Below are 144,179 nucleotides of genomic sequence, written 5' to 3' on the forward strand. Positions count from 1 at the left end.
ACATCTAGTGGACACATGCATTATTATTTATGAAATACTGATTATACGCTTTGATTTAGATAGGGGACTTATACAAACTCAGTTAATACTCTTGCAAAAGGTTCTTCAAAAGCAGGATTCGTAGTTACTTATGCAGATTTATTAATGCCAGTGGTTTTCCAATTTCCTGCACTTTATGATATTTCTGGCAAAATTCAAGGACATTCTTATGCAGTCCAGGCCATTAAAATTTTTTTTGTATTTTAGATTGAAATTTTCTCATCTCCAAATAATCTCCTACTAGGAGTTAATGTGCTACCCGCAGCACCTGCTTTCTATAACCCACTGGTAACACGACTTAATGAACGTCTGCTCATTTCTGGCTGAATATGTGATGGTTTCCATTTCCTCATTAAATCATAATTTGTAAGACAGCAGCGCTAGGTACACAGTCATACTATTCTTCCGTATATAATTTTAGATAGAAATGCTTCAGCTGTAACTCAAGTAATTTCTCTAATTTAAGAAGATCTACGTTGTTCTTCACCTGTACCTGTTTTGTCTCAATTATTTGATTAAATAAGTTTTCTGATAAATCCACTTCAACTTTCATGTCTGTATTCTGTGATTTATCCTCCAGTTTCTACTGGTAACTGCGTGACCTCGTTAGCACATAGTCGGGAGAAATCCCAGTTTATGCTTCCTGCAGCACTTCAGTTGCCTGAATTTCCACTGGGCTTTCAACCACAGTAGGCAGTTCTTCGGCCTGTGACGCAGCTGTATCGTTAACAATGACAAAGTGTAATCTCGGAGCTGAAATTTCTTGCAGTATTTAAAATGCCATTTCCCCACTTTTCTCTGGACACTCTAATCAACCACAACATAATTGAACTCTTCTTGTCTCACTATGAATTCTACATACTAGCATTTTTCTTGAGAATAGTCTTTCTGAGTAATATAACTCCTCATTTCTAAACATCAAAGATCAACATGATCCCGAATATCTGAATGCTGTAACCTCTTTACCTGTTGCTTCTGGCCTATACCAGTAAACCTTAATTTGGCAAGTATATGGTTTAAGAAGATCCAGAAATTACTCCTGAACTAACCTTCGAACACCTTGTATATTCTGGTGCAGTTTTTTTTAGCCTGCACTGTGCTTTCCTTTACCACTCCAACTAAATTCTCTGGCTTATCATAATTTCCTATATCCGTCTTCCCAGTGCATTTCCTTACCAAACAACATGGGGCCTAATTTATTGAAGTGTTCACACAGCAGCTTTTTAACTTCGCATTCCCCTGAACTCTGTGGTAGATTATCTTCTTTCCTTCACCGAGATCCACATTTTGCTTATCACTTGAAGATTTCTCTTTACTCCAAGTTCTCTCTCTCATGCATTGAAACTGATACTGGAAGCCAAACTTTAATTTATGTACCATCTCATAATCATCAACCATTTCAGCTGCTAATCTCGTTTTGACTCTATGTTCTTTCACATGCGTTTTCCGTGCTTCACAAACTGAATATTTGCAATCCTCCAAATTATTTGTCCCTCTTAGAGCGTTATATGCTTGTCCTCTTTTTAATCCCGAATGCACGTTTCTATTTCATCTTTTCTTCACTTTCCTTTTCTTTTTGTGTCTTTCCATTTTTGCACCGATTTCAACCGTAATTCAAACTGTTCATTCATTACTCTCTTTCTCGCTGTTTTGCCACTAACTCAGCTGAAATCTTGAGTGTAAAGTTCTCATGTGCAGAATGCAGAAGAGCTTTACGACTGTGGTTGGTGAGTTATGTATAACAAATTTTGAGTGTTCCCTGGAAGAGAATTTGAAATTGTTGAATTTGAAAAGGACAAGGATAAGAGACAATTTAATCGACGTTCTTAAAATAATGAAGGGTACGTGATGTCGCTGATCGTGTTTTCCGGGTCCTTAAGGGGGAGGGGGACCAGCCCCAGATCGTGGTCCACGTTGGCACCAACGATATAGGTAGGAAGAGGGGTGAGGATGTCAGACAGGCTTTCAGGGAGCTAGGTTGGAAGCTCAGAGTTAGAATAAACAGAGTTGTAGTCTCTGGTTTGTTACCCGTGCCACGTGATAGAGAGTCGAGGAACAGGGAGAGAGAGCAGTTAAATGCGTGGCTACAGGGATGGTGCAGGAGGGAGGGATTCCGGTTTCTGGACAACTGGGGTTCTTTCTGGGGAAGGTGGGACCTCTATAAAAAGGATGGTCCACACCTGAACCTGAGGGGCACCAGTATCCTTGGTGGGAGGTTTGCTAGTGCTCTTTGGGAGGGTTTAAACTAACTCCGCCGGGGCATGGGAACCTGGACTGTAGCTTTAGGGTACAGGACCTTGAGTGCAGGGAGGTTATGAATAATGCAGCGATCTCGAAGGAGGGTGCCTGTAAACAGAAGGGTGGATTGAAGTGTGTATACTTCAATGCCAGAAGTATAAGAAATAAGGTAGGTGAACTTGCAGCGTGGGTTGGTACCTGGGACTTCGATGTTGTGGTCATTACAGAGACGTGGGTAGAACAGGGACAAGAATGGCTGTTGCAGGTTCCAGGGTTTAAATGTTTTAGTAGGATCAGACATGGGGGTAAAAAAGGGGGAGGTGTGGCATTACTTGTCAAAGATAGTATTACAGCAGTGGAATGGACGATGGAAGAGGACTTGCCATCTGAGGTAGTTTGGGCTGAGGTTAGAAATAGGAAAGGTGAGGTCACCCTGTTAGGTGTTTTCTACAGGCCTCCTAATAGTCCTAGAGAAGTAGAGGATAATATTGCGAGGATGATTCAGGAAAAGAGTGAAGGTAGCAGGGTGGTTGTTATGGGGGACTTTAACTTCCCAGATATTGACTGGGAGAGCTATAGCTCGAGTTCATTAGATGGGTCGGTGTTTATCCAATGTGTGCAGGAGGGTTTCCTGACACAATATGTAGACAGGCCAACAAGAGGTGAGGCTATACTGGATTTGGTTCTAGGTAATGAACCAGGCCAGGTGTTAGACTTGGAGGTAGGTGAGCACTTCGGGGACAGTGACCACAACTCGGTGACTTTTACTTTAGTGATGGAGAGGGATAATCGTGCGCCGCAGGGCAAGAGTTATAGCTGGGGGCAGGGAAATTATGATGCAGTGAGGCATGACATAGGATGTGTGGATTGGAAAAACAGGCTTCAAGAGAAGAACACTAATGAGATGTGGGGATTGTTCAAGGAGCAGCTACTACGTGTCCTCGATAAGTCTGTACTAGTCAGGCATGGTGCAAAGGGCCTTGTGAGGCAGCCGTGGTTTAGTAAGGAATTGGAATCCCTTCTGAAAGGGAAGAAGGCTGCATATGTAAAGATGAGGCGTGAAGGTTCAGTTGGGGCGATAGAGAGTTATAAGGTAGCCAGGAAGGATCTAAAGAGAGAGCTAAGAGAAGCGAGAAGGGGACATGAAAAGTCTTTAGCTGGTAGGATTAGGGAAAACCCAAAGGCTTTCTATAGGTATGTCAGGAATAAAAGGATGACTAGGGTAGGTATCGGTCCAGTCAAGGATAGTAGTGGGAAGTTGTGTGTGGAGGCGGAGGAGATTGGAGAGACACTAAATCAATACTTTTCATCAGTATTCACTCAGGAACAGGACACTGTTGCTGATGTGAGTATGGAGTCACAAATGATTAGAATGGATGGCCTGGAAATATGCAGGGAAGAGGTTCTGGGAATATTGGAGAGGATGAAAATAGATAAGTCTCCTGGGCCTGATGGCATTTACCCTAGGATCCTATGGGAAGCTAGGGAGGAGATAGCAGAGTCATTGGCCTGGATGTTTATGTCGTCATTGTCAATGGGAATAGTACCAGAGGACTGGAGGATAGCGAATGTGGTCCCCTTGTTCAAGAAAGGGAGTAGGGATAGCCCTAGTAACTATAGGCCAGTGAGTCTGACTTCAGTGGTGGGCAAAGTCTTAGAGAGAATGGTAAGGGATAAGATTTATGAACATCTGGATAGGAATAACGTGATCAAGGATAGCCAGCATGGTTTTGTGAAGGGCAGGTCGTGCCTCACAAACCTTATTGAGTTCTTTGAGAAGGTGACTAAGGAAGTGGACGAGGGTAAAGCAGTAGATGTTGTGTATATGGATTTTAGTAAGGCGTTCGATAAGGTTCCCCATGGTAGGCTAATGCTAAAACTACGGAGGTATGGCATTGAGGATACATTAGAGGTTTGGATTAGCAATTGGCTGGCTGGAAGGAGACAGAGGGTAGTAGTTGATGGACTATGTTCATCTTGGAGTGCAGTTACTAGCGGTGTACCACAAGGATCTGTTTTGGGACCATTGCTTTTTGTTATCTTTATAAATGATCTAGAGGAAGGGATTGAAAGCTGGGTAAGCAAGTTTGCGGATGACACAAAAGTCGGTGGAGTTGTGGATAGTGAGGAAGGAAGTGGTAGGTTACAGCGGGATATAGATAAGTTGCAGAGCTGGGCAGAAATGTGGCAAATGGAATTCAATGTAGCTAAGTGTGAAGTCATTCACTTTGGTAGGTGTAACAAGAAGATGGATTACTGGGCTAATGGTAGGCCACTTGGTAGTGTGGATGAGCAGAGGGATCTTGGTGTCCATGTACACAGATCTCTGAAAGTTGCCACCCAGGTAAATAGTGCTGTGAGGAAGGCATATGGTGTACTGGGCTTTATTGGTAGAGGAATTGAGTTCCGGAGTCCTGAGGTCATGTTGCAACTGTATAAGACTCTGGTGCGGCCTCATCTGGAGTATTGTGTGCAGTTTTGGTCGCCATACTATAGGAAGGATGTGGAGGCATTGGAACGAGTGCAGAGGAGGTTTACCAGGATGTTGCCTGGAATGGTAGGAAAATCTTATGAGGTAAGGCTGAGGCACTTGGGGCTGTTCTCATTGGAGAAGAGAAGGTTTAGGGGAGATTTGATAGAGGTGTATAAGATGATTAGGGGTTTAGATAGGGTCGACACTGAGAACCTTTTACCGCTAATGGAGTCAGGTGTTACTAGGGGACACAGCTTTAAATTAAGGGGTGGTAGGTATAGGACAGATGTTAGGGGTAGATTCTTTACACAGCGGGTTGTGAGTTCATGGAATGCCCTGCCAGTAGCAGTGGTGAACTCTCCTTCTTTATGGTCATTTAAGCGGGCATTGGATAGGCATTTGGAAGTTATTGGGCTAGTGTAGGTTAGGTAGGATTCGGTCGGCGCAACATCGAGGGCCGAAGGGCCTGTACTGCGCTGTATCTTTCTATGTTCTATGTTCTATGTTCTATGAAGAGTCTGGACGGAGTTGGTAAAGATACATTGTTCTTTATAATGAAAAAAATCGAAAATCAAAGGACACTGTTGTAAGGTGCGTTGCAAATGAATCATTACCAGGTGGGAAACATAACTTCTTTCATACCACAAATATTTAGTGCGTTGCCAGCTTGTCTGGATATGCAGTGCAGCAAGGTTCAGATTGGATATTCAAGATGTATTGCATGGTTGTTTAGATGAATATAATGGACAATGCCACGAGCAATTGACGTCCAAAGGCAAGACATTTGAAATGAATTACAATATTTAGCAAGCAGGTGCAGACTCAATGAGCCTGAGGACCTGTTTCTGTACTGCAACAGTTCTACCATTCTCGTTATAGATCGTATTCATGTTGGTTCTTTTAATCCCTGCAGGATTTGAATGTACCCTATGAATAGTTTTGTCGTATTATTTCACTGTGTAAGGAACAAAGGGAATAGAGTACTGGACTAATGGTAAGGTTCTTGGTAGTGTTGATGAGCAGGGTAATATCAGTGTCCATGTACATCGATTCCTGAAAGTCGCCATCCAAATTGATAGGGTTGTTAAGAAGGTGGACGGTGTATTAGCTTCTATTGGTAGTGCGATTAAGTTTCAGATCCACGAGGTCATGTTGCAGCTGTAAAAAAAAACTCTGATGTGGTTCAACTTGGCGCATTGCATGCAATTCTGGTCACCACATTTCAGAAGGATGTGGGAGCTTCGGAAAGGATTCAAAATAGGTTGACTAGGATGTTGCCTGGTCTGGAGGGAAAGTCTTATGAGGAAAGATTGAGAAACTGATGCTGTTTTTGTCAGAAAGAAGAAGGTTGAAAGGTGACTTAATTGAAGCATATAAGGTAGTCAGAGGGTTAGATAGGCTGGAAATTGATAGTTTTTTGTCTCAGCTGGTGATGGCTAGCACGGCGGGACATGGCATTATATTAAGGGGTGAAGATATAGGACAGATACCAGAGGTATTTTATTTATTCAGAGAATTGTAGGAATGTTGAACGCCCTGCCAGCAACAGTAGTAGACTTGTCAACTTTGACGGTACTGAAATGGTGTTTGCATAAGCATATATTTAATAATGGAATAGTGTAGGACAGAAAAGTTTAGGATTGGTTTCACAGATTGGCTCAACATCGATGGCCGAGAGGCCGTTCCTACACTGTAATGTTCTCTGTTCTACCAGATATTTATCAGGTGCTAACTTCTTCTGCTGGATAGTTGTTTATATTATTGACATGCCCTGTGTTCTCAACCCAACTTCCTATTACGCATCAGGATTAGATAGATAACAGGAAATGAAACATTGCAATAGAAGGCCACAAGAGGAAGAGCAAGAATTAATGTCGAGTGTATCTTAGTAATGAGTGCTGTTGTCTCAACTCTTCACCATCCATAATCATAAATTCGACAAAGGAAATAAATATATGTTCCAATATCTTCTGTATTTGATGTAGAGACATTTTGAAACGTTGGCAGTGATGACAGCAGAGGAACATTGCTTTGAGTCATATGAAGGTGAAATCAGTGGACAAAAATCTGGAATGTCGACTATAATGTGTGGAAAATATTAACTTCCACATTTTGTTAGTAAGAATATTAATGGTGTTTTCCTTTCATTAAATGGAGAGATCTTGCAGAAATTTAAGTTGCAGATGGTTCTGGGAGCCCGTTTTATGAATCATCTGTCGTTGGTTTGCAGGCTGAGCATTTGCTTAGGAAGACAAACTAAAACGTTTTCTCCAGTTGCACAGGATGTTGATGGGGCGACGTCAGTCGCATTGTTTGCATCTTTACACTCTCCATTTATGAAAGAATGTGAAAGTGATAAAATAGGTGCAGAAAATAGCCAATAAACTGAGAGCTGGAATTCGTGGGTGGGGGCTGGTGTAGGGGCAGTGTGATTTGGCGTTATTTCACTCAGAATGAACAATTGTCATATGGGCATGCTATTGTATTGCAAACCGTTTAGTGACTTTTTTTCCCTGGGGCAAGGATAGCTTGCATATGAAATGCACACGTCTTCAGGGCGGCACGGTGGCACAGTGGTTAGCACTGCTGCCTCACAGCGCCAGGGACCTGGGTTCAATTCCCGCCTCAGGCGACTGACTGCGTGGAGTTTGCATGTTCTCCCCGTGTCTGCGTGGGTTTCCTCCGGGTGCTCCGGTTTCCTCCCACAGTCCAAAGATGTGCGGGTCAGGTGAATTGGCCATGATAAATTGCCCATAGTGTTAGGTAAGGGGTATATGTATGGGTGGGTTGTGCTTCGGCGGGTCGGTGTGGACTTGTTGGGCCGAAGGGCCTGTTTCCACACTGTAAGTAATCTGATCTAGTTAGCTTGCTGTCAGCTAAATCAGGAATTCTTCAGATCTCAAGTTTAATTTACTTAACTTTCTCAATGTTCTACTTGTGCTTATTGATTTTGACTTACTCTCTAAATCTGAAGTTTGCAGATAAAATTACATGCATTAGCTGAACCCACATTTCCAATGGCTTGATTAATCCTTCCAGTTCAAATTCTAAAAACATTCTTTCAGAACTCAGCGGTAGCAGTCACACAGAAAGAATCTTTACAACTGGTCATCATTATCAAATCAGTTTATTGCAATGTCGCATATTCTGCTAAAGGGTTCAGAAAGTTCAATGATACAATGTTGGCTATCTGCCCCTCAAAATACATTCCATCAATAAGTGTCAGTCTCAAAGTACTTAGGATAGGAGGAATTGGGGCTTGACAAGGTCTGCCGTGAAGGATCTGCGCAGGGAATAAGAACAGATTAGGTCATCTCTGGCCTGGAGTAACTGGACCTGGACAGAATAGATTCTCTAAGAGGAAAGTTCTCAACAGTAGCCCTGAGAGACAGCTGGGCTAATCGGGTGGTCCTTAGACAGCACTTTTTTTTTATCGAGCAGAACACAACAGTAAAGTCGGAGGCAGATCAGAAAGAGAGAAGGAAGATCATGTCGTGCCTTCCTTAACAGCTCGGATAGAGAGCAGAGTCGTACCCAAACCACCTTAATGAAAGCCCAACATGTTATATTGGCGTGTATTTGCCGTCTGATATCAGTGAATCTCCCGGATTCTCATCTCGATAAACCTTCTTTAACGAATTCAGTGATATGACACATACATGGATCTTAACAAATTATAAAAACTCTATCAAAAGCTTACGAACAAATCATCGACTGCCGCTACTAGGCAACTGTAACCATAGACGCACAAAAATCAATAAAGCAATCGGAACTTATTAAAGATCAAGGATGTCCTTTTAAAATGCATTCACTGTTGTAATACAATGATCGGATTTGAGAAAATTGCATATTCAACGGATGGCTAGGTCTTATCTTAATAATTACATGTGATATTTTACTCCAAGCTTGGAGCTTTTTTGATTTTCAATTTTTAGAAGTAGACAAACGAAAGAAGTTCCATTCACAACGTATGATTATCGAACTTCCATAAGCTTGAAGAGAAATATTTCCATACCCTTTAACTGTGTGGCCATAATTTCAAATCATGAATGTGGGGAGCTGGATATTAACAAGTCGAGAGCAGTTGACAGATATGAGCATACAATTAATGATGATCTTGTTAATTACTTTATATAATTTATAATTTCATCGAAACCTCAATAATCTGTTCAGCGTGCACACTTTTTTACGTATTTTCTTCTCAAAGCTATCGATTTAATGATACCTGCAAACTCATGATTCGCCAGTCTGATAATCATAATGCATCGTTCCAGAGATAACAAATACTTAAGATCCCGAAGAATTTATCGGTCTGAAGCTATATAAACATGGGAATTGTATTTTACAGATTTCTTCCGAGCAATGTTATATTGCTAATTTCTGGTTCCACTCCTACTCATTGCGAAAAATAAAGTGTCCATTTGGAATGAACGAATTGCAGAGTACTTCTGGCATAATGAAGATTGCAGCTCTTTTATGGTCTGTTTCTGTTGTTACTTCACCAAGTCAAATTAATGCATATATCCAACATTCCTCCCGAAAGCTGCTTCCGCAGTTTGTATCTGCCAGTTGAAGACACCAACTTAGGACAAGTTGGAATAGAGCTTCTCATTTATTGTGGTAATATAATGTTCTGACAGGAAGAAACAGGAAACAAAATTCTGGTGTCAGGTGTATTGTTGTGCTGGTGTGTAAGCACAGTAAATTACAATCAAAGGCATTGCTGCACTTGCATGCGTTGCTTGTCTGAGCATCGATGTGGATCAGTTTGTCAGTCTTTAGAAGGAAGAAATGAAAGAACATTCCCAAACTGTGGGAATCCCATGATCAGAAACTTCTGTTCCACATGAAAAAGTGGGTGTTATTACACCCGGAAGGATTGTGTAAATTTATTATTGTACATTGGGCAGTTTAATAAACATGCCCTAAAGCAGTAGTAAATCAACTCGCAATTTATCAATACCTTCAAGATCCTGACACTGATATCTAAACTATTAGGCATGTTGGTGATGCACAAATGAAAATTTCATCATTAAAGTATATTGAATTTAAAAGAAAATATTAAATTGGATTGAATTTATTGTCATGTACTGAGGCACAGTAAAAAACTTTGTTCAAAGTTTGTGACAAGATTTATAGCTCGGGTGCTCGTTGTTGTGGTTCTGTTCGCCGAGCTGGGAATTTGTGTTGCAGACGATTGGTCCCCTGTCTAGGTGATATCCTCAGTGCCTGTGGGCCTCCTGTGAAGCGCTTCTGTGATCTTTCCTCCGGCATTTGTAGTGGTTTGAATCTGTCGCTTCCGGTTGTCAGTTCCATCTGTCTGTTGCAGCGGCCGGTATATTGGGGTCCAGGTCGATGTGCTTATTGATTGAATCTGTGGATGAGTGCCATGCCTCTAGGAATTCCCTGGCTGTTCTCTGTTTGGTTTGTCCTATAATAATAGTTTTGTCCCAGTCGAATTCATGTTGCTTGTCATCTGCATGTGTGGCTACTAATGATAGCTGGTCGTGTCGTTTCGTGGCTAGTTGGTGTACATGGATGCGGATCGTTAGCTGTCTTCCTGTTTGTTCTATGTCGTGTTTTGTGTAGTCCTTGCATGGGATTGTGTACACTACATTGGTTTTGTTCATGCTGGGTATCGGGTCTGTCGTTCTGGTTAGTTGTTGTCTGAGAGTGGCTGTTGGTTTGTGTGCTGTTATGAGTCCTAGTGGTCGCAGTAGTCGGCTGTCAGTTCAGAAATGTTCTTGATGTACGGTAACGTGGCTAATCCTTTGGGTTGTGGCATGTCCTCGTTCCATTGACAACGGAATGAGGACATGCCACAACCCAAAGGACTAGCCACGTTAGCATTCATAAAGAGCATTTCCGAACTGACAGCCCGACTTTTGCGACCAATAGGACTCATAATAGCACACAAACCAACAGCCACTCTCAGACAACAACTCACCAGAACGAAGGACCCGATGCCATCCATGAGCAAAACCAATGTTTTCGACTGGGACACGACTGCTATTATAGGACAAGCCAAACAGAGTACAGCCAGGGAATTCCTAGAGGCATGGCACTCATCCACAGTTTCAATCAATACGCACATCGATCTGGACGCAATCTACCAGCCACTGCAATGGACAGCTGGAACTGACAACCGGAAGCGACAGATTCAAACCACGACGAATGCCGGAGGAAAGATCACAGAAACGCTTCACTGGAGGCCCCCAAGCAATGAGGTAGTCATCCAAACAGGGGACGAACCATCTGCAACACAAATTTCCAGCTCGGCGAACTGATCCACAATAAAAAGCTGTGTCTTGCGAGCAATGCAGCCATATCATAGAGTTCAGCAGAATAGTTAAGTAAATAATAGGTAAACAGAGGCAAAAATAAAAACACAGGTACAAGCAAATGTTTCGAAACCGGCTGGTGCGTGTGTTCAGGCTTCTATACCTTCTGCCCAATAGTAGAGGTTTTAGAAAAACATTGCCAAGGTGGGATGGATCTTTGAGCATGCCAGCGGCCTGTCCTCGACAGTGGGCCTTGTAGCTGCATTCTATAGATGGGAGACTGGCCTTTGTGGTTGTCCAGGCCCGGTTCACCACTCTCGGTAACCGTCTCTGATCTTGAATGGTACAGTTGCCATACCAGGTAGTGATACATCCGGACAGAATGCTCTCGATGGCGCAATTATACAAGTTGGCAAAGGTATTCGCCGTCATGCCTGAGGAAAAAGAGCCTTTCTAACCAGTGCGTCCACGTGAAGAGTCCAAGAAAGCTTGTTTTGGATTTTCACTTCCAGGAGCTTGACAATCTCCACTCGTTTCACCTCTGTGCTGTTAATGTGTAGGGGCCATGAGTAATGTCCTGCCCAAAGTCAATAATGAGTTCCTTTGTTTTGCCGGGTTGTTCTCAGGGCACCATTTTCCAGGCCTTCAACGTCTCGTCTGTAGTCTGTTTCGTCGTCATCTGAAATTCGACCGACTATGGTGGTGTCATCAGCGAACTTGCAAATGGCATTAGTCCGGTATTTAGTGACACAGTCATGGGTATACAGTGATTACAGCAGGGTGATGAGTACGTCCCCCTGGGAGACTCCAGTGTTGAGTGTTAGTGAGGATGCAATATTGCCCCCATTCTTCACTGATTGTGGCCTGTTGGTCAGGAAACTGAGGCTCATTGCAGAGAGTCAGGCTTAGTCCGACATCATTAAGTTTAGTAACCACTCTCAAGGGGATGATAGGATTGAAGGATGAACTGTAGTGAATGAGTAGCATTCTTACGTAACTGTTCTTGGTTTCAAGATATTCTCGGGATCAGTGAAGGGCAAGTGATATGGCATCTGACGTAGATCTGTTGGTCCAATAAGCAAATTGGAGTGGGTCAAGAGTGTGGGGAGACTGGAATTGATTAACGCCATGACCAGCCTTACAAGGCACTTCATGACCACCAAAGTTAGTAACAGTGTGCTGTAGTCATTGAGACATGCTGCATCAGCTTCACTAGGCATTCTTGATGATGTTGGCCCTCTTGAACCAGGCAGGAACAGTGGCTGATATCTGGGAATACGTCTGCCAGTTGATCTGCGCATGCTCTGAGTGCACGGCCTGGTCCTCCATCTCGTCCCACCCCGTTCCTTGGATTCACACAAAGGAAAAAAGATCTGACCTCTGATACAGTGACTGTTGGGATTGGTTCGCCAGGGGTTGTCGGAATAGGTGTTATCTCTCTGCCGAAATTCTGCTCAAAGTGAGCATTGAAGGCGTTCAGACAATCTGAGAGGGACGTCTCATCGTCTGCTATTTTGCACTGTCTCTTTTTAGGGCCTGTGATATCAATCAGCCCTTGCCATAATCGCCGGGCGTCTGCCTGCTTCTCTAGTTTGGATCGGCATTGGTCCTTGGCTGTCTTATTGGTTCTGCAAAGGTCATACTTGGATTCTTATATTTTCGTGGGTCTCCTGCTCTGAAGACCTGAGGCCTGGTTTTTAGCAGGTTCTCTATGTTCTGACTCATCCGGGGTTTTCTGAGGGGAACATCCGGATTGAATTCCTCGATATGCAGTCCTCCACAAACTTGCTGATAAAGTCTGTGACGGTGGTGGTGTACTCGTCCAAGGTACCTGCGGACTGTTTGAACATGACCCAATCAGCTGAATAAAGACAGCACTAGAGATGATCCTCTGCCTCCTCCGACCAGCACTGAACTTATATCCGGAAGAGGGTCTCCTGCTTGATCTTTTACCTGTACACCTGAGAAGAAACCCAGCATTTTGGGCAGAGTTCCCAAAATTAGGGCAGTGGATGGAGCGGTAGGCATCTTTCACAGTGGTGTTGCAGTGGTCTTGCACCTCGTGGGCAAGTAATGTTCTGCTGGTACTTGGACGACACAATCGTTAGATTGGCTTGATTGAAGTCGCCAGTTACAGTAAACAGGACTTCGGGGTTTTCCAACTCCAGGGTGTTAGTGGTCGAGCACAGCACATCCAGAGTTTCCTCAAACCTTGTTTGCGGCAGGATGCACACAACAGTTACAATTTGAATATGAAACCGAAACAGAAATTGCTGGAGAAATGTTTCTTCTGTATTGACACTTCTTCATAAGCATTAATTCTGTTTTCGCTACATGGCTGCTGCCAGTTCTGCCATGCATCTCCATTTTTTCGTGTTTTCAATTAATTAAAGACTGTTGAATTGGGAAAATTATGCAGTTGTGGATGTAAAGGACCACAAAGATTTGCATGGGCGTCACATTCAAAGTGCAGCCACCATTATTTTCAAAGATTACAACATTGGTGAATAAGCAATCATGAATACCCATGTGATAAGAAGAAGAGGATTCTTCGACTCACTGATGCCTCCATCAATGTGCTTGTCGAGGACGTGAAGGATGAAATGAAAATTCTGATTAAAACAGATTCTTTTGGAAAACTGAGCAGAGCTTTAAGTGACAGTCGGAGACTTGAAGTGTTAAAATGCATGAATTTCCGTGGGAATTTATGTTAGCATTAAAAGGCATGCATGAGGGCTGGAATCGTTACAAGAATAAGCACGAATGGGATTCTAATTCTCCAATCAGTAGTCGGAGCATTCATACAACTTATCACAAGTGTAGTTTTCATGCAGCGAAGACAGTGCTGACGGGTTGGTGCCTCCTAAATACTCAGTATTGAGCGACTCCATGCAGAAGCATTGGTTGCCGCATCCTACAGGACAGTTAGGCCGCCATCCTCATAGAGGTCGTGCTGTGTGTCACAACAGAAAATGACGAGCTCACAGGGAACAATATTTAAAGCGAATTTCAAACTAAAATCAGAAAGGGAAAAGCAGTGGCTGTACTATACAAAGCTATCCAGAAACGAGAATAGAAAGAGGATCTGAACACAGAAGTTATGGACCCAGAGTTATGAATATCTAATTGTCAGACTTTTAAAGTCCCAGTGAGTGAATCGTATAATGGTTGAGTGAAAAGGACAATCTGTCATGCACAAATCATACTAGTCTGACGCAGGCAAATGGGACAAGTGTATTCTGAAAACATGGTTGATGTGGACTCGTTTTGACCAGACTGTCTGTTCTTCTGCTGCATGACTCCATGACTTTCTGACTTATTGCACATTCGATTGTCTTTATCAAAGATGCACTGTATCTCTTACTAGATGAGAACGAATGGCTGTCCTGGAAAACATGTCATTTAATTGATCAAAAGTTTTTCACCAATTCGACTCACTCAAGTCCATGTATCCTGCTACTGCTGAACATTTAAGACACCACCATTGCAATAAAACAGCTGTAATTTTTGGTGACATTTGCTGCCAATTGCAGCCGAAATATGATGGGAATGCTGAGAATGGTCAACGTCATTCCATGGTATTGTCTGAAAGGCCTGTACCCAATTAAAGCGACTAATGATACATTGCATAACGTGTATAATATTGGAATCTGTTTAGCCCATTTCTGGTTATCTTATATCCAATCTTTTTTTATTTAAAGAAATAATCTTAGTGGTTGTTTCAGTCCATTTTTTAACTCCATTCTGAATTTGCTCTGGGTGCCAGCATAAATAAATGGGTTAATGCAGGAACTCAACAACTGAAGCATGTAACCAGTTTGTTGGAGGATAAATGTGGAATTGATGACATTGGAACCTGAAGAGTAAGTGACGTTCCCAATTCGGACATAGAGCATGGTTATGAAAAATACCAAATACAGCAGGATGAAATTGCCTGAGATGGCGAATAGTAAAACAATTGACTTTTTTCGTTTTCTCATCTCTGGATCACTCATATTCTCATCTCTGCTCTGGATCCGGACCCTCCTGCGCACTGTATTGGCTGCTAAAATACCTCTAACCGTCAGAGCATTGAAAAGTAAAATCAGAACGAATGGAAGGGCGGGGGTCAAAATGTACCGAATCCAGTCATATGCAGTCCATGCAGATGACTGATAGTATATTTTTTTAATGACGCAAAACCAGGGTATGTTGTTAATTATATATCTGGGTTCAAATATAAAACACAAAAAGATATTTTTAATGCAAACCAGTATGGTTATGACTCCTATAATCCATGCTGCCACGCTCCGTTTACAATACCTTATTTTTACCTTCTGTAAAGAAATGGCCACAAATCGATCAAAAGTAAAAGCGACCGTTAACCAGGCAGAACTGTCAATTGCTGCAATGTTTAAAGCTGCTCGAACACTGCAGATAGGTGTGATAGATAGGAAACTAGATGGGAAGTAAATCCCAACAATGCGGTTTAATATTACAGCCGTGACAATAATCAGGAGATCTGTCACCGCCATGGATACGAGGTAATAGCCGATACATCCAGACAGACCACATCTTCTTTGACTTAGGATGACAATTACTGCCAAATTTGCTGCGAGAGAAAGAGAGAGACTCAGTTTGTGGCAGAGGACATAGGAAAAGAGAGAATACAACCGAAATGTTCATTACTGAATTGTTTTGCTTTAGAATCCACAAGTTTATGCCTGAAGTTTACAGCCTTGCAATGTGATCCTCAGGTGCAAATTGTTAGTTCTATGCAGAACATTGTTCAATGGTTTTAACATTATTCATTGAAATGCAGTGTCATAGCATAATGCTATGATGCAAAGAGATGTGAAGGATGGCATAATAGAAAGAAAGAAGAAGCAAAACCCTTATAATTCGGCAGCAGAACATCCAACAACAGAGAACAAAAACACAAACAAATAATAACTTTAAGAATTTCAGTCATAGAGCCAATAGAGCTGTAAGCACACCAATTGTCCATGCCGACCAGATGTCTTCAATTAATATCATTATATTTGTCAGCATTTGGTCCGTGCCCCTCTGAACCCTTCCTATTTATATACCCATCCTGATGCTTTTCCAGTGCTGCTCTTGCACCCGCTCAAGAGGTTGCCCCTTAAGACCCTTTCAAAGCTTTCTCACGTTAAACGTTCATACTCTAGATTTGGACTCCCTATCCAAGAAAAAGAAATACGTTGGCTGTTCAACCTTTCCATACTCAATATGCTTTTATAAACCTCAAAAAATGTAACAATACAGCTTCTAATACTGCAGGGAAAAATAAAACAACATATTCAGCCTCTTCGTATAATTCAAACCCTCAAATTCGGAGAACAGTCTTGCCGATATCTTCTGCATCCTTTCAAGTTTAACAATATCATTCCTGTAGCAGGGTATACAAAACCTTCCTGATGAAGGGCTTACGCTCGAAACGTCGAATTCTCTATTCCTGAGATGCTGCCTAGCCTGCTGTGCTTTGACCAGCAACACATTTGCAGCTATACAAAATTGAATGCAGTATACCAAAAGTGAGCGAAGCAATGACCTGTACAACTGCAACTGGACATCTGGACACCTAAATGCAATGCTCTAGCCAATAAAACATACGAAGTGACTTCTTCACCACTTGTAAAGCTGTAGATCCACCCTCATGGAACTATAAATCTGCAGCACAAGATATCGTCGCTTGGAAAGACTCCATACAGTTATATAATTCACTTAAAAGGTCCTACCCTAATTTGCCTGAACAAAATGATACACTACACACAAATCGAAATCTGCTCTATCTGCCACTCTTCTGCCCATTGGTCCTTCAGACCAGCACCCTGTTGTAAATGGAGATAACTTCCTTCACTGTCCATGACACCACCAATTTTGATGTCATCTGAAAACTCTGTAACCTTTTCTCCAATATTCACATCCAGTTAACTTTTATAAATCCCTGGACCAAGCATCAATCCTTGTAGCGCACTGTCGGTCACAGGCCACAAGTCTGAAGAGCAACCCTCCCCCACTATTCTATGTCTCCTATTTTCAAGCCAATTTTCTATCCAAATGGCCAGCTCTCCCTGCATTCCAAATTATATAACTTTCTAACCAGTTTAGCATCCAGAATTTTGTTAAACGTCATAAAGACGTTTATACAGACAGCTTGCACTGCGATGCCCCAATCAGTGTTGTTAGTCATTTCCTCCAAAACTTGATTGTGAGACACGATTTCCAACGTACCAATGTTGAATATCCCTAATTGGGGCTGGCTTTGCTGAATACATCCAAATCCTGTTCCCTCAGCCTTCCCTCTAGAAACGTACCCACCACAGGCGTCAAGCTCATGAGTCTGTAGTTCACTGGTGTATGTGTTGCAGCTTTCTTAAATGCAAGCAAACAGAAAACTAATCAAATAAAGTACCATACTAAATTGAACGGAGATGAATCTCAGAGAAATCCAAAGTGGTTCATTTCACTTCAGTTGCAAATTTCTTCAGTCTTGGAAAAATCTGTAAATAGTCTTCAAAACTGTCCTCAAGCAAAATTATTTGGCTTGATAATTAACCGCCATGTCATTTGCAGAGGAAATTATTTTCAGGTGGAATGCAGTGGTAAGTTTGTTTTTATAACGAACAATAATTTGGAATCTTCGTGCAATGATCCCCGGAAAGTTGCAGATTAGGACGTCTTAATAGGCAAAAAGAGCTTCCCAAACCATAACACTTCTTTCGTGCTGCAGAGCGGATTCTGGATAAATGACCAAATGTAACATAATATGGACAATTTATAAAATGAACTGGTGAATTAAATGCGAACTGTAATTAAGGATTTGAGTTCAATCAATGTGAAGGCGTGAATGATGATGGAAACAGCTCCAGCATTGCAGATGCCACTTGTAGAAACCCCACAACATCAGTACTCAACTTAGATTGTCTACTATTATAATGGGCGTGTCGGCAAGCTCACTTTCTTGTCTTCCATGGAGGACCTGGTATAAATGTCAGCAAATTAAGTGTTACCACAATATGAATAAGAACTTATCACAAAAACTATAATTTGAGTTGCTGACACAATAGTGATAGGAGTGCAGCAGAATACTAACTGACTGTGTCACTACAAAGTTGACCATTCGCATAAATGTTCCATGAAAAAAAATCCCTGAAGTGACCATGCAGCCTGATATCACTAATCCCCATAAATCACTGACCGATTTTCAATTCCCCGTTTGATGTCTACCTCTCTTTGTCTTCTAACTATTCAACTGAGAAATAAGAAAGGGATGATAACCTTATTGGGATTGTATTATACACCCCCTAATAATCAGAGGAAAATTGAAAAACAAATTTGTAAGGAGATCTCAGCTATCTGTAAGAATAATAGGGTCGTTATGGTAGGGGATTTTAACTTTCTAAACATAGACTGGGACTGCCATAGTGTTAAAGGTTTAGATGAAGAGGAATTTGTTAAGTGTGCACAAGACAATTTTCTGATTCAGTATGTGGATGTACCGACTAGAGAATGTGCAAAACTTGACCTACTCTTGGGAAATAAGGCGGGGCAGGTGACAGAGGTGTCAGTGGGGGAACACTTTGGGGCCAGCGAACATAATTCTATTAGACTTGAAATAGTAATGGAAATGGACGGACCAGATATAAAATTTGAAGTTCTAAATTAGAGAACGGCTAATTTTGACGGTATAAGGCAAGAACCTTCGAAAGCTGATTGGGGCAGATGTTCACAGGTAAAGGGACGGCTGGAAAACGGGAAACATTCAGAAATGTGATAGCGAGAATCCAGACAAAGTATATTCCTGTCAGGGTGAAACGAAAGGCTGGTAGGTATAGGGAATGCTGGATGACTAAAGATATTAAAGACTAAAGAAATTCAACTTCTTTATTAAACCACGGCTTCCTCACTCGACCACTTCCTCCCTGCCTGAAAGGTCCATCCTTCCCAAGGACCCACGGTAGGTGTTCCCTGAATATGCTACACATTTCAATTGTACCCATCCCATGCAGTTTCCTCCCCATTCTATGGATCCTAAATCTTGCCTAATCGCATCAAACTTACCTTTTCCCCAGTGATAACTCTTTCCATGTGGTATCTAACTATCCCTTTCCATCGCTAAAGTAAACAGAATCGAAACGTATTCTCTATCACCAAAGTGATCACCTACATTCAAGTCTAACACCTGGTCGAGTTCATTACCCCCTCCCAAATCGACTGTAGCCTCGCCCTTGTTGACTTGTCTACATATTGTGTCAGGAAACCATCCTGCGCACATTTGACAAACGCTGACCCATCTAACATGCTCGAACAATAGCATTTTCAGTCAATATTTGTAAAGTTAAAGACCTCTTAAGAAGTGTGCTGTACCTCTCGCTCTGTTCCAGAATCATCTTTGCAATCCTTTCCTCTACATTGCTGGAACTTTTCGGATGCCTATAGAAAACTCCCAATAGAGTTACCTTTCCATTCCTTTTTCTAATCTCAGCCCATATTATCTCAGTAGACGAGTTCTCAATTGTCCTTTCTGACACCGTAAAACAGTCCTTGGCGAACAATGCCAAACCCCCTCATCTTTTACCATTTTTATTCTTACTGTAACATCTAAATCCCAGATCCTGCAACAACCAGTCCTGACTCTGCTCTATCCATGTTTCCTAAATGGGCACAACATCCAAGTCCCAGGTACCAAACCATGCTGAAAGTTCATCCGCCTTATTCCAGATGCTCCTGGCGTTGAAGTAGACACACCTTCCGGCTTGCCAGTGCACACTTCTGACCTTGAAACATAGAACATAGAAAAATACAGCGCAGTACAGGCCCTTCGGCCCTCGATGTTGCGCCGACCAAATCCTACCTAACCTACACTAGCCCAATAACTTCCATATGCCTATCCAATGCCTGCTTAAATGACCATAAAGAGGGAGCGTTCACCACTGCTACTGGCAGGGCATTCCATGAATTCACAACCCGCTGCGTAAAGAATCTACCCCTAACATCTGTCCTATACCTACCACCCCTTAATTTAAAGCTGTGTCCCCTAGTAACAGCTGACTCCATTAGCGGTAAAAGGTTCTCAGTGTCTACCCTATCTAAACCCCTAATCATCTTATACACCTCTATCAAATCTCCCCTAAACCTTCTTTTCTCCAATGAGAACAGGCCTAAGTGCCTCAGCCTTTCCTCATACGATCTTCCTACCATGCCAGGCAACATCCTGGTAAACCTCCTCTGCACTCGTTCCAATGCCTCCACATCCTTCCTATATTATGGCGACCAAAACTGCACACAATACTCCAGATGAGGCCGCACCAGAGTCTTATACAACTGCAACATGACCTCGGGACTCCGGAACTCAATTCCTCTACCAATAAAGCCCAGTACACCATATGCCTTCCTCACAACACTATTTACCTGGGTGGCAAAAAAACCTTCTGTTTGACTTCACAACGCTCAAACGTTTGGACAGTGGAACTACAATTTAGGTTCCTATTTCCCTGCTGAATTCGTTTTAGAAATGGAAGTGGACAAAATATATCAGCACTGGTAGAATTGACCAGTGACTCTCGCAGCTGTAAGCTAACTGCTTACCTGGAAGCCCGATAGCTGCAAGGACAGGATAATAAATGGCAAACAGCAAACCGTTTGGTACCCCATGCATTTTTAACAAACGTTCGAAATAACTTCCACAATTTCCTGAAAAACTTCCACATATTTATCTGACGGCAGCCTCCAGAGAGACAATTGTCTGCTTGATCTTTCCTTTCCATTTGCTTTACTGTAATTAGCGGATTGCTTATGCTCCACTGAATTTGATGATTCCATGGAATCGAATGCTTTTCAAAGAATCGAATAAGGCTTTAAAACGTTATACCCTGACTCTCTAGATGTTGGTGTCTGGACAAAACTGAGGTGCTCGCAAGTGAATACACGATAAAAGAAATCTGACTTTTGCAAAGAGCAGGAAATCAATCTGTCTGTCGCGTTCATTCTTTCCTTTCTGAACAAACGTGTTGCTTAGCTCTCTGAGACAGTACATGTGGGAAAACGCAACCATGTATACTTTCATTCAGGACATATCCCACAAAGATCAGACACAGCTGCCCCACACTTACTCAGATCATTACCTTTATTTTCATTATGGTCAGATCCAGTAACTCATCAACACCGCGAAATAAAATACAAAAATAAACGCAAGATCTACGAGACCAGGATCAGAGCTTTGGTTTACAATTCTCGCAAAGTCTGCATGATGGCAAATGTCCAATAAAGTTTGATTCCTGAAGAAGGGCTTATGGCCAAAAGGTCGAATCTCCTGTTCCCTGGATGCTGCCTGACCTGCTGTGCTTTTTCAGCAACACATTTTCAGCAAATGTCAAATAAAGTTAATATTAGATGTAGTGTTCTCGATTTACACGACTAACCGTGTTGCCCTTAAACTCTTCATCACTAATAATCTGAAGTTCAATCTCACTTTCCAGAGAGATCAGTTCGGTATTTGAGAATTTGCAATCACTGTGAGATTGTCAGAGGTCTCACAGTAAAGGCAATTTTAAACACGAGGTTTCTGATCATTACACCTTCTAGTTTTCTCAGTCTGGGAATGTTTCACATCGGATTAAATCCTGTAAGACACAGCTCTAAATGAACTGGAATTTCTTTTTTCCTGCAGGTAGTACGTTTCCAATCTTACAATTGAAATGTTAGGGGACTTGGATAAGCTACAGAATTGGGCTGAGAGGTGGCAAATGGAGTTCATGCAGATAAATGTGAGATGATTCACTTTGGGAAGAATAACAGGAAGGCAGAATACTGGGTCAATGAAAAGATTCTTAGTAGTGTGGATGTGCAGAGGGATCTTGTTTTCCATGTACATATATCCCTGAAAGTTGCCACCCAGATTGATAGGGTTATTAAGGCAGCATGCAGTGTGTACACTTTTATTATTAGAGCGATTGTGTTTCGGAGCAATGAGGTCATGTCACAGCTGTTCAAAACTCAAATGCGGACACACATGGAATATTGTGTAAAGTTCGGGTCACCGCATTATAGGAAGGGTGTGGAAGCTTTGAAAGAGTTCAGAGGAGATTTACTGGGATGTTGCTTGATATGGGGAAAGATCTTATCAGGAAAGGCTGGGGGACATGGGTCTGTTCTCATTCGAGGGAGGAAGGCTAAGAGAGGATTTAATACAGATATACAAGATGATCAGGGGATTAAATAGGGTGGAAGTGAGAGTCTTTTTCTTAGGATGATGATGTTGGCTTGTAGGAGGGGGCATACGTACAAATTGAGGGGTGATAGATTTAAGATGCCAGAGGAAGATTCTTAACTAAGAGCGTGGAATGCCCAGCCTGCCAATATAATTAACTCAGCCACATTAGGGGCATTTTGACGGTCGTTAGATACGCATGTGGATGATGATGGGATAGCGAAGGGGGATGGGCTTAAATTAATTCACAGGTCGTTGTAACATCGAGGGCAGAAGGGCCTGTTCTGCACTGCATTTTATATGTTCTATATTCTATGCTGCTTGCCAAGGCACCGATGGCAGTGGATTACAAACTTGTTTTTGTCAACAAAAGTCTGATGGACTACTACTCGGCCTTCGAATGTGTGACAAAGTGACTGGAAAATTAAGACAATTGGCAGTCGACCGTTTGTTGATTCTTTCATTAAACGTTTCAAAAGGTGGATCGGGAATCTTTGGCTCCCTTCAAGATAAACGGCGACTTTTGAAAACTGTTTTGTAATGGCTTGTATTATACCTCAAATGTTTGTGAAAATTAAATGAAATTTCGTCTATATGAGAGAGAGCGAATATCGAATACAAAACGTTACAGAGGAGTACAAGCCCTTCGGCCCTCAATGTTGTATCGACCTGTGAAACCAATCGGATGCCCATTTACCCTATACGATCCCATTATCATCCATATGTTTATTCAATAACCATTTAAAAGACCTTAGTTTTGTCAAGTCTACGACTGTTGCGCCAAGGGCATTCTATGCCCCTACTACTCCTTGAGTAAAGGGCCTAACTCTGACATCTGCCCTATATCTATGGGGGGTCGACTTACCAGGGGTAAACAATGGGGTTCAGAGCTCTGGCACGGAGCCTGTCCCCGTTGCTCAGAAGGGAAGGGTGGAGAAGAGCAGAGCAATAGCTATTGGGGACTCGATAGTTCGGGGCACAGATAGGCATTTTTGTCGGGGCGACAGAGACTCATGTTAGGTATGCTGCCTCCCAGGTGCAAGGGTACGTGACGTGTTTGATCGTGTTTTCCGGGTCCTTAGGGGGGAGGGGGAGGGGGAGGAGCCCGGAGTCGTGGTCCACATTGGCACCAACGACATAGACAGTAGACAATAGACAATAGGTGCAGGAGTAGGCCATTCAGCCCTTCGAGCCTGCACCACCATTCAATATGATCATGGCTGATCATTCCTAATCCGTATCCGCTTCCTGCCTTATCTCCATAACCCTTGATTCCACTATCTTTGAGTGCTCTATCCAACTCTTTCTTAAATGAATCCAGAGACTGGGCCTCCACTGCCCTCTGGGGCAGAGCATTCCACACAGCCACCACTGTCTGGGTGAAGAGGTTTCTCGTCATCTCTGTCCTAAATGGTCTACTCTGAATTTTTAAGCTGTGTCCTCTGGTTCGGCACTCACCCATCAGCGGAAACATTTTTCCTGTTTCCTGTTGCCAGAGTGTCCAATCTTTTCATAATCTTATATGTCTCAATCATATCGCCTCTCAGTCTTCTAAACTCAAGGGTATACAAGCCTAGTCGCTTCAGTCTTTTAGTGTAAGGTAATCCCTCCGTTCCAGGAATGGACCTCGTGAACCTAAGCTGCACTCCCTCAATAGCAAGAATGTCTTTCCTCAAATAAGAGCCAGAATGTCTTTCCTCAAATCCTCAATAGGTAGGAAGAGGGCTGAGGAGGTTAGGCAGGCTTTCAGGGAGCTAGGTTGGAAGCTCAGAGTTAGAACAAACAGAGTTGTTGTGTCTGGTTTGTTACCCGTGCCACGTGATAGAGAGTCAAGGAATAGGGAGAGAGAACAGTTAAATGCATGGCTACAGGGATGGTGCAAGAGGGAGGGATTCCGGTATCTGGATAACTGGGGTTTGTTCTGGGGAAGGTGGGACCTCTATAAACAGGATGGTCTACACCTGAACCTGAGGGACACCAGTACCTTTGGGGGGAGGTTTACTAGTGCCCTTCGGGAGGGGGAGGGGTTTAAACTAACTCTGCAGGGGCTTGGGAACCTAGACTGTAGCTTTAGGGTGCAGGACCTGGAGTATAGGGAGGTTAGAAATATGGCATCAATCTCGAAGGAGGGTGCCTGAAAGAGGAAGATGGCTTGAAGTGCGTATACGTCAATGCGAGAAGTATACGAAATAAGGTAAGTGAACTTGCAGCGTGGGTTGGTACCTGGGATTTCGATGTTGTGGCTATTACGGAGACATGGGTAGAACAGGGACAGGATTGGCTGTTGCAGGTTCCAGGATTTCAATGTTTTAGTAGGGTCAGAGGTGGGGGTAAAAGAGGGGGAGGTGTGGCATTCCTTGTCAAAGATAGTATTACGGCGGTGGAAAGGACGATGGATGAAGACTCGCCATCTGAAGTAGTTTGTGCTGAGGTTAGAAATAGGAAAGGTGAGGTCACCCTGTTAGGAGTTTTCTACAGGCTTCATAATAGTCCTAGAGACGTGGAAGAAAGGATTGCGAGGATGATTCAGAAGAAGACTAAAAGTAATAGGGTGGTTGTTATGGGGGACTTTAACTTTCCAGATATTAACTGGGAAAACTATAGCTCGTGTACGTTAGATGGGTCGGTGTTTGTCCAATATATGCAGGAGGGTTTCCTGACACAATATGTAGACAGGCCAACAAGAGGTGGGGCCATACTGGATTTGGTTCTGGGTAACGAACCAGGTCAGGTATTAGACTTGGAGGTAGGTGAGCACTTTGGGGACAGTGACCACAATTCGGCGACTTTTCCTCTCGTGATGGAGAGGGATAAGTGTGCACTGCAGGGCAAGAGTTATAGCTGGGGGCATGGAAATTATGATGCGGTGAGGCATGACTTAGGATGCGTGGCTTGGAAAAGTAAGCTTCAAGGGAAGGGCGTAATCATATGTGGAACTTGTTCAAGGAACAACTGTTGAGTGTCCTTGATAAGTATGATCCTGTCAGGCAGGGAGGAAAGGGTCGTGTGAGGGATCCGTGGTTTAATAAGGAAATGGAATTCCTTGCTAAAGGGAAGAGGGCGGCCGATGTAAAGATTAGGCGTGAAGGTTCAAATGGGGCGATTGAGAGTTATAAGGTAGCCAGGAAGGATCTGAAGAGAGAGCTAAGAGCAGCAAGGAGGGGACATGAAAAGTGCTTAGTTGGTAGGATTAGGGAAAACCCAAAGGCTTTCTATAGGTTTGCCATGAATAAAAGAATGACTAGAGTAGGAATAGGTCCAGTCAAGGATAGTAGTGTGAAGTTGCGTGTGGAGGCTGAAGAGATTGGGGAGACACTGAATGAATACCTTTCGTCATTATTCACTCAGGAACAGGACATAGTTGCCAATGTGAATATTGAGTCACAATTAATTAGAATGGATGGCATTGAGGTATGTAGGGAAGAGGTGTTGGAAATTCTGGAAAGGGTGAAAATAGGTAAGTCCCCTGGGCATGATGGCATTTTTCCTAGGATTCTCTGAGAAGCAAGGGAGGAGATTACAGATCCATTCGCCTTGATTTTTATGTCCTCGTTGTCTACAGGAATAATGCCAGAAAAATGGAGGATAGCAAATGTGATTCCCTTGTTCAAGAAGGGGAATAGGTATAACCCTAGTAACTATAGGCCGGTGAGTCTCACTTCTGTTGTGGGCAAAGTCTTAGAGAGAATTGTAAGGGATAGGATTTATGAACATGTGGATAGGAATAATGTGATCAAGGATAGTCAGCATGGTTTTGTGAAGGGCAGGTCGTGCCTCATAAAACTTATTGAATTCTTTGAGAAGGTGACTAAGGAGGTGGACGAGGGTAAAGCAGTAGATGTGGTGCATATGAATTTTAGTAAGGCGTTTGATAAGGTTCCACGTGGTAGGCTACTGCAAAAATTATGGATGTATGGCATTGAGGGTGCATAAGAGGTTTGGATTAGGAATTGGCTGGCTGGAAGAAGACAGAGGGTAGTAGTTGACCGTAATGGTTCATCTTGGAGTGCAGTTACTAGCGGTGTTCCACAAGGATCTGTCTTGGGACCATTGCTGTTTGTCATTTTTATAAATGATCTGGAGGAGCGGCTAGAAGGTTGGGTGAGCAAGTTTGCGGATTATACGAAAGTCGGTGGAGTTGTTGACAGTGAGGAAGGATGTGGCAGGTTACAGCGGGATATAGATAAGCTGCAGAGCTGGGCAGAAAAGTGGCAAATGGAGTTCAATGTAGCTAAGTGTGAAGTCATTCACTTTGGTAAGGGTAACAAGAAGATGGGTTACTGGGCTAATGTTCGGATACTTGGTAGTTTGGATGAGCAGAGGGATTTTGGTGTCCATGTACACAGATCTCTGAAAGTTGCCACCCAGGTAAATCGTGCTGTGAAGAAGGCATATGGCGTACTGGCTTTTATTGGTGGAGGAAGTGAGGTCCGGAGTCCTGAGGTCATGTTGCAGTTGTATAAGACTCTGGTGCGGCCTTATCTGGAGTTTTGTTTGCAGTTTTGGTCGCCATACTATAGGAAGGATGTGGAGTCACTGTAACGGGTGCAGGGGAGGTTTACCAGGATGTTGCCTGGTATGGTAGGAAGATCGTATAAGGGAAGGCTGAGGCACTTGGGGCTGTTTTCACTGGAGAAAAGAAGGTTTAGGGGTGATATGATAGAAGTGTAATAGATGATTAGGGGTTTAGATAGGGTTGACCATGACAACCTTTTTCGACATATGGAGTCAGCTATTACGAGGGGGCATAGCATTAAATTAAAGGGAGTTAGGTGTAGGACAGATGTTAGGGGTAGGTTCTTTACTCAACGAGTCGTGAGTTCATCGAATGCCCTGCCAGTAGCAGTGGTGGACTCTCCCTCTTTATGAGCATTTAAACAGGCATTGGATAGACATATGGAGGCTAGTGGGCTATTGACGGTTGTTTGGGCTTGGATCGGCGCAACATCGAGGGCCAAAGGGCGCTGTATTTTTCTATGTTCTATGTTCCTTTTAAAGGTATGTCCCCGGTGCTAAGCAACACATTCCAAGGCAAAAACGCTCTCACTGTTCACCAAAACGAATCCATTGATCTTGTTTTATGCGTCTATTAAATCTCCCCTCAACTGTGGTGTCTTTAATGAAAACAACATCAATTCAGTCAGCCCTTCCTCATAAGTCCTTTCCTCCATATTATACTGCATACTGATAAATCTCTGCTGCTTCCTTTCCAACGTCCTTCCGAGAACTTGGTGACCAGAACAGTATGCAATACTCTAAGTGCGGCTACACCAGAGCTTTCTTTCCAGCTGCAACATGACCTCATGGCTCCGAAACTCAATCCGTCTACAAGTAAAAGCTAACACAATGTAAGCCTTTTTAACAACCCTGTCAACCTTGGTGGGACCTTTCAGGTATGTATGTCCATGGACACCGAGATTTCTCAGTTCATCCACACTAACAAGAACCTTTCTGTTAGCCCAGCATTCGGAATTCCTGTTACTCCTTCTAAGTAAGTGACCTCACACTTTTACGCATTAAACTAGATTTGCCGATTCTCAGCCCAGCTCTGAAGCTTATCTGTATTCCTTTGTAACCTACAACATTCTTCTGCACCATCCACAACTCCGCCGACTTTTACTACCCATCCTTCTACGCACTCATCCAGGTCATCCATAAAATGTGGCCCCAAAACAGATCCTTGCGCTACACCACTAGTAGCTGCACTCCAGGATGACCATTTCCCATCAACCCTCAGCCTCTGTCGTTTTACAGCTATCTAATGTCTGATCCAAACCACTAAACCACCTTCAAATTTAGCCTCCATAATTTTTGCAAGAGCGTACCATGGTTAACCTATTTTTAAAATTGGTATTTTTATTGAAAGAAAAAGGAGATTTTAAAACTTTTTTTACAAAATTACAAAATAATGCAAACAAATATACGCACTAATATATAATTAAATGCATACATGAAATAAATAAAAACCAAAATACAACAAAACAAAAAAGAGAAAAAAAAACTCAGCTAACTACTAATCTATCCTACAAACAACCAAAGAATAAAATATCTTACATTACTGGTAAGAAATAACGTAATAATTAAATAATTAAGTATGTACTCAAAACGAATTAACATCAAGTAATGGTAAAACCGTATTTATACGGGATTCCTCCCCCTGAGGACCCCCGGACCAGCCAGAACCACTACTGTAGCCAGACAAAAGCCCTTAACAATATATGTAATATTTGTGTCTATATAGTTCAGGAAGGGCTGCCACATTTTATACAATAATTCAGTATTTTGTTGCAGCATATTTGTGAAGACGTCAAAGGGGATATAATCCATGATTAACCTTTGCCAATTCTAACGTCCTGGACGGCCCTCAGCTCCCAATTATCTAAGATAGTTTGCCTTGCACAGAAAGAGAGAATGGAGAATAATTTCCTCCTATGCACATCTAGGGAAGGCAGATTTGAAAAGCCCAGGAGAAAAGACATTGAATCCAATCCAATCTCCGTTCCCAAGATTTCTGTCAGAGCATTTGTTATTTTGTCCCAGTATGTGCGGTCCTTGTGACATATCCATAAACAGTATGTGAGAGTACCCACTTCTATTTTACATTTAGGGCACATTGGGGATCTTTCTACCCTAGATTTTGCCAGTCGTTCCGTTGCTATATGAGCCCTGTAATTGAATAGCTTGAGTTCTATGACTAATAGAGATCTTTGTGGCTACCACATTTCTGAAGGGATTTCTAACCCCAATTCCTGGTTCCATATTTTAAACAGTCACTCCATGTCTTTCGATACCTCCTTATTGTAGGGACTGTCTAATAATGTGGTCTTCTTCTGTATATAATATCGTATTTGGAAATGCCGAAAAAGGTCTCCATTGGACAGTCCAAATTTCTGTTGCAGCTGATCAAAACGCATCATAACCTCCCCATCGAACAGGTCTCCTAAGCAAGAGACATATCTGGATCTCCAGGTTTTAAATGTAACATCTGTCTGCCCTGGCTGAAAACCCCATGCTCCAACAAGTGAGTATAATGAGCCGTTTTTGCAAGTTCCCCTCATCTTGCCACATTATTCTCCAGGCTTTAATTGTATTTAATACAATAGGGCTTTTACAATAGTCCATAATAGCTCTCATCTTATCTAAAGATAAAAGATTGCTGAGGGGACACTTTGCTTGGAGGTCTCGATGTCTAACCAAATTGACTATGGGTCACAAGAGACCAAATCAGCTACATAGCCGAATAGAGAGCTCAACTGATACCTTTTAAAGTCTGGAAAAGCCAGTCCTTTCCTTGCTTGTGGAAACTCGAGCTTCTATAATTTGGTAAGGAGCCGTCTATGATTCCAAATAAAGGAACCAAGTCAGCCGTGTAGTTTACGTAACGTCAGTCTCGGCAACGTCAAAGGAAGCATTCTCATAGGATATAAGGGACGAGGCAGAATATTCATTTTAACTAGAGCTACTCTGCCTAACCAGGATATTGGGAGATCTCTCCAGCGTTGAAGGTGCTCCCTTATTTTCTCCAGTAAGTGTATAAAATTGGCTTTATACAGCTGACCAAATACTGGGGTGGTAAAAATAAATAAATAATGGAAGCCCTCCAGTGACCACCGAACGGGAAAACAAGATCCGTCCGATAAATTGGAAATACTAGCGAGATCACCCAACAGCATGGTCTCCAATTTCGTAAATTTGATTTTGTCGACTGAGAACATACTAAATAGATCAATTACTTGAATTAAGTGGGGTACGAATATCAAAGGATTACATAAGAACAGGAGGACATCATCTGCACGGAGGGTGATTTTATGTTTTCCCGCACCAACCCTTGGAGCCACTATGTTAGAGTCGGTTCGCATAGCTTCCGCTAGTGGTTCAATTATTAGCGTGAATAATAACGGTGAGAGAGGACATCCTTGACGACAGCCCCTAACCAAACTGAAGCTATCTGAACCTAAACTATTGGCATGCATGGCTACTTTGGGGTCATTATGTAATATTGAGACCCATTTAGAAAATGCTTCTCCATCACCAAACCTTTCCACTGTGGACAAAAAAAATGACCATTGAACCCGGTGAAATGTCTTCTCTGCATCCAAGGAGACAACTATACCCGGTTTTCTTTCCTGTCGACCGGCTTGTATCATATTTAAGACCATTCTAATGTTGTTAGATGATCTACAGCCCTTGGTAAACCTCGTCTGGTCCTCTTTTATCATATATGATAAGACCATTTCCAATCTTAATGCTAACGTTCTAAAAAGGATTTAAAAATCTGCACTTAGCTAGGATATTGGTCTATATGATGAGCAATCTTCTGGGGCCTTTCCTTTTTTTAAGAATGAGAGAAATGTTTGTTTCTCTCAATGAAGGTGTGAGGCAGCCCTGACTATGTGAGTAATTATACAGTCTATAAGTGGACCAGCCAGTTCCCCTAAGAATTCTTGATAAAATTCAACCTAGAATCCATTTGGTCCATGTGATTTGCCACTATGAAGCTGTCTAATTGCGTCGAGTACTTCCTGAGTTACCAGGGGTGCATTCAGAATCGACACCTGCACCGAGGTTAAATCAGGAATGGCCAGGTTTTTGAAGAAGGACTCCATCTTCCCAGCTCTATCCTCACAGTGCGGCGATTTAAACAGTTCAAAATAGAACGTTCTAAAGGCTGTCAGAGTACCAGAAAGTCAGAGTACCAGCACTTTCCTTAGTGGCCGAAATAGTTTGAGGAACCTTTTCTTTACCTAACAAGGTAAGCTAAGTTCTGCCAGGCTTGTCGCCACATTCATAAAGTCTTTGCTTTGCAAATAATAGTTCCCTCTTTGGTGTTTGGGTAAGTGTGGTATTCAAGGCTGTACTAAGGGCTGTGATCCTTTGTAGAATGGTAATAGAGGGACTATCAACATATACTGTCTCAGCTGCCTTCAAGTGCGCCTCGAGTAAGCGCTGTTGTTCTCCCTTTTGTCTTTTCTGGGTCGCAGAATATGAGATGATCAAACCTTGTGCAGAAACATTAATACTCTACTACATCGTCGACGGGTTACTGGCCGTACCTGAATTAATTTCCAAAATGATTTTGTGTTCTTGAGAAAAATATTTCATAAATTTGCTATCCTTCGTTAAAAAGGAATCCATACTCCAATGTCGGGGGCCTGTCCCATCGTCCCCAATCTTAACTTCCATATATAACGTAACATGATCAGAAATTACTATGTTCCCTATTATGCAAGATAATATAGAATTCAAAAGGGTCGAGGGAGCAAAAATCATATCAATTCTAGTTTGACACGCGTATGGGTTAGAGTAGAAAGTAAAGTCTCTGCCCTGGAGATGAAGACACTTCCACACATCTACTAATGCGCTACTAGCCCTAGCTCCTTACTCAGATCCGCCAATTGCCTGGATCTGAGAGATATACCCATAGTACCCTTGGGTATCCTATCTGTCTCTGAGTCCGTAATACAATTAAAATGTCCTCCTATAATTATATGGCAGGCACCAAAATCCATCAACTTGGAGGACGCTTCAGAAACAAATTTGAACGGGTGTGCCAGGGGGCAATAAAGATTCAAAATCAGTACTCCTCTCCATTTATCAGGGCGTTGATCAGTATATAATATCCAGGATCATCTTTTATCTAGCTTAAGATTTTAAAAGGAAGATTCTCCCAAATGAGAAAGACTACTCCCCTACTTTTTGATCTAAAGGATGAGAAAGAGGCCTGGTCATATCCAGCCTGTTGTAATTTTAAGAGCTCTTTGTCAAGTAGATCTGTCTCCTGTTATAGAGCTATATCAAGCTTTCCTTTTTTAAAGTTTGTTAGTATCTTCTTCCTTTTGATTGGTGAATTACTCCCCTTGACATTCCAGGTACACCACCCAAGCGAATAGCTATCCATGATCGTCCAGGCAAGCCCGAGACCCCCAGGAGGAAGAACAACACCCAAAACATCCTGAGTAAAGACCATGAATAATTCACAAAAGCAAATATTCTTTAAGTCATTTACACCAATACAATTAAAACTATTACTCAGTAAAAAAAATACAAAACAGATTTGAAAGTAGATTTTCGCCCTTGCTCCCAGAGGGCGTAACTACCTATCAATAACCCCACCGTAACCTCTCCTAACTAGTGCCCCGTCCTCGACCCAGGCATTATGAAATGGAGTAGACAAATTCAAGTGTTCTATAAAACCATAGTTAAAAGTGAGTGACCCAATGCCACCCCCCACCCCACCCCCACACACACACACACCAACCCCTAGGTGAATATATAAAACTACAAAGTTACAATCGTAGCGTTTATTAGAAAACTAAGTAAGCTGACAGAAGAAGTGAACCCCGCTCTAACAAATAGTAGGACAAAACAAACCCCTCCGACATACATCAAATAAGCCATACGGCATGTAAAAAAAAGAAATCACATAATGAATAACAAATAGGGCCCCCTCTCTGTCCCCCGCGCAAGATTGCTGCCTAATGCAAGGGATATTGGATATTTAGGTCTCTTAGGCAATTCTTCACCTCATCGAATGCGCTCCACTTGCGGAACCTGGTTGGTAATAAATCCTGGAAGAACACAATCCTGGAACCCTTGTGAATCATGGCCTGGCGATCCTTCCCCAGGACTCTGGAGGCTTCCAGGAGCATCTGTTTCTCTTTACATCTTAGGAGCCGGAACAGAACTGGCGGGGGCGCTGGTCCAGCCTGGGCCTACGTATAGCAACCCGGTGGGCGCACTCCACCTGTACCTGCCCTCTTCTGGACTCCAACTTTAATATTTAAGGGAGCCATTGCTCCAAAAAAAACTGCAAGCTGGTCTTTCTCGTCCTGCTCAGGAAGGCTCAGCAACGGAATATGTTTTCCATGACCCGATTATCGAAGTCATCAATATACTCTTCCAAGGTCCGGACTCGCTGCTCAAAGGGCCGCACCCGGCCAAGACCTACGCGGCAGTGGCTTCGGAGGTCGTGGCCTTTAGCTCCACCCCTCCAACGCGTTGTTCGATTTTTTCAATTTCTCGGTCGTGCTCGGAAATCAGGCTCGCCTCTGCGGGTAAGTCCCCTGAGGCGGCCGAGGACGTCTCTGCTGCTGCTGGAGGGGGTGGTGGAGGGGTCCCTGCCTATTGCGAACTTCGGGAACTTTTACCCTTAGTCATTTTATGAGCAACACCAAACTAGACACGTTTGATGGAAAATGACTAAGTATGCTGGGCAAAAGCTATTTTGAATGAATTAAACGACGTGGTAAAGGCGGGTGCTCCACTTTGCCCTAGTTTTAGGCAGAGCACGACAGACTCAGACTTGCTGGGTCGCCACGATCTTGAATCTCCACCGTGGTTGAACTTATCAAACGCTTTACCGAAATCGAGATGCACCACGTCACCCATTTTATCTTCATTCCCCTGTTTGGTCATGTTCTGAAAGAACTCAAGACGTGTGAGGCACGAACTACTCTTCATAAAACCATGCTAACAATCCGTAGTCAAATCATTTTTTTCCAGATCATTATAAATACTAGTTCTCATAATCATTTAAAAAGCTTTGTCCACAACAAAGGTCAGGCTCACTGGATGATAATAACTAGGTTTATTTCCACTCCCCTTCTTGGACAAGGGGACAACATTTGCTGTCCTCCAGCCCTCTGGCACTATTCTTGTAGACAATGACGATGTAAAGATCAAAGTCAAAGGCTCTGCAATCTACTGCCTATCTTCCCAGAGAATTCTAGGATAAATGTTGTCTGGCTCAGGGGACTTACCTATTTTAACATTTTACAGAATTGCTAACACCTCCTGCTCATGAGCCTCAATCCCGTCGAATCTAATAGCCTGTGTCTCAGTATTCTTCTGAACGACGTTTTCTTTTTTTCCTGAGTGAATACTGATGATAAATATTCATTTAGCTCTTCTCCCATTACTTCGAACTCCCCACTCAACTTCCCCCAATTGTTCTTGACTGGCCCTATTCTTAATCTAGCCATTCTTTTATTCATGACATACCTACAGAAAGCTTGAAGGTTTTATTTGATCCCATTAGCCAAAGACTTCTCAAGTCCCATCCTGGCCCTTCTCAACTCTCCCTTTAGGTTCTTCCTGGCTAACTTGTAACTTTCATGCGCCCTAACTGAAGCTTCACGCCTCATCTTTACATAAGCCTGCTTCTGCCTCTTGACAAGAGATTAAACTTCTTTAGTAAACCACAGTTCCTGCGCTCGACCACTTCCTCCTCATCTGACAGGTACGTGTTTATGAAGTACAGCTTTGAACAAGCTCCAGATTCCAATTATGCTTTTCCCCTGCAATTTCATTCCCCACCGTCTACATCTCAATCTTGCTTAATCGAGTCATAATTGCCTGCTATCTAGCTATAACGCCATCCTGTGGTATATGCCTGTCCCTTTCCATCATTAAAGTGAACGTAACCAAACTGTGATCACCACTACCAAAGAGCTCACCTACTCTAAATCCAACACACTCAGCCGGGACAAAATCCAAAGTGGCCTCACCTCTTATTGACCTTTCTCATCCTGTGTCAAGAAAACCTCCTGTACACATTGGACAGAAACTGACCCATCTAAAGTGATCGGACTATGGCGTTTCCAGGCAATATTTGGAAAGTTATAGTAGGGCGGCACGGTGGCACAGTGGTTAGCACTGCTGCCTCACAGCACCTGAGATCCGGGTTCAATTCCCGACTCAGGCGACTGACTGTGTGGAGTTTGCACGTTCTCCCCGTGTCTGCGTGGGTTTCCTCTGGGTGCTCCGGTTTCCTCCCACAGTCCAAAGATGTGCAGGTTAGGTGAATTGGCCATGCTAAATTGCCCGTAGTGTTAGGTAAGGGGTAAATGTAGGGGTATGGGTGGGTTGCGCTTCGGCGGGTCGGTGTGGACTTGTTGGGCCTAAGGGCCTGTTTCCACACTGTAAGTAATCTAATTGTCCCCAATCACAACTACCTAGTTACTTTATCTTCTATCCAAAATCATCTTTGCAATCCTTTCCTCTGCATCTGTGGAACTTTCCGGAGGTCGATAGAAAACTCTCAATTAGGTCACCTTCTCTTTCCTGTTTCTAACCTTAGCCCAAGCTACCTGGGTAGACAAATCATCATCAAACGTCCTTTCTGCCACCGTAATACTGTCCTTGTGGTGAACAATATCTCACCTACCCCTCTTTAACCACTGTGCCACCGCGCCGCCCATGTTAAGGGAGGACGTCAGTTACTTATGAACGTGCATGAGTAGGCGTTATGTTCTGGACCTCCTTCGTGTCTTCAGTTCGTTTCAGACCATACCAAAAACCAAAGGTTTTGTGCAGTCATTTGGAAACCGTTGTCAGCTATACTTTTATGTAAAGTTGTTACGATTCTTTCTCTTAATCTTGCGGAGAAATACATGTTAGTGGTTAGGCTTTGGTGCAATACCAGTGCGGCCTACCTCGAATTCTTATTTTTCCTACCAAGGCATAACTTATTGTGAAGAGATGTTCATCAGTATAACAGTGTTTCTCGATTATACATCTTCCCTGTTACAGACAGCCTTGATGATCAAAACAGCATTTTATGGAAATGTTGTGATTACAATTTATATAAATGTGCTGCTTCCCAGAATGAGCAGGAAAACACAACAAGTTTATCATTAAACCAACAATAGCCTTCCTGGATATACTTCATTGAGATCAAGGTTTTTTTAATCCATATCATTTAAGACTCCACTGATAATCGTCCAACTTTATATTTTCTTCTCTCAGGAGGTTCTAACTCTACCTATTAAATCACGATGAAGTTGAACATGTTATCTGAGTGTTAATGCCTCTTACTGCTTGTGAAATGTTAACTGATATCAATCAGATTTAACCTTCTAAGATAAATGCTGAGCCATTCATTATGGAGGCATAGGATCAATCTAATCCCAACCCTGCAGACGCATCACCCACCAGTGAGTCCAGTTCCCACTGCTGCAGATACAACACGTCCCGTGAATCTATTTCCATCCTTCAGATGGAGATATAGCCCTTCAAGCCTTCCAAGTTTACTTATCTTCCGAATAAATCCCCGAATCTAAGTCAACAAACATGCACATACAAATGCCAAAATACAGGAAAGAGAATACTTTCAACTTCTGACTTTACTCAATATAGCCGAGAATATTACAAATAAACTTCGTAGAACCTTAAAGAAGCGAAAGGTGTATTGACTTCTGTTTTGTTCTTTGCAATTTTCCACTACACAAGTGGCAAAATTTTCTGAAACTTCATCGTATTTCTCCACCTTGCATCCAGTCCAGGAATGAGGATTTTGGAGAGATTCCAGAGGTATGACTGCTTTCTACTAATCGAAGACAGGTTCTGCAAACACTGATACAACTGGGCCAGTGTAAAACTCCATGAGAACCGGATGATCTTTTTAACAAACATATTTTGTAATAGGTTCTGATTTGAATATCGTTAATCAACTTAACTGATTGAGGTACGTGGATTTTCCAGGGTGCACACTGGAAGGGACGTGGATACTGGGTTCACCTGGATATTGGCTTATGAATTCCCTTACTCAAATTTGCCCAAATAGGAGGTATTTGCTGACTCCAGTCCATTTACCAGGATCGGCAACACTGGCTTATCTGTCCGGCTTTTGAAAAACATCTGAGCCATGAGCACGAGCCCCAGCTTTGTTATAGAGCTGTGCAGTGCGCTGACCCAGGGTCCCTGTGCCTGAGGATATATCCTGGATGCGGCTCTGCGATTTCCTGCACTAAAGTTGTTTCCGCAATTTCAGTCGGACAGGCGAAGGTGCTCACTTCCATTGGGATGTCCTGCAGCTCGTATGCTCCACTTGTTACATTCGCTAATGACAAAACCAGTTGTAGCGCTTATTGAAGACCAGTTGGGCTTCAGCAAGTAGCCGCTTGTGCAGAGGGTCTTTTCCAACAATCACTGGTAACTACACCTACGGGTTTTCATGAGAGACCAGAACTGAAGTTGTGAGTTTAATATGTATCTCATCTTTGGTTATAGTTAACGAACCATACTTGATAACCCTCTGCAGAAGAGAATTCCACTGATTCACATTTCTCAGAGAGAACAAGTTCATTCTGAAATTATGCAATTATGCAATCTGTACTACCACTGACCCAGAGATGACACGACCTTTACATGTTGCATCCAATTTTGGTCACCACACGACCAGAAGGTGTGGATGTCTTGTCCAGGGTATAGAAAATGTTTACCAGGACTTTTCCTGCTTTGGAGGATTTTAGCTATGAAGAAAGGTTGAATACACTGGGTTTGTTTTTGCTGGAGCGCGAGAGACTGAAAAGGTGACATGATAGCAATTTATAAGATTGTGAATGTCATTGATGGAGAGTAAACTTTTCTGAGCATCGAAATGTCAATTGCTAGGATACACAGGTTCAAGGTGAGTTGGTTGGGGTGGAGGGAATTGAAGGAGATATGCGAGGCAAGATATCCACAGAAAAGCTGGCGAGTCTTCAAACACGATGCTGGACGAGGTGTTGGAAGCAGATTCAATTGCTGCTTTCAAGAAAAATCTGGGTGAGTAATTGAACAGGAAACGAAGAGAAGGATACCCATTTGTAAGTGAAAGCTCTTTTAGTATAGAAGGTCAAAACGTGTCAGCGCTGGCTTGGCGGGCTCAATGGTCTGTCGGTGTGCTTTGCTGTTCTTTGTTCTTGTATCCAAACTGTCAAGAACCAATGAATGTTATGTATTTCCATACAGAGCGGAGTCTATGTTTAGCAGCTCAGTATTTCAGAGCGTCTAAATGCTCAGGGGCAGACAAATGTGCGATTTATTCGTGGTCATGTGTAATGCTTTCATCTCTGATGTGAAGTCAATTCTGAAGAACACAAGGCTTCTGTGTTCTTGCTGTTTTCACGATGAGGAATTCTGGTCAGTATAATACTTTGCACCAGCAGAATAAATCCTCTGTCCTTGGCCAGAAAGCAAACCCTGGCCATGACAGTGTGAGGTCCAAATCCTAATCATTATATTATCTTTGAAAACACGAGAGCAGTTGGCATTTTTCCTAATTACGTATATTTTAGTTTCTCTCATTTCAATTTATTTTCAGTGGTAAACTGATCAATCCATCGGACTTTTAAAGTATGCAAACACCCCCTTCCTCCCCCCTTGTCAGCGCGGATCATCAAACTCCGAATCATCTCATGTTTCAAAAATGCAAAATCCACCTGTCCATCACTATCAGCGATTCTACATAATATGTGAGAAACGTGAAATGACCTCGTTTTCTTTCAAACGCTCCTTCGGTCCCTGAATGTCATGCACAATGGTGATTCACTTGGCGAACTATAATGAGATACTAGAAATGAGATTCTCAACGTCAAAGTATAAAAGTCAGATTTTCCAATCAATGAGTCAGGGGAGAGACAAGAATCTTGCTGGTAAGAGGTGAGACACGTATTTGCATCCACGTATACTTCATTATTCTCTATTCTCACCTGATTCATTTGGAATTTCGTTATATCCCATGTGGCAGAGAGACATTTTATGCTAGTAACGACTTCCAGCATGGACGTCTGAGTAGGTATTTGACAACTTCAGCTTGTTGCTCCCGGCCTCCATCTCGGCAGCATTTTACAACATTTCAGGACATGTCCATGGGCAACAAATACCAACATTTTTCATCATCTGACGTCAACATCAGAAACGTACCAATCACACAATCACATCACGATACATCCCTGATGCATTATGAGTACAGTTCAACACTTCACTTTCAAGACTATCGAAAGAGCTGTGAAGTAATATGTGGAAGCTGAGAAGTAAAGATTGCGAGAAATAAAGAAATAATGACGGTTTGGGGAATCACCTCGAGTTAAAGGCTGAGCCTGTGACTGAACTGTGGAAACGGCTGTAGAAACAAGTGTAGAGCACGAAGGGTGGACAGAGTAGTTGTTTTTCTTTCCTGTCCGAGGGCACCAGCTACTAGTGAGCGATGTGAAACCCTTCTAGTACAAATTGTGCTAATTAGGTACTTACATAGAACATGCTAAAGATATATGTAGTCATGGAATCCTGCATGTGAAAACAATGCAGTGAATGTCGTGAATGACACAAATCTTGGCCACAAAACATCTTAACCGTATCCTTAATCATTCCGTATTTTTCACAGTCATCTCTGTGATGCGGAATTAATTTTAAGTCATCTTAAAAATGGCATCTGCAGAGGCCAATGCTTTCTGTGAAACAATAGATTAAAAACTCATCAGGAGTGCTCAATATCATAAACCAATCAGCCATGATCTTATTGAATGACAGAGTAGACTCGTGGGGCTTAATTGCTTAGTTGTCTTAATTCCTGTCCTTGTCGGTGGGAAGTGAGTAACTCGCATTCTGGTTCTGTTTAGCAGCAATGGATACCACCTGCTGGATGCACCACAGCAATTGACAAAGGCTCCAGTGCAACACGTTCCTAACGCATGTCTTTGACCACCTGGAAGACAAGAATATCACTTCCTCCACAGGAGGGAACAATTTTGATATCTATATAATTAACACATTTTAGCAAATTCCTTTTAATTCAGAGCAGTATTAATTTGCCTTGACATTAGACAAACAATAGTGCTGCTGGTGTGGTCTTCAACAAGACTTTCAAATTTCGCTCCAGGTTTTTCACCAACTGATGGTTACCATTATAATTCAGCTGAAACAGCCTGAGAGTTTAAAATGGAATTTGGCTGTTTAGTTGCTGTGGACACAAGTTGGAAAGACGTGCCAGGGTGCTGAGAGAACTGTAACAAAATTTCATACACAATTCCGACACGAACTGACAGGGAAGAAATAGGAACGATTACTCGCCTGGTTGAGGGACTACAGAAGAAAAGGGAACATCCTTAGAATAAGTGCTCAACCATTTACGACGGAGACAAGGAAGAATTATCTCATTCAGAGTGTAATAAATCTGTGAAATTCTCGGCCAATATAAAAGACATAGATTTCAGGGACAAGCTATTTTTTCAGGCCTAAACGCCAGAGGGTGTTGGGTGGCTAATACTGATGACACGAAAATCAGAGCAGGGCAGAATTTCTGTCAAGTGGTCAAGACTATAGCTTCAAAAGTGGCTCAGTGCTCATCCCAAGGACAGACGATCGTCAAATCCCGACCTATCCTCAAGATGCATTGAGGACAGGCTCAGGAAAACGCAGGCAGATTATATCCTATTCACTACACCTCTGAGCATCATTGACATAATCCCCGAAGAGGACACTCAGGAATAAACGTCCCAACAATATCCCAATTCTTTTATTTTTTACAGAAGAAGTGCTTCATTTCAAGGAAAAATGTAATTGTAGTCATTCTAAAAGTAGGTGTCATGGGATTTGTGCCAGTGAGTGACTTCTTTAGCGTTGTTTTTCTTCAGTTCTGTACATTATTTTGTGTTGGACATTGATGAGAATCTAATTACGGAGTGAGAGCAGAAAGCAGATTAATACGCAATACTGTTTTGTTCTGTAGTCCTTACTGAGTGGCTAAAGTGATGGATTAAGAAATTTGTTCTGATTTCGCCCTACAGCTCAAAGCCCTGCTGACAATACTTGGAATGGAGTTGGTAGAGAGTGAATTTTCCCCACGGCAACACCGCGATTTTATTTTCACTCAGAATGAGTTGGGATTCTGAATCTCACACTCTGAAAGTGTTGTAGGGTCGAAAACCTTCACATGAATAAAGAAGGATTTCGATTAATATTTGCGATGCAAAGTTAGGCAAGGCTATGTGCCAAGTGCTGGAAAGTTAGATTGGCGAAGTCAGGTAGAGACACAGAGTGAATCTTGCTTTATGATGACACTTTCTCAGAAATCACCTGGAAACGTTTTCTCCATATTCTGGCGTTCGCTATTTTCCAGCGCCCACAGTTCTTTGTCTGTCTTGTTTTATTGATTATACTAATTGGGTGTTTGTTTCTGACTACAGCAGACTCAATAGGCCAAAGGGGCATTAATATGCTGCAAACCTCTGATAACCAGGAGCAATGCGTTGCCAAATTATTTCGCATTGTGACAGGAACAGCGAAGGTGCCAAATGCTTCATTTCTTTCCTTTAGCTGGACTGTGTTTAAAAAGAAAGGGTATCACATTTTGTATGGAGCCTGCAGATGTGACCAAGAGTTGAAAGTAGTGTATCTGTCAGGCAGGTTCAAATCCTTTATCCCTGACCGTTTCTAACTTGAACTGGGCGTCTGCAGAAATAATTGTCAACATCAAAAGAAAAAAATCGTTCAAACGTCCTAAATTCTTGCATTTGCGTTGAATAATCAGTGCTTATCAAATTTACGTGTTGATTTTCGTAAATCTCATCGTTATAACCTCCCCCCCCCCAAACAAGGAACGAAGTAGTGGACTATTTCAGTGCAGAAAGTAACTTGAAACGACACACCCTGATGAGTGCCACATCTGCCGTCAGAAACGCAGGACCTCATTACAAAAGGTTTACGTCCAACATGGGAAACATGTTCAGAAAATAACTGCTTCGAGCATATTGGACATCGAAACGAAGTGAACAGTGAGGGATGACCTTGCCACACGTTGAGGAAGAATATTTTCCAACTTCGCAAAAGAGCATGATGGTCATTGTAACATAACAAATATAAATAGAGGTAGGGCATGCCGCCTAAAAGAGCAAGCTCCATCATTCATAAAATGGGGTGGCTGATCTGTCATCCATCATGCCCACTTTGATGCAGCCACTTTGAATAGCAGCCACTTACAGCGTTATCTTAGGCACTAAGGGACCGAGGAAAAATCCTTAGTTACAGAATAGAGAAAGTAAAATCAAAGTTATGTTACAGTGATATACAGTATAAGCAGCGATCAGGAAAACAGGAAGCACAGTTAAAAAGACAAACATCACAGTCTCTCTCCAAAAACACCCTCGATGTCAGCGTTAAATGTATACTAGGCTTTTCCCTGCAGCTGTCCATAACAAGGAGGTCCAAGGATCGACAAACCACTGAGAGACACAATTCCTTCTCATTTCGCTGTTTAATTGGCAGCGCTTCATTGTAAGGCCGTGTTGCCTGGTCTTGAACTCTCCCATGAGGAGAACTATCCTTTCCGGCATTTAGTCGGGTAAACACCTTAATAATTCGATATGTTCGAATGAGATCACATCTGACTCTTCTAACCTCCAGTGAGTAGAGTTCCACCGTGTTTAACCTTCGTTCGAATGAAAATCTCTTTATAGCACCAAAAGAGAAAATGCTGGAAAATCTCAGCAGGTCTGGCAGCATCTGTAAGGAGAGAAAAGAGCTGATGTTTCGAGTCCAACTGACCCTTTGTCAAAGGGTCAGTTAGAATCGAAACGTCAGCTCTTTTCTCTCCTTAGAGATACTGCCTGACCTGTTGAGATTTTCCAGAATTTTCTCTTTTGGTTTCAGTTTCCAGCATCCGCAGTAATTTGCTTTTATCTCTTTATAGCAGGGGTCATCATCATGAACTTTCTCTGAACTGCCTGCAACGAATTGATCTCTTTCTGCAAATAATATAAACCAAGTTGCTGACGCTGCTCAAGGTATCGTCTCGCCAGTATCTTGTCCAGTTCACAGTAAGACTCCGCTACTCTTATCCATGAATCCCCTTGAAATAAGCGCCAACATTTTGTTCACCTTCCTGATTACCTGCTGTAGCGTTGTGCTAGTTTTCCATATTCCATGCACAATTACCTGCAAGTCTTTTTGTGTTGCAGCCTTGTCATTTTCCTCAATTAAATAACACATTCTTGTTTTTTTCTCCCTTCCTAAAGACCAATTTCAAAATTTCACATGTTATAATCCACTTTCCAAATTTTGCTCACTAACTTAACTGATCGATATCTCTCTTAAACTAATTCTATGCAAATTGTGTTTATTTTTTCCACCGATTCATGTTTAACTTGCAAAATTGGATATAGTGCTTTAATTTCATTCCTCCAAGAGGTTAATGCATTTTGCAAACAGTTGCTTTTGTAGCACTGATCCCTGTGGTTGCGAAACTGAAAAAGAACTGCTCACTCCCATTTATTGTTGCCTGGTTATTCTCTTTCATGATACAATATGATTCTTCTTGAAGTGATTATGATTTTCCAAACATGCTGCTATCTGTTCTTTACTAATTGGTTCAACACTTTGCCAGTAATATATGTTAGTCTCACTAAACTGCAGTTACATGACTTTTGCTTCCTTCCCATTTTTTGGAAGTTCACATTTTCCGTTTTCTCATGTTTGGGCACTATTCCAGGGCCAAAGAATTTTGGGAAAAAGAAATGCAGCGAATTCTAGGATATCCTTTGAAAGATTCGGTCACAATATCCATCACCAGATTCTCAAGCGCATTGGATCAAGCACATTGAGGGCACCTTTGAGCCTTCCTAATTCCACATGCTATCGACCAGGTTAGACCCCCTCAAAACGTTTCATGGAAGTGAAGTGACTCTAAATTTGATAGTTATTTCAAGCAGGTGTAAGACAGATATCCCAGGATTCTGGTCAAGCTGGTCAACCTACGTAGTTTCAAATAAAACAGAATTTATTTACAAGGTTACTGAATGACACAAACAAAAGAGATAAGAATTCAACCAATTTTAACTTCTCAGAAAATTAAACAGATAATCCTAACTTAATAGTGCCATTCCAAATATTTGCAACATACTCCATAAATATGCCTTGGGAAAAAAGAAGGTAAAATAAAACATAGGTTCTTCAAGCGTAGAAGTCAGAAAGAGAATAAAAACCTGGACCTGCTTCTTTGGGTTTAGCAGCTTTTTTTCAGACTACTTAAAATCGAAACCAAATCAGAGAAAAGCTAAGCTGGGTGAACTGGCAACTCCCCTTTCATTGCGCACGTGTATTGTTTTAATTTAAACCCTTCGGTCTAAGGCAATATCTGTTAGCTGTTACAAAATAGGCACTAAACCTTTCAACACCAAACTTTTTCAGATGATTTGGAGGTGCCGATGTTGGACTGAGGTGTACAAATTTAGAAATCACACAAAACCAGGTTATGGTCCAACAGATTTATTTGGAAGCACTAGCTATCTGAGCGCTGCTCCTTCATCAGGTGACTGTGGAGAGTATGATTGCAAGACACAGAATTTATAGCTAAAGTTTCCAGTGTGAAGAAACTGAAATTATGTACTGAAAATGACTCGAAATGTTTATTAAGTCTCTCATCTTTCAGAATGACTATGTTGCTTTCAGTTCTTTCATATGTAAATCGCAAAACTTTTTTTTCAAAAGTTACATTCTCAAGTACACATTAATAATTGGTGTCATGTTGACCCAGTTCAGTTATTGGAAGTGTTAACTCGCTGTGAGGTTGTCTGTGTAACAATGGTCAGACTGATTCTAATCTATAAAAGCGGATTTTCAGAAAATACATGGATTCATGCAGTTTTTGAGCAAAGTAAAATGTAATTCTGCAAGTACAAATTCACCTCACTGCTGAGGAAGTCATTATGGTTCCTCTCTGTGGCACGTGGAACTGGCAGTCGATGAGTTGTGCATTGTACCCCGTTCTTATTAGGGTATTCCTGAGTATTTCCAAGTTCCAAGACTTTGCGGAGTTTAGATTAGATTACCTACAGTAAACAGGCCCTTCGACTCAACAAGTCCACAACGACTCTCCGAAGAGGAGCCCACTCAGACCCATTCCCCTCCATTCAGTCCTGACTAATACACGTAACACGACGGGCAATTTAGCATGGCCAATTCACCGAACCTACACATCTTGCTAACTTTGGGAAACAGACAGTCACCCAAGGCTGGAATCGAAACTGGGTCCCTGGTGCTGTGAGGCAGCAGTGCTAACCACTGCACCACCGCGCCACCCCATTACCTCTCTGAAAGCCAGCCAGGAACAGCATACCCCTGTTAAAGGAGCGTCTTCATCATACCTCTCCCCTTGAAAAGAAAGAATCACAAAGATGGTTTCATTTCAAAACCTTTAAGCTGAAATCGTTAGTATTCTCAAATACACATACACTTTATATCGACTATAAACGTGTAAGCATGCAGTTCTACATTCTGATTCAGTCTCTTGAATTCCTGCCATCGAATGCCTCCTTTCCTCATACGAGTCTCATGAATGCGTCAGCAATCAGATTTTCTTGTCCTGCCATATGCACGATTTTCAAATTGAATGGTTGTCCCATCTTCAACTGTCTGACATGTTTGTCCTTAAATTTCTCCACAACCTGCAATGGGTGCAATACGTGCATATGATTCTCTCAAATGCAATACTGGAAACATAAACACGAAAACGTTGCAATGCCAGCAACAACTTAAAATCTCCTTCTCAATCGTCGAATATTTCTGGTGATGTATGTTCAACTTCTGGGAGATATTACCGATAGTTTTTTTTCTATCCTCTTGTCGTCTTCGACAGCACCGACACAAACATCAATTATATCAATAGATGCCGTGAATGGCTTTGTGTAATTAGCAGTAGCAAATACCGGGTCAGTGGTTAACGCAGGTTTCAGGATGTCAAATTTCTTCTGACATGTCGCTGTTCACTAAATCCTGTTGCTTTTCTTCAACCATTCAGTGAGTGTGGCAGCCAATGCGGCTAACCTTTGTTATGAATTGTCGATAAATCCGCGCACTTTTCGGCAGAAGTGGGTACTGCAGATATTGGAGATTAGATTCGAGATTAGAATGGTGCTGGAAAAGAACAGCAGGTCAGGCAGCATCTGAGGAGCATGAAAATCGACATTTCAGGCAAAAGCCCTCCAATAGGAATCCCGATGAAGGTCTTTTGCCCAAAACATTCATTTTCCTTTCTTCTCCAGCAAAGTCACTTTTAGTCAGATTTATCATCACGCTTTCATTTGGAACTCAGTTGAACAAGTCTGATAATTTTATCATTCATATAAATGATTTGGATGCGAGCAGAAGAGGTATGGTTAGTAAGTTTGCAGACAACACCAAAATTGGAGGTGTGGTGGACAGCGAAGAAGTTTAAATCAGATTACAACAGGATATTGATCAGCTGGATCAATGGGCTGCGAAGTGTCAGATGGAGTTTAATTCAGGTAAATGCGAGGTGCTGCGTATTGGGAAAGCAACTCTTAACAGGACTCATACACTTAATGGTAATGTCCTAGGGAGTGTTGTTGAACCAGGATACCTTGGAATGCAGGTTCATAGCTTCTTGAAAGTGGAGTCGCAGGTAGGTAGGATAGTGAAGAAGGCGTTTGGCATGCTTTACTTTATTGGTCAGCGTATTGAATACAGGAGTTGGGAGGTCATGCTGCAGCTGTACAAGTCATTGGTTAGGTCACTATTGGAATATTGCATGCAATTCTGGTCTCCTTCCTATCGGAAGGATACTGTAAAACTTGAAAGCTATCAGAAAAGGTTTACATGGATGTTGCCAAGGTTGGAGGATTTGAGCTATGGGGAGAGGCTGAACAGGCTGGGTTGTTTTCCCTGGAGAATCGGAGGCTGAGGGGTGACCTTATGGAGGTTTACAAAATTATGAGGGACTTAGATAGGATAAATAGACAAAGTGTTTTCCCTGAGGTTGTGAATTCGGAATTAGAGGGCATAGGTTTAGGTTAGAGAGGAAAGATATAAAAGAGATCTAATGGGTAAATTTTTTTTCAAACAGAGCGTGTTACGTGTATGGAACGAGTTGCAAGAGGAAATGGTAGAGGCTGGTACAATTACAAAATTTAAAAAGCATCTGAATGGGTATATGAATAGGAAGGGTTTGGATGGATATGGCCCGGGTGCTGGCAGGTGGGACTGGGTTAGGCTAGGATATCTGGTCGGCATGGACGAGTTGAGCCAAAGGGTCTGTTTCCCTGCTGTACATCTCTATGATTCTATGACTTCGCTCTTACAAATGCTACTTCCATGTGTGACTAAAAATCACCAGGTCATCGATATCTATGACACACTGTGGTAGTCCAACAATTAGTTTATTGGTTATTCTCTGAAATGTGGCTGACGCGTTTTTCATGCCAAAAGTCATGACTTTAAGCTGATATAATCCATTCGGCGTTACAAAAGCCGAAATTGCCTTTGCTTTTTCTGATAAAGGTACCTGTCAATATCCTCTGAGCCAGTCCAAATTAGATGTATAAGTTGTTTTTCCCAACTTCTCAACACAGCCTTCTAAACACAGAATCTAATATGTATCAGTCTTAGCAACTGAGTTGTCTTTGTGATAGTCCATACATACCAGTTTTAGTTTTGGCACAATTACCATGGGTAAGCCTCATTCTCTGTAATTTACTTCGATTATGTCCTCTTAGAGCATGCAATCAATCTCCTTTTGAAAAAGTGCCAACCTTAGAAGGTTTGCCAATAACTATCCCCTATATCAACATCATGTATAATTAGGTTAGTAATTTCCAGCGTATTTCCACTTACCTCCTCATGTGATTGGAATTACACTTTCGGTTATTCTTGAATATCTCTGGAAGTGAACTCAATAATTAATCCCAATTGTTGACAACTTCCTGTCAACTATTGACAGCTTTTATTCCTGTCTAGGAGCAGCGGGAGATAGAACGGTGGTGATGTTTGAACCAGGACATTTCCAAGAAGATAAGTGAAAAGTATAAATACTTAACTTTAAATTTCATGGCCTTTTTCCTGTCCACAAGCAAAGGGAAACAGAGCGGAGGTGACATCGGGACCAGGTAGTCTCCCAAAATTAACTGAATAATACAAATATTTACCTTCTATCTCGTGACCTTTTTCCTGATGGGAGTAGCGTGAGACAGAGCGGAGGTGACATTGGGTCCATGTGGTTGCCAGGAAGGTAAGTGAACAGTATGAATACTTATCTTTGAATCCCGCGGCCGTTCGAACTTCGACCTGTAATACCTTTTCATTTTTTTTGCGCTGTGTTTAAGAGATGTGTTTATTGGAACTGTTGTGTATATTCCTAAATATAGTACAGCATTAGTAAGTCTAGTTTGGAGAGACTGAATTCTGTGGGTATTTTTATTCATTTCTTTATGGTTCATTCTGGAATTTTGTGACTACATTTTTGTCAGTTTTAAAACCTGGCAGTCAACCTAGCTAACTTGCTAGGGGTGATTTTTACTGCATACTTATCAAAACTAATTGTAATGTCACGCTCGGGACTGCAGGCTTAAAAATGATTTGTGTGAACTTGCCTCGTCCATATAAGATTGGGAACTCTTTGCCGCATTTTAAATAGCGAATGTTAGGTGCTCGTGTCTTTAATTCGGTTGTTGGTTTGTTTGGGTAGACAAAGCTTGGGATAGCAATGGCTCTTTCAGTCACCAAGAGTTTTGTGAAGTTGGACGAGATGAACATAGAAGTTTTGCAAAAGATGGTTAATGGAGAGCTGCAGGAATAAAAAGGCAAGCTAGGATTGGAGCTGCCTCATTCTATGAGGAAAGGAGAGCTCATTACAGCAGTATCTCAGCATTTGCACTTGCTGGAAACAGCATCAGGATCCCTAAAGATGGCAAGAATTAAATTGCAAATGAAACAGCTGGGTTAGAGCGAGCGATAACAAAAAAGCAGCAGATTTTGATACTGTTGGAGTTACGATTAAAAGCAAAAGAGAGGTAAAATGAGAGAGCAGCTGAAGAGAGAGAGAGAGAGAGAGAGAATGTGTTTGATCTTCATAAATTGACACTTTAAAAATGGAAGTCAGCTTAAAAGGGTGGACATAAAGGCAGAAGGTAACCTTAGCGAGGAAGCACCACGAACTTACGTGAAAGAGCAGAGGGTTGAAACGGCAGGTTAGCAACTGAAGTGATTGATGATTATGAACTGGTCCATAAAACACGGTTTGGCTTACAGAATCAATTTCAGTCCATGGGGATAGAAACTGGGTCAAAGAGAATTCGTTACGTGGAAACGGAAAGGCAGTGAATGTGAGGCGATGGATTTTGGGAAGTCTAATTCTAGAATGAACTATACTGTAAACGGAAGAGCCTTGGGAAACGTTGATGAGCAGAGAAATCTGGGAGTTCAGGTCCATTGTACCCTAAGGGGCTGCACTGGTGAATAGAGTGGTCAAGAAGGCATACGGTATGCTTGTCTTCGTCTGATGCAGTATTAAGTATAAGAGCTGGCAGGTCATGTTATAATTGTATAATACATGGTTTGACCGCATTTAGAATACCGTGTACAGATCTGGTCGCCACATTACCAAAATGATGTGGACGTTTCGGACAGAGTGCTAAGAAGGTTTACGAGGATGTTGCCTGGGATGGAAGATGGTAGCTATGAAGAGAGGGTGAGTAGGTTAGGATTAGATTAGACTTACAGTGTGGAAACAGGCCCTTCGGCCCAACAAGTCCACACCGACCCGCCGAAGCGAAACCCACCCATACCCCTACATTACCCCTTACCTAACACTATGGGCAATTTAGTATGGCCAATTCACCTGACCCGCACATCTTTGGACTGTGGGAGGAAACCGGAGCACCCGGAGGAAACCCACGCAGACACGGGGAGAACGTGCAAACTCCACACAGTCAGTCGCCTGAGTCGGGAATTGAACCCGGGTCTTCAGGCGCTGTGAGGCAGCAGTGCTAACCACTGTGCCATTGTTTTCATTAGATAAAAAAGAGACTTTGGGGGACTTGATTGAGGTCTACAAAATTATGAAGGATATAGACAGCCTAGATAGGGATAACATTTTTCCCAGGGCGAGGGTTCAATAACGAGAGGTCACACGTTCAAGGTGAGAGGTGAAAAGTTTAAGGGGGATATAAATGACAAGTACTTTATACAGAGAAGGGTAGGTGCCTGGAATGCGTTGCCAGCAGAGATAGTAGAGGCAGGCACGGTAGATTCATTTAAGGTGCGTCTGGACAGATGCATGAGTTAGTGGGGAGCAGAGGGATACCAATGCTTAGGAATTGGGCGATAGGTTTAGACTGTGGATTTGGATCGGCTCAGGCTTGGAGGGCCGAACGACCTATTTCTGGGCTATATATTTTCTTTGTTCTTTGAAGATCATAAAGAGCACTTACCACAAATTAAGCTGGAAACCCTGGATGGGGACAAAGCAGTTAGAAAGCTCCGTTGTTTCACTGTAATAAAGTGGACCAATGAAATCACAGTGTTGTACTAGAAGAAATCCAGATGTAGTAAAGCAGGAAAAGCCCTGAATTTTATTGGCACGGTTAAAAAAAAAAGCCCAATGGGAGCTAGATACTTGAATCAGAGGTTGATAGAGCAGAAGTGCCTGATCTGCTTAAAAAGTATTCATGCAAGGTTAATGTTTATGCACATAGACCAAGAGTAGCAATGTAAAGAGATCACAATATTAAGGGACAAAGGATCCTTTCCGTCTGTGAAGCTGAAGGATGAGGAGATACGTACTCCTCAGTGGGTGGCACGGTGGCACAGTGGTTAGCACTGCTGCCTCACAGCGCCAGGGACCTGGGTTCAATTCCCGACTCAGGTGACTGACTGTGTGGAGTTTGCACGTTCTCCCCGTGTCTGCGTGGGTTTCCTCCGGGTGCTCCGGTTTCCTCCCACCGTCCAAAGATGTGCGGGTCAGGTGAATTGGCCATGCTAAATTGCCCGTAGTGTTAGGTAAGGGGTATATGTAGGGGTATGGGTGGGTTGCGCTTCGGCGGGTCGGTGTGGACTTGTTGGGCCGAAGGGCCTGTTTCCACACTGTAAATCTAATCTAATCGAAGTACTCCTGAAGGACTATTGCCAAAAAGTGCCGGTGACAGGAATCTATGGTGAGACAAGAAGTGTTTAATTGTGGAAATTGAGGCTAGAGAGTCCAGAGTCCAGAGAAGAGTGGAGAATTTGTAGTTGTAGTATTGAACAAACTCTCAGCTCCAGTAATACAATTTGTACTTGCTCAGTGGTATGGGCGGCACGGTGGCTCAGGGTTTGAGTTCCACGGTAGCTCAGTGGTAAGCACTGCTGCCTCACAGCACTCGGGTCCCAGGTGCGATTCCAGCATCGGGCAGCTTGTCTGTGTGGAGTTTGCACATTCTCTCCGTGGCTGTGTGGGTTTCCTTTGGGTGCTCCGGTTTCCTCCCACAGTCCAAAGATGTACCAGTCAGGTTGATTGGCCATGCTAAATTGCCCATAGTGTTCGGTGCATTAGTCAGAAGGAAATAGGTCTGGGTGGGTTACTCTACGGATGACCGGTGTGGACTTGTTGGGCTGAAAGGCCTGTTTCCACACTGTAGGGAATCTAAAGAAAAATATCTAATTCACTGGTAGGGCAGGATCCCTTCATTGGAAATGAGCGCAGCCTGACCTGCTGTGCTTTTCCAGCACCACTTGACTGTAATCTCCAGCATTTGCAAACCTCAGTTGCACCTCATTGATAGAAAACAGGTGCTGTGAGCGCCGCATGAGCTACTATTTGGGTGTTCATTTAGGCGTGAGGAAAATACATGCTACGATACAAATACATTTTCACTGGCCTGCACTACACAAGGACGTAGATGAATTTTGCCAGACGTGTCCTATATGTCAGCTAATCGGAACACCACAGGCAGTAATAAAACCTGTACCTTTAATGCTTATTCCATCATTCGGAAATGTTCTTACAAGATTCTTGATTGATTATGTAGGTCACCTATTTGAAAAGAAAAAATGGATGTCTCGACGCGATTTCCAGAGGCAATCCCAAATGCAATATCACAGCTACATACGTCATGTAATATTAATCCCTTGTTTTTGCTAGCTGCAGGCTACCTACAGAGATCCAGTCAGATTAAGAGTCAAACTATACATCCAAGCTGTTCAAGAAGGTTTTGGATAACTTAGGAATAAAGCAATTCAAATCGACTGCGTACCATCCGGAATCGCAGGGAGCGCTAGAAAGATGGCATCCAGCACTAAAGACCATGTTGAGGGCTTACAATCAGGGTTATCCTGACGTCTGGGATAAGGGAGCCTTCGTTTGAACTTTTTGCGAACAGACATGCACCAAATTCAGTCATTTTGAATTCAATTTTTGGAATGATGTAAGAGAACCGTTGAAATTGATTAAGGAGAAGATAATAAGTCAGAATTCAGAGACAACATATTTGGATTATGTATCAAATTTTAGAGAACGATTTAGTAAAGCTGTGGAGTTGACTAAACAGCACTTTCAGGAATCGCAGCAGACAAAGAAATAGGATGCGGATAAGAAATAACAAATTCGAAAATTTGCCATTGGGGATAAGATATGGGTGTTATTTCCAGTAATAAATGAACTTTTAAAAGTATGGTTGAGTAAACCTTATCAAATCTGGAAGAAATGGAATGAGGTAGATTACTTGATAACGACTCCAGTCAGGAATAAATCTCACAGAATGTGTCATGTGAATATGCTCAAAAGGTATTTTGACAGGGAAGGAAAGCAAGAGGAAAAGGTGTTAAAAATTACAGCACAGAAGGAAGAACCAAGTTAAGAGCATTCTGAATTGGATAGGCGCGGCACGGTGGCACAGTGGTTAGCACTACGGCCTCATCAGTGCCAGAGACCAAGGTTCAATCCCCGTCTCAGGCAACTGTCTGTGTGGAGTTTGCAGATTCTCCTCGTGTCTGCGTGGGTTTCCTCCTACAGTCCAAAGATGTTCAAGTTAGGTAAATGGCCATGCGAAATTGCTCGTAGCGTTAGGTAAAGGGGTAAATGTAGGGGAATGGATCTGGGTGGGTTGCGTTTCGGAGGGCTGGTGTGGACTTATTGGGCCGAAGGGCCTGTTTTCACACTATAGAATAATCTAATATAATGTCTCAAATCAAATTGGACACTAAAGAAGTTGACAAAAATTGGGATATGTCATCATGTTACCTTCCACCAGAACATCGAAATTACTGTCACATGGGCAGATATGTGGAAATAAGCCGAGAAGTACTAACCGCGTTGTGCATGATGTAGATACAAACAGATGGGGTCCCGATTAAGCAGCATCCTGATCGGCATGATCCTCTAGAGTTGATACAATTTCAGAAGGACATAGAGTGCATGCTCCAAGATGACATAATCAAAGTGCATTACAGTGATTGGAGCTCATCCATAGTCATAGCACAAAAAATAGATGGTACCTAAATGTTATGCGTGGGCTAACTCAAAGTCAACGCCATGACAGAGATTAATGTTATTCGCTGTGGAGGACTGTGTCGAAGATGTGGAATAAGCAACTTACATTTCTAATTTGGAGTTTCTCAAAGGCAATGGCAGGTACCTCTGTCAGACAGAGCAAAAACAATCTTGGCTTTCGTAATGCCAAATGGACTATATCAGTTTGCACTCATGCCATTCGGTATGAAAAACGGTCCAGCCACCTTTCAGTCTGATGAATAAGTTCATTGCTGGGTTACCTAACTGTGTTGTTTGCATTGATGACCTCGTGAACTTTCGTCACTCATGGAAGAAGCATTTACAGCATTCATCTGACTTAGCAAAATTTGTAGATCAGGTTGAGGTACTGGGTGTAGCTATGCTCGCTGAGCTGCAAGGCTGATTTTCAGACGTTTCGTCACCATACTTGGTAACATCTTCATGTCCCGAACTGAAAACTAAATTGGAAGAACAAAGTCCTGATGTTTTGAAAAATGCCAATGATCAAAAAGAAGACAAACAAACAGGTAACTATGGCCAATTAGGTGAATGTCCGTTATTCTGAAAATGTTACAGTCTCTTATAAAGTATGTAGTGCAGAGCATTTAGAAATACATAGTATGGTCAAGCAGAATTAGCATGGCTTCATGAAAGGGACATCAGGCCTAACATCAGTGAGCATCCGGACGAAGTTCTGCTGTTGTTTCCTTCTTTGTATTTATATATGGTTGGGTTGGTGATGTCATTTTCTATGGCTATGTCATTTTCTGTTCTTTGTCTCAGGGTGTCGTAAATGGAGTGCAAGTCAATGTGGTTGTTAATAGAGTACCGGTTGGAATGCCATGCTTCTAGGAATTCTCTTGCTTTTCTCTGGTTGGCTTGTCCCAGGATGGACGTGTTGTCCCAATCGAAGTGGCATCCTTCCTTTATTGTATGTAACTCTGTAAACCAGAAATCTGTCAGGCGAATGTCTGTGTGGAGTTTACACATTCTCCCCGTGTCTGCGTGGGTTTCCTTGGGTGCTCCGGTTTCCTCCCACAGTCCAAACTGTGCAGGTTAGGTGAATTGGCCATGCTAAATTGCCCGTAGTGTTAGGTGAAGGGATAAATGTCGGGGAATGGGACTGGGTGGGTTGCGCTTCGGTGAGCCAGTGTGGACTTGTTGGACAGAAGGGCCTGTTTCCACACTGTAAATAATCTAATCTCATCTAATCTAAAAAAAACTATCGACAAACACACTATGAAAAATGCAGATCGGGCGTGAACAATTAAAAATCTTCGAGCTTGTTATTTTAATCCTTTTCTTAGATGTTAGGAGACTGCCAGCATTTTGTTAACCCTGCACATTTGCCCCAAGAAAGTGATGGGAAACGGTTGGGTACAACTGAATCAATCTGGACAAGTGGGCAGATATTGACTGAAGGAACTGTTCAGTCGACATCTCAATCAGCTTCTACTTTGTAACAAATCGGCACAAAGCAGCTGAGCAGTCTGCACTGGTTGAAATGCAAAAATCTATTTCCTTCTTGTCTTTCAAATTGATTTTCTTTGTTTTAATTGAATGTGTAAAGGTGTACAACTAAAGAAATAAAGGAGCGAAAAAGGCAATCTTCCAGAAAACAAGGATGTCAATGACCTGATGAATAATTGAACCATTTGGAGACAGCAGCATTCAAGAACATTTCCAATTGACACGCGTTTCCATTGTTTAAATAGAGGTATGTGTCGGCCCATTTGTACAGCAGCAGACGAATCTGATAAGCTACAACACATAATAACTTTTCAAACTCCCTCTCGTCATGCGGTTCCCCTATGCTCCTTTCCAACACATCCTTGTCCTTTTTTTCTCCTTTTTCACTTCAAAACCTCCTTTCCTCGTTGTTCCTTGATCTGTTGACTGAGATCACCAAATTTGATGTGAACGTTTAACTCTCACTCCACTGATTTTGTCAGGACTCTGACGTAATAGTTTCCAAACATTTTGTAAGTTACCTTCCTTTAAGAAATGTGCACCAAACAAATAAGTCGTCATTCCCTGACCAGAGATCGTACTCTGTTCGAATACAAGACAGCAGTGCATCAGAATCATAGTTTTAAATTCTTGTAGATTAGCTGATTCGTGGGAGTTTCAATATCACTTCACTTTGATCACTTCCCTCCAGAAACAAACAGTGAATTTGGTGACGGAAGTAAATGTGCCATTGCCGGATTAATGAATGACACAAAAGTATTGTGAGAAGCTAAACGCAGATGATGGAACAAGAAGTTTATCAGACAGATATAAGTAAGCTGTGAGTGCCAAACACTTGGCAAATAGAATAAAATGTGGGCAAGTGTGAGGGTATGCAATTCGATAAGTAAAAAAGGAAGAGCTATATATTATTTAGGTGGGAAGCGGCAGGAGAGAGGGATTCTTACATCCCAATGCATGAAGTACTGAAAGCTAGCATCAAGTTCAACTCGTACCGAAGGCAAATGAATGTGGCCTGTATTTCATAGCGAATGAAGAGTAAATATAGAGAGGTATTGCTATAATTATTCAAGGTGCAGCTAGACTACAGTGAAGAGGTATGGAATGCTCATCCAAGGCACAACATATTGCCTTTGGGGAAATGCAAGGAAGGTTCACAGCAGTGTCTAATGTGTCGAGCGGTTTTCGCATGAGGAGAGATTGAGTAGGTTGGGCCCGTACTCATCCGACTTTAATGAATGAGAGAAGATAGTTTTGAAACATTTAATATTATTAGAGGTATGATAGGGTTAATGTGAAGCGGTTGTTTCCTTCTTGGTGCACTCGAATGCATGCTCTCAGCCAAAGGAGTTGCCGAATTATGACAGACACAATGAGGATCATTTTTCTCTTGGGGCGGTTGATCTTTGGAATCCTTTATCACAGACAGCTATCAGGTTTGGTCGTTAAGTATGATGAAGGCTTTGATGTAAATTTTAATGATTAAGTCAACCAACATTCATGCAGATAAGCAAGAAACCGGAATTGGAAGATCATCACAACTCCAATGATCTCGTGGCTTGAGAGGACATAGTGAGCTATGAGATATATTTAAACTGTTGCAAGCTATGATCTTATTAAATATGTCTAAACTATCCGTACTAATTTTTAATTCTCCTGATTGTCATGCTTGATAATGTTTTATCCACTGTCTGATTCTCTGACTCCTTCTGTTCCAGCCTGACTGTGACTGACTGTGTGGAGTTTGCACGTTCTCCCTGTGTCTGCGTGGGTTTCCTTTGGGTGCTCCGGTTTCCTCCCACAGTCCAAAAATGTGCAGGTTAGGTGAATTGGCCATGCTAAATTGCCCCTCGTGTTAGTTGAAGGAGTAAATGTAGGGGAGTGGATCTGGGTGGGTGACGGGTTGATGTTGGGCTGAAGGGCCTGTTTCCACACTGTAAGTAATCTAAATCAAACGCTCGATATCCCTGAACATCCGGGATTTGCTGCCGTTGTCCTTCACCGTTTTAGGGAAAAATCAACAGTTTTCATGGTCACCCTGAGGGCGCTTGTAAATACGTATACAATTTTTAGAGAATCTAATGAGCTCGATGTCCATATTTTGTGTTTTTGTGGGCTTGTTTCATTCTATTTATCTATTTTAAATTCATTGGGGGAGAGGCTTTGCAGTTGGAAATTAAATCACACGTCACATCAGAATCTGATATTGACATACAATGTGTTCTAACTTAAATATCGTCCATTTTGAACAATAAAAGCAACAATTATATTGCGTAGAGTATATATTTGTGCTACGTTTGAGCCAGGATTTAGAAAATAACACCTGACCTCTCGGCACAAAAATGAATTCACACTGGCATGTAATAATGGGAATGTGGACACTGTGAGAATTATTTCAAATCCCCCTCTGAGGTGGAAAGATATTAGCACAGTCACATTGGGGAAAGACCATTTTCATATTCCAAATGCGGGAAAGCCTTAAGTCAGATATCCCATCTTCTGTAACACCAGCAACTTTACACTGGGTGTAACGTTTTTAAATATTCAGACATTAGGAGATACTTACACTTTCCAAGGAACTGATGTCCAATCAATGTGTTCCCACTGACCAAATAGCATTCAAATATTCTCAAGGAAGGAGTGGGTTCAGAGACCCCTCTCAACTAATATTACTCCAGCGACTTTAGGCTGAGGAGAGACCATTCATCTGCACAGATTGTGTGAAGGGATTAACTTGATTATCCAATACACTGACACACAAACGAGTTCACATTCTGGAGGCATTGTTTTTTAAATGGTGAAATTGAAGTAATTGCTGTGAAGGTTTCAGTGACTTGATGTCTCATCAATTCGCTTACACTAAGGAGCAAACGGGCAGTTGCTTCAGGCACACATCCCGACTTACACCAGCGGATTCATAGTGGGGAAACAAAAAACATTCTCCCGCTTTGAGTCTGGGAAATGATTCCATCAGTTACAATTTTTGTTGAGAGACCAGCAAATTCACACTGCGGATAGACCATTGTCCTGCTCAGAGTGTGACAGGAGATTTATTGTTTCTCTACTTTGCTGAGACTCCAGAAAGACCATGCTGCCGGAAGTCCAATCATCTGCTATGGGTGTGTGAATTGATTCATTTTGTTATCCTACCTGCTATTGGACCAGCGAGTACTCATTAAAGAGAGATCTGTCAAGCACCTGAACTATGGGAAGTGCTGTAAAAATTCCTGGAAAGTGATGACCCATCAACGCATTCACTCTGGCTCATGACCATTCAGGTCATCTCACTTGTGGACTGCGTTCAAGTGAACCTCTCAACTCACTGTCCACCAGAGATGTTATTCACCTGCTCTGACTGTGGGTAAAACATTGCTCACTCATCCGAACTGCTGAAACAGTAAAAAGTTCACAATTGCTTGGATTTTATTGTTAATGACATCCAGAAGTGAACTAACATTATTGGGTCTGTTTTTGCAGATTATAGCAAACAAGGCTGTTTTAATGGTTGGATATGATTGTTTGTTCTTTGTTGCACAACAATGTGACTCTATGGATAATTTTAGTGGGCAGTTCGAGTGTCCCGCATTATTTTGGTTCTGGAATCACATGTAGACCAGACCAGGATAGGATGACCGAATTCTTTCCTTCAAGAACATTGATGAACTAGATCAGTTGTTCAACAAGAAATGGTTGTTTTATAGCATGGCCAATATATTATAGATTTGTTGAATAGAATCTAAACTCCAGCAAATGCTGTGATCTTGTATCACCTGAGCATTAACATCTGGATCACTCGCCCAGCGATATTCTCACTAGACAGCAATCTTCTGCGAAACTCTAGGTCAATTCTACATGCTAAACTGCCAAATAAAATAAAAATCAAACAGCTTTGTGTAAAATTGTACAACGAGTCTTTTTAAAATTCTGACATTTTGGGCCTTGGAAATTCTACCCCTTTCCCCTGCAATCTCCACCCTCACATCAATCAGCAAGTCTGAGGAGGTCACGGAGCCTCTTTGTCACCGTGATTGAGATAACTCCCACCACTCAATGTATTCACCGTTTTACCACTCTTTCTATTCGCTCTCGCTGTGGGAGACGTTCTGGTGATTGTTAAACATTCAGCAACAACAGCAAGTTCACCCAGGGACAGGTCAGTCAACTTTTTCTTGTGTGTGAATGAATTTATTAATTCATTAGAACTGCTCGCACATTCCTAGATTCACATTCAGTGTCGACCAGCGCACTTACACTTAGGAGAAACCTTTCAGCAGCTTCTAATATAGGAGTAAATTCAGTCGGTCAATCATTCCCACATCAACACACAACAACATGTTCACACTTCTTCAAAGTTCTTCACACGGGCAGAGACTTTGAAGCAAAATGTATCTGCTGAAACACAAACCCATTCACACTAGTACAAACACTTAATTTCTCTCTGGAACGGTCTGCTTCCACACTGTAGGGATTCTGTTCTATTCTATCAGAATTCTCTGCTTAATTTGTGCGTGTGGGCTATACACCAGAATATGTGAATAGTCACGTCCTGAAACATCCATGAGGGTGTGAACCTGACAGTCAATCCGTGATCACTCTGTAGTGAGCACTGACACTGACCCTTCTGAAGGTTGGAGGCTCATAGACTGTACTCTGAAGGATGTGGGTTCATTAAGCTGTCTGACACATGGTGAAGAATTGGAGAAATCCATAGAAACCGTTTGGAGTTTATTTGTCAGTATCCTTCTTGCGGTGAAAAATAGGAAATGTTTCTTCCTGTCTACCCTCTCAGTGCCACTCACACTTTTGCTCATTTGAATCATATATCTCTCAGCCTTCTCTGTTCCAAAGAAAGCATCCATAGTTGATCAAAACTGTCTTCACAACCAAATGGTTAGTCAAATTCTGGTAGATCCCTGCAGTCTCATCAGTCTCATGTCTCTAATCATATCTCTACTCTAATGTGGAATGCACCAATATTACTCTCATTTTGGCTGAATGAATTGTTCATACAGTTAAAGCATAGTCTCCCTGCGTTTATTCATTCAAGAGAGTGATGTGGCAGAGCTGAGTATGGTGACCGTCACCAAGGAGAATATACTAAAAATGAATGCCCTGAACACGGATAAATGACCTGGAAACGATGGACTACACCCTAGAGGTGTAAGGGAGATCACAGAAGAGGTATAGGTGGCGGAAGTGATTATCTGTCAGTATTCGCTGGAATTGAGAGGTTCCAGGGTACTGGAAATCGCTAAATTGACACCCTATTTAAAAAGGGAGTAATGGAAAAAACGGAGAATTACAGACCGATTAGCAAAATCTCAGTCATGGATAATCCTGGAATCCAATGTGACGAATGAGATTTCTGAAGAATTGGGAGGTTATGTTAAAGTAAGGCAAAATCAGCATTTTTTTTTCATCAAGCGGATATCATGCCTGACAATTCTACAGGGACTCTTTGAGGAAGTAAAGAACAGGTTATATCAATGTGAATCAATGGATGTTATTTACTTGGGCTCCAACAAGGCCTTCAAAAGGTTCTGCACAGAAGGCTACACAGTAAAATAAGTGCCCATGACGTTAGAGACAAGGCGCTAGCATGAATGACTTGGCTGAATGGCAGAAAGGAGAGAGTGGGGATAAAATGGTCTTTCTCAGGATGTCAGTCGCTGACAAGTCCACAAGGTTCAGTGTTGGTACGACAACTTTTCACTTTACACATTAATGACCAACATGATTGAACTAAGAGCATTCCAGCTACGTTTGCAGATGATACAACGATAGGTCGAGAGTCACGTCGCACTTAGAAAATGGAGAGGTTTCAGATTTGTACTGGTTAGGAGAAAGGGGAAAAAAGTAGCAGATGAAGCACCACGTGGGAAATGTGAAATCATGCATTTTTTTTAGAAAGAATTGAGGCATGGTTTATTTTCTAAATCACAAAAAAAACAGAAGCGATTGAGAGGTATATTCCCGATTTCTCTGAAGCTAATCTTTCAGGTTGATTCAGTGATTTGGAAGTCAAATGCAATAATGGCATTTATTTTCAGAGGACTTGAATATAAAAGCAGAGATGAGGCTCTACGAGGCTCTGGTCATACCTCACTTACAGTATTGCCTGCAGCTTTGCATCCGATATCTCAGGACAGATGTATAGACCCTGGAGGGTGTTCAGAGCAAGTTCATGGGAATGGTCCCAAGATGAAAAGCTGAACAGATGAGAATTGTTTGAGGACTGAGTTTATACTTGATGGAGTTCAGAAGGTTGCAGGGGTATGTAACTAAAGCATAGAGAATACTGAATGACCTGAAAAGCAGAGATGTGGTGAAGATGTTTCCATTGTTGGGAGAGAGTAAGACCCGAGGGCATAGCCTTAAAATAAAGGGTAGGTCTTTTAGAATGGAGATGAGGAGAAAGATCTTCAGCCAGACAGTGGTGAATCTATACAATTCACTATCACAGAAGATTGTGAAGGCCAGCTCATTGAATACATATAAGACAGAGACGGATACGTTTTTGTGTATAAAGAGGATCAGTGATTACCGGGAGGAAGCGGGAAAATGGGCTGAGAACTTATACAACATAAACTCTAGAACATAACAGCGCAGTACAAGCCCTCTGTCCTCAATGTTGCGCCAACCTGTGAAACCAATCTGAAGACCAAGTAACCTCCTCTATTCCATTGTCTTTCTTTTGTTGATCCAATGGCAATGTAAATGTGTTTAAAGTTGGCGAGTCCACTAATATTGCAGGTAGGGTATACCACGCCCTGACAACTCACTGAGTTACGAACCAACTTTTGACATTCGTCCAGTATCTACCACCATTCAAATCAAAGCTATGTCTCCTCATGTGAGCCATTACCTTTCGAGGAAAAAGGCTCTAGCCGTCCACCCTATCTAATCCTCTGATCAACTTGCCTGTTTCGATTAACTTCCCTTTTAACCTTCTCTCGAACGAAAACAGCCACGGATCCCTCAGACATTCCTCATAAGACCTTGCCACCAAACCAAGCAACATCCTGTAAAATCTCACCCTTTCTAATGGTTCCACATCCTCCCTATGATGTGCTGACCAGAACTGTACACAATACTCCAAGAGCAGATGCAACAGAGTTTTGTATAGCTGCAACATGACCTCGTGATTCCAAAACTCAATTCCTCTACCAATAGAACCGAAAACAACGTACACCTTCTTAACAACCCGATCAAATTGGATGGTGAATTTCAGGGATTGATTCACATGGATACTAAGATCCTCTGCTCATCCATGCTGCTGTGAATCTTACCATTCGTCCAGTACTGTGAATTCCTGTTACTCCTTCCAAAGTGAATCATCTCCCATCATTTCACATTGAACTCAATTTGTCACCTCTCAGCACAGTTCTGCAGCTATGCTATGTCTCTATGTGACGTGCAACAGCCTTCCACACTCTACACAGTGCTTGTGACTTTCTGGCATCCGCAACTTTACTAACCTATCCTTTTACACCTTCATCCATGTCATTTGTAAAAAAATCATTGACAAACATCAGTGGCTCCAAAATGGAGCCTTCCGGTACGCCAATAGTAACTAAACTCCGGGGTGAATGTTTCCCATAAACCACCATCCACTGTCTTCTTTCGGCTCGACAATTTCTGGTCCAATCTGTGAAATCACCCTCAATCCTACCCCTCCGTATTTTATGCAATGCCGACCATACGCCTGATTAAAATCCGTAATCACCACATCTTCTGCTTAACTCTCATCCACCTGGTTAGTGACCTCCTCAAAGAATAATTGAAGGTTGAATGCTCTGACACCTTAGTTACATTTTGTTGACTAGAAAAGAAAATCAGCTTCAGCACTACCTTGCTGTTCTGCTTTTTCGCTTAATATTCATTCGCTAATTTTCAATGCAACTGACCTCCCACTTTCAAATACTATCACAGGAACCCAAGCTATAATTCAAAGATGTATCTATAATCATAGTTACGTTTTTACCAAAGGCTCTTGTCTCTGCAAGAAATGGATAAAACCAATCCCATTGGATCTGCTTATACCTTTCGTTGTTGTAGTGCCAATGCCCGCTAAATTCAAACCCATTTCTCTCACAATTTTTTGAACTATATATTCACCAAAAAAAATCTTGTTGACCCTGGTACGATGACGTAACTTCCAGTTTCGGACAATGGCTGGGTGGTAAAACACATTCGAGTTTCTCTTGACTCAGACAGATTGGAGTATTTGGTCTTTGATTTGTTTTCTCTTGAACATTAGCAATCATACTTTCTTAAACTGACGTCACGCACAGCTGTAATATGTGAGAAAACAATGAGTATCTCAATACTTGCGCAGAAGAAAGCAATGTTACCAGAGCCTAACGGGAATATATCAACATCTGTAAATATGCAACATTAAGATTGACGCAGAAATCTGCTGATTTTACAGCAGTAAGACAGAAAATAACAATTTAATTTAGCACCACCATAATTCATCAGTTTACAACGATACAGTAACACGTTTCCAAGGAAGCTATCACTTTCTGCGAGACAGAAAATCACAAAATGGGTAACGAAAAGATATGTCTTGGCCCTAAAACTAGAATTTAGAATTCACTGTTCTGCAAAAATATATAGAAGTTGGTGGTAATGGAGACTTTAGAGTGGTGACCTGGAGAAAGGACCTCTGAAGTAATGGTTGCTCTCATTTTTGAAAGGTTTTATTTCCGATGAAACAGTGAAAAATCGTGAAGATAGCAGAAGGCAGGAAAAGAGCTATGCACAAAACTTTTGCCATCTCCTGACAGGTATTTCACTACGCAGGATTTAGTTCAAGATACATACTGTAATTTCGTGCTGCCTGTAGGAGATTTCATCGATATATAAAACTGGTGCATACAGACGATGCAGATATGATTCGTCATGTGCTTGTCTCACATACCTGGTTACCGTGTTGAAAGAGAATAAGTCCTCGAAGAGAATTGCCACATGAAGTTCATCCCTATTGTTCGATTCAGTTTATGAAGTGTGTACTTTTTAAGCCCAGTCCGGGCGAAATCATATTGGTGGCTATTGAACTGACATTTGCAATCTTTGTTCACGTTATGTTATATCCTCATCACAACTAACTTCAGGCTGATGACCTAACTCTGAACAAACAAATTGAATAAAAGATGTTCAAGTTATAACTTCTGACGTGAGAATGCCTTGAACAGTTTCAAAAGGCTTTGTACTGCCATGTATACTTTGTGGATAAATCCCCAATCTAAGCGTACAATCATCATTCTCAGTTGATGAAAAATGACAAAGCCAGTGTTGAACGCATGCAGGAAGCTTGTATTCTGCTTACTAATAAACCAAATATGGACTGAGTGTCTGCTCAGCACTAATTCTGATATTCTGACACCCTCATGACAGATAGAAATTGACTGGATCTGACAATTTGTTACAATATGAGAACGATTTGCAATATCAATTTTTGTATTAATGCTATTTTAGTAAGTTTCCAAAACACATGCAGCTTTCAATGGAAGTCAGACTTAATAGGGACAATTTGAAGAACCTTTTTAAAATCATGCAGAATACGGATAATGTTTGTATCTTTTCAACATTTACACAATTTACCAAACAAATTAAGTGGATATCTCAATCCATTCTTAAACTCATCTCGGATTTTACTCTGTGTAACGGCATAAATAAATGGATTGATGCAGGAACTCAGTAACTGAAGCATATATCCACTTTCCTGAAGAAATGATAATGAATCAGTTACACTGGAACCAGAAGAGTAAGTCACACTTCTGACTCGAACGTAGAAGATAGTTACAAAATATAACAAATATGACAGAATGAAACTGCCTGATATACCGAAGAGTAACACAATGGACTTCCGGCGCTTTTCAACCTCTGGATCATTTTGATTCTCTTCAGCACTCTGGGATCGAAATCTCTTGCGGACTCGATTGGCTGCTAGAATGTGTCTGACAGTCAGAACGTTGAGCAATAAAATTAAAATGAAGGGAAAACAAGGAGTTAAAATGGATCGCATCCAATCAAATACAATCCATGCGGGTGATGCATAGAACATTAATTTATGTATACAGAACCAAGGTGTGTCATTCAGTATGTACAAAGGTTCAAATACAAAATACCAGAAGGCATTCTTTATACAGCTCAGTGCGCAAACACTTCCAATAATCCAGCCTGCTGTCTTCTCTGTACAGTATTTTATTTTCAGCTTCTGGCAACAAATCGCCACAAATCGATCAAATGTGAAAGCGACCGTCAACCAAGCAGAACTGTCTATGGCTTCATAAATTAATGCAACACGAAGACTGCATACTGGTGTAATGGACAGAAAACTCAATGGGAAGAAAATGCCAGCAATGCGACTTAATATCACGGCCGTGATAATGACCTGGAGATCTGTCACTGCCATGGACACCAGATAGTATGTGATACATTTAGAGAGCCCGCATGTTTTTCGAGACAAAATCAGTATTACCGCCAAGTTTGCTGTAATCGAAAAAAAAGCGAGGGTTAAATACAATTAATATCCTTAAGAGATCAAACATGAAAACATATAGCTTAACCTCCAATAGAAAATTTTAGAGCGTTTAATCAATTGTGTATCTCCACAACAGTGACTTGTATTAACAAATATCTTTGAGTGATCAAATAGCAATTTTGTCCATTTGGTACAATCGACAAACTTAAAAGAAAATTAGCATAACGATGCAACGAGGTCAGGAGTGAAATATAATAGAAACACGTAGTTAATACAAAAAAAAATCGTCAAAACCAAAAGTAGAATAGGCAAAATGAATTACCAAATGGGGAACGAAAGCGAGGAATAATGCATCGAATGTGTGACACAGCAAGGAACAAAACCAACAGTAAGTCAAGAAAAAAATATATATTTTGAGATTGAAAAATAGCGACATTCATCAAATTATTATTAGAGAGGTCACTGTTTGAAATGTCTGTAATCAACTTTGACAAAAAACAACCTCATGAGGAACCACAAAACGGAGAATTGACATCGTTTTGAGTTTGCAATGAAAACAATAGTTAGAATGCAACAAAGTGTCTAACTCTTCCCATGACAGTCACTTGGAACTGTTCATGTCGAACTGGACCACTATAGTGTAGAGATAATGAGATTTCATTCAGAGAAACATCTGCTTCTAAATATATAATCTTAAAGCTGCAAGGTGTTGTGTGAGATTTTTATTCAAATTGGACTTTGAAATAAAAAATTCTAGTCTCAGCCATGAGGCATTTCAACTGCTCGAGCTTTATTCATTCCAGAGAACAAAAAAAAACTAAATTGATACTGGTTGCATTATTACGAAGTGAACGGAGCAAGAAAACATTTGTGGCGTTCAATGCATGAAAGTCAGAAAATCAACAAATCGGAAAAACAGAAAAGAAATGTGATTTCACCAGCTACGATTCGTACAGAGATTCTTGGAATTGATTGTTCAGAGTTGAGAGTGTGGTGCTATAAAAGCACGTCAGGTCATACAACATCCGAGGAGCGGGAGAATTGACGTTTTGGGCATTAGCCTTTTCAGATCGAGTCAAAAGTTAATAATTCTATAAACGAGAACTCCTGCGTTTATCATGCGTCCTGTCAATAACACACTTCCTTTGATACCAATTCAATGACTTCATTCGGTAAATTTATAAGCCAGTTAATTATTAAATTCTCCTGTTCAATTGGTTAATTGTGTGAACGACTACGCTATACTGAATGTCAGTCACAGAATATACCTTGTGTTTAACATGTCTTGAGCAGCAGTACAAATAACGCAATAAATCTACACTTATACTGAGACGATTATGTAATAAGGTCTCACATGCATCATTAAAAATGCAACAATAGATATATGTTTATTAAGGAATGATAGATATTATGAAACTTAAGTCCCCAACAAAAAGCCAGTAGCACAAGTTAATTACATATGATAACTGAATGGATATCCACACCGAGCAGCTGCGACATTAACACAGTGGAATTAAACTTGTAACATAGCATCTCTGCCGTCACTGAATAGTAATAGAATTTTGAACAATAAAATATAACCTCGTTTACACTATGAAATTAGTTTCAGATTCATGAAGAATCCAGCCCAAGTAGTCAAAATCGAAAGTGCGAGAAATTACATTTGTGAAGGATAAATATTTTTCCCCTCATAGGTAAATAACAAATAATTAAAGCGGGGTAAAAACAATGTGAATAGAATAAATTGTTGAGAACTGGCTTGTTGTCCTAAATTCTCCACGTGTGTCATAATATGTTGAAACATGCTCATGTGAAATAATGCATAGACTAAGCTAATAAATGAGGAAGCGACGCTGCTGCTGTAGAATATTTTTACAAATGTTAACAATAAATTGTGGAAATGAACGAAATAAATTATACCCTCAAAATGTGGAACTAGTATGCTGCATAAGATATATAAGAAAAAAGTAATGTGAATAAAAACAATTAAGAAGAAATTCTGGCAGAACGAGCTAAGCATGCTCTTGTAATTCAGAGAATGAAAACTAGTATCACAAAGATTCGCAAATGGTGAATTCGGAAAACCAATTCAATAAACCAGCACTTGATGAAACTCCAATTAAATAAATTATACGCCTACCTGGAAAGCCGATAACTGCAAGAGCAGGATAGTAGATTTTGAACAGGAGACCTTGTGGTGACACATGCATTTCTATAGAAGTTCTATGCATTTGTTACACTCCGGTTAACATTGTCACACTTATACATTATTTCATGCTCTAGGGATACAATTAGAAAGTTTGATATTTTCTCCTTGATTACATTTTTATTTGTAACAAATGAGTGCAATTGCTGTGACGCTGGCGTATGCCTTTTGAGACAAAGTTACGTTTCCTGAACTGGATTTGAATAAAACCTCAAGTGAGGTATTCAGCGACAACAGCATGGTGCAATTATATGTGCCTACACAATATGAAAGGGGCCTGAAATTATTAAGGGAACAATCAGTGCAGAGGCATTTTCTAATGACCACATAGTATAAATAACGCTTCTTTGAATCCCTGTTAGCACTATTGATTCAAGTCTCTGACTATTTTATGGTTCACACGGGAACAGGTCGTAGAAATGGAGCAAGGATGCCAAATCCAGTAAACACTTCTGCCCCAGCGACGCTGCCAGTTGAACACAGCTTCGTCCCAACAATCCGAATGAGAGTCTAATCATTAATGTTATGATTATTGCATAAACAAATATTTTTAGGCATGTACATTTGTCGAATAATTTGGATATTTTCAAAAGCTTTAACAAACATCTAAACATTCAGTGACACAACAATGAGACAAAAATTGTTAGACAGTGAAGAAATTTATCTCAAAGTACAAAGAGATCTGTCTCTACTTTCAGTGGGCTGCAGACTGGCAGGTGAAGTTTATTTTTTTTATGAATTGAGAGACTGATATAAATTTGTAATGAAAACCAAAGAAGAACTTACACATTTAATGGTAGAGCCCTGAGAGGGCTGGTTGAACAGAGAATGCAAGTGGTGTAGGTATATAATTCTGTGTAAGTGGTGGCACAGATAGAAAATATGGTGACAGCATCGTTGTTACATGTAATATTCCATTTTGTAATCTCATCTGGTTTATGTGTTAATCTGCTTCCATGAAAATAAATACATTTCAGAACTCAGTCCAGCTGTGTTCATTACTCTGGACCTGTTATTCTTCATATTATGCATTCTCGATTTAGCTTCGCTCTTCTAATCACACATTCGATATGTTGAATTATTGCTTTGGTTTTCTTCCCTCAATCACAATATTTAAACCTGCCTCTTCAAAGTCGAACGACACAAGCCAACGTCTCTGTCGGGATATTGGAGCGCCTCTAGTTTAACTTCAACTGGCTACTCTTGCACAGACACCACATGCTCTGGAAGATATCCCAGTGATACAGATGCCTATAACTCTCTCACCTACATAACTTCCTTAATTACACATTTAACTGAATTGTTTCCTAGTTGTAGCCTCAATAGCACGTGGCACAGGGATTAGTAATGATATCACAAACCGAGAAATCTTGATTTTACATTTTCTATCCAATACCTTCAATTTTCATTTGAGGACCTTATTTGTCTTTCTGCCGATGTTGTTTGCAACAATACGGACCGCATGCGTTCAGAATGGCCTGTGCCCATTCAGATATATCTTTCAGTCTGGTGTCAGGGTGCAACACACCATTGTGGAGTCGCAGTCAGAGTTACAGAAATGCCTCTCTGCTTTTCGACTCTAAATCCACTATGAACACTGATCGACTAGGATTCGACACACATTACTGGATAAATCATCGTGATGCTAGTGATCTGAATGTGCCAGTTGATTTATCCGAGCGGCTATCCTTCCAACTCTTTTCCATCTGTAAATCGCGTTGAACTGAAATACTCTCCTCATTACATAAATACTGAAAATAAGACAGCCATTGTAGTAATTCCCATTCATGAACTCTATTCCTTTCGAACCATGTAAGTGGCAGTGTGTGATTAGAATCCAAACTAATTACCACCTCGAGCAGCAACTTTGCCATGAGTTGACTTCAACTTCCACAATATCTCTAGCAGCAATCCTGTCTCCCACCAACTCCATAACATCTCCAGTCTCCACCCTGTCTCAGTCCAGATGCTGAATAAACCATCAAATGAACATTTGTTTTGTTTAAATTTAGATGATCAATTTTCTTCTGGCCACACTCACAAGTGTGCATAATACGACTAGAAATGCTACATTCTCTTCAATGTTTTATGGGGAGACGGAGGGATTGGTGTAATGTCACTGTAGTTGTCGCCAAGAGATCCAGGCAAATACTGTGGAGACATAGTCTCAAACTCCCCTCTAGTAAATGGTAAAATTTACAACATAACAGTGCTAACCATTACTGGGAGTAGATTTAAATCGTTTCCCTCGCTTTCTCTCCCTTGAACATGGTGTTAATCTCCACAGCTCTACTGATTCTGACGTTAGGAATGATGAGTTACAGAAAATGTTGCGTGTTAAGATGTGAAACAATTCTATGGTGGGATGAGGCGTCTATTATTCCTTTGTTCAGGCTGTTGGGAGTAAGTGCAGAAAGGAAAAGGAGCATAACAGTGAAAGGAAACGGAAGGAAACTGTTTTGAACATGTGCGGAATTTTACATATTTCTGTCATTAGAACATTAGTGGATCTGTTTCGGATGTTTGATTGTGAGCTTCTGCGAACGTTTAGTGAGAATCTGCAACATAACTGGTAAATTGGGAAGAGACTGCAGGCATGGGGAATATTTGTAACAAGGGAGAAGGCGCAACCTGAGTTACGTCGGAAACATGAGGCAGTTTAGACTCGCCCCAAACGCTCACTGAGTTTTTCAGGAACTCTTGTCCAACGACTCGGTAAACCAGACCACATCGTGAGACAAATGCGTTTCAAACAAGAGGTGGTGTCAAAGCTGTACGAACCCTTTCACAACATGTGGAGTCTCAAACCAAATGAGGAATTTGGTCTCGGTAGTCATGAAGTTCACAGAATTTATTTGAATTTCTATGGTCTTCAACTTGCCAACTAGGAGTTAATGTGATATGCATTGTCTCTCAGGATGCTGTCTATCGATGTAACAATCTTTTGAAGGAGGCCACCTCCTGCAGGCGATGTGCACACATTGTTTCTTCTCACATGGATATGAGAATGAAAATCTCCCAGAAATATTCGCATAGTAATAGTTTGACTTGTTTTCAATTCATCCGAGAACTAGTGTCATAGCCTGAGCCGGCATTTATTGCCAGTCCCTGGTTTCCTTGGAACAAAAGTGTCAGCCTGTTGCTTTCTTCGCCCACTGCGGTCTGTTTGTTGCACATGGATCCAAAATATCATGTTGGAGAAAGCTCCAGAATTTTGATCCAGCGTAACTCATTCAGCTATGATTCATTTCCAAGTGAGGATGTTGATGGCTTGGAAGAGAACTTGCAAGTCATGGTATTCTGATACACCTGTTAACATTGTAATTTCCGATGCATGCCCTCGAATTTTAGAGGATGCTGCTGAAGGAACCTTGGTGAATGTCAACTATGCATTTCATATATTCTACTTAATTGCGAGCAATTTCATGAAGCATGAAAGAAAAGGAGAAAGTTGAAAAAAAATACAGAAAAATGCACACAACCTAGAAGCAGAAGTAACCTTTCGCACCACTTGAATTCTGACACTCAATAAGATTGAGGTTGTCAAGCAGGAGACAGGGAGAACACAGCAATCCAGAAAGTATCAGGAGGTGGAGAATTCGACTTTTCAGGTGTAACCTCCTTCATAACTTGGCAGTGGGCGCAAGGGCAACTGCAGATAAAGGGTGATAGGACAGGATGGTGAGTTGGGGATACGTGGAGACAGGTGGAGTGTACAATCTGTTTGGTGGATTGGAGGGATGACTCTGGTTGGTGGCTTAAAGGAATGGAGGGGAGGGTGAGGGGCTGGAAGGGACTTAGGGGATGGAAAGTGAGGTTATTTGAAAGTGGATAATTCAATATCGAGACCTCTGGGCTCTAGGCGGACAATGTGGAAGATTAAGTGCTGTGGCTCCAATTCGTGAATTGATTCTCAGTGAAGAAGGCCAAGGATGGTCATGATGGAAAGGGCGTGGGAAGGGGAATTAAAATGGGCAGTGACGAAGAAATCCTTTCTGTTCCCATAGGCCTGGCTAAGATGCTTGGTGAAATGATCCATTAGTTTAAGTTTAATCTCCTTGATAGAAAGAAGACTACATGGGGAGCACTGGATACAATAAACTAAGTTTGAGGAGAGGCAGGTGAACCTCTGTATCACCACATTCGGGAGACAAAACGTAAACCAAGAGAACGTATCTCTCAGCATCTCAACCAAGCCACAGTAGTCAGCCGGACCTTTCCCACGCCGTCAATTCTTGGCGTCCTCCATTACCAGAACGAATCAATCCGCAAATTGGATGAAGAACACCTCATCTTCTGCTTGGCAGCCAACAGTCCGGAGGAGTCAACATTGTTTTGTCCAGTTTTAAATATGCTCTCTTCACATCCGCGACTTTCTTTCCAATCCCTTCCTTCCATTCCTGTCAGCCATCTACTTGACTCATCCCTCCCATCGACCAGCCATGTCGTATCCTCTACCTGTCTTCATCTAACTCCACATGCCACCCTGCACCTCCACCCCTGTATCTGCAGCTTCCCTCACACCCACCCTTCGTCCTGAAGAAGTGTTTCACCTGAAACGTTAACTTCTCCAGCTCCTGTTGTTAGCTGGGTCGCTGTGTTCGCCCAGCTTCCTGCTTGTCTACCTTGGATCCCAGCATTTGTGTTTTTCTCTGTCTCTAGCTTTTAGATTCAAGTCTTCGCAAAATGAATGCTATCACTGCATTTGCTTCCTGACCACTGGCTCAACCTGCAAGGTTAGCTTGAAAGAATCCTTGACGGGAACTCCCAAGTCTCTTTGGACTAGGCCTTCTGAATTTTCTCCCTATTTAGGAGAAAAAGCCGAAATGTTCTTCCTACCAAAGTGCATGGAATCACACTTCCCAACATTGTAGTCCATCTCCCAATGATTTGCCCACTCTCTTAAGCCTATCCAAATCCTTCCATAGCTTCCCCGCTGCCTGAATGCCATCTGAAAAGTCGGCCAGAATGTCCTCAGTTTCTAACATAGAAATTGCCTTCTATTCAAGTGGGGGAACAGAAATTCAAGCAATGAGAAGGGCAGCAGAAATAGCAGATGTTGGTGCTTAGGACAAGCTTCCGGCCAGACTTTTATCCAGTGAGGGATAGAAGTTGGGAAAAGTGGAATCCTACAGTAAGAAACCAACAGTAGAAAGAACTGGTAAGAATTTACCACTGTATAAAAATGGAGCCCAAGACGGTGGACAGGAGATGAAAGGCCTCGAGGTTTCGACTGTGGTAAAGTGGGGCATATAAAGTCACAGTGTTGGTCGTTAAAAGAAGTAAAATAAATTAAGCCAGTGGCACTAGTGAAGGCAATAGAGGAGACCCCCAAGAAGAGCCAAGAAGCTGTAGGACAGTGCACAGCCTAGGCACGGGCTGGGTTTAAAGTTCTGACCTAATCTCTACAAAGATGGTGGCACTCAGACAAAAAACTGGGAGAAGAACAACAAGTTATAATTTTGAGAGATACAGGATCTAACCAGTCGTTCGTAGTAAGAGATGAACGAATATGCAGTCTTTCTGATCTGTTACCCGAGAGTTTGGTAATTTGTGGGATGGGCAGAAATGTCGCTTGCCCCATGTAAGATCAGGTGGCTGTGCCATCTCATGACTGAGGAAGTTACGGTGGGAATGATTGACAGAGTGGCTTTTCCAGGAATTCCAGAGGGCACTGTTGGTATGATCAGCAAGTTTGCAGATGACACAAAGTCTGGTGGAGTAGCAGAAAGCATAAGGGGCTGTCAGAGAATACAGGAGGATATAGATAGATTGGAGAATTGGGCAGAAAAGTCGCAGATGGCTTTCAATCCAGACAGATGTGAGGTGATGCATTTAGGCAAGTCTAATTACAGAGCGAATTATACAATGAATGGAAGAGCCTTGGGAAAAGTTGATGGACAGAGAGTTCTGGGAGTGCAAGACCATTGTACTCTGAAGGTTGCTGCACAGGTAGATAGAGTGGTCAAGAAGGCATATAGTATGTTTACCTTCATTGGACGGGTAATTGAGTATAATAGCTGGCAAGTCATGTTAAAATTGTCCAAAATATTGGTTCAGCCGCATTTAGAATACTGTGTACAGTTCTGGTTACCACATTACCAAAAGGATGTGGACGCTTTGGAAAGGGTGCAGAGAAGGTTTACGAGGATGTTGCCTGGCATTAAAGGTGTTAGCTATGTTGAGTAGGTTAGGTTTATTTTCACTAGAAAAAAGAAGATTGAGGGGGGATCTGATTGAGGTTTACAAAATCATGAAGGGTTTAGGCAGGGTGGATAGAGACAAGTTTTTTTCCTAGGGTAAAGGATTCAATAACGAGAGGTCATGATTTCAAGGTGAGAGGTGGAAGGTTTAAGGGGGATACACGCGGCAAGTACTTCACACAGAAGGTAGTAGGTGTCTGGAACGCGTTTCCAGCAGAGGTGGTAGAGGCAGGCACGGTAGATTCATTTAAGATGTGTCTGGACAGATGTATGAGTAGTTGGGGAGCACAAGGACACAAATTCTTAGGAATGGTCCAACAGGTTTAGACAGTACATTTGGATCGGCTCAGGCTTGGAAGGCCGAAGGGCTATTCCTGGTTGTAAATTTTCTTTGTTCTTTGTTGTTTAATTGGAAAAAAAGATAAGACCCCGAGGAAAGACATTCTGTTGCAGGGAGAAAGAGATGCGGTTTCAGTGGTCCCTCAAGTAGTTATACGGGTGAATACGTTTTACCTGCTTTTGCAGTTCTTCACTATAATTCATTAACTACAATTTAGGGTAAAGCCAGTATTTTCCAAGCACCATTTGATTCCAAGTTCTGAGATGATCATCCTTCCGAATCGCATTATCTTCACCACCTGTACTAGGAACTGTAAATTAAGTGTGACTGCTGTTGAGTTTTCAAGATCATTGATCTGTGTATTTTTATTTTGAAGGGGCAAGTTGGCTTTAACATCAGATTGTTGGATATGATTCAAAACATCTAATTTGTTAGTTAAGCTTCAATATTTTCAATAAACCATACCACGATACATTTGAAAATCTCAATACATCGTCAAACAACCCAGTATCATTGTCTCCAAGCTGATATATAATTTGTTTTTTCTGTTCTACGTCCTCGTGGTTACCACAGTGATGATCTTTGTCTTGCTTTATACAAACTGCGGATTGTCTTCATATGTCAGTCTCTACCTGATGATCATGACAGTTTCAGATATATTTGTCATTATTCTCGGCCTAATATTGCGACAAATTCCAATTATTTACCAGTAACAGTTTTATTTCTTGTGGCACTTTTTTCACACTAAGTTTTACTGTTTTTCTCTTTTGCCATGCTGCATTCACACTCTCTTATTCCTATAGTCTCTACTTAACTACCCTTTCCCTCTTTTGACCTTACCCTACTCGTCTGTTTTTGTGTCTCTGTCTTCTTTTATATGCCTACCCTTTATCATCGTTTCCTCTCTCTGTAATTTTACATCTCCACGCATTTCCCTCGCTCACCCTCACTCCCTGCCCCTGTCCACCTGACAGTTACACCGTCACATCCTTCAAAGGTCCATGGGTTGGGAATCCAACTCTGTCATCTCTGTTATGTTTCTTTCACCTGTGTGGGCAAGGCAGAATCTTATATTTGACCAGACTCACTCACAGATTCCCAGCTTTACACCCAACAACTTCTGCTAAATCCGAGCTTATATCCACATCATGGGATCAACCGATATCACATTCCTGAGTGTGGCTGGGTAGAGGTCAATGCCGAAATGGTATTGAATCTTGACAGACATGAGAGATGCTTTTGCCTGAGCAGATAGGAGGCATTGGCGTTCTGCAATTGGCGTCTGGCGATCAGGACAGTGTCATTTAGTGAATTGGTCATTTAGTGTCACTTATGGTGACATAAGTTGGATAAAACGGTGGATTTAACAGAACAGATAAGGGACTTTGACAGACTGGAGTGGGGGCTTTGACAGAAGGGACAGAAGCATTTTACAGACTAGATAGATGCGTTTTACGGATGAGACAAGTGTCTTTGTCACAGAAATATAGAAGATATGTGCAGCAGTGAGCCAGTTGAACTATTCAATCTGCCCCGCCGTTCATTATGATCATCAAGGTCAATAATCTATGTTTACATACTCTCCATACCCTTTGATCGTTTCGCCTCAAGAGTTCTGTCTACCTACTGCTTGAATGCACACTATTGTGAACTCAGTCTCACCATATCAGTCGGAAGAGATTGTCCTTTTCGCGAGAAGCTTGGCCCCTGTTTCGACACCCTTCCATTACCGGGAACATTCTGCCTCCAACAAACCTATCTAATCCTGTTAGAATTTTAATGGCTTTGTGGGATTGTCCCTAGTTCCTCTTAACTTCAGCCAATACAATCCGAGCCGATACAATGTCTCCTCAGACCTGCGGCCTTCGCTTCCAACAATAAATTTAGTGAACGTTTCCTGCTGTATCTCCACAGCAAGAACCACCTCCTTCAGGAAGGGAGACCAAAACTCAACACCATATTCCAGGTGTGGACTCAGCAGTGTCTTGTATATTTGCAGTAAGGCATCTTTGTTCCGGAGGAGAAAGTGAGGACTGCAGATGCTGTAGATCAGAGCTGAAAATGTGTTGCTGGAAAAGCGCAGCAGGTCAGGCAGCATCCAAGGAGCAGGAGATTCGACGTTTCGGACATAAGCCCTTCTTCAGGAATAAGGAGAGTGTGCCAAGCAGGCTAAGATAAAAGGTGGGGAGGAGGGACTTGGGGAGGGGCGATGGAGATGTGATAGGTGGAAGGAGGTCAAGGTGAGGGTGATAGGCCGGAGTGGGGTGGGGGCGGAGAGGTCAGGAAGAAGATTGCAGGTTAGGAAGGCGGTGCTGAGTTCGAGGGATTTGACTGAGACAAGGTCGGGGGGAGGGGAAATGAGGAAACTGGAGAAATCGAAGTTCATCCCTTGTGGTTGGAGGGTTCCTAGGCGGAAGATGAGGCACTCTTCCTCCAACCGTCGTGTCCTTATGGTCTGGCAATGGAGGAGTCCAAGGACCTGCATGTCCTTGGTGGAGTGGGAGGGGAAGTTAAAGTGTTGAGCCACTGGGTAGTTGGGTTGGTTGGTCCGAGTGTCCCAGAGGTATTCTCTGAAACGTTCCGCAAGTAGACGGCCTGTCTCCCCAATATAGAGGAGGCCACATCGGGTGCAGCGGATGCAGTAGATGATGTATGTGGAGGTGCAGGTGAATTTGTGGCGGATATGGAAAGATCCTTGGGGCCTAGGAGAGAAGTAAGGGTGGAGGTGTGGGCGCAAGCTTTGCATTTCTTGCAGTTGCAGGAGAAGGTGGCGTGAGTGGAGGTTAGGTTGGTGGGGGGTGTGGACCTGACGAGACAGTCACGGAGGGAGTGGTCTTTTCGGAACGCTGATAGGGGAGGGGAGGGAAATATATCCCTGGTGGTGGGGTCCGTTTGGAGGTGGCAGAAATGACGGCGGATGATACGCTGTATATGTAGGTTGATGGGGTGGTAGGTGAGGACCAGTGGGTTTCTGTCCTGGTGGCGGTTGGAGAGGCGGGGTTCAAGGGCAGAGGAGCGGGAAATGGAGGAGATGTGATGGAGGGCTTCGTCGATCACGTCTGGGGGGAATCTGCGTTCCTTGAAGAAGGAGGCCATCTGGGGTGTATGGTACTGGAACTGGTCCTCCTGGGAGCAGATGCGGCGGAGATGAAGGAATTGGGAATAGGGATGGCGTATTTACAGGGGGCAGGGTGGGAGGAGTGTAGTCTAGGTAGCTGTGGGTGTCAGTCGGTTTATAGTAGATGTCTGTGTTGATTCGGATGCCCGAGATAGAAATGGGAAGGTCTGGGAAGGGGAGGGAGGAGTCTGAGACGGTCCAGGTGCATATGTTTCTGTGTCATTGTATGTGTCTGTGTGCATATTTCTAAGTGATTCATCGGAGAGTGCAAATGTCATAAAAGTAGCATTGCATGTAAACCTAAAGAGGTGGTGTTTACCTGATGAATCGAGAAAAAAGGAGTGCTAGCCAGCAAAAAATATCAAGAGATAGACATCGCTAAGCAATCCTTCAATCGACAGATCAGGTTTAAGCTCTTCAGTCTTGCCATAATGTTCATCAATGGTGATGGAGTATTAAATAACGTGCGGAATGCGCAGGCTGTATAGATATTTCCATAGTCAATGAATTAGGGAGCCTACCAAATCAGTACAACAAAAAATGCAACATTGTTTAGCCTCTTCATAAGGTTCCTTGCTAAACAGGTGCTAATTTTTGGTTGGGAGGTTTTTTTTTTAAATGAGCAGTATTTAGGTAGAATCGCCAGAAAACCGACTTTGTCTTCAAGACAAAGTCGATCTACGAAATCTGACAAAAGGAGTATCTGGATAAAATATTACAGACGAGACACTGGGAAGAGTTATAGTAAAGGAAATTCCCACTTATGAACGCTGTGAACACAACCAAATGGAGTTGCAATGTATCCCAGGCGATCCAAAGCAATATCATAAAAAAGAACAAAGAATAAAGAACAAAGAAAATTATAGCGCAGGAGTACCTCGACCTTCGACCCTCTGAGGCTGCGCCGATCCAGATCCTCTATCTGAACCTCTCATGCATTTTCGAAGCATTAGAATCCATCTACTTCCAACGCAGTCATGTATCTGTCTAGATGCATGTGAAATGACGCCATCGTGCACGCCTCCTTCAACTCCACTGGCACTTCAAATACTCACCACCGGCTGTGTAAAGAACTTTCTGCATATACTTCTGTGAAACTTTGCTTCTCTCACCTTGAACTCATGACCCCTTGGAATTTAATTCCTTACTCTGGGAAAAAGCTTCTTGTTATCGACCCTGTCTATACTTGTCATGATGTTATAGATCTCAACCAGTTCCCTCCTCAACCTCTTTTTTTTAATGAAAATAATGCTAATCTCTCAAACTCACTTCATAGCTAGCTCCCTCCATAGCAGGCAACATCCTGGCGAACCTCCTCTGCACCCTCTCCAAAGCATTCATATCAGTTTGGTAAAGGGGCGATCAGAGCTGTATGCCTATTCCAAATGTGACCTACCCAACCTCCTGAACAACTGCAACTTGACATTCCAGCTCATGTACTCAGTGCTCCATTTGATGAAAGAAAGCATGCTGTGTACCATCTTGAACACTCTATCGAACTACGTTGCCACCTTCAGGGTACAAGGGATCTGAACACCCAGAACTCGCTATTTATCAATTTCCCCCAGGGATTTTCCATTTACCGTATTGTTCACTGTAGAATTGCATCTTCCAAAATGCAACACCTCGCATTTGCCCGGATTGAACTCCATCTGACATTTCTCCACCCAAACGTCCAATATAACTACATTCTTCTGCATTCTCTGACAGTCCCCTTCACTATCTGCTACTAACTGCAAACTTGCTAATCCGACAACCTATACCTTCCTCCAAATCATTTATGTATACCACAAGCAACAGTGTTCCAGCACAGATCATTGTGGAACACCACTGGTCACAGTTTTTCATTGTGAGAAACTAACTTCTAATACAGTCAGTCTCCTGTTGTCTAGCCAGTTCTCTAACCATCTATCGTGTACACCCTGGACGCCATTCGGCTTCACTTTTTCCATCAGCCTACTATGGGGAACCTTGTCAAACGCCTTACAGATGTCCATGTATTTGAGATCTGCAGCCCTTCCCTCGTCAAACAATTTTGTCACTTACTCAAAGAATTCTGTGGAGTTTGAGAAGAGACAACCTTCCCTGCACAAAACCATGCTTTTATTTTATCACTGATAAGACAATTTTATTCCTAATGTAAAAAAAATTATATCCGTCAGTACCTTCTCCAGCAGTTTGCTTACCACTGACTTCAGGCTTGCCAGACTATAAATATTGGATTGTCCTTGCTTCTTTTATTAAACATGGGGACAATATTAGCAATTCTCCAGTCTAACTGGACGTCACCTGTGTCCAAGGACGCTGCAAAGATATCTGTTAAGGCCCCAGCTATTTCTAATCTCACTTCCCACAGTAAACTGGGATATCCCATCCGGACCTGAGGACTTGTCCAACTTAATGTCTTTTAGAATATCCAGCATTACTTATACTGACTTGATCTAGAGTAATGAAACATCTATCTCTAATCTCAAGATCCATCATGTCCCTTTCTTCTGTGAATACTGACACAAAGTTCACGTTAAGAATCTCGCCCATTTTCTCTGACTTCATGCATAACTTTCCTTCTTTGTCTTCAGTGATTCAGCCCTTCCTGCAGTTACCACCTTGCTTCTTGTATATGAATAAAGGTATTATGACTTTCCTTAGCCCTGTTTCCTAAAGCTATTTCATGACCCCTTTTAGACCTCTTAAGTCCTTGTTTCAGATTGGTCCTACGTTTGCTATAATCTTCCAAAGCTTCGTCCGTTTTCGGTTTCTTTTTATTCTTAGCACCTCTCACAATTTTACTTGTCATCAATTTTTCCCTAATCTTGCCATTTCTCACCCTTATTTTCACAGAAGCATATCCCTCCTGTACTCTGATCAACCTCTCTGTAAAATCCTTCCACATAGCAAATGATGATTTACACTCACCAGCTGACCACAATCCACATTTTTCAGCCCCTGTCAAATTTTGCTATAGTTGGCCTTCACACAATTTACAACTCTTCCTTTAGGATCCTTTTGTCTTTGTCCATGAGTGTTCTAATTCTTACAAAATTGTGATCACTATTCCCAAAGTAATCCCCTACTGAAACTTCAACCGCCTGGACAGGCTCATTCCCCAACACCAGGTCCAGTTTGGAACTTCCCGAGTTACAATATTTACATATTGCTGTATAAAGTATTCCTGGATGTTCCATATAGATTCTGCCCCATCTAAGCATTGAATACTAAGTGAATCCCAGTTAATATTGGGACTATTAAAATCTGCCATCACCACCACTGTGTTGCTCGTAAATGTTTCCATCATCTGTCGATATATTCGTAACACTATCGCACCGTCGCTGTTGGGAGGCTTGTAGTACAGCTCCAACATTATTAACGCAGACTTCTTATTTCTAAGCTCTGCCCATATTGTTGCAATGCTCGAATCCTTCATAGTGTCCCCCTTCAGCTGTGAGATCTTAGAACGTAGAACATAAAAAAGTACAACACGAACAGAGCCTTCTACCGACGACGTTGTGCAGAGCATTATTCCTAATCTTAAACAAAATAACAACCTACGCATTCGTCAATTAACTGCTGTCTGTGTGCATGTCCAGCTGTCACTTAAATATCCCTAATGACTCTGCTTTCACTACCACCGCTGGCAATGCATTCCGTGCATTCACAACTTTCTGCGTAAAGAACCTACCTCTGAAGTCTTCTCTATACCTTCCTCCTAATGCCTTAAATCGATGACCACTCTTGCCAGTCAATTCTGACCTGGGGAAAGGTCTCTGGCTATTGACTCTATCCAAACGTCTCATTACCTTGCATACCTCGATCGGGTCATCTCTCATCCTCCTTCTCTGCAGTCAGAAAAGTCAATCTCTCTTTGTAAGACAGGCCCTCCAGTCCTGGAAACCTTCTTTGCACCCTCTCCAAGTCTCTGTATCTTTCCAGAACTGGACACAATATTCCAAGTGTGGTCTCACCAGGGACTTGTAGAGTTGTAGCAAAACGTAGTGGCTCTTAAACTCGATCCCCCAATTAATGAAAACCAAAAGCCAAAACACGATATGCTTTCTTAACAGCCCTATCCACTTGGTTGGTAACTTAGAGGGATCTATGCACTTGAGCGCCAAGATCCTTATGTTCCTTCACATTGCCAAGAATCCTGTCTTTAATCCGATATTCAATATTCAAGTTCGACCTTACAAAATGCATTACTTCACATTTATCCAGGTTAAACTCCATCTGCCATTTCTCAGCTCAGCTCTGCATCGTGTCTGCGTCGTGCTGCAACCTGCAATAGCCTTCGATACAATCAATTGCACTTCCAACCTTTGTGTCATCTGCAAATTTGCTATAACCTCCTTATCCAAGTCATTTATAAAAACTGCAGAGTTCAGACCCATGAACAGAGCCCTGAGGGACACTACTCACCACTGAACTCCACGCAGAATTCTTTCCATCTAAAACCACTGTCTGCCTTCTGTCAACCAACGAATTCTGAATCCAAAGAGCCAAGTCTCCCTGTATCACATATCTCTGGACTTTATGAATGAGCATACCATGGGGAACCTTACAAAATGTCTTGCTGAAGTCCATATACACCACATCCACTGCTCGCCCATTGTCGACCTGTCTCGTCACCTCCTCAAAGCACTCAATAAGTTTTGTTAGGAACGACCTGCCCCTCACAAAGCCATGTTGACTGCCTCTATGTACTCTATGCTTTTTCCAAATAGTCATAAATCCTATCCCTCAGAATTGTTTCCAAAACCTTGCTCAACACAGACGTAAGACTGACCGGTCTGATTTCCCTAATCCCCTTTTTGAAAAGAGGAACAAGATTCACCTCCATCCAATCTTCTGGTCCGACTCCCGTGGAGAGTGAGGAAGGAAAGATCTTCGCCAGCGGCTAAGCAACCACTTTCCTCGCTTCCCGGAGCAATCTAGAATAAAGCTGATCCTGGGGACTTATCAATCTTAATGTTTGCTAAAATGGCCAGCACATCAACTTCATCAATCTTGATTTTTTCAAGCCTGTATCCCTGTTCACAACAAGGTTCATTTCCTTAGTGAAGCAAAAAAAAACACATTTAGGATTTCCCATCTGATCAGAGTCCAAGCACAAGTCCCCTACGCTGTCCCTGATAGGCCCTGCATTCCCCCTGATCATGATCTTTTTTCTCACGCATGAGTAAAATGCCTTTGGGCTGTCCCTAATCCTTCCTGCCAAACCTTTTTCGTACCCTCCCCTCCCCCGACTCTCCTCAGTCCATTTCTGAGCTTCCTTCTAGTAAGCCTGCAATACTCTAAAGCTGTGCTAGATCCATGCTTCATCTACCTTATGTAAGTTGTCTTCTTCCTTTTGACAAGAATGTCCTCTGTTCTTGTCATCCAAGTCTCCTTACCTGTCTGTCTTCTTGCCTGAAGACATTTGTACATCACTCGCAACAATTGCTCCTTAAACAATCTCCGCATTTCTGTTGTGCCCTTTCTGTGCAACAATTGCTCTCAATCTGTACTTCCCAACTCCTGTCTGATAGCGTCATAATTTTCTTTTCCCCAATTGAATACCTTCCCTTGGATACTGCTCCTTACCCTCTCCAAGGCTATGGTAAATGTGAGGCAGTTGTGGTCACTGTCACCAAAGTGTTCTCCCACTGCGAGATGTGACATGTTATGACTCATTGCCGAGCACCAAATCCAAAATAGCTTCTCTTCTCATCGTCTTGTCCTCACACTGAGTAAGGAAACCTTCTTGAAACCACCTGACAAAAGCATCTCCATCCAAACCATCTGCACTAAGGAGGTTCCAGTCAATATTACGAATGTTGAAGTCACCCATAAAAACAACCGTGCAACATCTGCAATTTTCCAAAATCTGGCAGCCTATAAGTTCAGCCATGTCCCTACTGCTATTAGGCGGTCTGTAGAAAACCCCCAATGAGGTGGCTGCTCCCTTGATGTTCCGACCTATCACCCATACTAACTCAGTGGACAACCCTTCCTAAGCAACCTTCGTTTCTGTAGCTATGATGTACCCTCTGATTAACAATGCTGCACCCCTCCTCTTTTTCCACCCTCCCTGCTCTTTTGAACGTCCTAAACCCTGGAACATCTATCAACTATTCCTGTCCCTGTGAAACCAACGTCTCCGTTATGGCCACAACATCATAGTCCCAAGTACTGATCCATGCTCTACGTTCATCACTCTTATATCTGATATTCCTTGCGTTACAACAAATACACTTTAACCGATACCTTTGTTTCACCACGTGAAGAACCTTCCCGATGTATTATCTACATCCTGTCACTGCCCGATCTACAACTACCCCCTTCTCAGATATGCAGCTCTGGTTCCCTCCCTCGGCCACTAGTTTAAACCCTCCCTAACCACAGGAATAAATGTCCTACCCAGTGCATTTGTGCCCCTCCAGTCCAGGTGCAACCCATCCTTCTTCTACAGGTCCTACATTCCGTCGAAGGCATCCCAATGTCTAAGCATCTGAAGCTCTCTCTCCTGCACCAACCTTGCAGCCACGTGTTAAGCTGCACTCGCTGACTGTTCCTCACCTCACTCTTTCATGACACTGGTAGCAAAACTGAGGTCACTGCTCTACTCTTCCTGCTCTTCAGCTTCCAACCTATCTCTCTGAAGTCACGTTTCAGATCTTAAATCCCTTTCCTGGCTATATAATTGTTGCCAATATGTACCACGTTTGCTGGCGGCTCACCCTCCCCCTTCAGAATTTTGTAAACCTGATTGGCAACATCCCAGACCCTGTCACTGGGGAAGCAACATACCTTCTTGGAGCCCCTTTCCTGACCACAGAATCTTCTGTCAAACCGTCTAACGATTGAGTCCCCTAAAACTAGTGCTTTTCTATTTTCCTTTCTTCCCTTCTGAGCCACAGTGCCAGGCTCGAAAGCTGGAGACCTGACAACTAAGTCTTTCCCCTGCAAGGAGAATGTGAGGACTGCAGATGCTGGAGATCAGAGTTGAAAAATGTGGTGCTGGAAAAACACAGCAGGTCAGGTGGCATCCGAGGAGCAGGAGAATCGACGTTTCGGGCATAAGCCCTTCTTCAGGAAGGTGGTCTTCCCCACCAACTGTGTCTAAAACGATATACTTATTGCTGACAAGGACGCCAAAGGGATGCCTGCTCTATTTTTTCGTTCCCTTTCCTCCCCATGACTGGAACCCAGCTCTCCTTATCCTGTGTCTGAGGAGTGACCACTTCTCTGAATATCCTCTCAATTTCTCTCTCAGCCTCCCCGATAATCTGCAGTTCAACCAGCTCCCAGCTCCAGTTCCCTAACTCGGTTTTCGAGGAGCTGGAGTTGGGATCCCACAGACGTGGTCGGCAAAGATATGTATCGTATCTCTCACCTGCCACATTCTGCAAAAGGAACATCCAACTGCCCTATCAGCCATACCATGTTAATCTGAAAGTCTACTCAGGACTAAACATGGAAGAGAAGTAAAGGGAAAAAAATGAGAAAACCTGAAAACCTACCGAGTTTAGTAAAGTTAGAGGGAAGCTCAACGATGTAGGATTCCAGTTTTCGATCTCACACACTTAAAAACTTCCCGGGAGCCTTCGCTTCTCTCTGCTCTGTTTCCTCGCCACTCTGTTCAAAATGGACGCCGGATTCTCGAGGTAAATTCCTGTTTAAAGCAGGAAACACGGACTTGACCGGCAGCCCTTGCTTCTCTCTGCCCTCTCTCATCACCGCTCTGTTCAAAATGGAAGCCCGACTCTTGAGGTAAGTCCCTTTATAAGTGATAAAAACTGACTTATCCAGTTGCCCTCGCTTCTCTCCACCCTATCTCTTCGCCGCCCTGTTCAAGATCTTCTCTGAACGGTAATGCAATTTCTCCATCCCTTTTTCCTCCTACTTTCTTGCCTGATGCATCCATATTCTGGGACATTTAGTTGACAATGTTGCCCTTCCCTCAACCAAGACACATTAATATCCATAACATCATAATGGTAGGTAGTATTCCAAGCTCTAAATTCATCTGCCTTATCTACTAGACTTCTCACATTAAAACAAATGCACCTCAGACCACCTGCCCCTTTGTATTCATCATCTGCCCCCTGTTAACTCTTACTCCTAGTTACACTGACTTCATTACCTAATTCCTTGCACGTCTTAGTTATTACTTGTTTACTGTCCACGAACCTCATAATTTGGTTCCTTGCCCCCTGCTACATTAGTTTATACCCTCCCAAACAGTCTTAAAAATCACCCCAAAGACATGGGTTCCAGTTCTGCCCACGTGTCAACCGTCCGATTTATAATGGCCCCATCTCCCCTAGAAAGGTTCCCAATAGCCTTCCTACACCATCTCTTAAGCTACTTATTCATCCTGTCTATTCTTTTATTTCTACTCTGACACATGCATGGTACTGGTAGCAGTCCCGAGATTACTACCTCAGAGGTATTACATTTCTACTTGCATACTAACTACCAAATGTTTACTTGGAGGACCTTATCCTGTTTATTAACTATATCACTGGTGCCTACATTCACCACGACAGCGGTTGTTCAAACTCTCCGTTTAGAATTTCCTGCAGCCAATCTGAGACATTCCTGACTGTGAGCGCGAAGGTAACTCACCATTTGAGATTTGTGTTTGAATCGCCTATCTACATCCCTTATAATTGAATTCCCTTGGCCTGAGCCATTCCACTCTTCTTCTCGCCCTTCTGTACAGCAGAGCCAGTCATGGTGCCATGAACATGTCTGCTGCTGCCTTCCCCTAGTGAGCCATCTCCCCCAGAAGTAACCAAAACGTTATACCTGTATTGGAAGGAGATAACCGCAGGGGCACCTGCACTGCCCTCCTGCTCGTTTTCTGTTTTTTGGTCAACCATTCCCTTTCTCCCTCGGAAATCCTAAACCGTGGTATGACCAAATCGTTAAACCTGCTATCCACGACCTAGTTTCAGTTATTCCCAATAACAGCTTGCCATTGTGAAATTTTGTCTAATGACTGTAAAGAGCAAAACAAATAATCTAACTCAGCTTCATCCTGTCTTTTTTTTAGATAATTGTGTAGAATTAGCTAAAGTGAAACAGAATATGTTGGAACAAAATGCAGCCAATCAAGTGGCATCCTTGCCGTTAGATAAAAAAACAGAACTTTTTTTCTATTTTGTAACTTTTCAACAGAGCAAGGGAAATAATAGAGAAGTACCAGGATTTGAAAAAGATTAAGGTACAACAAGGACAAAAGGAAAACCTGTGATTTGGTGGAATACATGAGAGACAGAATGACAGGGAATGAGTCACACCAGTTCAAAGGGAATAGAGATGGTAAAAGAATGGAAACAGAAATGAAGATGCGACTGCAACAGGTGTACTGCTGATTGAAATAAATCAAATCAGCACAAAGACGTGGAAACAAGATAAGTGTGCCGTTTGAAATTGCTGAACTCAGTAATAATCCACTGTAAAGTTTCAAAATGAAATATGATTGTTTCAGACGCTTACATGCAACGTCATCTCAACACTGCATTAGGTCAGGAACAGAAACGTGTTGTGAGACCAATGTCAATGACAAATATGACAGAAGACCACTAGAAGCTCTAGATCAGCATAAGTTCCGATGTCAAGGAGGCCAAATTGTGATCAGTGAATACAGTCAATAAAAACAGCTGCAGTGTTTTCTCGTCTAAAATTGGCTCTCCCCCAACCATTCTGTTTTGTAAATATCATAATCATGCCATTCTTTTCTTGAGTATGTCCATCTCCTGTTATGTCGTTCAGTGGTTACCATTGCTGCCTCACAGAAACAAAGACCTGGGTTCGACTCCAGCCTCGAGCGACTGTCCATGTGGAGTTTTCACATTCTCCCCGTTTCTGCATGGATTTCCTCTGGATGCTCCGGTTTCCTCCCACATCTCAAAGATATGCAGGTTAGGTGAATTGGCCTTGCGAAATCGTCCACAGTTTTCAGAGATGTGTAGGTTCGGAGCATGACTAAGGCATAAATATAGGTGATGGGGAGGGGAATGTGTCGGGCTGGGTTACTTGTTGGAGTGTCAATGTGGACTTGTTAGGGCGAAGGGCCTATTTCCACAATGTAGAGATTCTAATTCAATTAAAATAAAACATTTGCTCCATTGATTCATATGCAAATCTGACACATGGATTCATCCTTTGTTCATATTGTTGGATTGTTGCTACCGGAAACATTTTTTTTAGGTTCAGATCGATTGCCTTGGTTTAATATTTCATTGAATCTTCCCAAGCAGTGAGAGGCCATTCTTTCTCATTTGTTTTCGTTGTCTCTTTAAAAGAACGATTTTGTTCCAGCCCCGTTCTTTCCCTGGAGCACATTTAATGATTCACTTCCACTTTTGCAATTAAAGTTGACAGGATATTGTAACTTCCTTCAAACTCATTTTCGGGCAATCAGCCTCACTCCTTGTGTAAAGTCCCAGCTCCCATCTTGCCAATTATCACACGACGATTTTAATAATGATTTCAAAATGAGAATGATGATACATAGATGCCGCTTTGGACTTCCTGATTCTGCTTCCGAATTTGCACTGATGATTATGGAAAAACTGTGCAGATTGACACCAATACAAGACCAAGAAGTGACCAAAAGTCAATTGGATACTGACTCAGGCTAAGATTAATAGTCCTCCTTTAATGTTGAGAATCCTGGCAGCTATGGTTTAAGATAATATTATGCATCGAAAAATGTGAAGTTGAGAATTTACTTGTGGAGTGCCTAGGCCAATTTCTCAATGTAGAACTGTTCTGGAAGTGTCTCATATTTGGGAAGTTCAGCAATGCAACATTGACCTCGTTTTGCATTTCAAGGACCTTCAGGAACAAAATGATAAACACAACAAAGTGCAATTAGATAAAAGGATTTATAAGAAGATCCAGACAGACTTATCTGCGTTTAAAAAAATATTGCTCAGGTAACTGCAGCTCTGTTTTCCTCATTTCATCATACACTTTGAAATGTCACAATTCTCAGATTAATGGACAGACAGTCTCACGATGCAGAGGCCTTCACTTGTTGAGAAAGCCGATTAGAAAACAATGTCTCAGAGAATTCTAGTGGCCATCCACAGAAGGTAAACAATATTAAGATGCGAAAACAGGACTTGCAAATAATTTCATAAAGGAGCTAACCTAGATGTTGGGAAACAACAGATAACAAGGAACAACGTGAAATTGTGCAGACAGTGAAAGCAAACTCCCCCCGCCCTGCGACGCCCCGCTGCGCCCCCAATGTCCAAAAGCTCTATAGTGACAGTTCAACCTTTTGATGTTTCAATATTGTGAACAGGTGTGGTCCTCTGGCTTGATGGGAATTGTTAATTGCGGGCTGTGTCAGGTGATAGATTGTGCTGGAATGTGATTGTCTTAGTGCTCATGGAACTAGCATCTCATGAATCCTGAACGCACAGTTCATTTTGAAGATGGGACTCCATTGCACAACGTGGGTACAATGATTGGAACAAGGTCAGCCAGGTGGAGTTCATTGAATGTGAGTTACCTGATTGGAGCTGTTAACATCATCAAATCAGGGATCTTTAGCTGACAGATATGAACATATACTGTTCACTCTGGAAACTGGATCTGACGTTGCTGAGCCAGTGTCACATTCTACACACTCCAATGCCTTGGAGTCGGGATACTGGCCTCCGTGAATCATAACCGTGGCATCTGACGTTATTATGTAATTTATTAGCATGGATTGAGGATTGTTTAATACACAGGAGATCCAGTGTTAGGATTAACGTTTGAAATACATAACTAGTGCTGTTTCATAAGGATCGTTCTTTTGGGCACAATAGTTAAGCATCTACATTAATAATTAGGAGGAGGAGGAGAGTATAATGCATCTAAATTTACTGATGTCAGAAAATTAGGGGGAGGATATGTGATGAAGGTATAGTATATCCACAAGCTGATATAAATTGATTAAGAGTCTGGGCAAAATCTTTGGAATGTGTGAGATTTTGCACACTGATAGGAAAAACCAAAAGGCAACCTTTTTTTTAGAGACAGATTAAAAACTAACACCCAACTCAATGGGATCCAGAAGTGGTTGTGCATGTGCCCCAAAAATATTATCATGCCAGTGCAGCAAGTACTTCGATAGAAAAATAATCTTTATTTCTGGGGATTTCGAATTTTTAAAAATTGGAAATCTTGAAATAACTGGAGAGAGCATTAATGAGGGCACAACCTGGAGAATGCTGTTGACTTCTGTACCCACAGTTTAGGAATTTGATACTTCAACTGGATGCAGTTTAATAATGATTTATTAGGATCATTCCTGGGATGGCAACGCTTAGTTATCAAAAATGGCTTTTCACATTAGAGTTAGAAGCATGAGCGATAATCTTAACGGAAGTTTTTAGTATTCTGAGCGGTCTTGATAGGGTTTCTGCTTGTTTGTTTGAAATTGTGAGTGGAACCTGCACTCAGGGATATAGTGACAGAATTAGGACAAACTTATTTTTAACTAATATGTGAAGAGATTTATACTCTCAGGTGGAAGTGAATCTCTGGTTTTCTCTACCCCAGAGAGTTCATAAAGTACTTATAGAGGAAATGGATTAAGGTTCGAAATGTCAGGGATCTCACGGCAATGAAAAATTGACAAAACTTAGAAGTTGAGGTCTGGTTAGATAGGTGTTGATTCATCTAGTCCTGAGATGCTGCACTCAGTCAGGTCAGATGATTAGCTGATCCAACACTAAACGAGGTGTTGGGGGACTTTAGTTAAGTGGATCTGAGACTGTAGAATGACCAACAAGTGGAGCAGACATTGCATAGTGCGAAGAATACTCAGCAAGTGCGGGGGAACGTCGGCTCTACATTTCAGGGTTTTCCACCAACACGATTTTGACCAACTGCGACTTCTGTTTGACAGACTTGAGCAAGGATGAAAGGGTGCATCCTATTCGTAGTCAACAGGCATGTAGGTGTATGGTCTCCTTTTCTAGTCAGTTAATGGGACCAACGAGTTTATGAGCTCGTACTGCTCCTGTTTAGGACGTTTGAGATGTTAGAAACAAACTTAACAAAATTAACTGAGACCATAAAAGTCCGGAAATAAGACAATTTATTTTACAGTCTTGCAAGAAAGGGCATCAGATGCTTGCTGAAGCAACTGAGCAATGAACATTGGCACACGTACACAATTATACCTTTGACTGCGTGAGGTCACCTCTCCTGACTCCCACGTTACCCAATCACCCTGGTTCTATACCTAACTTGTGACCTGGTGGCCTAACCTGTATCCTGGCGGCCTCTACGTGACTTCTCCTTTCCTTGGGCCGTTATTTGCAATCCACACTAGCACCTGCTGTGCTAGGGGTTTTGCATTCTCTTGTTTTTGTGCAAGCTTGCCCTTTTTTTAAGAAGTCTGCTAATTTTACCATGTCTGGTTGCTGACTTCTGTCATCACTTTTTGATGAAAGCTTATCATCATTATCTTGTTGCTATATCTGCAAAAACAACACTCTTCCCTATTTATCACAATTCCCCTATTTCCTTTCTTTTACAACTTGTTGTTTTTGCACTTATTTTGCCCTCTTTGCACTCTGAAGTGCAGAAGTTCACATCCTTACACACAGTATCACTTTACCCCATTTGTCTCTCGAATTCTAGGAGCATTCTTTGACTTTCTCTCTGCTGTTGGTCACCTGTTGATTGTAAAAGCATCAGATGATGTATGCGAGTCCCCTCCCCAAAGGGATTCATCAGAGGGCTCATTATCCACTTAAGGACATTGAACCCTACTACCAGACCCACCAATATTAATAATACAGAGATCGCTAGATTGATAAACTACTTTTCCCAACCCACTAGTCCCCAATCACCCCACCCCCAATTCTGTCCCTTTATCTTTTCGAAGTTCATCCCCGATTTCTCTCACGTCTTTTATCTTTTTCCTTATTATCTCTGCCTATTCTTCTACCGTGGAAGAGGCGTCTGGGATGAAATTGCAACATTCTTTACCGATTAACGCACAGGTCCCCCTTTCTCGGCTAAGATATAGTCTAAAGTCATTCGATTTTGTAAAAGTGTTAGTCTTGTGGCAATCATTTCAGTGGTTAGGGCCGATATTTGGGACTCAGTTTCTCTAAACGAGTCGGTGATACCATTAAACAATTTCTCAAGGGCTGCCGCCAGTTTCTTTATTTCCCTCCCCGGTCTTGCAGTGCCGTAATTTCAGAATAATGTCCACCAGAAACGGTCCCATTCAGAGACCTCCCGGACTTTATGGCTTATTCCCTTTACCGTTTTCAGGGGGCGTTCTATCCGGAGGTGGGGAATTATGTAGGCTAGGTAACAACAGCCACTCCAGCCTTTCCGGTTTGGAGACATTGTTTGAACACTCTCATAACAAGTATAAGAGTCAGACGCTCCTACACATTCGACAACATGAACGTATTTTTGTCCAGGCATATATGGATAGGCTTTCGAGTCATATCCAGTATGTTCCGTTTAATAATAGGTGAATGTTCGTGGCCGTAGCCCGATTAGTGTAGACGCAAGATGAATTTCCTAATTGAAAGGGGGCAGTATTATCTTTAAATCAATAGCAGCAAATATTGAAAGTCTCTTATTTCAGTTCAGCCTTTCTACTCAGCTTGACTTTCAGACGGTTGTCTGCAGGATGAGCTTGCCACTTTGCCTAAGAGGGAGGAGCGTCCACGGGGCCTTTGACACGAGTGTGATGGCTCCACCCTTTTTCTGCAGTTCGGATGGCTGTTTCAGTAGTCAGGAGAGTTAAGAATGGTCCCTTCCAGTTCAGGTTTAGTTTGGCATCCTTCCATGTCTTTATCAGGAACCAATCACATGGTTGCATCTGATGTACCGCAAACTCGAATGGTGGTGTTTGTACCAGAAGGCCTTTATTCCTTAGAACAGATAATGAAGAGCCAAGTGCCATAATGTAGTTTTTCAAAACCTCAGCCGTGGGTACCTCTCCCTTCCCTCCCAGGAATGACAGACCAAACATCATTTCATAAGGAGAAATTTCGATATCTCGCCTCAGGGCCGTTCGAATGCGTAATAGTGCAATAGGTAAGCATTTAGTCCATGGTAATCGAGTCTCTAGGACTAACTTTGATAATTGCTTTGTTAAGGTTTGATTCATTCTTTCCACCCAACCAGAGGAGTGTGGGTGCCAAGTAGTGTGGAATTCCCACGAAATTTCTAACCCTGCTATTACCCCTTGTAAGATCTTAAAAGTAAAGTGGGTACATTGGTCTGAATCTATAGTTTCCACTATTCCATTTCGTGGGATGATATGTTCAAGGAGCACTTTCACTATTCCTTTTGAGGTAGTTGAAGACACTGGAAAGGCTTCTACCCACCGGTTAAGTGCTCTACTAGGACTAATAAATACTTTTGTTTTCCTGTCGGGAGTAATTCTGTATAGTCGACCCGTATGTTATGAAAAGGTCTCACCCCGGGATTCCTTCCACCTATTTGCCCTCCTCTTGTTACCTTTAATTGTTCTTTTGGCAAATCGGGCATCCTGAGCATATCTTCCTGGCTAAAGTGCATATCCCTTTACATCTGTACTTTCTTAACACAATGTCACACATAGCTTGAGAGCCCCAATGACTGCCCTGGTGCAAGATATTTAGAATGTTTCTCATGACTGGTTTATTCAGCATTTCCCTCCAATCCAGGAGAATCCATCTTCCCCCACTTGTCTTAGTGTTCCCTATCTCCTGGAATTCTGTTTCCTCTTCCTCCGTGTACTCGGGATTCACGGAAGGAGACTCCACCAGAGGTGTGAGAACCTGTATTTTTGTTACAGTACGGTTCATAGCTGCCTCTTTAGCTGCTTCGTCTGCTAGCCTATTTCCTTTTGCTTCTAGAGTATTCCCCTTTTGGTGCCCCAGTACATGAACTATTGCTATTTCTTGTCGTAATTCCAAACATTTCCACACTTGTCCTATTAACTCTTCGTGTACTAATTTCTTTCCCCGGCTATTAATTAGTCCACGTTCTTGACATATCTTTCCAAAAGTATGGACCACTACATCGGCATACTTAGAGTGGGAGTAAATTGTCCCATCCTGATTTTCTAGTCGTTTTAGGGCTTGGCTCAATGCATACAACTCATAAGTTTGGTCCGACCATGTATTAGGCAATCGGTCCGCCTCGACTGTTTGATTTTTGTTACCGTCAACTACTGCATACCCATCGTGTCTTTTTCCTTATACCACTCTTGATGACTCATCTATAAACAGTCTGTCCCCATCATGCAAGGGAGTATCTTTTAGATCTGGTCTAACCTTAGTCTGATACTCAATGATATCTAAGCAGTCGTGTTCTAATTCTCGTTTATCCAGGGGTTTTCCCTTCCATAGAAAGGTAGCTGGATTTAGACAGGAATCTATTGCTAATACAAGGTCATCTCTCTCCATCAGGATGGCTTCGTATTTCAAGATTCGTGAGTTTGTCAACCATCTCCCTGCCCTTTGGTTTAGTACAGTTCTGACTTGATGGGGGATACTAACGATTAGCTCCACTCCAAAAGTAAGTTTACAGCTCTCCTCTACGAGTATGGCTGCTGCTGCCCCTGCTTGCACACACTCTGGCTGATAATGTAGCTTTCTATTCTTTAATTATCAATGAACTAATGCAGTCATGTTATAAATTAACCATGAATCAATATGACAGGTCACTGAAAATGTGTGAAGACATCTTGCCAATTAATACTGATTCAGGCTAATGCAATTAATTTATTATAAATATTAATTACCAATTATATATTATATAATTCAGGGTGGAAATGCAACATTTGACTAAAACATTTTAGCAACTGTAATCGCGTAGTTCTGTTTGTTTACCAGTCACTTGTGACTTCTCACTCTGTTTCTGTGACTGTTTTGCTCGAGCACATTCATTTTTAAGAACTCAACCGATTCCATAGCACCATTTGCAGTTAATTCGATCGCCAATTTGGTGGCAATTTCTCGTCATGAGCGCAAAACTGATTCTTCGTGCCTCTCATCACAAAACTGTTGCCATAATCCAATTAACTGTTTCGTTCTCACTCTCTTGGGCTTTAAAATTTAAGAATGACCTTCCTGCCACCGTATCGACTAGGAAAACTACGTCCTCTTTGTAAGGTTCCATCTTTAAATTTATCAAGGGTTCCTGGTGGGTTCCCGGCGGCAGGAACTCCTGACACCCCTATTTTTCACCAATGTTCATAAACGGCACTGCCTTTACTTCCTTCTTCGAATCTAGACCCTCTCTCTTAAAGTGACCTGTCTTTCCACAGTAATAACATCCCTCCTGTGGGGATTTCCACTTTGATCCTTGTTTCTGTCCATACATTTTGGAATCTTACTTGTAAATATATTTATATATTATAAAGTCATTTATTCAGTTTTTAATATTTAAAATGTAAAATCCATACCGTTCCCAACTTTGAAATCCACTGTAAATACCCGGTTTTAGTCCCTTGATTTAAATCCAAAATTAGTTTTCTTAAGTGGTCCTGACCAGTCATTGCTCAATTACAGTGCTATAGGTCGTGAAATAACCAGAGCTGCCTTAAAAAGGATTTATCTATTCAACTGTCCTCCATTAATCGCTTTTATGTAATTATAAAAGAGATTAGTTAGAAACTGATAGTAAGGCAGCCATGGCCTGTAAAAAGAGCAGGAGTTAACATTTTATTTTATAATCTGTAAAATCCTTAACCTTAAAAGAAATCATGTTAAAATTTCCATAATAGAAATCAGATTCAAAAATTACCCGGATCTCAAGTTCCAGGGAACAAAGCACAACATTGAATCACGAACAAACAAATGAGCATTCAAACCGATTCACAAAGGGTTAAACATTCTATAAGCTGTACAGCATTTCTCTCTCTCTCTCTCTCTCACTCATTCATACACACACACACACACACACACACACACACACACACACACACACACAGACAGACACCATATCTCACAGACACTTTGAGCTCCCCACAACGATTCGTCTAACTTCTGAATATTTTTCTAGATGTCTGGCTATAAGTTAGTTACGAAGTGTACCCTCAGTAGCCCTTCAGCTACTAGACCTTCTGACACAAAGCAAAATCTGATTCCTCCAGACTATAAGGCTGTTTTTCATTGCCATTTTATCTTTTTTATCCATTCCTCGCGTCCGAGGATTGCACTTTCAATCTGTTAACATTTTTCCTAAAGGACTGTCCGTTGGCATTTCTTCAAGTTTAACATTATCTGTAGGTCGATCTTTATAAGACAACTTCACTTGCCTCCCTTTTTTATGCATTTAATTATATTTTTGAGGTCCGGTGTCACTTTATTCCATACCCACTTCAGGATCCTGACCTTCGCGTGGGGGATTTCCCCTCTTAACTACCGGTCTAAGGCTGGGTGCTCTAATCAGGTAGACACCTCACTTGTACGATCAATTTGATCAATTGTGCACTCTTCTTATTCCTGCCAATTCCCCGCACCTTTCGTGCGTCCCCGACCACTTAATGATGTCCTGACCATCAAGGCAATACTTAAAGGATGTTGAGTGCGGGTAAGAAAAGGTAAGAAAAGTCCTTTTCTTACCTGTGCACAGAGTTACCTGGTCATGCCGGCTCCGAACCTACGTGGCAATTCCTGCAGCTCTTACTGGTCACCGCAAAATCCCACAGAACTTACTGGTCTCTGCAAACGCCGGTGGCCTTTGAGGACCTTAAGACCTTTCCAGACCTTAAGACCTTTTTTAAGATCCGGGTTTTGTGCACAAGAGTTGCCCGACCGAACGAGCCGCGCCTTCCCCTCTTGTTTCCAGGGTCTCTCCGTCCAGATCACGCTTGTCCAAAGGCGCCGCGACAACAAGTGGAAACCAGAAATCGCCGAAATTGGCGAGGTGCACCTTCTCTGTCTTTCCAAGAATTCCGAGCGACCGGAGCTTGGGACCCCGGACGAGCTCCCAAATCTGTTAGAAACAAACTTAACAAAATTAACTGAGACCACCAAAGTCTGGATATAAGACAATTTATTTTACGACCTTGCAAAAAAGGGCATCAGATGCTTGCTGAAGCAAATGAGAAATGAACATTGGCACATGTACACAGTTATACATTTGAGCTGCGTGAGGTCACCTCTCCTGACTCCCACGTTACCCAGTCACCCTAGTTCTATACCTAACTTGTGACCTGTTGGCCTAACCTGTATCCTGGCGGCCTCTACGTGACTTCTCCTTTTCTTGGGCCGTTATTTGCAATCCACACTAGCACCTGCTGTGCTAGGGGTTTTGCATTCTCTTGTTTTTGTGCAAGCTTGCCTTTTTTTAAGAAGTCTGCTAATTTTACCATGTCTGGTAGCTGCCTTCTGTCATCACTTTTTGATTAAAGCTTATCATCATTATCTTTTTGCTATACCTGCAAAAACAATACTCTTCCCTATTTCTCACAGACCAAGAAACACTCAAACATTGTAATAACGAGCAGGGGTAGATCTTTTGACGCTTTCTCCTCGTGCCACCAACCTATAAAGACAATGATAATCTTTTTGTGCTCTCAGCTACATTTGCTTCCCGCACTCAACATCCTTGATTCAGTTTCCTATAAAAGTTGAAGTTTCACACCACTGAGTTAATTTTAGAAACCAGACAGGAAGAAAATTTGTTTTTTTGGGATTTTATCCTCATCCCTGCTTCGGGATGGAGCAGCCACTGCGTCCTTTTCTAATCATACTCCTGCTTCGGACACAATGACTTTTATACTTAGCCTGTTTGGGTATACTGTCAACTGTGTTAGTCTTAGACTGCATCAGATACGATATTGCTCAGGGTTCTTTAGTCATAACAAATAACTGCTTTATAACTCAAACCAATTTAAGCAAGCAATGATATGTAGAACATTTGCAAATAAGTGCCACTCACTTTCCCTTTGAGAAATCACACTGACATCCCAACTTTAAATATCGGAGGGTACACAAGCATTGTGTTGCATGCTCATGCACCCCCAAAAGACCCATAATATATAGTAGCATAATTAGGCCAACCGGCGCATTGACCCTTCTCTCCCGTTTGAATATGCCTGATACATTTCTGAACCCATTTCTTCTGCTTCCTTCCCATAAAACTTGATCCCAGGTTCGTCAAAAAGCTATCTATCTCTGTCTGAAATACTGACAAAGGTTTGACCTCCGCACCCTTTTGTGACAACGAGTTCTACAAGTTAGCAATCCTTTAACTTTCTCTTTAATTTTCGCTTCGTGCTTTGACTTATGATAGTGGGATCTGGTTACCACACAGTCTGCGAAAGTTTTATGTTTTAACTCTTCAGTTTCTTGGTCTTCCTTGAGCTTCTCCAACCTAAGGGGTGCCACTGTCACCCTGTATCTTGGTAAATGATTTCCAAGAACAAACTGAATCCTCGAACTGACACTCTGTCAGTCACTCGCAATGTAACTTCCCCAGTCTTGATCTCACATAGGGCAACGCTAAGTTATTATTCATTTATGCCACAAATTACCATATTCCCGGGTAACAGATCAGAAAAAGTGCATGCTCGCTCATTTCTTACTATCAATGACTGGGTAGATCCTGCACCTTTCAAAATTATAATTTCTCGTGCTTCTCCCCCCGATTTTTTTTGAATAAACCTTACCCAGAGAGTCACTTCTTTGTAGAGATCAGGTGGTAAGTCCATACACAGCCCCTGTCTAGGTTGTGCACTGTGTTGCAGCTCCTTGGCTTGTCTTGGGGTGTCCTTTCCTACCTTTAGTAATGCCACTGGCTTAGTGTCTTTTACCACATCTTTTCATACAGTACCTTTCATTAACGACCAATGCTGCGACATTACGTGTCCCACTTTACTATTGTTGAAACACCTCAGGCCTTTTGCCTCCTTTCCGCCCTTTTGGATTTTTTAAAAAAATCCTGTTGCAAATTATTACCAGTGCTCTCTACTCTTGGTTTCGTAGTGTAGGATCTCCCCTTCCCACAACTTCTATCCCACACAGGTCAAAGTTATGGCTGGATGGTTGTCTTATACACAAACATGTACTCATCTGCTAATTCTGCTGCCGTTCTCAGTTCCTGAACGTTCTGTTCCTCCACGCAAATTCTTACCATATTTGGAGGAGAGTATTTAAACCTCTCCAGCAAAATAATCTCTCTTAGAAACTCAACTGTCAAATCGATTTTCAAAACACACACCAATCGACCAAAATGATTATGTTCGTTTTCTTTCAAACTCAGCATAAGTCTGACTTGGCCTTTTCTTTGTACATCTGAACTGATGTCTGTATTCTTCTATAACCAATGCATAAGTATTTAAAATAGCCTGTTTAACCTCTTCATACTCTATTGATACCTCATCTGAAAGTGTAGCAAATACCTCGCCCGCTCTACCTCGCTAGCTTAGGTCTGAACTAACATTAAGTAAAAAGTGAGGTCTGCAGATGCTGGAGATCAGAGCTGAAAATGTATTGCTGGTTAAAGCACAGCAGGTTAGGCAGCATCCAAGGAACAGGAGATTCGACGTTTCGGGCCAGATCCTGATGAAGGGCTCTGGCCCGAAACGTCGAATTTCCTGTTCCTTGGATGCTGCCTAACCTGCTGTGCTTTAACCAGCAACACATTTTCAGCTCTGAACTAACATTATCCATATATCCACAGACCACTCCATCTGCCTCACCAAGTGTTCAAATGAAATAAAGAAGGATTCAAATTTTTTACATAAAAATGTCTCAGAGGTTAGACATATTTGTGTATATATCCCTTCCTTCTGTCTTAATCTTCATCCTGTTAATTTGATTTTGCTGACTAAGTCGCAACTTTTAAGTTAAAATTCCGTACCTTTTTTGCTCAGGCAACAAACTTCTCTCTCCTTTTTCCTCGCTCTATCCTTCTCTCCACCTTTCTTCCCTCTCTCTTCGCTCAGCCAAGAACCTCCTCTCTCTCTCTGCTTTTCAACCTCGCACTCTCTCTTTTCTCTCTCTCTTTTTGTTTATCATGTAACTCCATTTTCCTCAATTGTAATTCAAGATTTCCTACATCTAATGCACTTGTCTATTTCTCTGACATACTTAAGAGTTTGAGTAATTCCCTGACAATTTCAGTTTTGTCCTTGGTCAAACCCAAATCTAACTTATTTGTTAATTCTTCGAGTATGGCCTTTCTCTTTCCAACTAAACTTTCTTGGCAAATTTGAGAATCATTTTCAAATCCCGGAACCTCTTTAGGAATTTTAAGAACCATTCCTCCCACACCTAATTTAATCAACCACAAGTCACTGAATCTTTTTTTTTAATCTCACGTGTTATTTAAATATCCATTACACTAACCGACAAGTGTTTAAATCTGTTGGGATTTTTGTACCCCAAGTCTGTTCAAATCAGTTTAAACGAGTTCAAATCCCGAAGACGAGCCCCCTTCACTTGGAGGTCGTCACTGATGACGTTACCTAGCCAGGTAATGAAACGTCTGGATATCAAACCGATAGCTCAACGAGCAAACCTACACCATAAATCTTAACCTGAGCTACAAACCTTCAAAAACCTTGCAAGAGCCCCCAAACTGTTACAACACGGGCCAACACTCTTGCTTAATCTGAAATATCAACACAGAAAAAAGAAAGCCCGTGCAGTAATCCGTTAAAAATCGAGAGGCCAAGAATATTTTAAAATTAACAACTTCATTTCAGAAAGTATAACAGACAATGATTACCTAACAACAATTGACATATCGTCCCTCTAATCCATCTTTTACCTTCCTCTTCAACAATTATACTCTGATAAAATAAATATCTTAAGATTTCCAAAACAAAATTTCTTTCCTCAAAACCAGACAGCTTTCGGTTCTTCTCTGTATTCCGATCTTTCTATCTTTTTCTTGGGATTATGTTTATTGTTCGATAAAGGTACCTTCAAGAGAAGTATTTTCGCGCAGTCTTTACATGCTGACTTGGCAGGTCTCCTCCCAACTGTTCAATTTTCCCCAGTCTTATACCCACAAAGCATTGGATTTTGTCATTGGCTTTTTAGATCGTCAATATACTAAATTCAGTCTTGATTGGAGTTTGGTATTTATTTGGGACATAATTTAAAGAGATTGACCTAATTTCAATCTGCTTTTGTCTCCAAGCAACCAGCTGCCCAAACTGCTGAGCCAACAGGTTACATTACATATACTTGTTTCAGAACCCTTGGTGCTGTCAGGTCTTTCAGTTGCCTTTAAGTCTCTTAAAAGTGCAGTACACCTACATATTCATAACAAGAGGAAGGATTTGTAAATAATTGTTAGTTAATTGTTCTCAGTTATACTTTAAGAAAGAATGTTGTTGATGTTTAAATTAAATGGCTCTTCACCTCTAGCACTCTTCTGTGTTGCTGGTTTAAATTAAGCAACAGGATTTGCTCTGTTCTGTAAAAGCTTGGCGGCTCGACGTCGGGATTTGAACAGATTTGGGACAACAAAAATCCCAGCAGTTTTAAGCACTTGCAGGTTAGTTTCCCAGGTCATTAAATGAAACAATTTGATTAATTAAGTATGAAGTGAGAAAAATTGATCTTAAAATTCCGAAAAAGATTCTGGGATTTGAGTCTCATTCTCAAATGTGCCAATATGCTTAGTAGAAAAGAAAAAGTCCATACATTTAGAATTAACAAATACGTTTTATACATTCGCCACATGTCTGCGTGGGTTTCCTCCAAGTAATCCGGTTTTCTTCCACAATCCAAGGATGTGCAAGCCAGGTGAATAAGCCATGCTAAATTATCCATGCTGTTAGGTGTATTAGTCAAGGGTAAATACAGGTTAGGAGAGTAGGCCTGTGTGGGTTACTCTTCAGAGGGTCGATGTGGACTTGTTGGGCCAAAAGGCCTGTTTCTATACTGTAGAGAATCTAATCTAAACGAGAAGTTGAAACTGTATTAAACTAGAGATAAACAACTAGATAAACAAGTATTAGTTACTGCCCCACAGTGTAATGAATCAAATCCAGATAATATTGGTTTTGATGTGTCTCAAAATAGATTTTTAAAAGTGAAGACGTCCTTGAGGAGTGGGGTAGATCTGTTATCTATCTGTCTCAGGAGCACGGAATATATTTGAAAGATATTTTATTGAAGTATAAGAACTTGGGTAAAAATCAGATGGGATGGACTAAGGTTATTGTGCATGAAGTAGATATTGCTGCGAGAAAACAATACCCCTTTGTGCTTAATCCTATCAAAGAAAGACGGGTCCAAATGAAAGTGGAGGCAATGTTCGACAAGAACGACATTGAGCCAAGCCTGAGTCAGTAGAGTTCGCTGATCGTCTTAGTCCCCAAACCCGAAGTGACCCCATGATTCTGCATGTATTATTGAAATATAAAAGTGTCACAAAATTGGACACTTGTCCACCCCTTAGACCGGAAGACAGTATCGAGAAAATCGGACAAGCTAGTTGCATCAAAAGGTTGACTTAATGCTTGGTTAACTGGCAGGTACCATTATCGGAGACGATGAAAGAAATATTTGCGTTTGTAACCCCAAATTGGCTGTGTCAGTTTAAAGGTTGCACTTTGGAATGAAGAACTCACTACCACATTCCAAAGACTCATGAACACAGTTGTGGCTGAGTTATCAAACTGTGGAGTCTATTTGGACGCTGTAGTGATCTTTAGTGAGTTCTGGAAAGATCCATGGTGCAGTTGGCAGAAATCTTTGAACGATTACGAGAAACAAACCTGATGGTAAATGTAAATAAAACTGATACTGGAAAACAGAGGTGACATTCGTGAGACATTACATCAGTCATGGAAGGTTGATCCCAGGGAATGCAAAGATCAAGGCCACCGAGAGTTTCCACAACCAACCTCGAAGAAAGAGGTGCATTAATTCTTCGGACTCAGCAGATTATATCAGAAGTTTGTACCAAACTTCAACAGTGTAGTGGCACCGTTAACTGATTTGCTGAAAAATAACAAACGCTTCTGTGGACAGAATCATGTTAGTATGCATTCGACTATTTGAAAGCCACATTAAACAAGAAACCAGTTTTAACTGCACGAAACTTTTCAAAGCTCTTTCATGTCGCTATCGACGCTAGTGACATAGGAGGTGGAGCTTTACTCCAACAGGAAGATGAGGATGGGATTGAACTGCCAGTTTGTGACTTTTCGACGATCAGCATCCACTGAAGTAAATACTCCACGATCGAATAAAGAACTATTGAGTTTGTTTCTAATCTTACAACATTTTAATGTGCATGTCACAAACAATACATTGGAGACATTGGCGTTCACGGATCTCAATCCACTTGCATTCTTTGAACGCTTTCATTACAAACATATGAGCCTATTTCCATGGAGTCTTCCTAACAAATTTTAATTTAAAAATCGTACATGCTGCGGGTCATACGAATGTAATCGTGGTGCCTTATCGTGGATTTAACTAATAAAGTTTAGATGAGATGTGTATGTACTTCATATTATACACACACACACATATATATATATATATATATAGATAGATAGATAGATAGATAGATAGATAGATAGATAGATGGATAGATAGATAGATAGATAGATAGATAGATAGATAGATAGATAGATAGATAGATAGATAGATAGATAGATAGATAGATAGATAGGTAGGTAGATAGATAGATAGATAGATAGATAGATAGATAGATAGATAGATAGATAGATAGATAGATAGATAGATAGATAGATAGATAGATAGATACATGGGAAAAATTAAGTTGAACTTACATTAAAGTTATCTGTACGTTAGGGTAATGTGTTTAAAGAACAAAAGAACGAAGATAGCTTTTCATTATGATGCTTTTTTTCTGAAGTGGGGTAGGTATTATGAAGGTGTACCTTCAAGAGAGTGAAGGCCTTGGCAAGCAAATCGAGTGCTCGAGAATTTGCAATGTAACATTTCCTTCAGAACAGATACCACTGGTTCGATTGATATGAGACAAAAACAAATTCGAACTTGGTCAATCAGTTTAAAGTATACCCCGAAAATACAAAATTCCAATCAAGTTTAAATTTACTATATTAATAATCTTGAAAGCCAATGATACAGTCCAATGCTTTGGAGGTGCAAGACCGGGAAGGATTAGGCAGTTGAGAGGAGAACTGCCAAGCCACGGGCATGTAGACACTGGCCAAACGAATAGTTTTCTTTAAGGTACCGTTTTCGTACAGTAACCTGTAAAGCAGAATACGAAAGAGGGAGAAAAGAAGACAGAAATATAGAGAAGAACTGAAAGCTACCTGATTTTGAAATACGAAATTTCGTTTGGTAAATCTTAATCGGGATTTTTAAGGGACCTGTATCGTAGAGGGGAAGCAAAAGATAGGCTAGACTAAGGAATTGTAAATAGCTGCTAGTTAATTGTTCTCTATTATACTTCAAGAAATAAAGTTGTTGATTTTTACTTTGAATAATTCTTGGCCTCTCGAATTTTCACAGATTGCTGTACGGGATAAATCTCTTCTGTGTTGCCGGTTTAAATTATGTAGGAAGGTTTACCCTGTGCCGTTATAATAGTTAACAACCTGTCCTGGTTCATCCACGTTGATACTGAAGTTTTAAAAAAATCACAGAATGGCTTTGTTTCGTTAGGAGTCTGAGGAAAGTTGGCATTCCCAAAATTACTTCCATTTTTTAAGGACGTTATCTTAGGAAGTATACTATCTGAATAACTTAGTCAGGCAACTTCAGTGCCAAAGTTCACCGCCGTCTACAGAAAATCGTGGACTCAACGTAGCCCATCCACTTTTCTCGCTGCCTCAGGAAAAAAGCGAATATAATTGAAGACCACTCTGCTCCATGTTATGTTCTTCTCTGACTATTTCTGGTGAGTAGAAGGCACAGAATTTAGAAAAGACATGCATCACTTTCAAGAACAGCTTCGGCTATGTTGTTTTCAGACTTTTGAACTGAACTAACAAAGGTGAGCGTTAATCCCCCTCTCCCCCACACCTTCTCTGCAGTTGTGACATTGTATTTTGCATTCTCTTCTATTACCCTGTTTAGAATAGTGGCGGTAGTTTCGGCATCATTCAACTCCTGAAGCAAAGGCTCGGATGCACGGAGCCTGTGGCGTCAGTTTTCCTTTGCTTCCACCGTTTCTTTATGGGTTCAGCGACGGCAGAACCAAACATCAGCAACATGTGAGCCTAGATCTGGTACGACGCTACCGATGTCGGGTAGTAGAGACTCAATAAGCAGAACGGGAGAGGCCACCGGAGAGCAAAAGATGAAATGTTTAGAGTTATTTTAGTAATTTCAATTTCACATCATTTTAATCATTATTTTATACGTTCATTAGTAATCAAAAAAGTCCCTGGAGTGTAGTGGCTCTAAACTGTTTTCACTGCATCCAGGTACATGTAGCAACTCTCTCTTTCGTGCCTTTGTTCAGCTATGCATCTCTGTTCTTGTATTCTAGTATTTCATTTGAACTGAACTTTAACAGTGCACTTCTAACTGTCAGTTAAACCTTCAAGTTAACCTTAAAGGATTCCTGAACTAGGACTCCCAAGTCCTTCTGCGCTTCAGAATTGGGAAGCCTTCCAGCAATTAAAAAAATCCATGCCTCTATTCTTCCAACAAAATTATAACCTCACACTTTGCAACATTGTATTTAAAATACCAATTAACTGCTCACTCACTTATTATGTCCAAGTCCTTTTGCAGCCTTTTCATCTATTCAATGCTGCTTGTCCCTCCACCTATCTTTATGCCATTGGTAATATTTGTAAAAGATGCCTTCCTCTAGCTCGTTAGTACATAACGTGAACAGCTGCACTACCGATACTGGCATCTGTGTAACTCCACTGATCATCAGCTGTTACCCTGAAGAAGATTCCTTTATCCCCACCCTTCCAGGCTGCCAATTCTATGATCCCTGCAAGTAGGTCACCTCTAACACCATGGGATTGCATTTACTTTCACATTCTGCTGTGTGACATTTAATGAAAGGCATTCTGTAAATTCAAGTAGATATATAGATAAGTTGCAGAGCTGGGCGGAAATGTGGCAAATGGAATTCAATATAGCTAAGTGCGAAGTCGTTCACTTTGGTAGGAATAACAAGATGATGGATTACTGGGCTAATGGTAGGCTACTTGGTAGTGTGGATGAGCAGAGGGATCTTGGTGTCCATGTACACAGATCTCTGAAAGTTGCCACCCAGGTAAATAGTGCTGTGAGGAAGGCATATGGTGTACTGGGCTTTATTGGCAGAGGAATTGAGTTCCGGAGTCCTGAGGTCATGTTGCAGTTGTATAAGACTCTGGTGAGGCCTCATCTGGAGTATTGTGTGCAGTTTTGGTCGCCATACTATAGGAAGGAGGTGGAAGCTTTAGAACGAGTGCAGAGGAGGTTTACCAGGATGTTGCCTGGAATGGTAGGAAAATCTTATGAGGAAAGGCTGAGGCACTTGGGGCTGTTCTCATTGGAGAAGAGAAGGTTTAGGGGAGATCTGATAGAAGTGTATAAGATGATTAGGGGTTTAGATAGGGTAGATACTAAGAACCTTTTACCGCTAATGGAGTCAGGTGTTACTAGGGGACATAGCTTTAAATTAAGGGGTGGTAGGTATAGGACAGATGTTAGGGGTAGATTCTTCACACAGCGGGTTGTGAGTTCATGGAATGCCCTGCCCGTATCAGTGGTGAACTCTCCTTCTTTATGGTCATTTAAGCGGGCATTGGATAGGCATTTGGAAGTTATTGGGCTAGTATAGGTTAGGTAGGATTCTGTCGGCGCAACATCGAGGGCCGAAGGGCCTGTACTGCGCTGTATCCTTCTATGTTCTATGTTCTATGTTCTATAATCGACCGGCTCTCCTTGATCTAACTTAGTCATTGAGGAGAAAGTGAGGTCTGCAGATGCTGGAGATCAGAGCTAAAAATGTGTTGCTGGAAAAGCGCAGCAGGTCAGGCAGCATCCAAGGAACAGGAGATTCGACGTTTCGGGCATAAGCCCTTCTTCAGGATTCCTGAAGAAGGGCTTATGCCCAAAACGTCGAATCTCCTGTTCCTTGGATGCTGCCTGACCTGCTGCGCTTTTCCAGCAACACATTTTCAGCAGCTAACTTAGTCATTGCCTCCTCAATGAATTCTAGCTGACATTAACCCTCTTTCGAGGCTGTACTGACTCAGCATCATTTTACCATGCACATCCCAGAATTCTGAAAGCGTATCCTTAATAATGGTTGTAAAATCTTAACAACGATTCCAGTTCGGCTAACTGGTGTATAGTCTCCAATCCTCTGCCTGCCTCCCTTCTGAAACACGACATAGAATTTGCAGTTCTCTTGAATACTTCTCTTCTTCTTGAAATTCTGCTTTGCTTCAAGAATTGGAGCCACAAAGTATTGCCATTGCTCCTCCATCGATTCCCTGCCAGATTTCTCTTTCAATCAACTGTGGCCAGTTTCTCCCTCATATCTTTAAATGTACGTTTCGTCAATTGCTGTCATTACACCTGATTCATGTTTCTTCTCCCAAATTGCAGTCTCGTTTCAGTCATATTATGCGCACTATTCCTCCAGGATTCTTTGCATTTCTCTGAATAATCAAGTCAAATCCATTTCATATTACTAAATCTGGAATTTTCTGTTTCCTCATGGGTTCTATCCCCATGTTCTCCAAAAGAACACTATTCCACAAGCGTTCCAGGAATTCATTTTCTTGAGATCCGGTACCAACCTCACTTCCCCAGATCACCTGCATATTGAAGTCCTCCATAATTAAAGACTTTTATAAATGCATTTTGTACGCCCAAATTTATTTTCTGTGGCTACAACTTCTCGGAGGTTTGAACACAGCTCCCATCGTGTATTTTTAACGTTATAATTCCTCAACTCTACCCACACAGATGTGCACCTTCTGAATCTGTGCCACATCTTTCTCTTGATTTACTTTATTTTACTATTAACAGGTGTGCCCATTTACCTGTATTTTCGATAGGACACGTGTCCTTGGATATTATTTTCTAACACAGTCATATCTCTGTGCATCAATACATCACACCGGCCAATTTGAATCAGCACCAAAACTTTACTTTTGTTCTTTCTGATAATTCGTGTATTTAAGCATTACACCATTTTTCAAATTAAAATAATGAAAAGGGAAATCATATTTTACAATGACAGCCTCGAGCTAACTGGTTAAAAACATATCTGTACGTGCCAAAGATTGCTTTCGGAGTAACAGGTTAAATTTAATTGGAAATTGGAATCAGCACTGGGTGGAGTGAGCAGTTCTAATGGCCGAGGTTCCATCTAAATCATTCAGGGACCCGGCCATGGGTTGGGCTTTAATCCAAATAATGGGGTGGTGATGAGTGGCCAGTTACATGGAAAATGACTGTCACTCTTCTCAGAATTTTCCCCTTACATGCTGTCTGACATTAGATTCCCGAACTTTCCTTAGTCACTGTCTTTCTCTTTGTTCTGGGAATAGTGCTGTCTGCTGAGCCATTCTGCTTTAACATTTTCCATGTAACTGGCCACTCGTCACCACCCCATTATTTGGATTAAAGCCCAACCCATGGCCGGGTCCCTGAATGATTTAGATGGAACCTCGGCCATTAGAACTGCTCTCTCCACCCAGTGCTGATTTCAATTTCCAATTAAATTTAACCTGTTTCTCCGAAAACAATCTTTGGCACGTACAGATATGTTTTTTAACCAGTTAGCTCGAGGCTGTCATTGTAAAAGATGATCTTCCTTTTCATTATTTTAATTTAGCCCTCAGTTGCTCATATACGTTCAGCGGAACCTCTTTCGTTTTTCCATAAGTATCGCGGGTGACTATATGGAGCGCAATAGCTGGATCTTTCCACTCCCACTCCAAATTTCTCTGCAATTCAGATAAAGTAATATTAATTCCTCCCCAAGCAGTCAACATAGCCTTTGGGATTCTTGATTCTGGCAACAGAGAAACGTTTCATTTCTTCTGAACATATTATCACAATTCCACCTATATTTTATTTTATTCTGCCACACCTTTGCTGGCTGCCTGTTGCAAAGACCTGTGGTAAGTTTTCTTAACCTTACTACAGTCTCCACCCTCATCCAGACAGGCATCAATAATCTGAAACCTGTATACAAGCTGAAGGGCTGAGGCTCCTTCAGCACTACTTCCTGGATCCAAACTGGCTGTTGCATCCTCTTGTCACTGAGCAGTGACTAAATTTGAGATAGTTAATCTCAAATTTACAGCCGGCCCCTGAAAAAAAGCATTAAAATTTGATTTATGAACCATTTCATACTCATCAGTCATTTCAACTGTTAATCTTGCAGTTTAACAATCTGCTGTTTCATATGCTTTCTCAATACTTCAGCTATTGAATTTTTGAACTCCTCCAAAGTAATCATCTCTCTGAAAGAGTCACTGTCCAATTGATTTTCAATGTCCGGATCCATTTCTCAAAATTACTTTGCTACTTTCAACCTCCATGTACATTTTCCAGATTTCTTCCTTCAATTCCTGACGCATTTTCTGGAGGCTTCTGGTGAAATCTCATATGCGCTGAAGATGACATTTTTCACGTCAAGATGATACACCCCAGATAATTTCTGTGACAGTGATGGAAATACCAAATTAGCTTCCAAATTAACGTTGTTCAGATGTGCAAAATCCATATAATCACTGGTCCCTTCAGTTGTTCAGCCACTCTCAAACGAAATCATCAAGAACATATTTAAACTGATCCACAACAAGCTGACGAATACGTTGGTTTTGGTCGTCATCCCAATGCCTCTCACTAAGCCTGCGTTCCACGTTCAAATTTGCCCATTAATGTCGACTTTCCTCCTGTCTCATTGCGAACTTCCGAATTCCAACACCCTCTTTCTTCGTTTTTATTCTCTCTCTTTCTCTTTCTTCTACTCGTGTCTCCCTCTCCTTTCCTTTTTTTTCTGTTTTTGTCCGTAATTCGAACTATTTCATCACCCTTTCCGTTTCCTTTGTCCATCCAGGCCTATTCTTTCAGTTTCCTTTGTCCATCCAGGGGTATCTTATCCGGTTTTTTGCATCTATTTCAAGCTGCTTTCATCGCTATTGACGTTTTTGTCAGTTTCAAAGAATATGGCAAGTTCAAATGCTCCCAAAATTCCACAACTGTCTCGCCTTTGATCGCAGATAGATCCTCAATTCCGAAAGCTTTGCCTTGCTCACTATTTGTAAAACTTATGTAGTTAGTTCGTCCACTGCAAGAAAATGTTTCATTATCTAAACAGACATTGCCAGTCATGACAAGTACTCTTTAATGCAACCGAGTTCATGACCTGAAATAAAAGACACTACAGTTAGCACGCACAGCCTTTGACTCCAACAATCCTCAACCCAGCCTGAATTACGGTTTCGATCTTGACAATAACAGGAAAATTTTTATGGACGAAACCATATCCCCTCAATTTCTTTTTTTTTTCAGGAAGTAACCTGGACACTTCCCTTTTCTTATTTTAAAAATTGATATGAAATGTCATGTTGTAGACAGAATGCGGTTTGCCAAAATACTCGATGTGAAGCAAAACATGATTGATTTCAACGTTGTATTTAAAATTCAAACAAAAGAAAGACGAATTTCGAACAATAACTTTTTGAAAACTTAACAAATATTAAAGACAGTAACTATTTCTAATTAACTGTTCCAAAACAGTAATGTCGCAAAAAAACATACCCCTTTGCAAAAAGACAAATTCAGACACAAATGTTCACATGCAGTTCTCTAATCCACGAGGGAGAAAACAACAAGTGAAATTCGGAGAAAATAGCAGCTAAGAAACATTCACTGAAACATCCAAATGCCACCAATTCCCAAAGCATACGGCCTCATTCCACTGTCATTTACCTAAGTGTAGACAAAGAATCACATACGATTGTTTCTGTCTGGCTTCGTCAGTGCATGGTAAAAATATTATATTTTTAATCAGTGATGTGTTAGTTAATCTGAACATTCAGTGTGACCTTCCTTCCTTATTTGCCCTTCCCAAATCCATTGCTTAACAGATCTGCAAATTGAATTTCATTTGCTTCTTTTCTGCCCAACTGATATCGATTATCTTGAAGCTTACACAGTTCTTCCTCACGATCAACAGTACGTGAATTATATTCGCATTCAATTCCAGATCTGTGACGGATATCAGAAGAAACAGTGGACAAACACTGAGCAGTGAGGAATCCGTTCGGATAGAACTTTCATTTCACACTAACTTTGAATTCAATTACAATTTCGATTTAATCTGTCATTTTTACTTGCATTTATTGATTAAGCTGTCATTTAGGATAAGAGGTTAATAAGGATGCACATTAATGAATGAGGTCGTCTTGCCCATCCTTTGAATATCAGAAAAACATCGCAATTACAGGAAGTAAATAAGCATTAAATCATAGGCATCATCCGCCTGATATACTCCCAACAGAACTAGTTCAACACCAGTTCAAAAATAAACCGATGAGCTCTACACCACAGACAATCTCTCCATTAGCCATTGTTGTTGATTCACAGAAAGTCAGTCAAGTTCACCAGGTTCGATGTGGCCTTTAGTACTCACTTTTCTGACTTAACTGAAGCAGCTCTCAACGATAATTTAAATTCCCTCCCAAAACTTTACCAATTATGACAATGCAATAACAGCTGAATTTCACACATATTGTTTCTAACTCTGTTGCAAACATCCAGCTCAACCTCAGGAAAATATTCCCATGAACACGTTCCTCCTTTGACCACAAGTTTATTCAATTATCACACCGTCTGGAAGCTTCTTGCAAGAACTGACAGAAGCTGCAAAGATTATTACTGCAGACCATCTGTTAAGTGCATTTATGTCATATTACTGAAATACCTATAAGTTGAAGAGGACGTTAGAAGCTGCATCAAAGTGTAACACGACATTAGAAAATCAGTTGATTCCTCAGAGAAAGGCTTATTTGTTACTTACTGCTTAGACTTTTGAAGGGAGAAATATAAAATGGTATACTGGCATTTGCGGAAGACAGGGTAGTCAGCCTAAAATAATTGAAGAGGTGTATCTTTACTGGAACTATTGGTTCTGTCTCTTTCACGAATATGTTATGGGGAATATGGGCGTTTGAAATAAAGAAAGCATACAATCTGATTTTTCTCAGTGTATTTCAATTACTTTGAGGCGGGGTATGCATAAGATATGAATCCCTCAAAATGCTCTCAGAAGCATATTATTCAAATAAAAATACAAAATAACTGGAAGATTCGTTGAATTGCAGCACAACAGGCCAATGTGGGAATTAAACGATGGCGTTGACATCATTAATACTACGTTCTAATACATGAGCCAAGTAACTTTCATGATCAGTCATCTAAAAGAAGTCACTTATATGATAAGTGCAAGTATTGTAGGTAATTATTTCCTTCTCAATCCAAATTTTCAACAAACTTAAAAACTAAATTAATGATGAAAATCAGGACACGCTCACACACTATGTATGCTATTGAGAATGATCATATAAAGCAGTTCAGATGGCGCAGAACATTGATTCTTGCAGCTCACTGGTATTTTGCCAAGTAACCTGTCCTGTCAGCCTTAAACATCCCTTCACACGTGTGTCTATACCATGGGAAGCTCCGAATAAGTTTTTATTAAGTTAGAGATAGTATACACTTGTTCACTGTTGTTGGTGACGTTGGCTGGGGTCATGACACCTTTCCCACCATAAGCTGATAATTGTGAAACTTGTGAGGTAGTGCATAATATTATAATGGATTCAAAATTTCTCTTTTATTCTGTCTCCATGGATGTTGGTGCACCTGTTGTGTTTCTGCAGCATTTTGTCTTGTTTTCAAATATTCTATCGTGCACTGTATTTGTTTTCATCTTTAACCTGACATCAATGCATGCAGTCCCAAAAAGGAGACGATTTCCACTTGCTGATTATAGAAAGCGATTTTTACACATCAAAACAACGGAAACAGCAGCACAGTGACCATTGAAATGGTCGATATGTGCGAATGTATTACATCCTCCAGCTCCAAATCCACGAAATTGGAAACATCAAGTCATTGGATGCACAATGTGTGCATGACCACAGGAGAGAACGTTTTAGTGTTATGTGTGTTTATAGCGACTCCCTCAGTTTGCCAAACACTGAGATGCTGTGATTTCATTAAAAATTAAAAATTATGGATTCTGGTCTGCTGGAAATGCTTGATTCTATACTAATTCGGATTCTAATTCTTGTGGATGGCCATAGCGTCAGTTGGTTATCAATATAATTTAGTGTAAAATTTTACTATTTGAACTTCTCGCCCAATTCCCTGCTGTAACTCAGAACCAAAGTGACACATGGAGGACTGATTAATCAGTATTTGCCATGTTTCCCTCAGCCCCTGATTTACAGACACAATAATAATATGCAGCTGCACTGTCAAACACTATTGAGAAGGTTTGTTGAATGAGTGGTGTTGATGATGGACGAAACGATTTATTTCGGATCCACAAACCGTGAGGAGGGGCAGAAACAGCCATGGTTTCAGCGAGTATACCTAAACCTTCAGAAACATCTTATGTAAACTACAAGATCAGAAGAAAAAACAGTGGTCCCTCCTTTACACTGAAAATCAAGGCCTCCAGGCTTCCGCTCAGGGAAAAGCATGAGAATCATCCGCCATCTGTACTGAATGCATACAACAGCTGAACTCATCCGCGGACTTAGTAGTAAGCAATTTTTGGGATGGCTGAAAGGAGGTGATCGTCCATTTTTGAAAATGGAGACAAGTTGTTCATCAAGCTGCAATAAACTTTGAGATTCAATGTCTTATTCATGAGACAGGACGGATAGTTGATTTTTCTGAGGTTTGGTGCTCCGACTGACACGAAAATGAAATGAAGATGTTTATAAACTGAGACAAAAAGTACAAGATGCTGGAGAACTTCAGTTTTTATGGCTGTATTCATGGAGAGAAATAAATAGAGTTAATGTTTCAAGTTTATCAAGCATTCGTCAGAATGCTTTCATGAATGTCAATGAATCCACATCCTCCAAGTTAATGTTTTCTTGTATATGTCCTGAGGCAGGGAATTGGTGCCACAGAAATTATTGATGTGCACAAATTCATTAAAACTGAGCTCAAAAATTGCATGAATTCATGTTATCTCAATTTTTAGGTTTGAATTAAACTAAACATCATGGGATAAACGAAGAACATAGGGGGCTAACACCTTCAACATATTGTCTAGCTATCACCCATTGTTGCAACTAACCTAAGAATGCAACTTTTAAAAAAAGGTTTTGTGATTTACACATGAAAGAAGTGAAACTATCATGGTATTCAAACAGATTAAAGACTCAACAGACAAACAAGGCAATTTTCAATGTATAATTTCATTTACATCGCACTGTAAATTTTTGCTATAAATTATGTGCCTTAGGATTGTGTCCTCCACTATCATCTGATGAAGGAGCGCACTCCGAAAGTTAGTGTGCTTCCAATAAAACCTATGTTGTGTGATTTTTATCTTTGTACACCCCAGTCCAACACCAGCATCTCCAAATCATATGAATATCTTGCCAGGGTTGGTGGGGTTGAGCTGAATAGACTGAGGCTATTTTCCCTGGAGTTTGGGATGAGCTTATAGAGATTTATAAAGACATGAGTGGCATGGAAGGCCTTTTCCCTGAGGTGGGTGAGTCCAAATCTAGAGACCTTAGGTTTAAGGTGAGAGGCGACAAATTGAAAAGTGATCTGAGGAGCAATTTCTTTTCATGCAGAGAGTTGTACGTGCATAGAACAAACTGCCAGAAAAATGGTGGACGCTGGTAATATTAAAAAATCTAAAATGAGCCTGAATGGGTATATGAGTAGGAAAGAATCGGAGAGATATGCTCTAAGTAATGGAAATGGTGATATATTGGAGATATCTGTTTGGGATTAACGAGTTGGACTGATGAGTCTGTTTCCATGATGCATATCGTTATGACTCTGACTACTTAATTAACTTGATTGAGAATGTTACTATGAATTGTCTGTGGATAGAACATCAAACAGTTGCACATACTGAGTGAGAGTGATCCAATGAACTTGCGATGGAAATTGCTTTAAGCCGTTTTGGGTCAAAGAAAATAAAATTTGTCTGATTCACAGACGGACAATTACATTAGATTACTTACAGTGTGGAAACAGGCCCTTCGGCCCAACAAGTCCACACCGACCCGCCGAAGCGCAACCCACCCGTACCCCTACATTTGCCCCTTACATAACACTACGGGCAATTTAGAATGGCCAATTCACCTGACCCACACATCTTTGTGACTGTGGGAGGAAACCAGAGCACACGGAGGAAACCCACGCAGACACGGGGAGAACGTGCAAACTCGACACAGTCTGTCGCCTGAGTCGGGAATTGTACCCGGGTCTCAGGCGCTGTGAGGCAGCAGTGTGCCACCGTGCCACCCACAAATTGTACTTGCGTCTCTTTGTAATTTAAGGTTTCAGTTGATTTCCAACGTGGAGGGACATAAGGATGCCATCATCATGGAGATACCTTGGAAATGGCAGGAGTGCGGGAGGGGTTTCATTTCTCCACACTTGTTAGAAATTTATTGGTGCAGACACATTGGGGATAAGCCACACAAATGCACAATAGGAAGGGATTCACTCAGTCATCATCTCTGCACACCGACATATTCACTCTGATAAAAGACTTTTCACATGTTCTGGATGTGAGAAAAGTTATAAAACCAGGAATGAACTATTGTGACACCAGCGACTTCACACAGAGGAGAGGAATTTCACCAGGTCAGTATGTGTGAAGAACTTCATCAATCTTCCAATCTCTGCAAACCTTTATTTGTTTATTCTGATAGTAAAGCATTTCAAATACACTGAAGTTGAGATGAGATTTTTTAAAATTTCCTGTTGGCACACTGGCGGCACCACCATTACAAGAGGCAGTTCAGATGTTCCGTGTGCACGAGGAGATTCGCTCTGTCATTTACATAATTAACACATCAATGGGTTCACACGAGGCAGAGAAAATTTACCTGCTCCGTGTGTGGAAAGTGCTTCAGTCAGTCAACCAACTGGTAGAGAGTTAACTGAGTTCACACTGAGGAGAGACCAATTTTCTGCTCATGAGAAGATATTCATTCACGTATCATACCTTATGAGACAAATGAGTTCACATGTGACCACCCATGTTTGATTCATTTGTTTTTGTTGCTGTCAGTCCCATTCAGGAGCGAGCCAGGTTCATGCTGACAGTTTGAGGTTGTTCATTCTTGCTCTAAAAAAGAAACCGATTTTTGAAATGAGGTTTAACATTTTTTAAATGAACTGAGTTTGTTTCAGGACCTCACTCAGGACGTTAATATCTTCAGGACACGAAGACAGTAACTGATATCTCATTGGTGACTGCTCTATTTTTGCATCCTTTGTTGTTTCGCATTATAGATTATTTAATTTCTTTTCGCTTTTCTCTGAATGAGTAAACTGTTCTTCTATATTATTACAGAGCTGAGAGATCTGAGAGATTGTGCTATCTTTGTGTTCGGATTAGATTTCAGTGTTTTGTATCTATTATTACAGAGCTGTTAATAAAGCAATAAAAGTCAATCTGCTGCAGTAAGTTCGTTAATCAAGTGTCTGAAATAACAAGATCAAAATTTAAAGTCAATAAACAATCATATCAAACCCCAGTTCTCCAGCTTGATATTGCCAACTGTCCGTTAACTCACTCCTCGGGTGGACTCAGGAGAAAATGCTTTCTTGTTTTGTCAAGTCCTTTGTAAATATCTTTCAATTTGTAACAGGTTAGAACTGTCAGTCTTCATTTCCTCAACCAAATCAGAGGTAAGAGAACAGTTGTTCATGATTTTTTTAAAAAAACTGGTTCGGCCAAAGGGAGAAGGCTGAGTACAGTTCATTTCCTGCATGGCAGGATTCATATGATGGTACTAGAGAAGGTAGAGTGGTGATATGTCACTTTGTGGCCACCAGTGCAGAGTTTTAACAATCGAGAATGTATTTTTTAAAAAGCCTTGGACTGGTTTAACTGGACCGGAGGAGGTGATAAAGTTCCGATGGGGCCAGGCTGAGAGAACAGTAATATTCTATTTCACTGACAATGAGGTCAATCACCAGCAGTTACAGATATAAAGTAAAAGGAAACATTAGAGTTAAATAGAGTGTACTGTCACACAGAGGACAGCTGGTACTGGAACTCACTTCCTAAATGGAAGGTCGAGGCAGAAACATATGTCACATTTTAAAAAGTCAGACGGAAACACGTCTCACAGAGTGTGTCATATGAATATTCTCAAAGGGTATTTTGGCAGGGACGGAGAGAAAGAGTGGAATGTGTTATTGATTGCAACACAGATGGAAGAACCAAGTTGACAGAGAGAAAAACGGCAGAGAGAAAGCAGAAAGGGCTACAGACAGAGAAGCACAAAGAAACGGTGGGATAGCATGAGCGGGACAGAGAGTAAGAGAGGGAGAGGGAGAAAACTGGATAGTGTGAAAGAGACAGAGAGAATGAGAGAGCGGGAGAGAGAGGAATGTAAAGGGATAGGGAGAGAAAGAATGGCAGAGACGGAAGGAGGATAGTGAAAGACAGTGACAGAGAGGTAAAGACAGACAGCAAGAGGGAAGGAGAGAGGTAGCAAGAGGGGACAGAGAGGGGGTTCAGAGATGTAAGAGAGAGACAGGCTGAGTGTGAGGTGCAGTTAGAGAGTGAGACACAGAGAGGATAGAGAGACAGAAAGATACAGAGAAAAACAAAGAGAGCAGTGGTCAGAGAGAAAGAGAGGGGGACAGTGGGAGAGGCAGACAGAGAGAGAGAGGCAGAGAGAGAGGAGAGACAAAGAGAGAGGGACGGATAGAGAGAGAGTTAGACTGAGAGACAGAGAGAGATACAGAGAGACAGAGAGAGGGACGGAGAGGGAGGAGGACATATAGACATTGTCTACCTCTCTCCAGATCAACATCTTGAACACAAACACAATCAAAATGCAGTTTGCTCTGCTGCTGGACGTTGTATAGTTAACTTTATTATGATATATAAATTGCAGTTATGGATATTATAAGTGAACTCATGCCTTTTTTCACTGGCCCTTGAGATGATAGAAACGTTGAAATACGACCTGTAACCTGTGGGATAAGTTTGGATAAAGTAGCATTATCCTCAATCTGTTACCATAGCAATAGCCTGCTTCATTGCTGAACATTGAATTGGAATGAAAAAAATCCAGGAGAGATTGATGAATGAGTGAAATTAAATGATTGATTGTTTTTTATTGAAAAATGGATGTTTCACCTGCTGTCTGAACGTAGTCTGGGTTACAGCATAAATCACGGTGCTTGTGCAGCAATTAAGGAGCTGCAGCATAATGATCCAACTGCACAAGTGGATCTAGATACATGGAGTAATACCCAGTATTCCACATCCGGAACCATATCGAATACAATATCATCAATGACCATAACAGGACAAAATTCGCTGAGATCAGAAACAACAAAAAAATATAGATTTGTTTTTCAGATGCTTCATTTCTGTGTCGAACTGACTGTCTCCATCGATATTAGCCAAGAGTCTCCTTGCGGGCCCTGTTCGTCACTAAAATGTGTCTGATGGTGAAAACACTGAGCAACAGAGTCAGGAGAAATGGGAGTACGAGGGTTAGAGTGTGATGGAGGAACTCGATTGTGACCCAGGCATGAGAGGAAAAATTATCCTTTCTAAGATCATTAAAGCAGGGCATGTTCCCCATCAAATACCCACCTGAGAGCATAAAATACTAGGAAATGTTCTTTAAATTCAACACAGTCAGTGTTCCCAGAACCACAGCCGCCGTTTCTTCAGTGCAATATTTCCTTATCGGGCGTCAAGCAACAAATGGCCACAAATCGATCAAAAGTGAATGTGACAGTGAACCAGACAGAACAGTCAGTGGATGCATAATGTACGACAGCATGGATATTACACGCGGGCATGGACATCAGGAAACAAAACTGATCCCGAAAAGCAATAGAAATTTGTCTCAATGTCAGTTCGAGGATAATGAACAGCATATCCGCCTTGGCCACCAGGTAATGATTGACACATGAAGCTAATCAACAATCTTTACAAAGAAATACGAAAGTCGTCATTATGTTAACTGCGGGGATGACATACAAATAAATTACAAATTAGCCTGGAAACAAAGATACCAGCTGGATTAAGGACAAATGGGAAGATCTAAATTACTTAACAAACTGATGTAAAGACTCACTCCTAAACAAGCAGACAGAAATCCATACGAAAGATGATTCATAGAACAGTGCCACACATTCGATCATTCAAGATCAGACATAGTTCACTCTTCTTTTGTTGTTCCTAATGCGGAAGGTGAACACCTTTCCATCCTGAAGGATTCTATCCCAATTGCTTGAAAATAAACAAAGGTTACAAATTCATGTGTTTTGGTCCAAATTGTGATTGATCCCGTAAAGTGAAACGTGCAAAGGTTTACAGCCCTTTAACTGCCCGAGGGGACTTCAATATATGATCTCCTTCTCCCTGGAACGGGACATCCTCCAACGGGATATTATCTTTTATCAGTTAATTGATATCCGGCCGTTCACAAAAAAAGTTTATAGAATGTTCTGTGAAATATCAGTCATAGAGTGGCATAGTATCATAAAGACACCAGACAAAGGCCTTTCTGTTGAAAACATCTGCACGAGTCCAAAGCAAAAACCTAACCATGTTTGAAGCATCTCCCAGGTTCAAGAAAATGTCATATTAGGTGGAGCAGAGAAGGTTTGTTACAATCACAGGAATACATTATTAAAGCATATCAGCTGGCTATTTAGCTCTTCAAAACTACTGGGCATTCAATGTGATTATGGATAATCTGATTGCGTCCTGATCTCTATAATCCTATCCACTCCCTGATAACCATTGACTCCACTGTTTTTAATGAATCTATCAGTTTCACCATAAATTCCTCTGTTGGACCAGTATGTCAGCTGTGGTTTACCGATCTCCTAAACATCTGCCCTCACCACTTTCCGTCCTGTCTAGAACAAACCGTCCATTATTACCACGGTATGCAAAGTGTTTGTTTATCTGAAATAAAACAAAAAAGACTGCGGACGCTGGAGATCTAAAAAAAACTGTTCTGTTAAGAAGTTTCTGGATTTATAGTCATGGAGTCATAGAGATGTACAGTCGGAAACAGTCCTTCAGTCCAACTCGCTCATGCTGACCAGATATCCCAACCAAATCTAGTCACACCTGACAGCATCTGGCCGATATCCCTCCAAACCCTTCCTATTCATATACCCATCCAGTTGCCTTTTAAATGTTGCAATTGTACCAGCCTCCAACACTTCCTCTGGCAGCTCATTCCATACACGTACCACCTTCTGCATGAAAACTTGCCCCTTAGGTCTCTTTTATATCTTTTCCCTCTCACCCTAAACCCATGCCCTCGAGGTCTGGATTCACCCACCCCCAGGGAAAAGACTTTGTGTATTTGTTATCTCTGATTTCTTCGAGCAGATGCTCCCTGAACCGCCGAACTTTGCCAGCAATGTCTGCACTCACATTTCTAATCTCCTGTCTATAACATGCATACAATTTTCCCAGTAGCTTTGACTTCGATATAACAGCCCTGCACCCCCATCTCCAGTGTTTGCTTTTCCTTGTTTATTTTTGAGCTCCAGCCAAACTATATATGTGTGCATAGCTGCAACGTTTTCTGTGGGAAGATTAATGCTGGACTAGGCGAGATGTTTCATGAGACCCACGTCCATTTTGTGTTCATGTTGCTTCCTCTTGTTCGTTCTTCGCAAAAGGACTGGTGAAATTCTCAGTAAATGTGGCTTGATGGCTCAGTGGTTAGCATTGCTGCATCACAGCGACAGGGACTGGAGTTCAGTTCGACCCTGGGGCGACAGTCTGGGTGGAGTTTGCATATTCCCTGTGTCTGCATGGGTTTCATCTGAGTGTTCCAATTTCCTCTTGGGGCGGCATGGTGGCTCAATTGTAAGCACTTCTGCCTCACAGGGCCAGTGTCCCAGGTTTGATTCCAGCCTCGTGCGACTATCTGTGTAGAAATTGCAAATTCTCCCCATGTCTGCGTGGGTTTCCTCCAGGTGCTCCGGTTTCCTCTCACAGTCCAAAGATGTGAACGTCAGGTGAATTGGCCATAAAAAAAATGTCCATAGTGTTAGTTGCATTAGTCAGTGGGAAATGGGTCTGGGTGGGTTACTCTTTGGAGGGTCTGTGTGGTCTAGTTGGCCGAAGGGCTGAAAATGTGTTGCTGGTCAAAGCACAGCAGGTCAGGCAGCATCCAAGGAACAGGAAATACGACGTTTCGGGCCGGAGCCCTTCATCAGGGGATCCGGCCCGAAACGTCGAATTTGCTGTTCCTTGGATGCTGCCTGACCTGCTGTGCTTTGACCAGCAACACATTTTCAGCTCTGATCTCCAGCATCTGCAGACCTCACTTTTTACTAGTTGGCCGAAGGGCCTGTTCCCACACTGTGGTGAAGCTAAATATTCTGTTATGCTGTCGGTGTGGAGGAGGGCAATGATCTCCGTACAAGGCTGTACATTACTCCAGGTGGCTGACATTGCTCTAACCTGGATGGCAAATTCAGAGCCTGCATACATCGTCTGGTGTCATGGCCTCCACGTCTGCTCTTGGGTAAAAAGATTACTACTAACTGAGCAGGCCGAGGCTTGAAATACATAGAAGCAAGATTATGGAAAATGGACATTGAATCAACAGGAGGGAAACTTTCTCACCAAGTTGCTTGTTATAGATGCATCTGTGCTGAAAATGTGTTGCTGGAAAAGCGCAGCAGATCAGGCAGCGTCTAAGGAACAGGAGATTCGACGTTTCGGGCATAAGCCCTTCTTCAGGAATGAGGAAAGTGTGTCCAGCAGGCTAAGATAAAAGGTAGGGAGGAGGGACTTGGGGAAGGGGCGATGGAGATGCGATAGGTGGAAGGAGGTCAAGGTGAGGGTGATAGGCCGGAGTGGGGTGGGGGCGGAGAGGTCAGGAAGAAGATTGCAGGTTAGGAAGGCGGTGCTGAGTTCTAGGGATTTGACTGAGACAAGGTCGGGGGGAGGGGAAATGAGGAAACTGGAGAAATCTGAGTTCACCCCGTGTGGTTGGAGGGTTCCCAGGCGGTAGATGAGGTGCTCTTCCTCCAACCGTCGTGTTATTATGGTCGAGCGATGGAGGAGTCCAAGGACCTGCATGTCCTTGGTGGAGTGGGAGGGGGAGTTGAAGTGTTGAGCCACGGGTGGTTGGGTTGGTTGGTCCGGGTGTCCCAGAGGTGTTCTCTGAAACGTTCCACAAGTAGGCCGCCTGTCTTCCCAGTATAGAGGAGGCCACATCGGGTGCAGTGCATGCAATAGATGATGTGTGTGGAGGTGAATTTGTGGCGGATATGGAAAGATCCCTTGGGGCCTTGGAGAGAAGTAAGGGAGGACTTGTGGGCACAAGTTTTGCATTTCTTGCGGTTGCAGGGGAGGGTGCCGGGAGTGGAGGTTGGGTTGGTGGGGGGTGTGGACCTGACGAGGGAGTCACAGAGGGAGTGGTCTTTTCGGAACGCTGATAGGGGAGGGGAGGGAAATATATCCCTGGTGGTGGGGTCCGTTTGGAGGTGGCGGAAATGACGGCAGATGATACGCTGTATATGGTGGTTGGTGGGGTGGTAGGTGAGAACTAGTGGGGTTCTGTCCTGCTGGCGGTTGGAGAGGCGGGGCTCAAGGGCGGACGAGCGGGAAGTGGAGGAGATGCGGTGGAGGGAATCGTCGATCACGTCTGGGGGAATCTGCGGTCTTTGAAGAAGGAGGCCGTCTGGGCTGTACGGTATTGGAACTGGTCCTCCTGGGAGCGGATGCGGCGGAAACGAGGGAATTGGGAATATGGGATGGCGTTTTTACAGGGGGCAGGGTGGGAGGAGGTGTAGTCTAGGCAGCCGTGTGAGTCAGTCGGTTTATAGTAGATGTCTGTGTTGATTCGGTCGCCCGAGATAGAAATGGAAAGGTCTAGGAAGGGGAGGGAGGATTCTGAGACGGTCCAGGTGAATTTGAGGTCGGGGTGGAAGGTATTGGTAAAGTGGATGAACTGTTCAACCTCCGCATAGGAGCACGAGGCAATACCGATACAGTCATCGATGTAGCGGAGGAAACGTTGGGGGGTGGTTCCAGTGTAGTTGCAGAAGATGGACTGTTCCACATATCCTACGATGGGGCAAGCATTGCTGGGGCCCATGCGGGTGCACATGGCAACTCCTTTAATGATGTAATAGATGTATCTGTCCCAAACAGTATCTGTTGGACAACCCAGCACAGTCTTAGCAGAGGTGACGTGTCATTCTCGAATTGAAGACACTCCATTGTGTTATGTGGCTCATCCTCTTGTGAAATAGGGCGAATGTCTGAAGGATCTCCAGCATCTGCAGACCTCATTTTTTACTCGAATGTCTGAAGGATCGAGCAAACCTAAACTGGGGATCGATGTGACACACTGTGCCATCAACAGCTGCAGCATTAATGGCCGTGACCATCCTTTCTTTCCACAAGTAAACCTGTAAGTGCTGGGAATAATTGACTGCTTCTGCATGATAAAAAGTAGCTGCTGCCAAGAGAGTGGATATTCACCAGCATGATGTTTTATACGTTGTCGCGCTGCAACATTAATCAAGTCAGAGTCTGCAGATTTTAATCTCAAGAATGAGAACATAAAATAAATAGATTGCATCATCAGCTGAAATAGTTACGTCGCTTTCTCAATTCACCCCGCATAACCAGCCCAGACACCTTTACCTTTTAGATATTCACAGAAAATGGGCATCGGTGGCTGAACCAGAATACATTGCCCATGCGGACCTGCCCGGAGTGTGGTTAAGTGTCAACCACATGTGTGTGTGCCTGGAGTTACATTTAGGCCAGAAAAATAAGGATGCCACTTTCCTTCTCTAAAGGTCATTCGTGAACCAGATGGAGATTTCCCGACAATCAGCATAGGGACTATAGTTTTCATTCAACTTTGATTTCCAGATTTTTATTGAATTTAAATTTCATCATCATTCATTGTAGGATTCCAACTCAGTTCTTTAGGTCATTTCCTTGGTCTTTGTATGAATAGCTTAGCGATAATACTAGGCCTTCATCATTCACTCGGATTCAGGGTGAAGCACGTTGAGATCAGACAAGTATACTGCTCAATACAACCCGGCAATCTGTTCAGAACGGAATACTGTGTAGAACCATCCAATTAAATTATTCCATCAACCCAAAGTGTGCATCATTCCTACATGAGGACTTGTGCAGACCTCATAAAAACAATAATCAGTAAACCCAGACAAGTTAATCTGTTCAGCATGGGGTGCTGTGCAGACCACAATTACATTGATGTGTAAACTCGCTATAGATGATTGTCTAATATGGGTTGCTCTGAAAACCACACCAGTGCATGGACCAACACACCTGGACGAGATATCTACCTACCACGTGGAGCTATGCAGTGAACAGCATTGGAATGATCCGCAAATTTGCAGCTGTCATCCTCCCAGCATGTAGACAATTCCATTCCATTGCTGGGTAACATTGTGTCAGATCATTATTCAGACTAGGGAATTCGCAGCCCATGTTGGAAGTGCCAGGATGTATCATTCCCATCCCTTGAAAGCTCCATAACTCCATTATGCCATGAAAAAGAGTGCTGTGGATCTGAAAATCACTGCCAGAGGGAGATATCATGGAAATTCATTTAAAGACCAGCAAATGGGAGGCGTTTGAGCTATAGACCGACAGGGGAGACAGAGAGACAATATCATTCAAGGATACATTCACTTCGGTCAGAACACCGAAATGAAGATATTTTGATCGTATCTTGCCAGATGAGCCAGCATTTGCAGGAATGATGTTTGAATAGAATTTTTGTGCGAGTTCAGATAATGGAGAGTTTTGGATGAGCATTCATCTTCAGTTTTGTTAATGGGAGTGGGGTTAGCAGAGATTTTTGACTCATTGGGTTCAGTCAAATACTTGTCTCAGTGTCATTTTCATTGAGTTCGCCAGAATGATCATCTGCATGAAGTCGAGGTCGTTTTCTGGCGTTCTCTTATCTAACTCACTTCATTAACAATCTGCACCACCCCAAGGATACCTCTCCTTCAATGCCACCGGATTCTCCCACCCAGCATGACTGGTGATGCTCAGCATCGCCATGATTCCCCTTGATATTCTGTGATTCCTGGTACGGGTGCCGTATTTGAGAGGCTAATAAGCATATGGTTCAGCTGTCCAGTTTTGGAGCTGCACTGCACTCGTACACCAAGTATGGCGGACAAGTCACAATCGCAACACGATTTGTCGACAGGGGCCCAAGGATTCTGGTGGATAGGGTAGTACAGAGGCAGATGATTCTATTCCCAAATAAGGCGATAGGAGCAGACCAACCAGCAAGCTCTCAGCTCACCACTGAGCTCACTGCAGTATCAGCAATCAGAAGAATTAGACAGTCATATAGGAGAAACAGCATTGTCTTTCACTACTCTGCCAGGATATTTAAAACCGTATTCAATTGGTATAATTGGTAAAATAATGGTGAAATTGTAAACAAAAAAGGCATTGTGTCGTCCCTTTAGGGGAAAGCCCTTTTATAATGCTTAGAAATGTAAAACTAAATGTCTGTAAGCAGTTGCAGGTACTCGAATTGACATATTTTATGAAAAAAAGCTGTGCAGTTGGTAGGTTCAAACTATATTATTACCCAGGCAATAGTTCAATTTCAGCCAATTAATTTGAACACACCCTTGGAGACGAAGGAAAACTTACATTCACATCTGATGACATTTGCAATCTGAAACCAATCATATAATAAGAACTTTTGATTTGTCATGTGGGGTATATAACAGAGGGACAATTAGACAGATTGCAAACTGTCATTTGAAAAGAGAGCAAACCTACTATTTCGGAAAGAAATACCGGGCTCTGGCGAGAAATCACATTGACTACTAAAAAGCGCTACCCATCTATGAAAGTACACGACGGGTTTAGCAAATATTCTGGATACGAGAAAACGATTGACAGAAGAATCTTTCAGATAGAAGAATTACAGAGTAAACCTTCTCGACAGCAGAATAAGAGGAGGGGAAGAGAAGCATTACGGAGGATCCATTATGTGTCAACATTGAGAGAATAAGTTTTACTTTATCAGCATACCAATGGAATCTTTTGTTATTCGGGAAAAGTAATGAGGGGGTGATTGTTCAGTTTGTTATTTATTCATTGTTGTAATTAGATAAAAAATGTGACTTCTGCATTGTAGAGTGAGTGAAAGGATTCAGTTCATTTAACCATCCCTTTATAAAACAAAAGTGGACGTGAAGGTAGGATATACCTCTCGTCACATTTCGCTATCAGGTTACAAGGCGATGTGCTCCTCTTTGTTTTTTTTTGGTTTTAAATATTGGAGGGGGTTTAACTTACCCCTCGTAACATTATACCACTTTCACAACTGCATACAGCATCTTCATTCTCTTTCTTTCGCCTATTCAATGCCTCCACAGAGTACATAATGTTCAGGAGAATGTCATTTCGAGAAATTTTAGGATTATTCTGATTATAGAATGTTCAAGGTAAACTTCTATAAAATTCACAAGTTCAGTAACATGTAAGTGTCCCAGTATGTAACACGTAAGAGGAATGAGCAGAGTGCTATTTGGTTCAAATCACATACAATTAATGTTCTCTTAAGGCCATTCAGAGCTTCAAACCTGCTCCACTATTCAAACAAATCGTGGCGGCTGTGATTGTGTCCTGAGCTCAATGTCATAGAAACTTTTTTCATTCAACCCCCTGGTTTCCTGTCACTGGCCAGATGACAATTAGACACATTTTACATGAGGACAAATTCCCCAAATAATAAATTACATTAGTTTTTTTTTTATCTTTTCAAAGGCAGACGTTAAACAGACCAATGAAAACGAATGCCAGACTACTCAGACCTCTTGGCAGCATGGTATCCCACAAACCTACCAACACACTAAAACAGTAGCCAATGATCTTAAAAGACCCTGCACAACCAAAAGCAAAAGGAATGTCATTTACAAAATACCTTACAAGAACTGAAACAAACACTACATTGAACAAACAGGTACAAATCTAGCTACCAGGATACATGAACATCAACTAGCCATAACAAAGTCATGATCCACTGTTAATGTATTCTTACATACAGAAGGGACAGGACAGCACTTTGACTCAGGCAACACATACATCCAAAGTCAAGCCAAACAGAACCACGCACAAGAATTCCTAAAACCATGGTATTCCCAGCAGAAATCCATAAACAAGCACATCGATTTGGTCGCCAACTACCACCTCTGAGAAAAACACAGGAAATTACATCACCAAGACAGGAAATTACATCACCAACGTAAAGAAACCTGAACACATTAATAGACAGTGGGACATAAAGACAGCACTTCACCGGAGTCTCGCTGATGATGTTACCTACTGTGGTGACAAAACGTCTGAAAACAAGCCTTCCAGTTCTGTGAACAAGCTTACACCCAGAACCTTAACCTGAACTACAACTCTTCTCAAAACTCACTAACATTTATGGGCGCAATGCACTAAGTCTGGCCAGAAAATGAAAACCAACGACTTCCGACAGAGTGCCACTTGCAACCAGTTGTACTTCCTACATAAATCCCTCAGGTACCATGTACTACCGAAATGTCTTAATTTCAAATCTGCCGTTAAACACCCTACTACTCAAAATAGTAGCAGAGCATAATGGACGCACAATGCTTAAAGAAATGATTTACAATGCCCGTAACATTCTCTATAAATACAATTGGAAAGAAACTTTACTTACTCACGCGACAGACCATAAATGGACAGACACAGTGCGACGGGCCTTGAACATTAGACAGCGGCAAACACTGAAAATGAAAATTCTACACCTGCAAAAAAAATCACGCAAAATAACTTAACAGACAACACAGAAGCATCGATAAAAAAAAACAATCTCATCTGACCGACCCTTAACAGACACTTCAAATAGCTGTCTTAGTAAGACGATCAAATTACAACTTCCGTGATTTGGACGAGAAACATTGCTTATCAGCATTGTAAACAATACTAAAAGACAACGAACTCGTAGAATAAACTTTGTAAACTTTCATGCAGTCAGTCGCACCAAAATTAAGCAGGAAAAAAAAGGAAACACGCTCAACACACAAAAAAGGAAAGCAGTAGAAGGACAAAAAAAAATCGTTCTGCTAACTGTAGACAAAGGAAGCTCGAGAGATATTTGAAACGAAAGAGACTACATTGAGAAAGTTAAAGCACTGATTGCAAATACCAACACTTATGAACAGATGTCAAGAGACATGATCACACAACTCGACAACCGAATCACAGCCTTACTCAAAAACCTTCGGAAATCTGGAGAATGAAAGAAGACAGACTTCCAAAAAATGAAACCAGAAGGATCCAATACATCACGCTTTAATGAATTACCAAACATTCACAAATCAGGAGCCCCCCCACCCCCCCCACCCCCCCCCGAGACCCATAGTCTCATTATGTGGAACTGCAACGAATAGATTAGGCAACGAACTACACCAAAGACTAAATACCTTAGAAGAAGACCCACGCTACTCCATTCATTCCACCTAAGAATTCTTGAATACGATCAAAGACACCAAGACGGAAGATGGTAAAATAATTACCTTCTTTGATGTAGCAGTCCTTTTCACATCCATCAACATCAAGCTGGCCAAAGAAACAAAGACTACGCTATTAGAGGAACCAAAGGCACACGCACCAAATACACCACCTTCACCAGCCAGGATTACATCGTCAAGCTAGAGAACCTATGCCTTAATATCCACTTCACTTTCCACAACAAAACCTACAGACAAACCAACGGAACACCGATGACATCTCCAAAATCAAGGTTTTTAGCAGAGGCAGTAATACAGAGACTAGAACAAACAGCTTTGCCAACAACCCAACCCCAAACTTTGGGCCCGTTACATGGATGACACATTTGACTAAACAAAACAAGTCAAAGGAAACCTTCACGACCATCAATAAAATCCTTATTAGCATAAAATTCACAAAACAGGAGGAGAACAACAACAAACTGCCACTCCTAAATGTCATAGTAGAGCGAACAGGCAAGGGGAAAATTCAAACTAGCGCCTCCAGGAAAACAATAAATGTGGACCAAATACTGAACTACAGAAGCAATCATCCCAGCACCATCAAAGAAAGTTACATGAGAACATTCTTTCAACGAGTTGCCACATATTGCAGCGCACAGGAACTATGAAGAGCAAAGAAAAATCACTGATACAGCATATTCAAAAAGAATTGGTACCCAATGAACTCAGTCCGCCGATTTCTCAGCAACCAAGTCAAACACGCAGACAAGCTGCGCTCAGAATCCATAGCCAGTCTCTCCTACATCAAAGAGATTTCGGAAATAAGTGCAGGCTATTCAGACCTCTCGGCATCATGGTAGCCCACAAACCCACCAACACACTAAAACATCAGCTAACGAACTTAAAAGACCCAATACAGACAATAGCAAAACGAACGACATTTACAAAATACATTACAAGACCTTATCAATCACTCCATTGGACAAGCAGGCACAAAAGTAGCCACCAGGATACATGAACATTAAATAGCCACATAAAGATATAACCCAGGATCACTAGAATTCTTAAATACAACTGAGATGCAACACCACTTGACTGGGACAACACATCTATTCTAGGACAAGCCAAACAGGGACATGAGCGCGAATTACTCGAAGCATGGCATTCCAACCAGAGATATATCAACAAACACATCGATTTGAACACCATCTACCACCTACTGGCGACAAAAACATAAAATGACATTACCAGCACCGGGAATGACATCACCAACCCAATGAAACCTAAAACATGAATAGAAAGTTGTACATAACACCAGCGCTTCACCAGAGACTCACTGAAAATGTGACCTATTATTTTGACGCAACGTGTGAAAACGAACCGTTATGCTCAACAGGCAAACTTACATCCAGAAGCTCAACCTGAGCTACAAATCTTCTCAAAACTCCCTGACCATTCAAAAATATACACTTATTTTATGCTTACAAATTCCTGATCACATTGAGCAATTCTAATTATTCCGCTTGTCTCACCTTATTGTATTCAGCCAAAGACTGCATCTAAACAGTTGTTTTATTATAAATATACGATTTCTAGCAGTGAATGTCCCTGCCGCAGTTGCGACCTTGGACAATATCTGACTTGTAGTTTATCCCTCATTATCAAAGTTTCTATTGTCCTTTAAATATTCCTATCTAAAGGAGTTCCTCAGTTACCCAGTCAGTTGGGCTGGGTAGCTGAGCAAAACCATCAGTACAGTTTCAATTCCCACACTGGCAGACGTTACCATAAAATACTGCTTTCTCAACTTCATCCCTCAATCGAGGTGTGATGACCCTCATGTTAAGCCGCCACGAGTAATCTACTTCTACTGAGAGAGCAGCCCTATGGTTTTCTGGGACGATAATGAGTTCATTCTATCACTGTTAATATTTTAATTTTTTTCTGTACATAATCATTTATTTTTCAATTGCATTTCTATGTGTATTAGTCTTCCACTGTTTCATTTTGCACTGTTGCTAGCATTTTCGCCTGCACAGCACATTACTGCCCACTCACGTGTTCTTGATGAAATTATCTGTGTGGGCCTTAAAAATAATCAATATCTCTGCCTTCAATGCTTTTTGGTGAAGAGAGTTCCAAAGCCTCCTAATACTTAAGAAAATAAAATAAAGCTCCATGTCTCCGCAATAAATTGAAGATGATTTCAAAATAAGACATAAAATGTACCCTCTTTCAATCAACTTTGTAGGAAAGATGTGTTGCTGCAACAGTACTCGTTCTGACAGACAACGCATCCGAGGAACTGCATGTGAAGCGTTTTTTTTTTGCCTCCATACCTGAGAAAGGGTATAATTACATTGGACGCAGTTCAGATTTTTTTTCACTCCATTTATTCCTGGGATCAAAGCATATAATATGAAGCTTAATAAGTTTTCCTTGGAATGAGGTGGGCTTTCATTGAATCATACAAGATCTTGAGAGGGTGGGCCAGGTGGATAGTCGTTGATTGCTTATTTAATCCAACCTTGTTGTCATTGAATCCCTATAGTGTGGAAACAGGCTATTCAGCTTTTAGAACTGTCATCCACCCTCCAAAGAGCGCCCCACTCAGAGCCACCACCCTACCTAACCCTATTTTACATGGATAATCTACTTAGCCTAAGCGATCCTGGAGTCAATGGACAACTTAACATGGCCAATCCAGCTTACTTGCACATATTTAGACCGTGGGAGAAAATTAACACCGATAAAGGAGAATGCGCAAACTCCACACTGAGAGTCGTCAGAGGCTGGACTTGAACCCGACACATTCGTGCTTTGAAGCAGCAGTGCTAAATACTCACCCACCATGTTAACTCATTAGACTATGTTGACCACCCTACCAAACTCTATTTTGCATGGTTAATCAACTTAGCCTACATGACCCTAGGGACAATGGACAACCTAACATGGCCAACCGACCTTACTTGCACGTATTTAGACCATGGGAGAAAATTAACACAGATACAGGAGAATGCACAAACTCGACATGGAGTCCTGTGAAGCAGCAGTGCTAAATATTCACCCATCATGTTGACGCATTGGACTGAAGAAAGCTGCCTGACTTATTTCTAACACTGAAACTGACTAATCTGAGACCTGTCTCATTGGCGATATCAACAAACTGGTTACATTTAAAATTTGTTGTGACCAGAAGAGGAGTAGGACTACAAAAGCAAACAGCGCTGTTCAGAACAGAGACGACGAGAAATTTGAAAAGTGGACTCGTCTTCCCCAGAAAATTTTGATGGCTGGACCTTCAAATTATATCGAGGCTGACTTAGTTCGATTTCTGATAGACAGGTGAATCAGGAATAGTCGAGTATTGACAGAAAAGTGAATCTGGAACCGTATTGAGGTGAGCCACGATCTTAATTAGTGATGGAGTAGAGTCAACGGGTTTAATGTATCACTCGTGCTCCTCAGCCTGATGTTTTGGTATTCTATTAAGCCAGTCAAAACTGCGAAAAAGCAGCAGTTCAAAGTAACTTCGACGGTTCGTGCAGGTTGGAAAATGTACTTGGGAAATCCAGGTTAGGTCAAGAAACGACCCTTTTCCCTACCCAACGTCCATTTTTCCAGAGTTCCCCTCTCTGCAATGTCTGCTCCAGATGTTGATCATGCAGCAGATAAACAGAGGGAAATGCGTTCACTTTAAATACAGAAGATGACAGTACTGGAGTGAAAAATATGATGTACATGTTCAAGCGTCTTGAGGAATGTGCCAAATTGGAGGCGTCACACTATGGACAGACTCTCAGAAGAATGTGGATACGACAATGGAAGTGTTGCCAAATCAGAAACCAGAGTATGTCGTTGTGTGGAGGGGTAATAGGTGAATTGGTCCTTGAGTGAATTGGTGGAGAGGTAGCAGAATTGTATTGCATACATTATAGTCAAAACTGAGCTTTCCTGCGGTTCTGTAAACCACAGTAGGAGCAGAATTGTATTCAAGCACAGTCTGTAACTTTATACCCGGCATAATCGTTTAGCCTATTGTTACTGTCCATTGTACCTCGGTACACATGACAGTATGTCAATAAGTCAATCTGGAAGCTGGTGAAAGTGAATAACGGTTCCAATTGACAAGCTACCGAGATCTTAAAACTGCTGTCTGTAATAGTTATCTTGAAGCCAATGTTGACTGTAAATACCAATTTACTTCACTGTTGTACTCTCGGGCAGCAAATATAACATCCTTGCCTGGTCTGGCCTAAAAGTGACTTAAGATATACAAACATGCAACAGTTTCCTTAATGGTCTCTGAAACATCCAAGAAATTCTCGAAATTATATCAAATTGTTCAAAAAAATAACACCAGACAGAATACCCAACACCAACATTCCGATTAAAGTTTTTCTGAAAATCCAAATGTGTTGCAGCCATTGCTTATCCATAGTTGATTGACTTATTGACATACTGTCATATGTACCGAGGTACAATGGAAAGCTTTGTTTACAAGCAATACAAGCAACGATGAACAGATCAAAAAGACTTACAGAAACGCTTATAGGATGCATTGCTAGGGCGTGGACGAGACACAGGGCATGCACTAGATGAGATCAGCGTCTACAAAATCAGCATCATTTGAAGGTGAGGCTGGATGCATCAGTTTAACAACGGCCAGGAAGAGGGTGTTTCTAACCCGCCTGGTACGTGTGTTCAGATTTCTGTATCTTCCGGCTGACGGAGGAGTTTGTTACCTTTCATTACCGGGGTGTAATGGGCCTTTGACGATGTTTGTTGCCTTTCTGTGGCAGCGACGCTGTGTATAATGAGTCCATGGTTGGAAGGTTAGTTTCTATCATGGTTCAGGCTGCACACATTGCCTTCTGTAGTTTCTAACGTCCTGCGTAGAGCAGTTGCCACACCAAGCGGTTATGCACCCAGACAGTATGTCCACAGTGGTGCATCTATAACAGTTCATGAAGGTTCTGAAAAGCATGTCAAATGTTCTGAGCCGTCTGCGAGAGAAGGGACAATATTTTGTCTTTTTCTCTTTTGCATATCTACCAGTTGTGTTTTTAAATATGAATCCCATTTAATAAATCCGTGTTGAATGTGTAAATGCCTATTACATTTCATCCCAATACTTTCTACAAAACCGTTTATTCACTGATTTCATTCCATTCAAATTTGTTGTTAAATAAACTTAGGTTTCTTAGTAAAACTGGAAGTTTTATTGTTTCTTTGTTTTGTCTTCTCCAGTGACGGAAGAGCTAAAGTGGTTGCTTAATAGTTGTGCCATTTCCCTATTCCCCATCATTCATTCCCTGGTTTCAGAAATTAAGGAAGCATCACTTGTTTTCTTTTACGTTTCATGTTGGCTTTTACTTTCCATGTCAGACTCCAGCTCATCGACTACAACCCTGCTTTCATTACGATTCTCCACTCCATAGTTATCTCAAAACTCCATGACGCTGGTCTCAGTTTAACCCTGTGCAATTGGATCCTTAGCTTTTTGACTCAGACTGCAATCAGTGAATATAAGGAACCGCATCTACTCCACAATAACAGTCACCACTGGACGCCCTCCGAACGATGCGTCCTCAGCCCATTAATGTACGCCCTGTACACCCGTGACTGTGTTGGCAAAATCCAAATCAAGTTCACTGATGCCACCACCATAGTCAGACGGATGTCGAACAATGATAATTCGAAATAAAGAAGCGAGACAGAGGAATTGATGATATGGTGCAATGAGAACAACTTCTCTCTCAATGTCGGTAAAAATAAAAATAGACATTAACTTCAGAAAGAAAGGAAAACATACGCACACCTACATCAGTGGAAGTGAGATTGCGAAGATGGAGCGTGTCAGGTTCCTCGGATTGACGATAGGTAACAAACTATCTTCGACTTGCCACGGTAGATGCGACTCTCAAGAATGCAAATAACGCATCTTCTTCGTCAGGTGATTCAGCAGATTTGGCATGTCCTTGAGGACCCTCACCAACTTCTACTGATGCACCACTGAAAGCGTACTGACAGGGTGCTCAACAGCATGCTATGGTAACTGTTCTGCCCACCACCCAAATAAATACAGACAGTTGTGTGCACAGACCAGACTATCACGGAAGCCAACCTCCTCTCCACGAACTCCATTTATATGGCGCGTTCACGCCAAAAGCCTGCGGTCTTCAAAGACTATCATACTGTGATAATGATCTCCTGCAAACTCTTCAATTAGACAAAACATGCACATGCTTGAACATACACATCAGCAGCTTCAGAAACATATTTTTCACGGCCATTTGTGGACTGATGAATGTTATTTCCAATATCAAATAATGCTGATCTTGTTAACGTTGATCTTACCTCGTGCACGTCCTGTGTGATGCAATCTGTGTTCCGCTGTCTAATTTATTTTTCCACCTTTGAGATGTACGTACTAGCTTAATGTACTGCCTGAAAACAAGGCTTTTTAACTGCGGTTTGGTACACACTGCAATCAACCTGTCGATCAATCAATCAAAAAGAGTTTGTTCCCTTAGTCTTGGCCCTTTCTCTAAAACAAACATCTGCTTTCCAACTTGCCAATGCCTCTACAGGATTTTCCAGACTCTGATCTGTTATTAAGAACAGAAGGTCATAAGATATAGGATCAGAAATTAGGCCCTTCAGCCAATCGAGTCTGCTCTGACATTCAATCATAGATGATAATTTTCTCAAACCACGTCTCCCGTTTTTTCACCATAAGCCTTGATCACCTTGATAGTCAAAAATCTAACTCAGTCTTAAATATACTCAATGACGTGGACTCCACAGCCTTCGTTGGTAGATAAATTCATAGATTCACCACTCTCAGGCTGAAGAATTTTCTTCTTATCTCCGTTCTAAAAGGCCTTCCCTTTTCTGTAAGGCTTTGCCCTTGGGTCCTACTGTCTTCTTCCAATGGAAATATCTTCCCAACATCCATTTTTTCAGGTGAATCGATATACTATAATTCGATATCACCCTCCCCCGCTCCCACACTTCCCCGCCCACCACCATTTTAAACTCTATCAAGTATAAACACAGATCCTCAAAAGTTCCTCATTTTTAAGCTTTCCAATCCTGGGACATTTCTCATGGACCTCCTCCACACACAATCCAGGACCAATGCATCCTTCCTGTGATATGGGGCACAAAACTGTGCACAATACGCCAAACGTCGTCTGACCAGAGTCTTGTAGAACCTCAGAGGTGCATACCTGCTTTTATATTAAAGTCCTCTCAAAATAAATGTCATAATTGCATTCACCCTCCTAACTACTGAATCAGTCTGAAGCATACCTTGAGAAAATCCTTGTCTTGAACTCTCAAGTTTCTTTGCACTTGAGACTTCTGAATTGTCTCCTCATTTGAAAAACACTCCATGCCTCCATTCCTCCTACCAAAGTGCATAACCTGATACTTTCACACAGTGTCGTCCATTCGCCAAACTTTTGCCCACTTTTTGAACCTGCTAGAATCCTTCTGCAGCCTCCCTGCCACATCAATACTATCTCTCTATGTATCTATCTTTGTTTCACCTGTAAACCGCAGCCTGAATGCCCTCAGTTCAATCCTCTCGATCGTTAACGTATAAACTGAAAGGTTGCAGTCGCAACACCGAGCCTTGCAGAACACCACTTGTCACCAGGTGACATCCCTGACATCCCAGGGCAACTTAATACTGAGCCTTAGGAGGTGATTCATGTGGGTGCACTTTGAAATTCAGGACGTGGTACTAAGCTCGTTCAGGTGAGGAGATAAACAAAGAAAGTGTGGAAAAGTTGTCTTGACAGCATATTTCAACCATTTGATATTTCATGACTCTTCCAGTGGTGTCTATAATTTCTGAACTGTTTGGAAGAGTCATGAAATATCAAATGGTTGAAATATGCTGTCAAGACAACTTTTCCACACCTTCTTTGTTAACCTCCTCGCCTGAACGAACTTAGTACCCCAAAGGATGTTGTAGAGCAGCGCTGAGAAGAAAACTAAAGTAAGAACCTCATTGACTCTATGAATCTCAAGATGGGCTAGATGACGTTCGATGGAACAAGCGCTTCTGTCGCACAACTACGCTTCTATTTCGTACTGGATACTTCATTACATCAGAATTGTCAATCACTTCATGAAGGTGGGGGCAATGCATTATTAAATTCATGTATATACACGCGTGTACATATGTATGTGTTTATGTGTGTATGTGTGTGACTCAAGGTCATTATTCTCTTTCTACTGTAAAACAGGAATGAGGTACGCTTTGATAACTATTGTATTCCAATGGAAATGCAAGGTTCTGAAAATGTAATGATTCAACATTTGTTCCTGCTGTTTGACTGCAGTCCGAAGAGATAAATTAATTGCTGCAGAAAATGTTTGAAACGTTTGATGTGATCAAGAAGGTATACTAAGTGATTCTTTCTGTTATTGGAGTGCCTGGTAGTTGAATATAATGCCATAATTTGCACGAATTGTAAGCTGTTTCGTGTTTGTATATATCATATAACATTCATTAGAACCTAATGTTAAAAGTTATGTAGGGGTAAACTAATATTATAATTTTGTCAACATGAATATGGCAAATTATCCTTGTTGCTTTATTGTACAAATTAAAAACGAAAATTGACACCAGTTTCTAAGAGGGCGACAGACAGAGAGAGAGAGACAGAGAGAGAGAGAGAGAGAGGTATGTATAAAAGATAAATCTAAGAGACGCAAGTAACTTGCACCATGTGTATGAGGTTCTCATTCTCTATCTTTGTCGATGCATTTTTTTTCTTTATTAGATGTGAATGCACCTTTCTTTGCGATCCAAATTACCACTGATGAGGTTATGGCATTTGCGTCTTCTTGAATTTTTGTTTTTGTGTGTGGTTTTTGTACTGATATTACAGTGAGTTTTCAAATTTAAGGAGTGAACAGACCTTGCTTTTTAAGTAAGTATATATATGCTTCCTTTGATGATCAAACATAACTTGATCTCAAATGTGTCTGTGGTGTATCTTTCGAAAGGATGCAAGTCAGCAGTCTTAAACGTGCTGTTAAAAAAAGGTTTGTCGTGTTTGCCAAGATCTAGACAAAATAATTGACAGAAAACAAATCCCCCAAACTTCAATTGTCTGCTGAAACAAAAACAATAAAGTAGCAAACTAAACCTCACTTTTCTTTTCCGGAAAGCCCTCCAATATTCCACTAAGAGTAACCATACATCCTATAATTTGCAATCCCTGGTGCAAACTGCACATCAGTGAATGAAAAGGTCCTGGAACATATGGCTAGAACGTAGATAAGTTGTTCTCAGATGCATACGTATCTGTTCAGTCTTCGTTTATTCAAATCAACATGTACTGGAGTACTCGATAAAAACAGAACACATTAATTGGAAGTTTATCTTCTCCAGAGCGATAGTGGTGCAATGGCCCAGTGGTTAGCACTGCTGCCTTGATTCCAGTCTGTGTGGCGTTTTCATATTCTATCGGTATCTGTTTGGATTTCATCTGAGTGCTCCGGTTTCCGATTTCCCACAGTCCAAAGATGTGGTAGTTAGGTGAATTAGCCATGCCAAAATTGTCCATAGTGCTCGTGTTGCTTGGGTTAGGTGTATTAGTCAGGGGTAAATTTAATGGAAAGGGTCGAGGTGGGTTGCTCATCAGAGGATCTGTGTGAATGTATTGGACCAAAGGGCCTGTTTACACACTGTAGGGATTCTATTAATGACAGGCTCCGTATTCTAAATTTCTTCTCTCTTGTGCTGGGAATTCATACAAAGAAAGAGACCGGAATGTCCAGTCGAGCAAGTTTGGTTTAGTCCATTTTTTGTTATACTAATACCCCACGACATCTAGATTTACTTTGTGGTAATCTTCAAAATGTTCTTTTTAACTGGTCTGACCAACAGAATATCGGTGTCATAATTCAATGGTTAGCTATCATTTAGGGCGAACATTTATCTACACCTACTGAATTTGCAAATTTTCAAAGCCAATATCGTTCATCATTATTATCGTTTTGTCAAGAGTTATTATCTAGTTGCAGCCCACCGTAGCCACTGTGCCCGTATTTACTAAATGTTGATTTTCTAAATGCAAATAATTCCAAACGTTCTTGCTTTACAAGTCTATATCCACTTAATGGTATATTAGACCACATATCAACCATATTGATACAGGAATATAGTTGACTGTTATTCGTAAAACCTCTGTGAAACTTACTCATTGATTCAAACTCTCAGTGATTCGTTATTTCTTTCCTTGTCCCACTTATCCTATTATTTTTACCAGCAAAGCAAACATTTTGACTCCATCAATTCTTACTTCGGATGAGGAAACTTTCCTCCCGTCGAAACTGCCTCACTCTCTTGTCATCTTCTGTGTGGGTCTTTTCTGTTTTACATCTTGTTGTTTTCTAGTGAAGTCTAGTTACTGCTTCCTATTGCCATTCGGCTCATAACTGATGTAAATGAATGTATTCTTTCTCCTATTAAATGGACTCATGATAGTTCATTGGTAACCCAAGGCATAATTCAGCCTTCTTTAAACTCGTGAAAAGACGTACACTCATTCCATGAACCCTAAAATCGTTGTTCATTCGTTTACGTTATACCTATTTTTATATTGCCTCGATATTCATATTGTTGTGCTGGCGTTACAAGTAGTGACACGTGATAATGCCAACACTTTTCCACAATATGCTTTATTATAAAATTTAAATATTCGGCCCTGTTTTCCTGATCTCCAGTTATATTTGTGTCCTTAACAATTCTGCTGTCTCCGCTACATTTTGTGGAAATTCACTTGATTCAGATGCAAATATTTGCGAATGAAATGTTGCTTCAGCTGATAATGCCTTTCTTGATGATTTTCAATAGTCCATGAACTAAGAGGCTTACTTTGCCAATTCAGTGGATAGTTAGGAGTAAATAATATTGTTGTTTGCCTGGAGTTGCACGTCAATAAAAACAGATGAAGATGACAAATGTATTTCCCTACAACCCACAATGGAAAAAAAAAGAGGTTTTACAACAATCAACTCATGAACTCCAGTAAATGCTATTCACTTTCAGAATATATTTAACATTGAAATATCAACATTTGTCTGCCAGGATTTTAATCCACGTCAGGAAAAGATGTTGTGAACCTGTATGCTAATGTTTTTGAGACACACTGTTTCAAGCTGCCAAACTCTCAGCTTGGCATTGCCTTAAATTCAAACAACTTAGATCTTTCCTGACCACGAGCAGTCGGCATGACCCTGGCCAATTTCATGCAACTGCTCTTCATATGAACATTCTGTCAGAATCGTTTGCACTTCACTGCATTTGTTCATGATTTCAACATAAACACATTTCTACCTTTCTATCTCTGGTCATTTTAGGTATCATTTTGCAAATATGTTTTCTTTTCTCTTTCTCTGGTAAGCTTCCGTTTCAGTCCATGGCATTTGAAGAAAATGTTGTCTACAATACGTACTGTCGCTTTATCAGTGGTCCTTGGTGACATCATTTTTGTCCTTCTCAACTGTCTTATTCCCAAACGTAAATGGTAACTTGGTCTCAATGTCACTATAGTCAATCACTACCATGTGTAAAAAATGAGGTCTGCAGATGCTGGAGATCACAGCTGCAAATGTGTTGCTGGTCAAAGCACAGCAGGCCAGGCAGCATCTCAGGAATAGAGAATTCGACGTTTCGAGCATAAGCCCTTCATCAATCACTACCATGACGACAACGAAGTGGATTAACCAGTCCTGCTCCCTATGAGGCTCGCTCCCTTCTACAAAATGATCCTCATCTTTGTATCCACTTTCACATTCCAATTTTCTACACCAGTGCTTCTAAAATACCTTTGTAGTTTTATTAGCTGAGACCTTTGCTTCATTGATGGGGCCCTGTTGTATAAACATTGCATGTGCTCAAATCACCCGAAGTCTGCTTTCTGTAGGACCATGAGAAGTTGTAATTCCTCACAAGTTTTATAGCAACCATTTTAACGTACGACAAGTCACCTGCCATATTTACAGCAAGTCCAGTTTGTCACAGGAAAATATAGTCTTTCCACCTTTCTGCCATTATGGTGATAAGGCTACTTGTGGAGTGCAATGTATAATTCAGATCGTACTGGCTTAGGCAGAACATTATTAAAATTGGGAGGTTTCAGTAAACATTGACGGGTTCAATTCCCGCCTCGGGCAATTGTCTGTGTGGAGTTTACACTTTCTCCCCGTGTCTGCGTGGATTTCCTCCGGATGCTCCGGTTTCTTCCCACAGTCCAAAGATGTGTAGGTGAGGTGAATTGTCGGTAGTGTTAGATGAAGGAGAGCCCTCCTGGCTCTCCCCAGTCTATTTCTGAGCTCCTTTCTAGCAAACCTGTAATCCTCTAAAGCTGTGATAGATCCTTGCTTCCTCCACCTTACGTAAGCGGTCTTCTTCCTTTTTATGAGAAACGTCCCTCTTCTCGTCATCAGATTCCTTAATCTTACCCCTTCTTAACTGTCTCAGAGGAACAAATTTGTGCATCACTGGCAGCAACTGTTTTAAATAGTCTCCACATGTCGGCTTGCCCATTCTGTGGAACAATTGCTCCCAATCTGTACACAACTCCTATCTGACAGCGTCATTATTTCCTTTTCCCCTATTAAATATCTTCCCTCAGTAACTGCTCCTTTCACTCTCCAAGGCTATACTAAATGTGAGGCAGTTGTGATCACTGTCACCAAATTTCTCTCCCACTGCGTGATCTGACACCTATCTTGGCTCGTTGCCAATCACCAAATCCAAAATGGCCTCTTCGCTTTCGGTCTCTCTGCATGCTGAGTAAAAAAAGAACACTCCAGAACACATCTGATAAAGAAGCGTTCCATCCAAACCATCTGCACTAGGAGGTTGCAGTCGATATTGCGAAGTTGAAATCACCCAGAACAACAACCCTGTTACATCTGCATTTTTCCAGAATCTTCCCACCTATGAGGTCTTCAATCTCTCTACTGCTATTAGGTGGTCTGTAGAAAACCCCAATGCGGTGGCTGTTCCCTTGCTGTACCTATCTTCCACCCATACTGACTCAGCAGACAAACCTTCCACAACAACCTTCGTTTCTGTACCACAGATGCACTCTCTGATTAGCAATGCTACACCCCCTCTCTTTTTCCACTCTCCCTGTTCTTTTTAAACGTTCTAAACCTTGGAACATTAAACAACCATTCCTGTCCCTGTGAAACCCACGTCTCTGTTATGACCACAATACCATAGCCTCAAGTACTGATCCATGTTCTAAGTTAATCACTCTTATTTCAGACACTCCTTGCATTATAGCAGACACACTTTAACTGATCCCTTTGTTTCATCGCGTGAGAAACCTTCCTGATAGATTCACTACATCCTGTCAATGCCCCATTTACAACTGTCTCAGACATGTGGCTCTGATTCCCAAACCCCTGCCAAACAGGTTTAAACCCTCCCGAATCTCACGAGCAAATCGTCCACCCAGGACGTTTATGGCCCTCCAGTTCAGGTGCAACCCGTCCTTCATGTACAGATCCCACCTTCCCCAGAAGGTATCCCAATGGTCTAGGTATCTGAAACCCTCCCTCCTGCACCAACCTCGCAGACACGTGTTGAGTGTCATGCGCTCACTGTTCCTCGTCTCACAATCTCGTGGAACTTGTAGCAAATCTGAGATCACTACTCTTCTCATCCTGCTCTTCAGCTTCCAACCTAACTCTCTGTCTTCACTTTACAGCTTTTCAATCTCCTTCCTGGCTATATCATTAGTGCCAATATGTACCACGATTTCTGGCTGCTCACCACCCCTCCCACACCCGCTTTCAGAACCTTGCAAACTCGATCGGCGACATCCTGCACCCTGGCACCGGGGAAGTAATATACCTTCTGGGAGTCCCGTTCCTGACCACAAAATCTCCTGTCAATCCGTCTAACTATTGAGTCCCCTACCACTAGCGCTTTTCTACTTTCCCCACTTCCCTTCTGAACCACAGTGCCAGACTCAGTGCCAGAGACCTGACAACTATGGATTTCACCAGGTAGGTTGTCCCCACCAGCAGTATTCAAATGATGTTTAACTTTATACAACCCAGTCCAAAACTGGCACCTCCAAGCCATCATTTCCTGTCAGTGTATTTGTCCAAATGTCTTTTATTGTTAATGTACCCGCCTCCACCACTTCCGCTGACAGCTCATTTTATATGCGTGCCATCCTCTGTGTCAAAAAACGTTGCCCCTCTGGTTACTTTTATTCTTTCCCCATGAACCTTAAACTGATGCGCTCTTATCCTCAATGTTTCAACCCTGGGGAAAAAGACTGAGCGCATTCACCCTATCCATGCATCTCATGATCAGGCACACCTTCACAAAATTCAGCCCTTATTCTGCTGCCCTGTAAAGTAAATAGTCCTCGATTGTCTAAACGCCCTATAACTCAGACCGTTGAGTTAGAACATAGAATATAGAGCATAGAACAATATAATGCTGAACAGGCCTTCCGGCCCTCGATGTTGCGCTGATCTGTGCAATATTCTCAGCTTGTCCCCCTACAGTATTTCAAAATTATCCAAGTGCTTATCTAAGGATTGTTTAAATTTCCCTAATGTGGCAGAGTTGACTTCATTAGCAGGTAAGGCATCCACGTCATTATCATTCTCTGTGTAAAGAACATGCCTCTGACATCTGCCTTAAATCAATCACACCTCAATTTGTAGTTATGCCCCCTAGTACACACTGCCATCATCATCCTAGGAAAAATTATTTCACTGTCTACCTATCTAATCCTCCGACCATCTTGTGTGTCTCTATCAAATCCCCCCTCAGACTTCTTGCCAATGAGAACAGGTCCAAGTCTCTCAACCTTTCCACGTAAGACCTACCCTCCAGACCAGGTAACATCCTGGTAAATCTCCTCTGCACTTTTTAAAACGCTTCCACATTCTTGCCGAAATATGGGAACCAGAACTGTATACAATATTCCAAGTGTGGCCGCACCAGCGTTTTTTATAGATGCAGCATATTATTGCGACTCCAGAACGCAATCCCTCTACCAATGAAACTTAACACACCATATGCCTTCTTAACAACACTGTCCTTCTGGGTGGAAATTTTCAGGGATCTATATACATGGACTCCAAGATCCCGCTTCATTACCATGCTACCAAGAATCTTTCCATTTAACCCCCGCCCCCCCAGTACTCTGCTTTCCTGTTATTCTTCACAAAGTGAATCACCTCACGTTTAGCTGCATTGAACTCCATTTGCCACCTCTCAGCCCAATTCTGCAGTTTATCCAAGTCCCCGAAACCTGTAACATTCTTCCTGTAACAGCCGGTGATGTGCGGTGTCCCACAGGGTTCAGTGTTGGGGCCACAGCTGTTCGCATTATATATTAATGATTTGGATGAATGGACTGGGGGCATTCTAGCGAAGCTTGCAGATGGTACGAAGTTAGGTGGACAGGCAGGTAGTACTGAGGAAGTGGGAAGGCTACAGAAGGATCTAGACAGTTTTGGAGAGTGGTCCAGGAAATGGCTGATGGAATTCAACTTGAGCAAATGCGAGGTCTTGCATTTTGGCAAAAAGAATAAAAGCATAGACGACTTTCTAAATAGTGAGAAAATTCGTAAAACCAAAGTACAAAGGGATCTGGGAGTGCTAGTCGAGGATTCTCTAAAGGTAAACATGTTGGTTGTGTCCGTGATTAAGAAAGCGAATGCAATGTTGTCACTTATCTCAAGAGGGTTGGAACATAAAAGCAGCGATGTGCTACTGAGACTTTATAAAGCTCTGGTTAGGCCCTATTTGGAGTACTGTGTCCAGTTTTGCTCCCCACACCTCAGGAAGGACATACTGGCACTGGAATGTGTCCAACGGAGATTCAAACGGATGATCTCTGGAATGGTAGGTCTAACATATGAGGAACGGCTGAGGATCCTGGGATTGAATTCATTGGAGTTTAGAAGATTAAGGGGAGACTTAATAGAGACGTACAAGATAATACATGGCTTGAAAAGTGTGGACGCTAGGAAATTGTTTCCATTAGATGAGGAGACTAGGACCCGTGGACACAGCCTTAGAATTAGAGGGGGGAAATTCAGAACAGAAATGCGGAGACATTTCTTCAGCCAGAGAGTGGTGGGCCTGTGGAATTCATTGTCGCAGAGTGCAGTGGAGGCCGGGACGCTAAATGCCTTCAAGGCAGAGATTGATAGATTCTTGTTGTCTCGAGGAATTAAGGGCTACGGGGAGAACGCTGGTAAGTGGAGTTGAAATGCCCATCAGCCACGATTGAATGGCGGAGTGGACTCGATGGGCCGAATGGCCTTACTTCCGCTCCTATGTCTTATGGTCTATACTGTCCACTACCCCACCGACTTTAGTGTTGTCAGCAAATTTACTAATCCATCCACC

This window comes from Hemiscyllium ocellatum, chromosome 27, assembly GCF_020745735.1.
Source record: "Hemiscyllium ocellatum isolate sHemOce1 chromosome 27, sHemOce1.pat.X.cur, whole genome shotgun sequence".
NCBI classification, from domain to species: Eukaryota; Metazoa; Chordata; class Chondrichthyes; order Orectolobiformes; family Hemiscylliidae; genus Hemiscyllium; species Hemiscyllium ocellatum.